Raw genomic sequence first — 139,729 nt, 5'->3', positions numbered from 1 at the left:
GGGTAAATGGGGATCCAGACCGTATGGAGGAAGGAAAGGGCTCATATAGTGAAGTATTGTTAAAATATGGGGTTTATTGAAAATAAAGTCATATACTCAAAATGTATCAGTAAGAAACAAGCAACTTCCTCGTTCGCAGTATACTTCCGGAACGCTATGCATTCCAGCCACCAGAAATGCATATCAACTAACAAGCGGAAGTGACGTAACGACGCTCTACGCGTTTTGCCAGAATGACATCAGCAGGAGATGCAGAGGCTGTGTGCATGGTATAGGAGATGCAGAGGCTGCGGGCATGGTACAGGAAATGCAGAGGCTGTGGGCATGGTACAGGAGATGTCAAAGGCTGCGAGCATGGTACAGGAGCTGCAGAGGCTGTGGGCATGGTAAAAGAGATGCAGGGGCTGCAGACACGGTACAGGAGATGCAGGGGCTGCGGGCATGGTAAAGAAGACGCAGAGGCTGTGGACATGGTACAGGAGATGTCAGAGGCTGGGGGCATGGTACAGGAGCTACAAAGGCTGTGGGCATGGTACAGGAGATGCAGGGGCTGCGGGCATGGTACAGGAGATGCAGAGACTTTGGGCATGGTACAGGAGATGTCAAAAGCTGCGGGCATGGTACAGGAGCTGCAGAGGCTGTGGGCATGGTACATGAAATGCAGGGGCTGCGGACATGGTACAGTAGATGCAGAGGCTGCGGACAAAGTACAGGAGATGCAGACGCTGCGGACATTGTACAGGAGATGCAGGGGCTGCGGGCATAGTACAGGAGATGCAGAGGCTGCAGGCATGGTAAAGGAGATGCAGAGGCTGCAGGCATGGTACAGGAGATGCAGAGGCTGCGGGCAAGGTACAGGAGATGTCAAAGGCTGCGAGCATGGTACAAGAGCTGCAGAGGCTGTGGGCATGGTACAGGAGATGCAGGGGCTGCGGGCATGGTACAGGAGATGCAGGGGCTGTGAGCATGGTACAGGAGCTGCAGAGGCTGTGGGCATAGTACAGGAGATGCAGAGGCTGCGGGCATGGTACAGGAGATGTCAAAGAACCCTAAACTTCAGAAGGGCAAACTTTCCAAAATTGTACTCAATGATGGAAAGGGTAAACTGGGATCAAACCCTGGGATCCCTGACCACAGAGGAAAAATGGGAATGCTTTAGGAACATATTAGGCAAAGGCATCTTGCAGTGCATTCCTATGGGAAATAAATTTAGAAGAGACAAAGCCAAACCTGGCTGGCTAAACTGTAGCGTCAAAAAACTTATTAGGGGGAAAAAATTGGCCTTCAAGAAGTATAAATCAGAGGGCACAGTATCGGCTTTCGAGCAATACAAGGAGGCAAATAAGAAAAGTAAACACGAAATCAAGATGGCTAAAATCAACTTTGAGAGACAAATAGCAGAGGATAGTAAAAAAAACCCAAAGAAATTCTTTAAATATATCAACAGCAAAAAAACTAGGGCAGGGCATATTGCACACATAATTAGCGATGATGGGAGGATGGTTACAGAGGACACTGAAAAAGCAACCGTGCTAAATGCTTTTTTCTCCTCAGTCTTTACACAGGAAAAGGAGGGGTACACTGACCATGACTGTATGGGGTACACTGACCATGACTGTATGGGGTACACTGACCATGACTGTATGGGGTGCACTGACCATGACTGTATGGGGTACACTGACCATGACTGTATGGTTAGTAGTAATAAACAGGACTTGCCACCATGGCTAACAGAGGGGGAAATCAGGGAAAGGCTGGATAAACTTAACACAAACAAATCACCAGGCCCGGATGGCGTACATCCGAGAGTACTCAAGGAACTTAGTAAGGTTATATCCAGACCACTGTTCCTGATCTTTGCTGACAGTATTAGGACAGGAGATGTACCAGGGGATTGGAAGAAAGCTAACGTGATTCCAATATTCAAAAAGGGCCAGAGACATATCCCGGGAAATTATAGGCCTGTCAGTCTGACATCAGTAGTATGTAAACTTCTGGAGGGGATGATAAGGGACTATATCGTAGAGTTTGCTAAGGACAACATCATCAGCAGTAATCAGCACGGGTTTACAAATGGGCGTTCTTGTCAAACCAATCTATTAGCATTCTATGAGGAGGTGAGCTGTGAGCTAGATAGGGGGAGACCAGTGGATGTGGTGTACTTGGATTTCGCTAAGGCGTTTGATACAGTTCCCAACAAGCGCTTAATTTATAAAATAAGATCTGCAGGTATCGACAGCAGGGTTTGCTCTTGGATACGGAACTGGCTAAAAAGGCGTGTCCAAAGGGTGGTAATAAACAGCGCATACTCAGACTGGTCTGAGGTGGTAAGTGGGGTCCCCCAAGGCTCAGTCCTGGGACCAACCTTGTTCAATTTACTCATAAACAGCATTGAGGTCGGGATCAGGAGTTCGATATCAGTTTTTGCAGATGACACAAAATTGGGCAGGGCAATAACTGAACAGCATGAAGCAGATATCCTACAGAATGACCTGGACAAAATAACGGAGTGGGCAACGACATGGCAAATGAGGTTTAATGTAGAGAAGTGTAAGGTTTTGCACTTGGGGACTAAAAACATAAAAACACAATACACGTTAGGAGGGGAACCCTTGGGGGAATCAAAAATGGAGAAGGATCTGGGAGTCTTGGTTGATGATAGATTAGGAAACAGCATGCAATGTCAAGCGGCAGCTTCCAAAGCCAACAGAATATTAGCATGCATAAAGAAAGGGATGTATTCCAGAGATAAAACTATAATCCTTCCACTTTATAAAACACTGGTCCGACCGCATCTGGAGTATTCCGTCCAGTTCTGGTCGCCAGTCCTCAGGAGGGATGTGTTGGAGCTGGAGAGAGTCCAGAGAAGGGCAACTAAACTAATTAGGGGATTGGAGGACCTTGACTATGAAGAGCGTCTACAATCGCTCGATTTATTCTCCCTGGAGAAGAGACGTCTGAGGGGGGACATGATAGCAATTTATAAATATCTTAATGGGGATCCCAGCTTAGAAAAAAAGCTGTTCATTCGAAGGGATTGCATGAGGACTCGAGGGCATACAATGCGATTAGAGGAGAAGCGTTTTAACCTCAGGCAACGCGGGGGGTTCTTTACTGTTAGGGCAACAAGATTGTGGAATTGTCTACCACAAGAGGTGGTTTCTGCGGGTAGTATGGTGGCTTTCAAAAGACTCTTAGACTTACATCTCAAGGATCAGAACATTCAGGGGTATGGGAGATGATTACAGCCACACATACCTACACAGGTTGAACTAGATGGACTATTGTCTTTATTCAACCTCACCTACTATGTAACTATGTAACTATGTAAAGGCTGTGGGCATGGTACAAGAGCCGCAGAGGCTGTGGGCATGGTACAGGAGATGCAGGGGCTGCGGGCATAGTACAGGAGATGCAGAGGCATACAGGAGATGCAGAGGCTGTGGGCATGGTACAGGAGATGTCAAAGGCTGTGGGCATGGTACAGGAGCTGCAGAGGCTGTGGGCATGGTACAGGAGATTCAGGGGCTGCGGCCATAGTACAGGAGATGAAGAGGCATACAGGAGATGCAGAGGCTGCGGGCATAGTACAGGAGCTGCAGAGGCTGTGGGCATGGTACAGGAGATGCAGAGGCTGCGGGCATGGTACAGGAGATGTCAAAGGCTGCGAGCATGGTACAGGAGCTGCAGAGGCTGTGGGCATGGTACATGAGATGCAGAAGCTGTGGACATGGTACAAGAGATGCAGAGGCTGCGGACATGGTACAGGAGCTGCAGAGGCTGTGGGCATTGTACAGGAGATGCAGGGGCTGCGGGCATAGTACAGGAGATGCAGAGGCTGCAGGCATGGTACAGGAGATGCAGAGGCTGCGGGCATGATACAGGAGATGCAGAAGCTGCAGGCATGGTACAGGAAATGCAGAGGCTGCGGGCATGGTACAGGAGATGCAGAGGCTGCAGGCATGGTACAGGAGATGTCAAAGGCTGCGAGCATGGTACAGGAGCTGCAGAGGCTGTGGGCATGGTACAGGAGATGCAGGGCCTGCGGGCATAGTACAGGAGATGCAGAGACATACAGGAGATGCAGAGGCTGTGGGCATGGTACAGGAGATATAAATACAATATAAATACAATAAGTCGCGCTAAATTGATCTAGAACGAAAATAAATGTCCAACAAACAAAAAGTCCCAAATTGTTTACGTGAATAAATGAAGAAATGATGTTGAAAATCTTGATCAGCACACAAGCAATCTAGAGTCCCTTAGGAAATGTGCTTACCAGACAGGCAATTAAAAATTGCGAAATTCATATGCCAAGGTGACTTGATTGCGTGGAGTTTCAGCGTTGGATACTCGATGTGTCATAAATCATATAAAAAAGAAAAACACTCCATAGCGTGATACCGTACAATAAGTGTTGAAGAAAAAAACAATTGCACCACATAAAGGTGTGAGTATCCGTCACCAATTGTGAAGCTGCTTACCAGAAAAATATATATCACAGACATAGATATCTATCCCAGTGATGAGAAAAGAGGAAGAACCACCACCGAATGTAAAGCCTCTTACCAGATTGAGAAGTATGATCAGCAGAATTCAGAAATAGAAAGGTTCCGAGTACATCTGATCATCAAACGTGACACCCAAAGACACTATAAGCCTCTTACCAGACCACAAATTCAGATGCACAAGGTGTAGTTGCTCTATGCGCTCCCCCGACGTATACAGCAGACAACCTCAAGGACCAGAATGATGCCAGTGGATGTGACCAACATATAATCTCAGGGACCAGGGTATTGCCAGTAGATGAAACCAGACCAGTCCGGACAAAGAGAAAAAGCACCAATAGTGTAAAATCTTCAAAACTATTTATTAATAAAAGGAATACACTTACAAGCGATAGTAGATTAAAAACACGAAGGAATGTGGAGCCGCCGGCCGGACGGCAAAGCGCATCCGCTCCCTCAATACGCTTCCGGGGATGATGTCAGCACGCCGTGACCTAACGGCGTTTTGTCCAAGGAGACGTTATCAAAGGTGCAGGAGATGTCAAAGGCTGTGGGCATGGTACAGGAGCTGCAGAGGCTGTGGGCATGGTACAGGAGCTGCAGAGGCTGTGGGCATGGTATAGGAGATACAGAGGCTTTGGGCATGGTACAGGAGATGCAGAGGCTGTGGGCATGGTACAGGAGATGCAGAGGCTGTGGGCATGGTATAGGAGATACAGAGGCTTTGGGCATGGTACAGGAGATGCAGAGGCTGTGGGCATGGTACAGGAGCTGCAGAGGCTGTGGGCATGGTACAGGAGCTGCAGAGGCTGTGGGCATGGTATAGGAGATACAGAGGCTTTGGGCATGGTACAGGAGATGCAGAGGCTGTGGGCATGGTACAGGAGATGCAGAGGCTGTGGGCATGGTATAGGAGATACAGAGGCTTTGGGCATGGTACAGGAGATGCAGAGGCTGTGGGCATGGTACAGGAGATGCAGAGGCTGTGGGCATGGTACAGGAGATGCAGAGGCTGCAGTCATGGTACAGGAGATACAGGGGCTGCGGGCATGGTACAGGAGATGTCAAAGGCTGTGGGCATGGTACAGGAGCTGCAGAGGCTGTGGGCATGGTATAGGAGATACAGAGGCTTTGGGCATGGTACAGGAGATGCAGTAGCTGTGGGCATGGTACAGGAGATGCAGAGGCTGTGGGCATGGTACAGGAGATGCAGAGGCTGCAGTCATGGTATAGGAGATACAGGGGCTGCGGGCATGGCACAGGAGATGCCGAGGCTGTGGGCATGGTACAGGAGATGCAGAGGCTGTGGGCATGGTACAGGAGATGCAGAGGCTGCAGTCATGGTACAGGAGATACAGGGGCTGCGGGCATGGTACAGGAGATGCAGAGGCTGTGGGCATGGTAAAGGAGATACAGGGGCTGCGGGCATGGTACAGGAGATGCAGAGGCTGTGGGCATGGTACAGGAGATGTCAGAGGCTGCAGAGGGGTCTTATGGGGCTGTGATGAGGCATTCATCACCACCGGGTGGAACACCACTGCTGCCTTACATTTAAAAATGGTGCCACCCGGGGCCATTACGTCACTACGCATGCACCCGCCTTCCTGAAAATGGCCAAACGTGTACGGATTTTCCCAAGCAGCGGCAGCACATCTGCAGTTGACATATCGATCTGGGCTCAGCCGCAGCCATATTTTTTATGACTGCTATTGCCTTTCGGGAAATTTCCCAGTATCCTAGAAGGCCAGTCTGGCCCAGGCCCTCGGCCTGCAGTTTGGAGACTACTAATGTAGAATGATCAGGAAGGTGAGATGCCACCTGACCATGTATTCTGGGGTAACTAACGCATGCAGCCATGGGGGTCTCTGGTTGGATGGGATGTGGGCCTACTCTGAGTTTCTCCTTCATTACAATAATATGTGGAACTGATTGGTTGATATGTGAGGTTGGGCACCACATATGGAGCCATACAATGCATTTGTGTATAGAGTATACTAACAGATCAGTGTCTACTATGGTAATACTACCCTGGAGATCTAAGAACCGATCCTCGGATGGAGTAGGAGACCACAGGAGATGTCCAGACTCCAGTCCATGTACTTTTCAGAAGTTCCCCGGCACTTCCACTTCCTCAAAGCCTGGATTTTATGCGGATATTGAATGGAGAAAGTCATAAGGGTTGTAGAACAATAGTACATAGAAAGAGGGTGAGGGAACACAGGACACCCCAAATCTCACAGATCTCAGCACAGACCACAGAAGGGTCTCGGTGGGATTCAGTAGTCCAGGCTCTAGACGTATCAGGCTGGACATCTGAGAAGGTTCCCCTGGGCAGTCACTCGCCTCTTCTCCTACGTTGGGCTCCAGGGGCTCCCTTAATTCTAATCTAGAGTCATTTTCATATTCTCTATACATAGTCCAACATCTTAGAGGAAGACCCCTCAACACCTAACCCATCTGGGCAGAAGCCCCCAGGGAGAGAACCCTCTACAAAGGTCAGTCCCAGATATTGATCACCTCACTAGGACAAGCGATTGGCTAAAATATATTCATAATGTAGAACTTTAACACTTCTCACCTACTCGGAGCATGCCCATCAGCGGCCGATGGGAACACTCAGAATAAAAGAAGGGGCCTTAGGTGGTCCTTATCCTCACTTCCCAATGTAAGAACAAAAACACTAAAGTTCCATACTGCCTCAATGGAGGTTCATAGACAAAGACACCGATATATAAAGAGTCTGCTATTGTTTTTCACCACCACCCAGGTCAGGTAAAGTGCAGTCGTCATCACATGTGGTAATATGTTCTCTACTTCTTGGCACAACGTGTCCATGCCTATTCCCAGGAACATCAGACGCACCCAGGGTGGAGCATTATTTACAGAGGGTGGAGGCTGATCATCAGATATATAGGAGCTCCAAGTCATTGTCCTGCAGGCAAACAACATGAAGGTGATTGTACTGAGCGTGGTTCTGGCCGTCGTCCTGATTCAGGGTAAGAGATACTGGGGGGTGAAAGATGGTACAATGGGCAATAGATGGTAATAGAGGAGGACAGACGGTAATAGGGGAGGATAGATAGGGGGTGGTGGACAATAGATGGTAATAGTGGGGTACACATGGGGGGTGATGGACAATAGATGGTAATAGTGGGGTACGCATGGGGGATGATGGATAATAGATGGTAATAGTGGGGTACACATGAAAGGTGATGGATAATAGATGGTAATAGTGGAGTATGTATGAGGGGTGATGGACAATAGATGGTAATAATGGGGTGCACATGAGGGTGATGAATAGACTATAATTGTGGGGTGCATATTGGGATAATGGACAATAGATGGTAATAGTGGGGTACACATGGGGGGTTGAAGGGAGGATAGATGTAATAATAGTGTACAAATGGGGGTGATGGACATTGGATGGTAATAGTGGGGTACACATGGGGGTGATGGACATTAGATAGCAATAGTGGGGTACACATGGGAGATGATGGAGAATAGATGATAATAATGGGGTACACATAGGGGAGATGGAAAACAGACTATAATAATGTGTTACAATTCAGGGGTGATGGACAATAGATGGGAATAGTGGAGTAAACATTGGGTGTGATGAACAATAATAGGGAGGGACACAAGGGGCTGATGGACAATAAATGCTAACAGTGGGGTACACATGGGGGTGATGGAGGATAGATGGTAATAGTGGGGTACACATGAGGGTGATGAATAGACTATAATTGTGGGGTGCCTATTGGGATAATGGACAATAGATTGTAAAAGTGGGGTACACATGGGGGTTGATGGGAGGATAGATGGTAATAATGGTGTACAAATGGGGGTGATGGACATTGGATGGTAATAGTGGGGTACACATGGGGGTGATGGACATTAGATGGCAATAGTGGGGTGCACATGAGGGTGATGAATAGACTAGGTAATGGACAATAGATGGGAATAGTGGAGTAAACATTGGGTGTGATGAACAATAATAGGAAGGGACACAAGGGACTGATGGACAATAAATGCTAATAGTGGGGTACACATGGGGGTGATGGAGGATAGATGATAATAATGGGGTACACATAGGGGAGATGGAAAACAGACTATAATAATGTGTTACAATTCGGGGGTGACGGAAAATAGATGGTAATAGTGGGGTACACATGAGGGTGATGAATAGACTATAATTGTGGGGTGCATATTGGGATAATGGACAATAGATTGTAAAAGTGGGGTACACATGGGGGTTGATGGGAGGATAGATGGTAATAATGGTGTACAAATGGGGGGTGATGGACATTGGATGGTAATAGTGGGGTATACATGGGGGTGAAGGACATAAGATGGTAAAAGTGGGGTACACATAGGGGGAGATGGAGGATAGATGGTAATAGTGGGGTACACAAGGGGGGTGATGGAGGATAGATGGTAATAGTGGGGTACACATAGGGGGTGATGGAGGATAGATGGTAATAGTGGGGTACACATGGGGGGTGATGGAGGATAGATGGTAATAGTGGGGTACACATAGGGGGTGATGGAGGATAGATGGTAATAGTGGGGTACACATGGGGGGTGATGGAGGATAGATGGTAATAGTGGGGTACACATAGGGGGTGATGGAGGATAGATGGTAATAGTGGGGTACACATGGGGGGTGATGGAGGATAGATGGTAATAGTGGGGTACACATGGGGGGTGATGGAGGATAGATGGTAATAGTGGGGTACACATGGGGGTGATGGAGGATAGATGGTAATAATGGGGTACACATAGGGGGTGATGGAGGATAGATGGTAATAGTGGGGTACACATAGGGGGTGATGGAGGATAGATGGTAATAGTGGGGTACACATAGGGGGTGATGGAGGATAGATGGTAATAGTGGGGTACACATAGGGGGTGATGGAGGATAGATGGTAATAGTGGGGTACACATGAGGGTGATGAATAGACTATAATTGTGGGGTGCCTATTGGGATAATGGACAATAGATTGTAAAAGTGGGGTACACATGGGGGTTGATGGGAGGATAGATGGTAATAATGGTGTACAAATGGGGGTGATGGACATTGGATGGTAATAGTGGGGTACACATGGGGGTGATGGACATTAGATGGCAATAGTGGGGTGCACATGAGGGTGATGAATAGACTAGGTAATGGACAATAGATGGGAATAGTGGAGTAAACATTGGGTGTGATGAACAATAATAGGAAGGGACACAAGGGACTGATGGACAATAAATGCTAATAGTGGGGTACACATGGGGGTGATGGAGGATAGATGATAATAATGGGGTACACATAGGGGAGATGGAAAACAGACTATAATAATGTGTTACAATTCGGGGGTGACGGAAAATAGATGGTAATAGTGGGGTACACATGAGGGTGATGAATAGACTATAATTGTGGGGTGCATATTGGGATAATGGACAATAGATTGTAAAAGTGGGGTACACATGGGGGTTGATGGGAGGATAGATGGTAATAATGGTGTACAAATGGGGGGTGATGGACATTGGATGGTAATAGTGGGGTATACATGGGGGTGAAGGACATAAGATGGTAAAAGTGGGGTACACATAGGGGGAGATGGAGGATAGATGGTAATAGTGGGGTACACAAGGGGGGTGATGGAGGATAGATGGTAATAGTGGGGTACACATAGGGGGTGATGGAGGATAGATGGTAATAGTGGGGTACACATGGGGGGTGATGGAGGATAGATGGTAATAGTGGGGTACACATAGGGGGTGATGGAGGATAGATGGTAATAGTGGGGTACACATGGGGGGTGATGGAGGATAGATGGTAATAGTGGGGTACACATAGGGGGTGATGGAGGATAGATGGTAATAGTGGGGTACACATGGGGGGTGATGGAGGATAGATGGTAATAGTGGGGTACACATGGGGGGTGATGGAGGATAGATGGTAATAGTGGGGTACACATGGGGGTGATGGAGGATAGATGGTAATAATGGGGTACACATAGGGGGTGATGGAGGATAGATGGTAATAGTGGGGTACACATAGGGGGTGATGGAGGATAGATGGTAATAGTGGGGTACACATAGGGGGTGATGGAGGATAGATGGTAATAGTGGGGTACACATAGGGGGTGATGGAGGATAGATGGTAATAGTGGGGTACACATAGGGGGTGATGGAGGATAGATGGTAATAATGGGGTACACAAGGGGGGTGATGAACAATAAATGGTAATACTGGATTACACAAGGGGGTAATGTACAATAAACAGTCCTAGTGAGGGTGCATGCTGGTCCTTGTGGTGACCCCATAGCTGGTGCACCTCATATGGGAAATTGTTGCAAAGAAGAGCAGCATGGAGTTTGTCACTCTGACTCTTCCTCACTACAAGCAGCTCGTTCCCTCCCAGCCCCCAGGAAGTCTACATCCCAGATATTCAGAGTAATAATTAGATCCGGCTCTTCCACTCTTTACAAAAACAAAAATTCTGGATTGTTTTGTCGCGGAATTTGGGTGTGGCCAATAAAATCTAAACCTTAATCCAACACCCAGAAAATTGTGTCAGACCCCGCCCTCCTCTGAGGCCATGTGGAACACCCAGAGTGTTCCCACACCCTCCAATTGGGGTCGGGGGTGGGCCAGCACCAGGAACTGGTTTGATAGATGGGTGTCCTCAGGGGACGAAACTGCCCCGGGCTCACCCAAATATGCACTGGGACCAGGGCGACCATACAGCCTCCACCAGTGGCTGATCACTGTCCTTGGACACTGATCACCTATTTCCCTCTTATGTTGGCCACAGTTTTACCTCAAAATGTTCACCACCAAAGGAGCCACCACCCAGTCACACCCTGACCCAGCCACACCCTGACCCAGCCACACCCAGACCCAGCCACACCCTGACCCAGCAGAGGCAGGCGTTCCATGTCATGGTCTATATATATGAAAAACAGGATCAGTATTCCTCTTCAGGTGTGCCGTGACCATTGTGAGGACTGATGGCCTCCATTAGAGTGACCCGAGCAGGAACCTCCTGCAGGGGATGGCTGTCATGTGACTGGTAGCTCAGAGCAAAGCCCAGGAAAAGGCGACCAGCCAATCGCCTTATTGCAAGGGGGGAGTGCTTCAATATTTAGGTGGAAAAGATGATAAAACCAGGAAATAATACATAAAACTGCTGAGAAGAGATGATTACAGTGAATTATACTCCGTCAGACCCGACCCATAGACCTCCACTGGGAGGAAAGTGCAGTACCACTGAGTAACCTAAAAATTCTGCACTGAAATCTGACCTCCAGCTCAGGTGCTCTTATTGGATGCTGGGAGAGGTTGAGTACACCTCCGTATCCTACGAGAGGTGACCATTGTATTGGGTTAGGAGGTCTCATACAGAAGGGCCTCCATGAAGGTTCCCACCAGCGCTGTTCCAGGGATGAGGCCAAGCAGAGCCAAGAGTGCCCCTGTGATAATACCATAGGGAGGGGAGGGGGAGGGGAGGGGGAGATACCGGGAACTGAGTGATATACGGGGTCATTACCAAGATACTAAATGATTCTTTCTTTTTTCTTCTAGCGGTGGAGTCTGCAGACAAAAAACAACGTAAGTAAAATACAAAGTTCAGAGCAACCTCCTCTACTACTGATAGAACTTTCTGTGTTACACTTTCTGGCCTCTGACAATTTCTGCATCCTTCTCAATGCTGCCCCCCCCCCACCATTTAAACCTCCACTGCTTTCACCCACCATCATTCCAGCTTCTACTGGTTCCATCAAATTCCATCCCAGCTTCCTCTGCTTTATCCCATCGCCATTCCAGCCCCTACTACCTCCTCTCCTCCATCCTAGCTTCCACTGCTTCCTCTCACCACCAATCCACCCTCTACAGCCTCCCCAAACTTCTCAGTCTCTACTGCTTCCAACAACCACCAAATCAGCCAATGCCACCTTCTCCAACTTCCATCCCAGGCCCCACTGCTTCCTCCTGTCCATCCTAGCTTCTACTGCTTCCTCCTGTCCATCCCAGGCCCCACTGCTTCCTCCTGTCCATCCCAGGCCCCACTGCTTCCTCCTGTCCATCCTAGCTTCCACTGCTTCCCCCTGTCCATCCTAGCTTCTACTGCTTCCTCCTGTCCATCCTAGCTTCTACTGCTTCCTCCTGTCCATCCTAGCTTCTACTGCTTCCTCCTGTCCATCATAGCTTCCACTGCTTCCTCCTGTCCATCCCAGGCCCCACTACTTCCTCCTGTCCATCCTAGCTTCCACTGCTTCCTCCTGTCCATCCTGGCTTCCACTGCTTCCTCCTGTCCATCCTAGCTTCTACTGCTTCCTCCTGTCCATCTTAGCTTCTACTGCTTCCTCCTGTCCATCCTAGCTTCTACTGCTTCCTCCTGTCCATCCTAGCTTCCACTGCTTCCTCCTGTCCATCCTAGCTTCCACTGCTTCCTCCTGTCCATCCTAGCTTCCACTGCTTCCTCCTGTCCATCCTAGCTTCCACTGCTTCCTCCTGTCCATCCTAGCTTCTACTGCTTCCTCCTGTCTATCCTAGCTTCTACTGCTTCCTCCTGTCCATCCTAGCTTCCACTGCTTCCTCCTGTCTATCCTAGCTTCTACTGCTTCCTCCTGTCCATCCTAGCTTCTACTGCTTCCTCCTGTCCATCCCAGGCCCCACTGCTTCCTCCTGTCCATCCCAGGCCCCACTACTTCCTCCTGTCCATCCTAGCTTCCACTGCTTCCTCCTGTCCATCCTAGCTTCCACTGCTTCCTCCTGTCCATCCTAGCTTCTACTGCTTCCTCCTGTCCATCTTAGCTTCTACTGCTTCCTCCTGTCCATCCTAGCTTCTACTGCTTCCTCCTGTCCATCCTAGCTTCCACTGCTTCCTCCTGTCCATCCTAGCTTCCACTGCTTCCTCCTGTCCATCCTAGCTTCCACTGCTTCCTCCTGTCCATCCTAGCTTCCACTGCTTCCTCCTGTCTATCATAGCTTCTACTGCTTCCTCCTGTCTATCCTAGCTTCCACTGCTTCCTCCTGTCCATCCTAGCTTCTACTGCTTCCTCCTGTCCATCCTAGCTTCTACTGCTTCCTCCTGTCCATCCTAGCTTCTACTGCTTCCTCCTGTCCATCCTAGCTTCTACTGCTTCCTCCTGTCCATCCTAGCTTCCACTGCTTCCTCCTGTCTATCATAGCTTCTACTGCTTCCTCCTGTCCATCCTAGCTTCTACTGCTTCCTCCTGTCCATCCTAGCTTCTACTGCTTCCTCCTGTCCATCCTAGCTTCTACTGCTTCCTCCTGTCCATCCTAGCTTCTACTGCTTCCTCCTGTCCATCCTAGCTTCCACTGCTTCCTCCTGTCTATCATAGCTTCTACTGCTTCCTCCTGTCCATCCTAGCTTCTACTGCTTCCTCCTGTCTACCATAGCTTCTACTGCTTCCTCCTGTCCATCCTAGCTTCCACTGCTTCCTCCTGTCCATCCCAGGCTCCACTGCTTCCTCCTGTCCATCATAGCTTCCACTGCTACTTCCTATCACCATTCCAGTCTCTACTGCTTCCAACAACCACCAAATCAGCCAATGCCACCTTCTCCCAACTTCCATCCCAGCAGGTCCCACTGCTTCCTCCTGTCCATCCTAGCTTCTACTGCTACTTTCCATCCCCATTCCAGTCTCCACTGCTTCCTCCCTTTGCCATTTCAGCTTCTGCACTCTCCTCCAACTTCCATCCCAGCCTTTACTGCCATCTCCTACTTTCATATCAATCTCTGCTGTTTTCTCTAATCTCAATCCCAGCCTCCACTGCTTCCTCCTATCACCATTCCAGCCTCTACTGCCTACTCCAACTTCCACTATCCCCCCCCCACTGCTTCCTCCTATCACCATTCCAGCCTCTACTGCCTCCTCCAACTTCCACCATCCCAGCCCGCACTGCTTCCTCCTATCACCATTCCAGCCTCTACTGCCTACTCCAACTTCCACCATCCCAGCCTCCACTGCTTCCTCCTATCACCATTCCAGCCTCTACTGCCTCCTCCAACTTCCACTATCCCAGCCCCCACTGCTTCCTCCTATCACCATTCCAGCCTCTACTGCCTCCTCCAACTTCCACCATCCCAGCCCCCACTGCTTCCTCCTATCACCATTCCAGCCTCTACTGCCTCCTCCAACTTCCACTATCCCAGCCCCCACTGCTTCCTCCTATCACCATTCCAGCCTCTACTGCCTCCTCCAACTTCCACCATCCCAGCCCCCACTGCTTCCTCCTATCACCATTCCAGCCTCTACTGCCTCCTCCAACTTCCACCATCCCACCCCCACTGCTTCCTCCTATCACCATTCCAGCCTCTACTGCCTCCTCCAACTTCCACCATCCCAGCCCCCACTGCTTCCTCCTATCACCATCCCAGCCTCTACTGCCTCCTCCAACTTCCACCATCCCAGCCTCCACTGCTTCCTCCTATCACCATTCCAGCCTCTACTGTCTCCTCCAACTTCCACCATCCCACCCCCCACTGCTTCCTCCTATCACCATTCCAGCCTCTACTGCCTCCTCCAACTTCCACCATCCCAGACCCCACTGATTCCTCCTATCACCATTCCAGCCTCTACTGCCTCCTCCAACTTCCACCATCCCAGCCCCCACTGCTTCCTTCTATCACCATTCCAGCCTCTACTGCCTCCTCCAACTTCCACCATCCCACCCCCCACTGCTTCCTCCGATCACCATTCCAGCCTCTACTGCCTCCTCCAACTTCCACCATCCCAGCCCCCACTGCTTCCTCCTATCACCATTCCAGCCTCTACTGCCTCCTCCAACTTCCACCATCCCAGCCCCCACTGCTTCCTCCTATCACCATTCCAGCCTCTACTGCCTCCTCCAACTTCCACCATCCCACCCCACACTGCTTCCTCCTATCACCATTCCAGCCTCTACTGCCTCTTCCAACTTCCACCATCCCAGCCCCCACTGCTTCCTCTTATTGCAATTCCAGCCTCTGCTGCCTTTGCCTACTATCTCACACCAGCATCCCAGCATCCTCTGCTTCAGACCACTGCCATTCTAGCCTCAACGGTCTCCTGTCTCCTCCATCCCAGATTACACCACTTCCTCCCATTGTCATTCCAGTGTCTACTGCCTCCTCCAACTTCCACCATCCCAGCCCCCACTGCTTCCTCCTATCACCATTCCAGCCTCTACTGCCTCCTCCAACTTCCACCATCCCAGCCCCCACTGCTTCCTCCTATCACCATTCCAGCCTCTACTGCCTCCTCCAACTTCCACCATCCCACCCCCCACTGCTTCCTCCTATCACCATTCCAGCCTCTACTGCCTCCTCCAACTTCTGCCATCCCAGCCCCCACTGCTTCCTCCTATCACTATTCCAGCCTCTACTGCCTCTTCCAACTTCCACCATCCCAGCCCCCACTGCTTCCTCCTATCACCATTCCAGCCTCTACTGCCTCCTCCAACTTCCACCATCCCAGCCCCCACTGCTTCCTTCTATCACCATTCCAGCCTCTACTGCCTCCTTCAACTTCCATCCGGGACACAAACGCTTCATTTTTAAATGTTAGACTAGTTGGGGACACTGGGGATGTGCAGTAGACACGTAGAATCTTCACAGAAGTACACAAGATGTCCTTCTGCCATAACGGACCACCTGACACATTGTTTATATATATAGAGATACATTGTTTCTAAACATTGATCAGACGGGAGATAGAGAGATACAAAGTAACATTGTTTCTAAACATTGATCAGACGGGAGATAGAGAGATACAAAGTAACATTGTTTATAAACATTGATCAGACGGGAGATAGAGAGATACAAAGTAACATTGTTTATAAACATTGATCAGACGGGAGATAGAGAGATACAAAGTAACATTGTTTCTAAACATTGATCAGACGGGAGATAGAGAGATACAAAGTCACATCTCAGCCTCCACTCACCTCATCCCTGCTTTCAGTCACGTCCTCCTCCATTCCAGCCTCCACTCACCTCATCCTCCATCCCAGCCTCCACTCACCTCATCCTCCACCCCAACCTTCACTCACCTCCTCCTCCACCCCAGTCTTCACTCACCTCCTCCCCCACCCCAGCCTCCACTTACCTTCTCTTCCATCCCAGCCTTCACTCACCTCCTTCTCCATTTCAGCCCCCACTGACCTGCATGTCTCTTCTGCTTGTCTCACTCTCCTTCCAAGCTTCTTCCAGCCTCCGCTTAGCTCTATGTCCATTCCAAGGGCTTCTTCTTGTCCTACAACCTTCATTCTGCACACTGTCTCTTTCACTGACCCCCCCTCCCTCCCCAACTATATCCTCCCCCCCTCTATAGGGACTTATATAAAGTAATCCCTCTGTTCCTGAAGTACATCTGAATACAATGTATAATGGAGGCGGAGTCTCCTGATTATTCTCTCTCCATCCTCAGCCATGAGATGTCATTCCTGTGAGATGCCGGCGGACTGCAAACGCCACAAAGAGGTGGACTGTGCGAGTACCGAGGACACCTGTGTGAAGATACACCGACCCATATATGACCCCAGCGGGACCGAGAACGACAACAACTACTACGCCAAGTATGCCCAGGGCATTATTGGTAAGCTGCCTCCATTACACCCCCTAAGTCCCAACCCCCAACCCCACTTACTCCACTCCTGACCTATAACACTGTTAACCCCATTACACCCCCATAAAAATCCCGACCCTCCCACTGCCCACTTCACTACATCCCTAACCCCATTACACCCCCATAAAAATCCCGACCCTCCCAATGCCCACTTCACTACATCCCTAACCCCATTACACCACTCTGAAATCCCAACTTCACCACACCCCTGACCCTATTACATCCCCATAAAATCCTGACCCTGCCAACACCCACTTCACCACACCCCTGACCCTATTACATCCCCATAAAATCCTGACCCTCCCAACACCCACTTCACCACACCCCTGACCCTATTACACCCCCTAAGTCCCAACCCCCCACCCCACTTACTCCACTCCTGACCCTATACCACCCCTAACCCCATAACACCCTCATAAAATCCCGACCCTCCCAATGCCCACTTCACTACTGCCCCCCCCCAACCCCATTATATGACCATAAAATCCCAACCCTCCCAACACCCACTTCACCACACCCCATTACACCCCCATAAAATCCTGATCCCTCCAACATCCACTTCACCACACCCCTGACCCTATTACATCCCTAAAAAATCCCAACCCTCCCAACACCCACTTCACCACACCCCTGACCCCATTACACCCCCATAAAATCCTGACCCTCCCAACGCCGACTTCCTAAGTCCCAACCACTTACTCCACTCCTGAACCTATAACACCCCTAACACCAGTACACCCCCAGAAAATTCCAACCCTCCCAACGACCACTAAACCATACCCCTGATCTCATTACACCCCCATAAAATCTTGACCCTCCCAACACCCACTTCACCACACCCCTAAACCCATTACACCCGCATAAAATTCCAACCCTCCCAAAACCCACTTCACCATATCCCTGACCCCAGTAATTGCCCATAAAATCCCGACCTTCCCAACACCCAATTCTCCCCACCCCTGACCCCATTACACCCTAACCTTACCACACCCCTGACCCCATTACACCCCCATAAAATCCTGACCTTCCCAACACTCATTTCAACACACCCCTGACCCATTACACCCTCATAAAATTCCAATCCTCCCATACCCGTGACCCTATTACACCCCCACAAAATGTCCGACCCTCCCAAAACTCACTTCAGCACACCCCTGACCCCATTTCACCCCCATAAAAATCCTGACCCTCCTGTGACGGAATCATCCCCACATTCCGCTTAAATGCTTCCGTCAGTATACCACTTCCTCCAGTCTGAACAAAGATATCAGATATTATAGCCGCCTATTGCAACTAAGAACTAGACAGGACTAGTTTAGCTTCAAAACTGGAACTCTTTATTGAACAAGAATACAGGCTTTTTATACACTCCACACTCAGGTGAGGCTGATCACATCATATGCAAACGCAGAAATATAATTATCTCTATAAACTATAAACATTGAGTTAATGAAATACCTAGCCAACTGGACAATCAGGGATCTCATTCCAGGTCAGACTTGCTGGCATCGAGCTCACAAAGTACAAAACACATTATTAGATTAGATTATCACCTGCTATGAGTTTTCCACTGTTGAGCAGAAAACACATAACACCTTCAGGCCCCAACCCATAGACTCTGTACCCTCAATCCATGACTATAGGTTACTGACCCCCCAGTCTCCTCCTCCATACACCAATCCACACACTCTGTAGCCCCATACCCAGACCATCGCTTACTGACCCCCCCCCTAATCTCCTCCTCCCTACCCCAACCCATACACTCTGTACCCACATACCCAGACCATCACTTACTGACCCCCCTAATCTCCTCCTCCCTACCCCAACCCACACACTCTGTACCCCCATACCCAGACCATCACTTACTGACCCCCCTAATCTCCTCCTCCCTACCCCAACCCACACACTCCGTATCCCCATACCCAGACCATCACTTACTGACCCCTCTAATCTCCTTCTCCATACACCAATCCACACACTCTGTACCCCCATACCCAGACCATCACTTACTGACCCCCCCTAATCTCCTCCTCTATACACCAATCCACACACTCTGTACACCCATACCCAGACCATCACTTACTGACCCCCTAATCTCCTCCTCCATACACCAATCCACACACTCTGTACACCCATACCCAGACCATCACTTACTGACCCCCTAATCTCCTCCTCTATACACCAATCCACACACTCTGTACACCCATACCCAGACCATCACTTACTGACCCCCTAATCTCCTCCTCTATACACCAATCCACACACTCTGTACCCCCATACCCAGACCATCACTTACTGACCCCCCTAATCTCCTCCTCCTTACCCCAACCCACACACTCCGTATCCCCATACCCAGACCATCACTTACTGACCCCCCTAATCTCCTTCTCCATACACCAATCCACACACTCTGTACCCCCATATCCAGACCATCACTTACTGACCCCCCCTAATCTCCTCCTCTATACACCAACCCACACACTCTGTACCCCCATACCCAGACCATCACTTACTGACCCCCCTAATCTCCTTCTCCATACACCAATCCACACACTCTGTACACCCATACCCAGACCATCACTTACTGACCCCCCTAATTTCCTTCTCCATACACCAATCCACACACTCTGTACCCCCATACCTAGACCATCACTTACTGACCCCCTAATCTCCTTCTCCATACACCAATCCACACACTCTGTACCCTCAATCCCTGACTATCACTTACTGAACCCCCAAACTCCTCCTCCATACTCCAATCCACACACTCTGTACCCCCATATCCAGACCATCACTTACTGACCCCCCTGATCTCCTCTTTCATATACAAATCCACAAACTCTGTGTCTTCAAACCCTGACCATCAATTACTGACTCACCTGATCTCCTCCTTCCTAACCCAACCCACACACTCTGTACCCCCATAACCAGACAGACCATCACTTACTGACCCCCCAATCTCCTCCTCCATACACCAATCCACACACTCTGTACCCCTATACCCAGACCATCACTTACTGACCCCCCAATCTCCTCCTCCATACACCAATCCACACACTCTGTACCCCCATACCCAGACCATCATTTACTGACCCCCCCTAATCTCCTCCTCCTTACCCCAACCCACACACTCTGTACCCCCATACCCAGACAGACCATCACTTACTGACCCCCAATCTCCTCCTCCATACACCAATCCACACACTCTGTACCCCCATACCCAGACCATCACTTACTGACCCCCCAATCTCCTCCTCCATACCCCAACCCACACACTCTTTACCCCCATACCCAGACCATCACTTACTGACCCCCCAATCTCTTCCTCCATACCCCAACCCACACACTCTGTACCCCCATACCCAGACCATCACTTACTGAACCCCCAATCTCCTTCTCCATACACCAATCCACAAACCCTGACCATCACTTACTGACCCCCCTGATCTCCTCCTCCCTACCCCAACCCACACACTCTGTACCTCCATACCCAGACCATCACTTACTGACCCCCCTGATCTCCTCCTCCCTACCCTAACCCACACACTCTGTACCCCCATACCCAGACCATCACTTACTGACCACCCCTAATCTCCTCCTCCCTACCCCAATCCACACACTCTGTACCCCCATACCCAGACCATCACTTACTGACCCCCCCAATCTCCTTCTCCATACACTAATCCACACACTCTGTACCCCTATACCCAGACCATCACTTACTGTACTGACCCCCCATAATCTCCTCCTCCCTACCCCAACCTTCAGACTCTGTACCCTCAATCCCTGACTATCGGTTACTGACCTCCCCAATCTCCTCCTCCTTAACCCAACCCACACACTCCGTACCCCCATATCCAGACCATCACTTACTGACCCCTCTGATCTCCTCCTCCTTACCCCAACCCACACACTCCGTACCCCCTTACCTAGACCATCCCTTACTGACCCCTCTGATCTCTTCCTCCTTACCCCAACCCACAATCTTTGTACCCCCATACCCAGACCATCACTTACTGACCCCCCCTAATCTCCTCCTCCTTAACCCAACCCACACACTCCGTACCCCCTTACCCAGACCATCACTTACTGACCCCCCTGATCTCCTCCTCCTTACCCCAACCCACACATTCCATACCCCCATACCCAGACCATCACTTACTGACCCCCCCTAATCTCCTCCTCCTTACCCCAACCCACACACTCCGTACCCCCTTCCCATACCATCACTTTCTGACCCCCCTGATCTCCTCCCTACCCTAACCCACACACTCTGTACCCCCATACCCAGACCATCGCTTACTGACCCCTCTGATCTCCTCCCTACCCCAACCCACACACTCTGTACCCCCATACCGAGACCATCACTTACTGACCCCTCTGATCTCCTCCCTACCCCAACCCAAAAACTCTGTACCCCGATACCCAGACCATCGCTTATGGACCCCCCTGATCTCCTCCTCCTTACCCCAACCCACACACTCTGTACCCCCATACCCACACCATCACTTACTGACCCCTCTGATCTCCTCCTCCCTACCCCAACCCAAAAACTCTGTACCCCCATACCCAGACCATCACTTACTGACCCCTCTGACCTCCTCCCTACCCCAACCCACACACTCTGTACCCCCATACCCAGACCATCACTTACTGACCCCTCTGATCTCCACCCTACCCCAACCCACACACTCTGTACCCCCATACCCAGACCATCACTTACTGACCCCCCTAATCTCCTCCCTACCCTAACCCACACACTCTGTACCCCCATACCCAGACCATCACTTACTGACCCCCCCTAATCTCCTCCTCCATACACCAACCCACACACTCTGTACCCCCTTACCCAGACCATCACTTACTGACCCCTCTGATCTCCTCCTCCTTACCCCAACCCACAATCTCCGTACCCCCTTACCCAGACCATCACTTACTGACCCCTCTGATCTCCTTCCTACCCCAACCCACAATCTCCGTACCCCCATACCCAGACCATCACTTACTGACCCCTCTGATCTCCTCCTCCTTACCCCAACCCACAATCTCCGTACCCCCTTACCCAGACCATCAATTACTGACCCCCCTGATCTCCTCCTCCTTACCCCAACCCACACACTCTGTACCCCCTTACCCAGACCATCACTTACTGACCCCCCTGATCTCCTCCTCCTTACCCCAACCCACACACTCTGTACCCCCTTACCCAGACCATCACTTACTGACCCCCCTGATCTCCTCCTCCTTACCCCAACCCACACACTCTGTACCCCCATACCCACACCATCACTTACTGACCCCTCTGATCTCCTCCTCCCTACCCCAACCCAAAAACTCTGTACCCCCATACCCAGACCATCACTTACTGACCCCTCTGACCTCCTCCCTACCCCAACCCACACACTCTGTACCCCCATACCCAGACCATCACTTACTGACCCCTCTGATCTCAACCCTACCCCAACCCACACACTCCGTACCCCCATACCCAGACCATCACTTACTGACCCCCCAAATCTCCTCCCTACCCTAACCCACACACTCTGTACCCCCATACCCAGACCATCACTTACTGACCCCCCCTAATCTCCTCCTCCATACACCAACCCACACACTCTGTACCCCCTTACCCAGACCATCACTTACTGACCCCTCTGATCTCCTCCTCCTTACCACAACCCACAATCTCCGTACCCCCTTACCCAGACCATCACTTACTGACCCCCCTGATCTCCTCCTCCTTACCCCAACCCACACACTCTGTACCCCCATACCCAGACCATCACTTACTGACCCCCCTGATCTCCTCCTCCTTACCCCAACCCACACACTCTGTACCCCCTTACCCAGACCATTGCTTACTGACCCCTCTGATCTCCTCCTCCCTACCCCAACCCACACACTCCGTACCCCCATACCCAGACCATCACTTACTGACCCCCCTAATCTCCTCCTCCTTACCCAACCCCCACACTCTGTACCCCCATACCCAGACCATAACTTACTGACCCCTCTGATCTCTTCCCTCCAGTCTGGGGACGTGGATGCACAACCAAAGCAAAATGTGAGAAAGAAAAACAGAAAAAAAAGGATGGGAAACTCAAAATCACAGTAGAGTGCTGCGACACGCCTCTGTGCAACCCCTGAGAGCGCCACCCGGAGGAGAGAGCCAAGAACATCACCAATACATTGAAATATCATTCAATAAACTCCGATTAAAGCACTTCTGTGTCCAGAAATCAGTCATTGTCATCCAGACATCAAATACAGAGTCCATACATAGAGAATAAGAACAGATACTGAGAATTACACCCGGCATACAGGACAGGAGAAGTGGTACTGTGCAGAATCCATACTTACAGAATAAGAACAGATACTGAGAATTACACCCAGCATACAGGACAGGAGAAGTAGTACTGTGCAGAGTCCATACATACAGAATAAGAACAGATACTGAGAATTACACCCAGCATACAGGACAGGAGAAGTAGTACTGTGCAGAGTCCATACATAGAGAATAAGAACAGATACTGAGAATTACCCCCGGCATACAGGACAGGAGAAGTGGTACTGTGCAGAGTCCATACATACAGAATAAGAACAGATACTGAGAATTACACCCAATATACAGGACAGGAGAAGTGGTACTGTGCAGAGTCCATACATACAGAATAAGAACAGATACCGAGAATTACACCCAATATACAGGACAGGAGAAGTGGTACTGTGCAGAGTCCATACATACAGTATAAGAACAGATACCGAGAATTACACCCAATATACAGGACAGGAGAAGTGGTACTGTGCAGAGTCCATACATACAGAATAAGAACAGATACTGAGAATTACACCCGGCATACAGGACAGGAGAAGTAGTACTGTGCAGAGTCCATACATAGAGAATAAGAACAGATACTGAGAATTACCCCCGGCATACAGGACAGGAGAAGTAGTACTGTGCAGAGTCCATACATACAGAATAAGAACAGATACTGAGAATTACACCCGGCATACAGGACAGGAGAAGTAGTACTGTGCAGAGTCCATACATACAGAATAAGAACAGATACTGAGAATTACACCCGGCATACAGGACAGGAGAAGTAGTACTGTGCAGAGTCCATACATACAGAATAAGAACAGATACTGAGAATTACACCCAGCATACAGGACAGGAGAAGTAGTACTGTGCAGAGTCCATACATACAGAATAAGAACAGATACTGAGAATAACACCCAGCATACAGGACAGGAGAAGTAGTACTGTGCAGAGTCCATACATACAGAATAAGAACAGATACCGAGAATTACACCCAGCATACAGGACAGGAGAAGTGGTACTGTGCAGAGTCCATACATACAGAATAAGAACAGATACTGAGAATTACACCCAGCATACAGGACAGGAGAAGTAGTACTGTGCAGAGTCCATACATACAGAATAAGAACAGATACTGAGAATAACACCCAGCATACAGGACAGGAGAAGTGGTACTGTGCAGAGTCCATACATAGAGAATAAGAACAGATACTGAGAATTACACCCGGCATACAGGACAGGAGAAGTAGTACTGTGCAGAGTCCATACATACAGAATAAGAACAGATACTGAGAATAACACCCAGCATACAGGACAGGAGAAGTGGTACTGTGCAGTGTCTCTGGATGTGGGGGGATGGGGAATAAAATTTGGATTTTTGTAGTCACAGTAAAATGTTTTTCTCTGAGTTCATTGAAGGACACTGAAGAGGAATTCCTCATGGAGGGGTGAGGGCGCCACCTTCAGGAGAAGGACACTGGGTGCAACTTAAACAAAAACTGGCTCTCAGGTGGAAGCCGAATTCCCCCCCCAAACTGCAAGACAGGGTTCAGTTATCAGGACACCAGGACAGCCAATGCCGTGTCCTTCAATGAGGTACAAAGTCCAGTCCTCTCCATCATTCATTGAAGGACACGGCTGATGTCATGGATTGGACGTCCCAAAGCAGTGCCTGGAAGACAGAAATAAAGGGGCGGGGCCATAACCAAAAGAACAGAACCGGGTCCGGACTCCAGGCACATCTCCCCCTGCAAGAAAACTTTCTGGTCCCCAAGGCGGCTCATTGACCTATAAAAGGGGTGAACTGATGACCAAGGAACCACCTGCAAACCTGAATGACAGAAGCAAATAATAGATACCCCAGGAGGTGCCGAGCCCATTGATGGAACGCACAGTATTGGGAATGAAGCCTCGGAGCCCAGAAGATGGTGGACCTCGGAGCCCAGAAGATGGTGAGCCTGGATGCCCAGAAGATGGTGGACCTCGGAGCCCAGAAGATGGTGAGCCTGGATGCCCAGAAGATGGTGGGCCTGGATGCCCAGAAGATGGTGGACCTCGGAGCCCAGAAGATGGTGAGCCTGGATGCCCAGAAGATGGTGGGCCTGGATGCCCAGAAGATGGTGGACCTCGGAGCCCAGAAGATGGTGGGCCTGGATGCCCAGAAGATGGTGGACCTCGGAGCCCAGAAGATGGTGAGCCTGGATGCCCAGAAGATGGTGAGCCTGGATGCCCAGAAGATGGTGAGCCTGGATGCCCAGAAGATGGTGGGCCTGGATGCCCAGAAGATGGTGAGCCTGGATGCCCAGAAGATGGTGGGCCTGGATGCCCAGAAGATGGTGAGCCTGGATGCCCAGAAGATGGTGGGCCTGGATCACCCTACTATGGATCCATCTGGAAATAGTGGAAGACAAGGCGGTTACACCATGTGTAGGACCCTCTGGAAAGATGAACAGACCATCAGACTTCCGAACAGAGGCAGTAGCCTAAAGATCACCTCTAATAGCCCTGAGCACATTCAGGTAATGAAGGGCCCGGGGTTACTGGGATGTGGACACAAAGAGGGGAATAAATATCTTCGTTGAGAAGGAAGGCGAACACCAATTTTGGCAAAGGAAGACGACCTGGGATGAAGAACCTCCTTGCTGCTCTTATGCAACACCAAAAAAGAGTTGCTTACAGTAATGGGCCAACGAACTCGGACACCCAACAGGCTGAAGTGATGGCCACCAAGAAGGCCACCCCCTTAGGTCGAGAGGGGAATATCCCAGATAACTGCCAAAGGATGCTATTGGGTCAGCAAGGTACCAGACCCAAAGTGGTAAGGAGGCCTGGAAAGGAGGAGGAGTCAGACCAATGACCGTTTGGATAAGCTCCTGAACAGACTGAGATGCAACCTGGTGGCGTTGGATGGACCGACAAAACCAGGGAAAAAGGATGCCAAGCGATGCTGAAAAGGAGCGGCCAGGCAGAGACCTCAACCCTAACCGTGCTAAAGGTCAACTGATCCATGTAAGAAGGCCAGAATGGTGGCAACCAAAAACCCTCAGAGACTCGCAATAAGCAAAGTAGGCCCTGCAACCTGCAAACACAAAATGAGAAGTGGACTTCCGAGTCCTTCCAGATCCTTCAGTAAAGAGGACCTGCCACAAAATCCCTCATGATAGCAATAAAACTGAATATAAAAAAAATAAAGAGGCAGTGTAAAAAAAAAAAAAAAAAAGTAAAGTGCCCCTCCTCTTCCCTCATGTTCATGTGCCACAGTGATTTCCCACAGGAAAATATACGCCTCAAAAAAATGAGAGGAATACTTTGAAAACACATCAGATCTCTGCTAGATATTTATACTGGTATGAACTGGGTAATGTGTTAGGATCTATACTGGTATGAACTGGGTAATATGTTGGCATCTATACTGGTATGGACTGGGTAATGTGTTAGGATCTATACTGGTATGGACTGGGTAATGTGTTAGGATCTATACTGGTATGGACTGGGTAATATGTTGGCATCTATACTGGTATGGACTGGGTAATGTGTTAGGATCTATACTGGTATGGACTGGGTAATGTGTTAGGATCTATACTGGTATGGACTGGGTAATATGTTGGCATCTATACTGGTATGGACTGGGTAATGTGTTAGGATCTATACTGGTATGGACTGGGTAATGTGTTAGGATCTATACTGGTATGGACTGGGTAATATGTTGGCATCTATACTGGTATGGACTGGGTAATGTGTTAGGATCTATACTGGTATGGACTGGGTAATATGTTGGCATCTATACTGGTATGGACTGGGAAATGTCTTAGGATCTATACTGGTATGGACTGGGTAATGTGTTAGGATCTATACTGGTATGGACTGGGAAATGTCTTAGGATCTATACTGGTATGGACTGGGAAATGTCTTAGGATCTATACTGGTATGGACTGGGTAATGTCTTAGGATCTATACTGGTATGGACTGGGTAATGTGTTAGGATCTATACTGGTATGGACTGGGTAATGTCTTAGGATCTATACTGGTATGGACTGGGTAATATGTTGGCATCTATACTGGTATGGACTGGGAAATGTCTTAGGATCTATACTGGTATGGACTGGGTAATGTGTTAGGATCTATACTGGTATGGACTGGGAAATGTCTTAGGATCTATACTGGTATGGACTGGGTAATATGTTAGGATCTATACTGGTATGGACTGGGTAATGTCTTAGGATCTATACTGGTATGGACTGGGTAATATGTTGGCATCTATACTGGTATGGACTGGGAAATGTCTTAGGATCTATACTGGTATGGACTGGGTAATGTCTTAGGATCTATACTGGTATGGACTGGGTAATATGTTAGTATCTATACTGATATGGACTGGGTGATGTGTTTGGAAGGAAAGGAAGTCACATGGTTTGATGGAAATGAAAATTATCACCCTACAGGGGGCTGAATTCAAAGACACCCCGAAACTCAAAGTGAAAAAATGATGCAGCAGGTGAGTCCATTTTGCTGAAATGTCATTGCAGGACCTCAGAATGGTCCTCAGTAGTGTGTATGGCCCCCACATGCCTGTATGCATGGCTGACAACGTTGGGGAATGCTCCTAAGCCTGTAGAGGTCTGTGTTTCCCTCCATGGATTTGCCTCCCCCAGACCATCACTGACCACCACCCAACCGGTCATGCTGAACGATGTTACAGGCAGCATAATGTTCTCCACGGCTTCTCCAGACCCTTTCCCGTCTGTCACATGTGCTCAGGGTGACTCTGCTCTCATCTGTGAAAAGCACAGGGTGCCAGTGGTGGAGCTTCCAATTCTGGTGTTCAATGGCAACCGCCAATCAACCTCCACAGTGCCGGGCAGTGAGCACAGCGCCCACTAGAGGACGTCAGGCCCTCAGGCCACCCTCATGAAGTCTGTTTCTAATTGGTTGGTCAGAGACATTCACACCAGTGTCCTGCTGGAGGTCATTTTGTAGGGCTCTGGCAGTGCTCATCCTGTTCCTCCTTCCACAAAGGAGTAGATACCGGTCCTGCTGATGGGTTAAGGACTTTCTATGGCCCTGTCCATCTCTCCTAGAGTAACTGCCTGTCTCCTGGAATCTCCTCCATGCTCCTGAGACTGTGCTGGGGGACACAGCAAACCTTCTGCCAATGGGAGGTATTGATGTGCCATCCTGGAGGAGTTGGACTGCCTGTGCAACCTCTATAGGGTCCAGGTATGGCCTCATACTACCAGTAGTGACACTGACCCCCTCTATAGGGTCCAGGTATGGCCTCATACTACCAGTAGTGACACTGACCTCCCTCTATAGGGTCCAGGTATCGCCTCATACTACCAGTAGTGACACTGACCCCCTCTATAGGGTCCAGGTATCTCCTCATACTACCAGTAGTGACACTGACCTCCTCTATAGGGTCCAGGTATCGCCTCATACTACCAGTAGTGACACTGACCCCCTCTATAGGGTCCAGGTATCGCCTCATACTACCAGTAGTGACACTGACCTCCCTCTATAGGGTCCAGGTATCGCCTCATACTACCAGTAGTGACACTGACCCCCTCTATAGGGTCCAGGTATGGCCTCATACTACCAGTAGTGACACTGACCTCCCTCTATAGGGTCCAGGTATCGCCTCATACTACCAGTAGTGACACTGACCCCCTCTATAGGGTCCAGGTATCTCCTCATACTACCAGTAGTGACACTGACCCCCTCTATAGGGTCCAGGTATCGCCTCATACTACCAGTAGTGACACTGACCTCCCTCTATAGGGTCCAGGTATCGCCTCATACTACCAGTAGTGACACTGACCCCCTCTATAGGGTCCAGGTATCGCCTCATACTACCAGTAGTGACACTGACCCCCTCTATAGGATCCAGGTATGGCCTCATACTACCAGTAGTGACACTGACCCCCTCTATAGGATCCAGGTATCTCCTCATACTACCAGTAGTGACCCTGACCCCCTCTATAGGGTCCAGGTATCGCCTCATACTACCAGTAGTGACACTGACCCCCTCTATAGGGTCCAGGTATCGCCTCATACTACCAGTAGTGACACTGACCCCCTCTATAGGATCCAGGTATGGCCTCATACTACCAGTAGTGACACTGACCCCCTCTATAGGGTCCAGGTATGGCCTCATGCTACCAGTAGTGACACTGACCCCCTCTATAGGGTCCAGGTATGGCCTCATACTACCAGTAGTGACACTGACCCCCTCTATAGGGTCCAGGTATGGCCTCATGCTACCAGTAGTGACACTGACCCCCTCTATAGGGTCCAGGTATGGCCTCATACTACCAGTAGTGACACTGACCCCCTCTATAGGGTCCAGGTATGGCCTCATCCTACCAGTAGTGACACTGACCCCCTCTATAGGGTCCAGGTATGACCTCATACTACCAGTAGTGACACTGACCCCCCTCTATAGGGTCCAGGTATGGCCTCATGCTACCAGTAGTGACACTGACCCCCTCTATAGGGTCCAGGTATGGCCTCATACTACCAGTAGTGACACTGACCCCCTCTATAGGATCCAGGTATGGCCTCATACTACCAGTAGTGACACTGACCCCCTCTATAGGGTCCAGGTATGGCCTCATGCTACCAGTAGTGACACTGACCCCCTCTATAGGATCCAGGTATCTCCTCATACTACCAGTAGTGACACTGACCCCCTCTATAGGGTCCAGGTATCTCCTCATGCTACCAGTAGTGACACTGACCCCCTCTATAGGGTCCAGGTATCTCCTCATGCTACCAGTAGAGACACTGACCCCCTCTATAGGGTCCAGGTATCTCCTCATGCTACCAGTAGTGACACTGACCCCCTCTATAGGGTCCAGGTATTTCCTCATGCTACCAGTAGTGACACTGACCCCCTCTATAGGGTCCAGGTATCTCCTCATACTACCAGTAGTGACACTGACCCCCTCTATAGGGTCCAGGTATGGCCTCATGCTACCAGTAGTGACACTGACCCCCCTCTATAGGGTCCAGGTATCTCCTCATACTACCAGTAGTGACACTGACCCCCTCTATAGGGTCCAGGTATCTCCTCATACTACCAGTAGTGACACTGACCTCCTCTATAGGGTCCAGGTATGGCCTCATACTACCAGTAGTGACACTGAACCCGTCTATAGGGTCCAGGTATCTCCTCATACTACCAGTAGTGACACTGACCCCCTCTATAGGGTCCAGGTATCTCCTCATGCTACCAGTAGTGACACTGACCCCCTCTATAGGGTCCAGGTATGGCCTCATGCTACCAGTAGTGACACTGACCCCCTCTATAGGGTCCAGGTATCTCCTCATACTACCAGTAGTGACACTGACCCCCTCTATAGGGTCCAGGTATGGCCTCATACTACCAGTAGTGACACTGACCCCCTCTATAGGATCCAGGTATCTCCTCATACTACCAGTAGTGACACTGACCCCCTCTATAGGATCCAGGTATCTCCTCATGCTACCAGTAGTGACACTGACCCCTTCTATAGGGTCCAGGTATCTCCTCATACTACCAGTAGTGACACTGACCCCCTCTATAGGGTCCAGGTATGGCCTCATACTACCAGTAGTGACACTGACCCCCTCTATAGGATCCAGGTATCTCCTCATACTACCAGTAGTGACACTGACCCCCTCTATAGGGTCCAGGTATCTCCTCATGCTACCAGTAGTGACACTGACCCCCTCTATAGGGTCCAGGTATCTCCTCATGCTACCAGTAGTGACACTGACCCCCTCTATAGGGTCCAGGTATCTCCTCATGCTACCAGTAGTGACACTGACCCCCTCTATAGGGTCCAGGTATTTCCTCATGCTACCAGTAGTGACACTGACCCCCTCTATAGGGTCCAGGTATCTCCTCATACTACCAGTAGTGACACTGACCCCCTCTATAGGGTCCAGGTATCTCCTCATGCTACCAGTAGTGACACTGACCCCCTCTATAGGGTCCAGGTATTTCCTCATGCTACCAGTAGTGACACTGACCCCCTCTATAGGGTCCAGGTATCTCCTCATACTACCAGTAGTGACACTGACCCCCTCTATAGGGTCCAGGTATGGCCTCATACTACCAGTAGTGACACTGACCCCCTCTATAGGGTCCAGGTATGGCCTTATACTACCAGTAGTGACACTGACCTCCCTCTATAGGGTCCAGGTATGACCTCATACTACCAGTAGTGACACTGACCCCCTCTATAGGGTCCAGGTATGGCCTCATGCTACCAGTAGTGACACTGACCCCCTCTATAGGATCCAGGTATGGCCTCATACTACCAGTAGTGACACTGACCCCCTCTATAGGGTCCAGGTATCTCCTCATGCTACCAGTAGTGACACTGACCCCCTCTATAGGGTCCAGGTATCTCCTCATACTACCAGTAGTGACACTGACCCCCTCTATAGGGTCCAGGTATCTCCTCATGCTACCAGTAGTGACACTGACCCCCTCTATAGGGTCCAGGTATCTCCTCATACTACCAGTAGTGACACTGACCCCCCTCTATAGGGTCCAGGTATCTCCTCATGCTACCAGTAGTGACACTGACCCCCTCTATAGGGTCCAGGTATCTCATCATGCTACCAGTAGTGACACTGACCCCCTCTATAGGGTCCAGGTATCTCCTCATGCTACCAGTAGTGACACTGACCCCCTCTATAGGGTCCAGGTATCTCCTCATACTACCAGTAGTGACACTGACCTCCTCTATAGGGTCCAGGTATGGCCTCATACTACCAGTAGTGACACTGACCCCCTCTATAGGATCCAGGTATGGCCTCATACTACCAGTAGTGACACTGACCCCCTCTATAGGGTCCAGGTATGACCTCACGCTACCAGTAGTGACACTGACCCCCTCTATAGGATCCAGGTATGGCCTCATACTACCAGTAGTGACAATGACCCCCTCTATAGGGTCCAGGTATGGCCTCATACTACCAGTAGTGACACTGACCCCCTCTATAGGGTCCAGGTATGGCCTCATACTACCAGTAGTGACACTGACCCCCTCTATAGGGTCCAGGTATGGCCTCATGCTACCAGTAGTGACACTGACCCCCTCTATAGGGTCCAGGTATGGCCTCATGCTACCTGTAGTGACACTGACCCCCCTCTATAGGGTCCAGGTATTGCCTCATGCTACCAGTAGTGACACTGACCCCCTCTATAGGGTCAAGGTATGGCCTCATGCTACCATTAGTGACACTGACCCCCTCTATAGGGTCCAGGTATCTCCTCATGCTACCAGTAGTGACACTGACCCCCTCTATAGAGTCCAGGTATGGCCTCATACTACCATTAGTGACACTGACCCCCCTCTATAGGGTCCAGGTATGACCTCACGCTACCAGTAGTGACACTGACCCCCTCTATAGGGTCCAGGTATGACCTCATACTACCAGTAGTGACAATAACCCCCTCTATAGGGTCCAGGTATGGCCTCATACTACCAGTAGTGACACTGACCCCCTCTATAGGGTCCAGGTATCTCCTCATACTACCAGTAGTGACACTGACCCCCTCTATAGGATCCAGGTATCTCCTCATACTACCAGTAGTGACACTGACCCCCTCTATAGGGTCCAGGTATGACCTCACGCTACCAGTAGTGACACTGACCCCCTCTATAGGATCCAGGTATCTCCTCATACTACCAGTAGTGACACTGACCCCCTCTATAGGATCCAGGTATCTCCTCATACTACCAGTAGTGACACTGACCCCCTCTATAGGGTCCAGGTATGACCTCACGCTACCAGTAGTGACACTGACCCCCTCTATAGGATCCAGGTATCTCCTCATACTACCAGTAGTGACACTGACCCCCTCTATAGGGTCCAGGTATGGCCTCATACTACCAGTAGTGACACTGACCCCCTCTATAGGGTCCAGGTATGGCCTCATACTACCAGTAGTGACACTGACCCCCTCTATAGGGTCCAGGTATGGCCTCATACTACCAGTAGTGACACTGACCCCCCTCTATAGGGTCCAGGTATGGCCTCATACTACCAGTAGTGACACTGACCCCCTCTATAGGATCCAGGTATGGCCTCATACTATCAGTAGTGACACTGACCCCCTCTATAGGATCCAGGTATGGCCTCATACTACCAGTAGTGACACTGACCATACCCAAAAAACAATCAGAAAAAGAGGAATAGAGAAAATAAAATTTCAGTGGCCTCCACCTGTAAAACCATTCCTGTTTTGGAGGTTGTCTCATTGTTGCCCATCTAGTGCACCTGTTGGTAATTTCATTAACACAGCAGCTGAAACTGATTAACAACCCCCTCTGCTACTTAACTGACCAGATCCATATCCCAGGAGTTTCATTGAATTGATGCCATACTCTGATCACAAAGTCTTCCTTTCATTTTTATGAGCAGTGTATAAATGGTGATTGCACCACACATGTGTGAGGTATCGGGGTGAACATCAGAGGGGGAGCAATAATTCTATCACCAGACCTCCTCTGCAACTCCAATCTGGTCACCTGTAAAGGCGTTTAAAGCATCGGCTATGGAGAATTGAATGTACCATGGTTTGTCACCATCCCACGGCCATGTGCAATTTTACAGTGTGACATGTTTGGTATCTATCTGGGTATAACGTCTTCTATATTTGACCATACATGTGGGTATTATATTGTGTGACACTAAAGTTCATATAAGTGTATTTTTTCCTGAGAATTTGCGTTTAATAAACCGCTGCGCAAATACGGCCTGGCATAGAAAATAACAACAGCCACCATTTCATTCTCCAGGGTCTTTGCTTCCAGAAAATATATAAATTCTTGGGGCTCCAAGTCATTTTTCTAGCTAAACAATGAAGAATTTTACAGGTATGTGCGAAATGTCCGAACTGTCCCGGAAGGCAAGCGGTAGAAGAGCCAAATTGGAGCAAAAGGCACCTAAATCCCACTTGGCATGCGCAGCACGGTGTCGTTCAGACCGGTTTAAAGCAGAATTTCAGCTCTGAGGGAAAATATTGTTTGTGCTGCAGGTAATAAAAAAATAAAGAAATAAAAAAAAACTCTGCAGATAACAAACGGCTTTTCTTTAGAAAGGAAATTCAGGGGAACGAAGACCACACCGGACATGGCGACCGGGATTTGGGCGATTCATGCAAATTCCTATTTTTAGATATACATCAATTTGTATCCAAGCTCCTGATGAGTGGACGGAGGTCCACGAAACGCGTCGAGCCTACTAGAAATCAAGATGTTTAATATATTGGATTCATTATTGAGAGAATTTAGTTCTTTGCTACTGTATATTTTATGATAATGTAAGATGTATTGCCAAATGTTTTTATATACAAAAAAGATTGATCGATAGTTTCTTGATTTAACATGTAAATGAAGCATTGTGAAGTTTACAAAATATCATGTGTCAGTTTCCGCACATGCATATGTATTACAATTGTTTTTCTTTTACATTTATTTTTGAAAATCAAGAGATGCTAAATAAAAATATCATTGGATTTAAACAAATATATCTTTTTGTGCTAATCTTTAACCTCATTTAAAGTCCCAACAACCATTTTCTTTTATATATCTATTTATATGGAGGTAATTATAGGAATTATGTGGCAGATCATATTTTGCTTGCTTTCTAGTAACAGCCACCATTTCATTCTCCAGGGTCTCTGCTTCCAGAAAATATATAAATTCTTGGGGCTCCAAGTCATTTTTCGAGCAAAACAATGAAGAATTTTACAGATATGTGCGAAACGTCCGAACTGTCCCAGAAGGCAAGCGGTAGAAGAGCCAAATTGGAGCAAAAGGCATCTAAATCCCACTTGGCATGCGCAGCACGGTGTCGTTCAGACCGGTTTAAAGCAGAATTTCAGCTCTGAGGGAAAATGTTGTTTGTGCTGCAGGTAATAAAATAAATAAAGAAATAAATAAAACTCTGCAGATAACAAACGGCTTTTCTTTACAAAGGAAATTCATGGGAAGGAAGACCACACCGGACATGGCGACCGGGATTTGGGCGATTCGAATGCATGGCGCAGTTCTAGAAGTTATATCAGTGATCAATAGGTTGGAGCTGCAGGATTTCCACTCTTGGGAATGTTCCCGTTTTCTTCCTTCATGTGGGGGAGAGGTGACGAGAGGGGTGGAGCCATCCATGGATACATTGGAGCCGATTCTCTCTCGGTGAGTGCTGACTTGTAGCCCTGCGTTGGGGTGGAGTTCTCTTGGACCATATTGTGTATGGAAGGAACTTTCAATAGCCTTTGATTGGACCCTCAGTTCTGCTTTGTTTTGGACTTTCTTTGCATTAAGTAATGTGAGGAGGACTTTCACTATCGAGTTTATGTTCCATTGTAGGAGATGTCCTTTTACACGGGGGGGGGGGGGGGGGGGGTCATCGGAAACATTTATACTGAGGATGTATCACATATTATAGTTAGAAATAAGTGCAGCACATACATTCTTACCAACCTTGAGCTCCAGTAGCTCTTTTAGATCAGACTACATGGATCAACCCCCCCCCCCAATCAATGAGCCTTTCCTCCCCACCCCCATCAATGAGCTTTCCCTCCCCCACCTCCATCAATGAGCCTTACCTCCCCCACCTCCATCAATGAGCCTTACCTCCCCCACCTCCATCAATGAGCCTTCCCTCCCCCACCTCCATCAATGAGCCTTACCTCCCCCACCTCCATCAATGAGACTTCCCTCCCCACCTCCATCAATGAGCCTTCCTCCCCACCTCCATCAATGAGCCATCCCCCCACCTCCATCAATGAGCCTTCCCTCCCCACCTCCATCAATGAGCCATCCCCCCACCTCCATCAATGAGCCTTACCTCCCCCACCTCCATCAATGAGCCTTACCTCCCCCACCTCCATCAATGAGCCTTCCCTCCCCCACCTCCATCAATGAGCCTTACCTCCCCCACCTCCATCAATGAGCCTTACCTCCCCCACCTCCATCAATGAGCCTTCCCTCCCCACCTCCATCAATGAGCCTTCCTCCCCACCTCCATCAATGAGCCATCCCCCCACCTCCATCAATGAGCCTTCCCTCCCCACCTCCATCAATGAGCCATCCCCCCACCTCCATCAATGAGCCTTCCCTCCCCACCTCCATCAATGAGCCTTCTCTCCCCCCCTCCATCAATGAGCTTTCCCTCTCCACCTCCATCAATGAGCTTTCCCTCTCCACCTCCATCAATGAGCCTTCCCTCCCCACCTCCATCAATGAGCCTTCCCTTCCCACCTCCATCAATGAGCCTTCCCTCCCCACCGCCATCAATGAGCCTTCCCTCCCCCACCTCCATCAATGAGCCTTCCCTCTCCACCTCCATCAATGAGCCTTCCCTCCCACCTCCATCAATGAGCTTTCCCTCCCCATCTCCATCAATGAGCCTTCCTTCCCCTCTCAATCAATGAGACTTCCCTCCCCCCTCCATCAATGAGTCTTCCCTCCCCCCTCAATCAATGAGCCATCCCTCCCCACCTTCATCAATGAGCCTTCCCTCCCCACCTCCATCAATGAGCCTTCCCTTCCCACCTCCATCAATGAGCCTTCTCCCCCACCTCCATCAATGAGCCTTCTCCCCCACCTCCATCATTGAGCCTTCCCTCCCCACCTCCATCAATGAGCCTTCCCACCCCACCTCCATCAATGAGCCTTCCCTCCCACCTCCATCAATGAGCTTTCCCTCCCTACCTCCATCAATGAGCCTTCCCTTCCCACCTCCATCAATGAGCCTTCTCCCCCACCTCCATCATTGAGCCTTCCCTCCCCACCTCCATCAATGAGCCTTCCCTCTCCACCTCCATCAATGAGCCTTCCCTCCCACCTCCATCAATGAGCTTTCCCTCCCTACCTCCATCAATGAGCCTTCCCTCCCACCTCCATCAATGAGCTTTCCCTCCCCATCTCCATCAATGAGCCTTCCTTCCCCTCTCAATCAATGAGACTTCCCTCCCCCCTCCATCAATGAGTCTTCCCTCCCCCCTCAATCAATGAGCCATCCCTCCCCACCTTCATCAATGAGCCTTCCCTCCCCACCTCCATCAATGAGCCTTCCCTTCCCACCTCCATCAATGAGCCTTCTCCCCCACCTCCATCAATGAGCCTTCTCCCCCACCTCCATCATTGAGCCTTCCCTCCCCACCTCCATCAATGAGCCTTCCCACCCCACCTCCATCAATGAGCCCCCCCCCACCTCCATCAATGAGCCTTCCACTCACCTCCATCAATGAGCTTTCTCCCCCCACCTCCATCAATGAGCCTTCTCTCCCCACCTCCATCAATGAGCCTTCTCCCCCCACCTCCATCAATGAGCCTTCTCCCCACCTCCATCAATGAGCCTTCCACTCACCTCCATCAATGAGCTTTCTCCCCCCACCTCCATCAATGAGCCTTCTCCCCCCACCTCCATCAATGAGCCTTCCACTCACCTCCATCAATGAGCCTTCTCCCCCCACCTCCATCAATGAGCCTACCCTCTCCACCTCCATCAATGAGCCTTCCCCCCACCTCCATCAATGAGCCTTCTCCCCCCCACCTCCATCAATGAGCCTTCCACTCACCTCCATCAATGAGCCTTCTCCCCCCCACCTCCATCAATGAGCCTTCCCTCCCCACCTCCATCAATGAGCCTTCCCCCCCACCTCCATTAATGAGCCTACCCTCTCCACCTCCATCATTGAGTCTTCCCTCCCCATGTGCATCAATGAGCATTCTCCCCCCACCTTCATCAATGAGCCTTCCCTCCCCACCTCCATCAATGAGCCTTCCACTCACCTCCATCAATGAGCCTTCTCTCCCCCACCTCCATCAATGAGCCTTCCACTCACCTCCATCAATGAGCTTTCTCCCCCACCTCCATCAATGAGCCATCCCCCCACCTCCATCAATGAGCCTTCTACTCACCTCCATCAATGAGCCTTCTCCCCCCACCTCCATCAATGAGCCTACCCTCTCCACCTCCATCAATGAGCCTTCCTCCCACCTCAATCAATGAGCCTTCTCCCCCACCTCCATCAATGAGCCTTACCTCCCCCACCTCCATCAATGAGCCTTCCACTAACCTCCATCAATGAGCCTTCCCTCCCCCACCTCCATCAATGAGCCTTCCACTCACCTCCATCACTGAGCCTTCCCCCCCACCTCCATTAATGAGCTTTTCACTCACCTCCATCAATGAGCCTTCCCTCCCTACCTCCATCAATAAACCTTCCCTCCCCACCTCCATCAATGAGCCTACCCTCTCCACCTCCATCAATGAGCCTTCCCTCCCCCACCTCCATCAATGAGCCTTCCCTCCCCCACCTCCATCAATGAGCCTTCCCTCGCCACCTCCATCACTGAGTCTTCCCTCCCCACCTCCATCAATGAGCCTTCCCTCCCCCACCTCCATCAATGAGCCTTCCCTCCCCCACCTCCATCAATGAGCCTACCCTCTCCACCTCCATCACTGAGTCTTCCCTCCCCATGTGCATCAATGAGCCTTGGCTGCCCATGACCATTGACCATGTCACCAGTTGGCCGGTTCTCTATCATTGGACCACTTTTGGTCGGCCCCGGCCACTGCACACCGGGAACATCCCACAAGAGCTGCGGTTTTGCAGTTGCTCTGACCCAGTCTTCTGGACATTAGATTGGTCCTTATCAAAGTCCCTCAGATGTAAAAGGGAAACATAGGTGGTTTTCCACCTTACTGCTCAAAGCAAGGACACGAAAGTCACATAACTGCGTGTATTGTGGTCACTCCATACACCGGATCACACATATATAAGAGCTGAATATTGTCTCCGTCTCCTCCATCGGTCAGCTGATTCCAAGTTTACAATATGTCCTCCACTTGCTGGTGAAATATATCCATGCTTATTCTGAAGAACATCAGACCCCACCCAGGGGCGGAGCACTGAGGAGAGAGGAGGGCGGAGGCCGATCATCCCATATATAAGAACTTCGAGTCGTCGTCCTGCAGACACACAACATGAAGGTGATTGTACTGAGCGCGCTGCTGGCCATCCTCCTGATTCAGGGTAAGAGATACATGGGGGGGGGGGGGGGGGGTAGAAAATAGACGGTGCAAGTGTACATGGGGGGGGGGGATAGTAGTGGGGTACACATGGGGGATGATGAACAATAGACAGTAATAGTGTACATGGGGGTGATGGACAATGATAGCGAGGTACACAAAGTGGTGATAGACATTCGATGGTAATAATGGGGTACACATAGGGGTGAAGGACATTAGATGTTAATAGTGGGGTACACAAAGTGGTGATAGACCTTAGATGGTAATAGTGGGGTACATATAGGGGTGATGGACAATATTGGTGAGGTATACATGGGGGAATGATAGACATTAGATGGTGATAGTGGGGTACACAAAGTGGTGATGGACAATATTAGTGAGGTACACAAAGTGGTGATAGACATTCGATGGTAATAGAGGGGTACACATAGGAAATGAAGAACAATAGATGGTAATAGTGGGGTATACATTGGGGGGGATGGACAATAGATGGTAATAGTGGGGTACGCATGGGGGGTGATGGACAATAGATGGTAATAGTGGGGTATACATTGGGGGGATGGACAATAGATTGTAATAGTGGGGTACGCATTGGGGGATGATGGACAATAGATGGTAATAGTGGGGTACACATAGGGAATAATGAATAGATGGTAATAGTGGGGTACGCATGGGGAATAATGAATAGCTGGTAATAGTGGGGTACACATGGGGGATGATGAACAATAGATGGTAATAGTGGGGTACACATGGGGGATGATGACAATAGATGGTAATAGTGGGGTACACATGGGAGATGATGGACAATAGATGGTAATAGTGGGGTACACATGGGGGATGATGGACAATAGATGGTAATAGTGGGGTACACATAGGGAATAATGAATAGATGGTAATAGTGGGGTACGCATGGGGAATAATGAATAGCTGGTAATAGTGGGGTACACATGGGAGATGATGGACAATAGATGGTAATAGTGGGGTACACATGGGGGATGATGAACAATAGATGGTAATAGTGGGGTACACATGGGGGATGATGACAATAGATGGTAATAGTGGGGTACGCATGGGGGATGATGAACAATAGATGGTAATAGTGGGGTACACATGGGGGATGATGACAATAGATGGTAATAGTGGGGTACACATGGGGGATGATGACAATAGATGGTAATAGTGGGGTACGCATGGGGGATGATGAACAATAGATGGTAATAGTGGGGTACACATGGGAGATGACGGACAATAGATGGTAATAGTGGGGTACACATGGGGGATGATGACAATAGATGGTAATAGTGGGGTACACATGGGAGATGATGGACAATAGATGGTAATAGTGGGGTACACATGGGGGATGACGGACAATAGATGGTAATAGTGGGGTACACATGGGGGATGACGGACAATAGATGGTAATAGTGGGGTACACATGGGGGGTGATGGACAATAGATGGTAATAGTGGGGTACACATGGGGGATGATGACAATAGATGGTAATAGTGGGGTACACATGGGAGATGATGGACAATAGATGGTAATAGTGGGGTACACATGGGGGATGACGGACAATAGATGGTAATAGTGGGGTACACATGGGAGATGATGGACAATAGATGGTAATAGTGGGGTACACATGGGGGATGACGGACAATAGATGGTAATAGTGGGGTACACATGGGGGTGACGGACAATAGATGGTAATAGTGGGGTACACATGGGGGATGATGACAATATATGGTAATAGTGGGGTACACATGGGGGATGATGACAATATATGGTAATAGTGGGGTACACATGGGAGATGATGGACAATAGATGGTAATAGTGAATACACTCAGTGGGGGGGGGGGGGTGGGGGTGGTGAACAGATGGTAATAGGGGATGACAAATGAGTATGTGTGTGTGGGGGGGGGATGTTGGACAAGAGACCTAGTCCTAGTGAGTATGCATGCTGGTCCTTGTGGTGACCCCCATAGCTAGTGCACCTCAATATGGGAAATAGTTGCAAGTGAGAGTAGCATGGAGTTTGTCACGCTCACCATTCCAGACACACTGCATGCAGCTCATCCCTCCCAGTCCTCAGATATTCAGTCATGTAACACACCCTGAGCTCTCCTCACACCCTCCGGCTGGGGTCAGGGCGTGGGCCAGGAACTGGTTTGGTAGGTGGATGCCCTCAGAGGACAGTACTGCCCCGGGCTCACACACAGATCATACACTACTGGGACCAGGACTGCCAAACAGAACCCCCCCCCCCCCCCCGGTCACTGGATTACCAATCTCACTCTTAAGGCCGGTACACACTTGACGAAAATCGGATGAAATATCCTCCAATTTTCCTCTCTCAGGCTCAGAGGTCAGAACCGTTTTTAGTTGACAGTGCAAAATATTCACGAAATTTCTCGTCCGATTTTTCTTTTTTTTGGCACATTTGTTCCCAGACTTCTGGGTCTTCGGAACCTTCAGATCAGGCGCGGTTCTTTCCTATCCGATTTTTCACGGACGTACTGCATACAGATTAAACGAAAATCGGTCGTCTGAGGACGGACAATATAAACTTTGGTGTTTGTCCCTCCATTTTTTTTCGTTGAAAATGTCGGCTGCTGAAAGTTGTGTTCACACCAGCCGAAAATCGTACGATTTTACCTCGGACGGGAATTTACGGCAGATTTTCTACTAGCGTGTACCCCACTTTATACTGGCTACACCATGCCGGGGCAGACCCAGCAGAGGGGGGAGGAACCCCGACACACCATGCAGGAGCAGACCCAACAGAGGGGAGGAACCCCGACACACCATGCAGGAGCAGACCCAGCAGAGGGGGGAGGAACCCCGACACACCATGCCGGAGCAGACCCAGCAGAGGAGAGGAACCCCGACACACCATGCAGGAGCAGACCCAACAGAGGGGAGGAACCCCGACACACCATGCAGGAGCAGACCCAGCAGAGGGGGGAGGAACCCCGACACACCATGCCGGAGCAGACCCAGCAGAGGGGGGAGGAACCCCGACACACCATGCCGGAGCAGTCCCAGCAAAGGGGGGAGGAACCCCGACACACCATGCCGGAGCAGACCCAGCAGAGGGGGGAGGAACCCCGACACACCATGCCGGAGCAGACCCAACAGAGGGGAGGAACCCCGACACACCATGCAGGAGCAGACCCAGCAGAGGGGGGAGGAACCCCGACACACCATGCAGGAGCAGACCCAGCAGAGGGGAGGAACCCCGACACACCATGCCGGAGCAGACCCAGCAGAGGGGGGAGGAACCCCGACACACCATGCCGGAGCAGTCCCAGCAAAGGGGGGAGGAACCCCGACACACCATGCCGGAGCAGACCCAGCAGAGGGGGGAGGAACCCCGACACACCATGCCGGAGCAGACCCAACAGAGGGGAGGAACCCCGACACACCATGCAGGAGCAGACCCAGCAGAGGGGGGAGGAACCCCGACACACCATGCAGGAGCAGACCCAGCAGAGGGGAGGAACCCCGACACACCATGCCGGAGCAGACCCAACAGAGGGGAGGAACCCCGACACACCATGCCGGAGCAGACCCAGCAAAGGGGAGGAACCCCGACACACCATGCCGGAGCAGACCCAACAGAGGGGAGGAACCCCGACACACCATGCCGGAGCAGACCCAGCAGAGGGGGGAGGAACCCCGACACACCATGCCGGAGCAGACCCAGCAGAGAGGGGAGGAACCCCGACACACCATGCAGGAGCAGACCCAGCAGAGGGGGGAGGAACGCTGACACACCATGCCGGAGCAGACCCAACAGAGGGGAGGAACCCCGACACACCATGCAGGAGCAGACCCAGCAGAGGGGAGGAACCCCGACACACCATGCCGGAGCAGACCCAACAGAGGGGAGGAACCCCGACACACCATGCCGGAGCAGACCCAGCAAAGGGGAGGAACCCCGACACACCATGCCGGAGCAGACCCAACAGAGGGGAGGAACCCCGACACACCATGCCGGAGCAGACCCAACAGAGGGGAGGAACCCCGACACACCATGCCGGAGCAGACCCAGCAGAGGGGGGAGGAACCCCGACACACCATGCCGGAGCAGACCCAGCAGAGAGGGGAGGAACCCCGACACACCATGCAGGAGCAGACCCAGCAGAGGGGGGAGGAACGCTGACACACCATGCCGGAGCAGACCCAGCAGAGGGGGGAGGAACCCCGACACACCATGCCGGAGCAGACCCAGCAGAGAGGGGAGGAACCCCGACACACCATGCAGGAGCAGACCCAGCAGAGGGGGGAGGAACCCCGACACACCATGCAGGAGCAGACCCAGCAGAGGGGAGGAACCCCGACACACCATGCCGGAGCAGACCCAACAGAGGGGAGGAACCCCGACACACCATGCCGGAGCAGACCCAACAGAGGGGAGGAACCCCGACACACCATGCCGGAGCAGACCCAGCAAAGGGGAGGAACCCCGACACACCATGCCGGAGCAGACCCAGCAGAGGGGGGAGGAACCCCGACACACCATGCCGGAGCAGACCCAGCAGAGAGGGGAGGAACCCCGACACACCATGCCGGAGCAGACCCAGCAGAGGGGGGAGGAACCCTGACACAGCATGCAGGAGCAGACCCAGCAGAGGGGGGGGTGGGTGGGAGGGAGACTCCACCACACCCTGTCAGTCAGTGTAGGCCCAGCAGATGGGAGAGGCGCCCTGCCAGAGTAGACCCAGCGGGGGGGGGGGGAGGGGATAGAGACCCTGCCAGAGCAGACCTAACAGAAGGGAGAAAGACCCCGACAATTCCATTCCAGGGATGAGGTGAAGCAGAGCCAGGATTGCCATGGTGATAACACATGAGGGGGAGGGGATAGGGAGATATATGGGGAGCGGAGTGATGTACGGGGGTCACACCAGGAATATTCAATTCTTCTTCTCTTCTCTTCTAGCGGTGGAATCCGCGGCCAAAAAATCCTGTAAGTAAAATAAAAACTTTAGTGTGACCTCCTCTACTACTAATAGAACTTTCTGTGCCTCCAACACTTTCTGCATCCCTGCCACTGCTTCCTCCCCTGCCCAGCCTCCACTGCTTCCCCCTCCCACTTCCATCCTAGCCTCCACTGCTTCCTCCTCTAAATCCTAGCCTCCACTGCTTCCCCCTCCCACTTCCAGACTCCACTACTTCCTCCTTCCCCCATAACCTCCACTACTTCCTCCTTCCCCCATAACCTCCACTACTTCCTCCTCCCACTTCCCTCCTAGCCTCCACTGCTTCCTCCTCCCACTTCCATCCTAGCCTCCACTGCTTCCCCCTCCCACTTCCATTCTAGCCTCCACTGCTTCCTCCTCCCACATAACCTCCACTACTTCCTCCTCCCATTTCCCTCCTAGCCTCCACTGCTTCCTCCTCCCACTTCCATTCTAGCCTCCACTGCTTCCTCCTCCCACTTCCATCCTAGCCTCCACTGCTTCCTCCTCCCACTTCCATCCTAGCCTCCACTGCTTCCTCCTCCCACTTCCATCCTAGCCTCCACTGCTTCCTCCTCCCACTTCCATTCTAGCCTCCACTGCTTCCTCGTCCCACTTCCAGCCTCCACTACTTCCTCTTTCCCCCATAACCTCCACTGCTTCCTCCTCCCACTTCCATCCTAGCCTCCACTGCTTCCTCCTCCCACTTCCAGACTCCACTTCCTCCTCCCACTTCCCTCCTAGCCTCCACTACTTCCTCCTTCCCCCATAACCTCCACTGCTTCCTCCTCCCACTTCCCTCCTAGCCTCCACTGCTTCCTCCTCCCACTTCCATCCTAGCCTCCACTGCTTCCTCCTCCACTTCCATCTTAGCCTCCACTGCTTCCTCCTCCCACTTCCATCCTAGCCTCCACTGCTTCCTCCTCCCACTTCCATCCTAGCCTCCACTGCTTTCTCCTCCCACTTCCATCCTAGCCTCCACTGCTTCCTCCTCCCACTTCCATCCAAGCCTCCACTGCTTCCTCCTCCCACTTCCAGCCTCCACTACTTCCCCCTTACCCCATAACCTCCACTAATTCCTCCTCCCACTTCCATCCTAGCCACCACTGCTTCCTCCTCCCACTTCAATCCTAGCCTCCACTTCTACCTCCTACCACTTCCATCCTAGCCTACACTGCTTCCCCTTCCCACTTCCATGCTAGCCTCCACTGCTTCCTCCTCCCACTTCCATCCTAGCCTCCACTACTTCCTCCTCCCACTTCCATCCTAGCCTCCACTGCTTCCTCCTCCTACTTCCAGCCTCCACTACTTCCTCCTTCCCCCATAACCTCCACTGCTTCCTCCTCCCACTTCCCTCCTAGCCTCCACTGCTTCCTCCTCCCACTTCCATCCTAGCCTCCACTGCTTCCTCCTCCCACTTCCATCCTAGCCTCCACTGCTTCCTCCTCCACTTCCATCCTAGCCTCCACTGCTTCCTCCTCCCACTTCCATCCTAGCCTCCACTGCTTCCTCCCCTAAATCCCAGCCTCCATTGCTTGCTCCCCCGCCCAGCCTCAACATCCTGATCAAACTCCATCCTAGCCTCCACTGCTTCCTCCTCCCACTTCCATCCTAGCCTCCACTGCTTCCTCCTCCACTTCCCTCCTAGCCTCCACTGCTTCCTCCTCCCACTTCCATCCTAGCCTCCACTGCTTACTCCTCCCACTTCCATCCTAGCCTCCACTGCTTCCTCCTCCCACTTCCCTCCTAGCCTCCATTGCTTCCTCCTCCACTTCCCTCCTAGCCTCCACTGCTTCCTCCTCCCACTTCCATCCTAGCCTCCATTGCTTCCTCCTCCACTTCCCTCCTAGCCTCCACTGCTTCCTCCTCCCACTTCCATCCTAGCCTCCATTGCTTCCTCCTCCACTTCCCTCCTAGCCACCACTGCTTCCTCCTCCCACTTCCATCCTAGCCTCCACTGCTTCCTCCTCCCACTTCCATCCTAGCCTCCACTGCTTCCTCCTCCCACTTCCAGACTCCACTACTTCCTCCTCCCACTTCCCTCCTAGCCTCCACTACTTCCTCCTTCCCCCATAACCTCCACTGCTTCCTCCTCCCACTTCCCTCCTAGCCTCCACTGCTTCCTCCTCCCACTTCCATCCTAGCCTCCACTGCTTCCTCCTCCCACTTCCATCCTAGCCTCCACTGCTTCCTCCTCCACTTCCATCTTAGCCTCCACTGCTTCCTCCTCCCACTTCCATCCTAGCCTCCACTGCTTCCTCCTCCCACTTCCATCCTAGCCTCCACTGCTTTCTCCTCCCACTTCCATCCTAGCCTCCACTGCTTCCTCCTCCCACTTCCATCCAAGCCTCCACTGCTTCCTCCTCCCACTTCCAGCCTCCACTACTTCCCCCTTACCCCATAACCTCCACTGCTTCCTCCTCCCACTTCCATCCTAGCCTCCACTACTTCCTCCTCCCTCTTCCATCCTAGCCACCACTGCTTCCTCCTCCCACTTCCATCCTAGCCTCCACTGCTTCCTCCTCCCACTTCCAGACTCCACTACTTCCTCCTTCCACTTCCCTCCTAGCCTCCACTACTTCCTCCTTCCCCCATAACCTCCACTGCTTCCTCCCACTTCCATCCTAGCCTCCACTGCTTCCTCCTCCTACTTCCATCCTAGCCTCCACTGCTTCCTCCTCCACTTCCATCCTAGCCTCCACTGCTTCCTCCTCCCACTTCCATCCTAGCCTCCACTGCTTCCTCCTCTCACTTCCATCCTAGCCTCCACTGCTTCCTCCTCCCACTTCCATCCTAGCCTCCACTGCTTCCTCCTCCCACTTCCATCCAAGCCTCCACTGCTTCCTCCTCCCACTTCCAGCCTCCACTACTTCCCCCTTCCCCCATAACCTCCACTACTTCCTCCTCCCACTTCCATCCTAGCCTCCACTGCTTCCTCCTCCCACTTCCATCCTAGCCTCCACTTCTACCTCCTACCACTTCCATCCTAGCCTCCACTGCTTCCCCTTCCCACTTCCATGCTAGCCTCCACTGCTTCCTCCTCCCACTTCCATCCTAGCCTCCACTACTTCCTCCTCCCACTTCCATCCTAGTCTCCACTGCTTCCTCCTCCCACTCCCATCCTAGCCTCCACTGCTTCCTCCTCCCACTTCCATCCTAGCCTCCACTTCTACCTCCTCCCACTTCCATCCTAGTCTCCACTGCTTCCTCCTCACACTTCCATCATAGCCTCCACTGCTTCCTCCTCACACTTCCATCCTAGCCTCCACTGCTTCCTCCTCACACTTCCATCCTAGTCTCCACTGCTTTCTCCTCCCCCTGCCATCTTAGCCTCAAATTCTTTCCCCCTTTGCCAGCCTCTACTCCCTCCAACTTCCATCCCAGCCAAGAAAGTTTCATCCTTAAATGTTTAACCCATTGTGATCACTGGGCATGTGTATAGTAAGCCTGGTCCTACTAAAACTGACTGTTTGACACATTGTTTATACATAAAGAGATACCTCATCCTCCATCCCCAGCCTCCACTCACCTCATCCTCCATCCCTAGCCTTCACTGACCTCACCCTCCATCCCCAGCCTCCACTCACCTCATCCTCCCGCTGTCCTCACCCTCCTTCCAAGCTTTTTCCAGCCTCCACTGAGCTATATCCATTACAGTGGCCTCTTCCTGTCTTACAACCTCCACTCTGCACTGTCTTCACTACATCCTCTTCCCCCCTCTGTACAAGAACTTCTATAAAAGTAATTCCTCTCATTCTGTACTTCTATATACAATGATCTCTAATGGAGGGGGGGGGGCGGAGTCTCCTGATTATTCTCTCTCCATCCTCAGCCATGAGATGTCATTCCTGTGAGATGCCGGCGGACTGCAAACGCCACAAAGAGGTGGACTGTGCGAGTACCGAGGACACCTGTGTGAAGATACACCGACCCATATATGACCCCAGCGGGACCGAGAACGACAACAACTACTATGCCAAGTATGCCCAGGGCATTATGGGTAAGCTGCCTCCATTACACCCCCTAAGTCCCAACCCCCACCCTACTTACTCCACCACATGCCTCGCCCCATTACACCCCCACACCACTACACCCAGAATCCCATTACACCCCCACACCACTACACCCACACCACCACACTTTGCCCCACCTCTGACCCCCATTACACCTCCTACCACACTCCAGACCCCATTACACCCCCGACTAAACCACATACCTAACACCCTTACACCCCCCTCTTCACCACATCTCTGACCCCATTACATTCCCATCAACCCCAACACACCTCACCCCTTCAACACACTTCTGACCCTATTACACCCCCACCTGCTCTGTCACCCTGAACAACCCCACCACACCCGACTCCATTACATTCTCACAAACCTTGCCACACTTCTGACCCCCATTACACCCCCCCAATTCGGCCATACCTTTGACCCCCATTACACCCCCACACCTCTGACTCCATTACACCCCCACCAACTCTGCAACACCTCTGAACCCATTACACACCCCCAACTCGGCCATACTTCTGACCCCCATTACACCCCCACACCTCTGCCCCCATTACACCCCCTACCTATTCCACCACACCTCTGACCCCCATTACATCCCCACCAACTCTGCCACACCTCTGAACCCATTACACCCCCTACCTATTCTACCAAACTTCTGACCCCATTACAATCCTCAGCTGCTCCACCACACCCACATCCTTGACACTATTACACCCCCACTCCACCACACCTCTGAACCCATTACATCCCCACCAACTCTGCCACACCTCTGACCCCATTACATCCCCACCAACTCCACCACACCTCTGACCCCATTACATCCCCACCAACTCCACCACACCTCTGACTCCCATTACATCCCCACCACACCTCTGACCCCATTACATCCCCACCAACTCCACCACACCTCTGACCCCCATTACATCCCCACCAACTCTGCCACACCTCTGACCCCATTACATCCCCACCAACTCCGCCACACCTCTGAACCCATTACATCTCCACCAACTCTGCCACACCTCTGACCCCCATTACATCCCCACCAACTCCGCCACACCTCTGACCCCCATTACATGCCCACCAACTCCGCCACACCTCTGACCCCCATTACATCCCCACCAACTCCGCCACACCTCTGAACCAATTACATCCCCACCAACTCCGCCACACCTCTGACTCCCATTACATCCCCACCAACTCCGCCACCCCTCTGACCCCCATTACATCCCCACCAACTCTGCCACACCTCTGACCCCCATTACATCCCCACCAACTCTGCCACACCTCTGACCCCCATTACATCCCCACCAACTCCGCCACACCTCTGACTCCCATTACATCCCCACCAACTCCGCCACACCCCTGACTCCCATTACATCCCCACCAACTCTGCCACACCTCTGACCCCCATTACATCCCCACCAACTCTGCCACACCTCTGACTCCCATTACATCCCCACCAACTCCGCCACACCTCTGACCCCCATTATATCCCCACCAACTCCGCCACACCTCTGACTCCCATTACACCCCCCACCAACTCCGCCACACCTCTGACCCCCATTACATCCCCACCAACTCCGCCACACCTCTGACCCCCATTACATCCCCACCAACTCTGCCACACCTCTGACTCCCATTACATCCCCACCAACTCCGCCACACCTCTGACCCCCATTACATCCCCACCAACTCCGCCACACCTCTGACTCCCATTACATCCCCACTAACTCTGCCACACCTCTGACCCCCATTACATCCCCACCAACTCCGCCAAACCTCTGACTCCCATTACATCCCCACCAACTCCGCCACACCTCTGACCCCCATTACATGCCCACCAACTCCGCCACACCTCTGACCCCCATTACATGCCCACCAACTCCGCCACACCTCTGACTCCCATTACATCCCCACCAACTCCGCCACACCTCTGACCCCCATTACATCCCCACCAACTCTCCCACACCTCTGAACCGATTACACCCCCAACTCCAACAACACCCCTGACCACATTAAACACCCCACCCATTCTATCACTTCTGACCCCATTATAATCCCCACTCACACCACTCCCTAACTCCATTACCCCCCCCCCCACTCACTTCACCACAACCACCCCCTCCACACACCCCCTAACTCCACCACACCTGTGACTCCATTATACCTTCTCCATACCCCAACCCTATACACACTGTACCCCCAGACCATGGCTTACTGTTCCCCCTGATCTTTTCCTTCCAGTCTGGGGACGTGGCTGCACCACCAAAGAAAAATGTGAAAAAGAAAAGAAGAAAAACCTGAAAGGGACGCTGCGCATCACAGTAGAGTGCTGCCAGGAGCCCCTGTGCAACCCCTGAGAGCGCCACCAGGAGGAGAGAGAGAGAAATGTCACCAATGCAAATATTCAATAAACTCAGATTAAAGAACTTCTGTGTCCAAAAATCAGTCATTGTCATCCAGACATCAAATATATGTAATAGTATGATACTGTGCAGAGTCCATACATACAGAATAAGAACAGATACCGAGAATTACACCCAGCATACAGGACAGGAGAAGTGGTACTGTGCAGAGTCCATACATACAGAATAAGAACAGATACTGAGAATTACACCCAGCATACAGGACAGGGGAAGTAGTACTGTGCAGTGTCTCTAGACTTAGTAAGGTAATAAGGGGGAGGGGCATTCAAATAGTATTTTGTATTTCTTGCAGGACACAGGAATTCACATACAGTTGGGTTTTGCTGCCACCCACAGGAGGATTGAACATTGGCAGCCCAGAATAGTCCCTCCTCTTCCCAGCATGGCCCAGTTCATACAAAGCAGTGCTGAGAGCAGGAGTGATCAATGTAGAGGATTTTACAGCCAGAAGAAGTATTTTCCCCTTGGAAATCACCTGAGGGAACAAAAGTCAAATGGGAAGTGGATGAGGCCCATCCCCAATACCACATAGGGAAACCTGCCAACATGACCAGAGGGTCAACACAGAGAATCAGCCTGAATCCCAAGGCCTAGAAGGTCACTACTAGTAGAATGACTCTACATGGAAAGAACACCCCGCCTCAATCAGCAATAAGGGGATTAATGGTAAAATCCTAAATAAAATGGTGGTGAAGACCCACAACTTGTGGTCAAAAATTGGAGGGGGTTGTCCTCATTTTAGGGGTTGTCCTCATTTTGTCCTCATCCTGTAGGCACCTGGGATCTATCAGATGCAGGGGAGAAAGTCCAGCTAGCTTAGTCTACATGGAAAGGCCCAAAGACCTTGTACCACGGATCCTCGGCACAGACAACTCCATGACTAAAGAGGTTGTGTGGCCCAACAACCATTCCTGCTTATGAGGCGAGACCTACCAAGGAAAAACCTGTATTAGCAAGGTCACCACAGCCTACCAGTGGCCTGAAGTGGGTTCTGAGTCCCTCAGAGAACTCGGGGGGGGGTCATTCCTACAAAATCAATGTAACTGAAATGGTTGGGGCACGAGAAGCACATCCAAAAGGGTAGGCAGGAATGAAGGCAAGACCTAGCCTAGAATCATCAGAGAGAAGGGAGCAAATGCATCCTTCAGAACAGAATAAGGGTGTCACGGGGACACTCCACAAGGATTCTGCTGACAAATCCCCTTGCCTAACTCTGACCTCAGGCTATAGGCCTAAAAACGTTCCTGCCCCCCCCCCCCCCCCCGTTCTGAGGGACCCTCGTAGAGAGATTGCAGATCCACCAAGGAGAGAGAACCCATCCCCAGGTGGACAGGTCCGACAAAGTCATCAAGAAATAGGTTAGGAAGTCCATGGCAGAGTGGCAGAGGATACCTGCAGGAGGAAACCAGTGTGTTCCATCTGCTGGAAATCCAGGGAAGGATCTTCACCTGATATGCAGGATCTGGGGCATGTCTATGTGTGTGTGAACCTCAGTCCAAAGGCTGTAGTGGAGAAGAAACAATTTACAAGGCATTTTCATGAGGGAAACAGGGTGAGGTTGAGATTCCTGGCATCTCCTAGTAAAGAGGTCTCCAAACTTTCTAAACAATGGACCAGTTTACCGTTCTTCAGGCTTTAGGGGGGCCGGACTGTGGCCATTGGGAGTTGAAAAGACCCCGATGCCAGCAGGAAAAAACAAAACCTTCTAACTGGCGTCATTGGGAAGAATTGGGCCCCAATGATGGTGTCAGTGGGGGAAATGTGCCCAATCAATAGTGTCATTGGGCACAAAATTGTCAGTATCATTCTGCCATTGGGAGGAATTGTGCCCCATCTTTGGTGTGTTTAAGAATTGTGCTCCTTCACTGCTCTGAATGGGGGGGGGTTATGCTCCATTGTATCAGTGGATAAATTCGTGTCCCAAGGGCCAAATAAAAGCAAGCAAAGGGCCACAGGCTGGAGGCCACTGTTCTAGTACATGGACCAGACTATCTACTCTATCTCAGGAAGGACTCCCAACTCTTGGTGGTGAAGGCAAGACCATACCAGCAAATCTCGTGTTCTGAAGAGCCAGGCAGCAGCTCTGGGGATGGCGGCTCTCAAATGTGCGAAGCCTCTTAGATACAGTGGGGAAAAGAATGATTTACTCGCCTGCAGATTGTGTAAGTTTGCCAACTTACAAAGAAATGGCGGTGTATAATTTTTATCATCGGTGTATTTTATATGATAGAGACAGAATATCAACCAAAAATCCAGAAAAAACACATGATAGAAATGTTATAAATGGAGTTGCAGTTCAATTTTTGCGTTTAAAGGGTAGGAGGAGAGATTTGGGAGTCTTTCAGACCCCCGATCACTCCATAAAGGAGGACCTGTCATGTTGTATTCATATCCCAAGGAATGTTTACATTTAAAAATGATCAAAAAACATTTTTTTTTTTTGAAGGGAAAGTATGAAAATTAAAAAAATAAATGTTTTTTAACGTGCCCCTCATCCCTGCGCACAGTAGTGAATGCATACGTAGGTCACGCCCACATACAGTTAGGTCCACATATATTTGGTCACAGGCACAATTTTCATACTTTTGGCTCTGGATGCCACCAGAATAAAATGAATGTGAGGTGCAGACTTTCAGCTTCAATTCAAGGGGTGGAACATAAATAATCAGGTACAAATTTTAGGAACTGCAACCATTTTGATACACAGCCCCTCCCCCCCCCCCCCCCATTTTCAGGGGCTCAAATGTAATTGGACAAATGAATAGAATGATAAATAAAATGTTCATTTGTAATATTTTGTTGGGAATCCTTTACTGGCAATGACTGGACTCCATGGATAATACCTGGGACCGGCTTTCCTCCTTTCTGATGCTTTGCCTGGCTCTACCTGCAGCTCTCTTCAGCTGTTCTCTGTTTGTGGCTCTTTCTGCCTTTAGTTTTGCCATCAGTAAGTGAAATGCTCGGTTGGGATGAGATCAGGTGATGGACTCGGCCATTGCTGAATATTTCACTTCTTTTTCTTCAGAAGCTTCTGGGTTGCTTTTGCAGTGTGTTTTGGGTCATTGTACTGTGAAGTGCCGTCCAATCACCTTTGCTGCATTTGGCTGAATCTGGGCTGACCGTATATCTCCAAACAGTGCAGAATTCATCCGACTGCTTCTGTCCCATCATCAATAACCACCAATAACCCAGTGCCACTGGAAGCCATGCATGCCCATCACCCTGCTCCCACCATGTGTTACGGATGTGCTTTGGATCATGAGCCGTTTCAAGTCTTCTCCACACTTCTTTCCTCCCCTCATTCTGCTACAGATTAATCTTGGTTTTATCCGTCCAAAGAATGATTTTCCAGAACTGTTTCGGCTTTTTTTTTTTAGATGTCTTTTTGGCAAAGTCTAATCTGGCTTTTCTATTATTCAGGCTTATGAATGGTTTGTACCTTGTGGTGAGCTCTCTGTATTTTCTCTCATGAGGTCTTCTCTTGATTGTAGACTTTGACAATGATACGCCCACCTCCTGGGGAGAGTCCTTCACTTGTCTGGATGGTGTGAATGGTGACAATGATACGTCCCCCTCCTGGAGAGTGTCCTTCACTTGTGTGGATGGTGTGTATGGTGACAATGATACGCCCACCTCCTGGGGAGTGTCCTTCACTTGTGTGGATGTTGTGAGTGGTGACAATGATACGTCCCCCTCCTGGAGAGTGTCCTTCACTTGTGTGGATGGTGTGAATGGTGACAATGATACGTCCCCCTCCTGGAGAGTGTCCTTCACTTGTCTGGATGGTGTGTATGGTGACAATGATACGCCCACCTCCTGGGGAGTGTCCTTCACTTGTGTGGATGTTGTGAGTGGTGACAATGATACGTCCCCCTCCTGGAGAGTGTCCTTCACTTGTGTGGATGGTGTGAATGGTGACAATGATACGTCCCCCTCCTGGAGAGTGTCCTTCACTTGTGTGGATGGTGTGTATGGTGACAATGATACGCCCACCTCCTGGGGAGAGTCCTTCACTTGTCTGGATGGTGTGAATGGTGACAATGATACGTCCCCCTCCTGGAGAGTGTCCTTCACTTGTGTGGATGGTGTGAATGGTGACAATGATACGTCCACCTCCTGGAGAGTATCATTCACTTGTCTGGATGGTGTGAATGGTAACAATGATACGTCCACCTCCTGGAGAGTGTCCTTCACTTGTCTGGATGGTGTGAATGGTAACAATGATACGTCCACCTCCTGGCGAGTGTCCTTCACTTGTCTGGATGGTGTGAATGGTAACAATGATACGTCCACCTCCTGGAGAGTGTCCTTCACTTGTCTGGATGGTGTGAATGGTGACAATGATACGTCCCCCTCCTGGAGAGTGTCCTTCACTTGTCTGGATGGTGTGAATGGTGACAATGATACGTCCCCCTCCTGGAGAGTGTCCTTCACTTGTCTGGATGTTGTGAATGGGATTTCCTATACCATAGAGAGGATCCTGCCATCATCCACCACTGTTGTCTTCCATGGACGTCCAGCCCTTTATGTTGCTGAGCTCACTGGTGCCTTCTTCTTTCCTCACAATGTACCAAAATCTTTATTTGGCTCCTCCTAATGTTGCTGCCATCTCTATGATGGATTGGTTTAGTTTGAACCCTTACAATGTCCCCTTCCACTTGCATGGACAGCTCAACGCATGATGGAGGTTCACAGCAATAGATTCCAAATGCAAAAAACACACTTATTTCTTCATCCATTAAGCAGGTAAAAGGTCTGGAGATGATTCTAAGGAAGGAGAAGCCCACACCTGGCCATGAAACCGCTTTTCATTCAGTTGTCCAATTACTTTTGGTCCCTTAAAAAAAAAAATAAAAAAAAGGGGGGGGGGGGGCTTATTGCTAAAAGCTGTTATTCCTAAACCCTTCCTCCGATTTGGATGTACAAACCCTCAAATTACACGTGAGAGTGCGCACTTCCCCCCGTAACTATTATAGAACTATAGCTTGAATATGTTTTGGTAAATACCTGAATAAAAAAAATAAAATTGTGCCAGTGTCTAAATATATATATATATATACACACACAGTGCCTTGCGAAAGTATTCGGCCCCCTTGAACTTTTTGACCTTTTGCCACATTTCAGGCTTTAAACATAAAGATATAAAACTGTAATTTTTTGTGAAGAATCAACAACAAGTGGGACACAATCATGAAGTGGAACGGAATTTATTGGATATTTCAAACTTTTTTAACAAATAAAAAAACTGAAAAATTGGGCGTGCAAAATTATTCAGCCCCCTTAAGTTAATACTTTGTAGCGCCACCTTTTGCTGCGATTACAGCTGTAAGTCGCTTGGGGTATGTCTCTATCAGTTTTGCACATCGAGAGACTGAAAGTTTTGCCCATTCCTCCTTGCATAACAGCTCGAGTTCAGTGAGGTTGGATGGAGAGCGTTTGTGAACAGCAGTTTTCAGTTCTTTCCACAGATTCTCGATTGGATTCAGGTCTGGACTTTGACTTGGCCATTCTAACACCTGGATATGTTTATTTGTGAACCATTCCATTGTAGATTTTGCTTTATGTTTTGGATCATTGTCTTGTTGGAAGACAAATCTCCGTCCCAGTCTCAGGTCTTTTGCAGACTCCATCAGGTTTTCTTCCAGAATGGTCCTGTATTTGGCTCCATCCATCTTCCCATCAATTTTAACCATCTTCCCTGTCCCTGCTGAAGAAAAGCAGGCCCAAACCATGATACTGCCACCACCATGTATAACAGTGGGGATGGTGTGTTCAGGGTGATGAGCTGTGTTGCTTTTATAACGTTTTGCATTGTTGCCAAAAAGTTTGATTTTGGTTTCATCTGAGCAGAGCCCCTTCTTCCACATGTTTGGTGTCTCCCAGGTGGCTTGTGGGAAACTTTAAACAACACTTTTTATGGATATCTTTAAGAAATGTCTTTCTTCTTGCCACTCTTCCATAAAGGGCAGATTTGTGCAGTATACGACTGATTGTTGTCCTATGGACAGAGTCTCCCACCTCAGCTGTAGATCTCTGCAGTTCATCCAGAGTGATCATGGGCCTCTTGGCTGCATCTCTGATCAGTCTTCTCCTTGTATGAGCTGAAAGTTTAGAGGGACGGCCAGGTCTTCGTAGATTTGCAGTGGTCTGATACTCCTTCCATTTCAATATTATCGCTTGCACAGTGTTCCTTGGAATGTTTAAAGCTTGGGAAATCTTTTTGTATCCAAATCCGGCTTTAAACTTCTCCACAACAGTATCTCAGACCTGCCTGGTGTGTTCCTTGTTCTTCATGATGCTCTCTGCGCTTTAAACGGACCTCTGAGACTATCACAGTGCAGGTGCATTTATACGGAGACTTGATTACACACAGGTGGATTCTATTTATCATCATTAGTCATTTAGGTCAACATTGGATCATTCAGAGATCCTCACTGAACTTCTGGAGAGAGTTTGCTGCACTGAAAGTAAAGGGGCTGAATAATTTTGCACGCCCAATTTTTCAGTTTTTTTATTTGTTAACAAAGTTTGAAATATCCAATAAATTTCACTCCACTTCATGATTGTGTCCCACTTGTTGTTGATTCTTCACAAAAAAATTACAGTTTTATATCTTTATGTTTGAAGCCTGAAATGTGGCAAAAGGTCGAAAAGTTCAAGGGGGCTGAATACTTTCGCAAGGCACTGTATCATGTGTTTGATTTTTACATGGGGATTTTCAGAATAGGCCTGGGTGGCAGGTGGTGAGTGGCAGGTGGTAGGTGGCTAAGCTGTAAAACCTCACCTACAGGTGAAAGACACAAACCCTGGAACTTGGCAAAGCTGGATTCGGACAGATCTTTCAGGTGTTCGGTCCTTGGGAAGGTGCTGACTACAAGGTTCAGGAGTGTCCTATGGAGATACCAGTAAGGAGTGTGACACGGAGGAACCCGCTCCATATTAAAGTAGGGTGGTGACTGGTGGTCCCAGATGACGAGAAGCTTCCTCTGGAGAAGGGGGACACTCGGGTTTTGTGTATGATGAATAATGGATTTTTTAGGCCGCAGACGAGCTGAATACAAGGGGAGGGTTACTAAGGCGGGCCTCCGCACACAGCCAACCATTGGCTCTTTGTACCCTCAGAGATAAAAAGGAAAAAATAGAAAAGTTCAATGAAAGTTTTATTACAAAACGTCGGAGACACACACACCGGAGTCCGTCTCTCCCCACCACACACACCGGAGTCCGTCTCTCCCCACCATATCACGCATGGAGTCTCTGGATAGGAGGCCTTTGTCAGACAGCAAAGGCTTCTGGGAAGATCGGGGGAGCTCATATAACAGTCCAGGCCTGCCACCAGGGGGCGCTGATGCAGCGAGGTATAAAGCCGCGGCACGTTCTTCACACATACAGATCGAAGTCTATCCGCTGAGAGTTGTAGAATTGTCCACCGCTGATCCGCCGGCAGTAGACTCCATCCGCAAAGTATCCCTGGTCCACCCATTCCTGGGGAGAAGAAGGACAATACCATGAGGGGTGGGGGTAGATGGCGGGGGGGCGGGGGGGAGGGGAGGGCGTGTCTTACCTGCATCTGTGTGCTGGTGAAGGGTCCATACAGCTCAGCGCTGTCCTTGTTCTCCCATCGGTACTCCCACAGAACCTCCTCGATATTCGGGGACTCTAGAGAGAAGAAAGGAGGAGATTTAATGATGGCGGACCTAGGAACTGCCCTTCCCCCGTCTGCCAACCCCATGCTGGGCATTACCTTCCTTCTTCTCCAGCTTCTCCTCATCCACCTCATCAGCGAACATGTCCAGGGAGGGCGGGGCAGTCATTCCTCGCAGTCGGAAGGCCAGCTTCTCATAGGTGTCCTGATACACTTCATAGACTCCTAGCGCCACCATCTGGTCAGCCAGAGAGATGAGCTGATCCAGAGGCTCCACCTCCTTCTCCGCCTCCTCCTGCTTCTGTCCGTCCTCCTCTCCCTCCATCCTTTCCTCTTCTCCTTCCACCGGGGACGGCGTTTTCATCTCCCGGGACTCGGATTTCTCTCTCCTGCCTCGCCGGACCCTCGGCGCTTTCTTCCCGCCACATCCTAAACGCCGGATGCCCTTCGCCACCGTCTCCCCCGGCAACAAGAACTTCAAGATCTCCTCCAATAACGTCTTCATCTCCAGGGGAGCCCGACCCTCATCATTGTCCGAATCCTCACCCTCACCAGAGCCAGGAAGAGGCACCGCGCGCTCCTTAATCTGAACCTGCCAGAGGAAGATGGGGGTGAGAGGAGTGACAATGGAGGGGGGCAGGAGGGGTAACAGACAGAGGGCAGGGGGGAGGGTAAGAAGAGGGAGACACAGAGGAAGATGGGGGTGAGGAGTGACAATGGAGGGGGGCAGGAGGGGTAACAGACAGAGGGCAGGGGGGAGGGTAAGAAGAGGGAGACACAGAGGAAGATGGGGGTGAGGAGTGACAATGGAGGGGGCAGGAGGGGTAACAGACAGAGCAGAGGGGGGGGGGTAAGAAGAGGGAGACACAGAGGAAGATGGGGGTGAGGAGTGAGGAGGAGGGGGCAGGAGGGGTAACAGACAGAGCAGAGGGGGGGGGGGTAAGAAGAGGGAGACACAGAGGAAGATGGGGGTGAGGAGTGAGGAGGAGGGGGGCAGGAGGGGTAACAGACAGAGCGGGGGGGGGGGGAGGGTAAGAAGAGGGAGACACAGGGGAGGATGGAAGGCTGGGGGAGGAAAGGCAAGGGGGACACAGAGGAGAGGAGCAGGCTGGGTGATGGGGGGGGGGTAGAGAGAAGGGGACATAGGACGGTAGGCTTGGGGGAGGGGTGGGGAAATGGAGGACCAGACAGATGGTGGGGGGGGGGGGGGAACCAGACAGATGGGCGGTTAGATATCACATGGTAGACCTGCCCCTCACCCAATCAATGTTGTCCAGCCAGTGGTCTCGGATCTGGGCCTCCTTCTTCAGGAAATAATTGCCCTCAGAGTCAAAGTGCCCCTCCTCCATCTCTTCTTTCAGGTTGAAGGGTGTGATCTGCACTCCCCCTTCTGACTCCAGGGTGGCGTTCTCCTGACCTGAAACACAAATGGTGGCATCCAGGTGACACCCAGCCATGTACAGCGCCCCCAACTGCGCACTACAGAGACCGCATGACGACTAAGGAAAACCCGCCCCTTCCTCTGACCAACCCTGCCCCCTCCCTTCAGCCGTCTCACCCCTCCCTCTGACCACTCCGCCCCCTCCCTTTAGCCACCCCGCCCCTCCATCTGCCTTCTCACCACCCCACCCCATTCCTCTAATTACCCCCGCCATCTAACCACCCCCTGACAATCCCCATCCCAACCACCCCTGCACCCTTCCTCTAATCACCCCCTCCCTCTGACCACCCCACCCCCTTCCTACAATTACCCCCACCATCTAACCACCCCCAACCCCTTCCTCTAGCTACTCTGCCCTCCCCCTTCCTATAACCCCAACCTCTTCCTCTGACTACTGCACCCCCTTGCTCTAATCACTCCAACCTTTTCCTCTGACCCCCCTGCCCCTTGCTCCGACCCCACCATGGCCTCTACTTTTGACCACGCCCCCTTCCTATAACCCCACCCCTTCCTCTGACTTTACCTTCCACATCCTCCGGGGCCAGCATGTTGTATTTGGCTGAATCTCCGAACCCGTCCTCTTCATCCTCCTCATCGCTGTCCAGAGAATGCTTCTCCTTAAATCGGCTGCCGGGACCGCCCACCACCTCCGGGAACTGCAAAAAAAGGGGACGGTCACTGAGGGTCCTACCCTCCTCCTACTCCCCCCACCACCTCCGGGAACTGCAAGGAACGGGGACGGTCACTGAGGGTCCTACCCTCCTCCTACTGTCCCTCCCCCCCACCACCTCCGGGAACTGCAAGGAACGGGGACGGTCACTGAGGGTCCTACCCTCCTCCTACTGTCCCTCCCCCCCACCACCTCCGGGAACTGCAAGGAACGGGGACGGTCACTGAGGGTCCTACCCTCCTCCTACTCCCCCCACCGCCTCCGGGAACTGCAAGGAAAGGGGACGGTCACTGAGGGTCCTACCCTCCTCCTACTCCCCCCACCGCCTCCGGGAACTGCAAGGAACGGGGACGGTCACTGAGGGTCCTACCCTCCTCCTACTGTCCCTCCCCCCCACCACCTCCGGGAACTGCAAGGAACGGGGACGGTCACTGAGGGTCCTACCCTCCTCCTACTGTCCCCCCCCCCCACCGCCTCCGGGAACTGCAAGGAAAGGGGACGGTCACTGAGGGTCCTACCCTCCTCCTACTGTCCCTCCCCCCCACCACCTCCGGGAACTGCAAGGAACGGGGACGGTCACTGAGGGTCCTACCCTCCTCCTACTGTCCCTCCCCCCCACCACCTCCGGGAACTGCAAGGAACGGGGACGGTCACTGAGGGTCCTACCCTCCTCCTACTGTCCCCCCCCCCACCGCCTCCGGGAACTGCAAGGAAAGGGGACGGTCACTGAGGGTCCTACCCTCCTCCTACTGTCCCTCCCCCCACCACCTCCGGGAACTGCAAGGAACGGGGACGGTCAATGAGGGTCCTACCCTCCTCCTACTGTCCCTCCCCCCACCACCTCCGGGAACTGCAAGGAAAGGGGACGGTCACTGAGGGTCCTACCCTCCTCCTACTCCCCCCACCACCTCTGGGAACTGCAAGGAACGGGGACGGTCACTGAGGGTCCTACCCTCCTCCTACTGTCCCCCCCCCCCACCGCCTCCGGGAACTGCAAGGAAAGGGGACGGTCACTGAGGGTCCTACCCTCCTCCTACTGTCCCTCCCCCCCACCACCTCCGGGAACTGCAAGGAACGGGGACGGTCACTGAGGGTCCTACCCTCCTCCTACTGTCCCTCCCCCCCACCACCTCCGGGAACTGCAAGGAACGGGGACGGTCACTGAGGGTCCTACCCTCCTCCTACTGTCCCCCCCCCACCGCCTCCGGGAACTGCAAGGAAAGGGGACGGTCACTGAGGGTCCTACCCTCCTCCTACTGTCCCTCCCCCCCACCACCTCCGGGAACTGCAAGGAACGGGGACGGTCAATGAGGGTCCTACCCTCCTCCTACTGTCCCTCCCCCCACCACCTCCGGGAACTGCAAGGAAAGGGGACGGTCACTGAGGGTCCTACCCTCCTCCTACTCCCCCCACCACCTCTGGGAACTGCAAGGAACGGGGACGGTCACTGAGGGTCCTACCCTCCTCCTACTGTCCCCCCCCCCCACCGCCTCCGGGAACTGCAAGGAAAGGGGACGGTCACTGAGGGTCCTACCCTCCTCCTACTCCCCCCACCGCCTCCGGGAACTGCAAGGAAAGGGGACGGTCACTGAGGGTCCTACCCTCCTCCTACTGTCCCCACCACCTCCGGGAACTGCAAGGAAAGGGGACGGTCACTGAGGGTCCTACCCTCCTCCTACTGTCCCTCCCCCCACCACCTCCGGGAACTGCAAGGAAAGGGGACGGTCACTGAGGGTCCTACCCTCCTCCTACTCCCCCCACCACCTCTGGGAACTGCAAGGAAAGGGGACGGTCACTGAGGGTCCTACCCTCCTCCTACTCCCCCCACCACCTCCGGGAACTGCAAGGAAAGGGGACGGTCACTGAGGGTCCTACCCTCCTCCTCCTATGGAATATATATATATATGCTGCCCCTCCCCCCGGTGTTCGGAGTATATAGATGGTAATAATACAATTCCGGCTCTCAGACTAAGACTGTACAGGACGGTACATGAACCCTGAATTCTCATGGGGGGAGCGGGACAATGAGAGCCCACATGAACCCCGACTTCTCATAGGGGGAGCGGGACAATGAGGGCCCACATGAACCCCGACTTCTCATAGGGGGAGCGGGACAATGAGAGCCCACATGAACCCCGACTTCTCATAGGGGGAGCGGGACAATGAGAGCCCACATGAACCCCGACTTCTCATAGGGGGAGCGGGACAATGAGAGCCCACATGAACCCCGACTTCTCATAGGGGGAGCGGGACAATGAGAGCCCACATGAACCCCGAATTCTCATAGGGGGAGCGGGACAATGAGGGCCCACATGAACCCCGACTTCTCATAGGGGGAGTGGGACAATGAGAGCCCACATGAACCCCGACTTCTCATAGGGGGAGTGGGACAATGAGGGCCCACATGAACCCCGACTTCTCATAGGGGGAGTGGGACAATGAGAGCCCACATGAACCCCGAATTCTCATAGGGGGAGTGGGACAATGAGGGCCCACATGAACCCCGAATTCTCATAGAATGAGTGGGACAATGAGGGCCCACATGAACCCCGACTTCTCATAGGGGGAGCGGGACAATGAGGGCCCACATGAACCCCGAATTCTCATAGGGGGAGCGGGACAATGAGGGCCCACATGAACCCCGAATTCTCATAGGGGGAGCGGGACAATGAGGGCCCACATGAACCCCGACTTCTCATAGGGGGAGCGGGACAACGAGGGCCCACATGAACCATGAACCCCGACTTCTCATAGGGGGAGCGGGACAATGAGAGCCCACATGAACCCCGAATTCTCATAGGGGGAGCGGGACAATGAGAGCCCACATGAACCCCGAATTCTCATAGGGGGAGCGGGACAATGAGAGCCCACATGAACCCCGAATTCTCATAGGGGGAGTGGGACAATGAGGGCCCACATGAACCCCGAATTCTCATAGAGGGAGTGGGACAATGAGGGCCCACATGAACCCCGACTTCTCATAGGGGGAGCGGGACAATGAGGGCCCACATGAACCCCGAATTCTCATAGGGGGAGCGGGACAATGAGGGCCCACATGAACCCCGAATTCTCATAGGGGGAGCGGGACAATGAGGGCCCACATGAACCCCGACTTCTCATAGGGGGAGCGGGACAACGAGGGCCCACATGAACCATGAACCCCGACTTCTCATAGGGGGAGCGGGACAATGAGAGCCCACATGAGCCCCGAATTCTCATAGGGGGAGCGGGACAATGAGAGCCCACATGAACCCCGAATTCTCATAGGGGGAGCGGGACAATGAGAGCCCACATGAACCCCGAATTCTCATAGGGGGAGTGGGACATGGGAGGTGCTGCACTAATCCTACATCAGCCCCAAACATCAGCTCCTCTGTATGAGATCAACACCATCCTACAATCCCTACTACTCCCCCCAACCCCAACTACTCCCTACAACTCCCATCAACCCCAAATCTAACTGCTCCGTTGCACTCATACATACGTGGGTTACTAGATTTTTTGGCATCCATCCCAAACAAAATAGAAAAAAACCTGGAAAAGCCACCTGGGGGGGGGGGGGGGGGGGGGGGGGAAGAATTTTCAGAAAAACGGGGGAGGGGGAAAACAGCAGACTGGTATGAACTGGTGTGAACTGGTAAATAAGTTAGAAGACCTTCAATGGATCAATACTGATGGATGAACTAGGGCTGGGTGATAAATCGATAACGATATGTATCGCGATAGACACGTGATCGATAGCAATAAAAAAATTGTACGATAAAACGTTCGATATGAAGTACTATTTTTTTTTTTTCAAACTCGGTTTTTGTACAATTGTTTTTTTCGCCTTTTTCCGCTTGTGCAGCCCCCGCGTAACTACACACCGAGCGGCTCCACCCAGCTCGTAGTCCGCCGCACAGGAACCGAACTCCCCAGTAACGGACCGCCGCCGCGCCTGGATGTGACGTCAGCTGCCAGGAGAGGAAGTGGGCGGTGCGTCTGTACAGGCCAGGGGCTGTGATAGGATAGATACCTATCCAATCACAGCCCCTGTACAGACGCACCGCCCGCAGCTGACGTCACATCCGTCAGACACACATATACAGAGCTTCTCCTCCTCAGTCCTCCCTCCCCGCCCGGCCCTAGGATGAACAGACAATGGACACCGGAGGAAACGGATTGAGATGACAAAATGTTGGATCCTCAACAAACCCAACTTTAAATAATTCTTCCTCAGGGGATGTATTGGTCCACAATTCTGTTGAGGAGTATATATATATATACCCACATGTATAGGAAAAGTATATCAGTGGTGAACTGTAAACCTTTATTTATAATCCAAGGAATCCCGGGTGTGTTGGGGGGGGGGGGGAATGGAGGGATCAGTGTGGGGGAGGGGATGGAGGGATCAGTGTGGGGGGAGGGGATGGAGGGATCAGTGTGGGGGGAGGGGATGGAGGGATCACTGTGTGGGGGGAGGGGATGGGAGGGATCAGTGTGGGGGGGGGGGATGGAGGATCACTGTGGGGGGGGGGGATGGAGGATCACTGTGGGGGGGGGGGATGGAGGATCACTGTGGGGGGGGGGATGGAGGGATCAGTGTGGGGAGGGGATGGAGGGATCAGTGTGGGGGGGGGATGGAGGGATCAGTGTGGGGGGGGGGGGGATGGAGGGATCAGTGTGGGGGGGGATGGAGGGATCACTGTGTGGGGGGGGATGGAGGGATCACTGTGGGGGGGGGGGGATGGAGGGATCACTGTGGGGAGGGGATGGAGGGATCAGTGTGGGGGGGGGGGGATGGAGGGATCACTGTGGGGGGGGGATGGAGGGATCACTGTGTGGGGGGGGATGGAGGGATCACTGTGGGGGGGGGGGGATGGAGGGATCACTGTGGGGGGGGGGGGATGGAGGGATCACTGTGGGGGGGGGGGGATGGAGGGATCACTGTGGGGGGGGGGATGGAGGGATCACTGTGGGGGGGGGGATGGAGGGATCACTGTGGGGGGGGGGATGGAGGGATCACTGTGGGGGGGGGGATGGAGGGATCACTGTGGGGGGGGGGGATGGAGGGATCACTGTGGGGGGGGGGGATGGAGGGATCACTGTGGGGGGGGGGATGGAGGGATCACTGTGGGGGGGGGGGATGGAGGGATCAGTGGGGGGGGGGGGATGGAGGGATCAGTGGGGGGGGGGGGATGGAGGGATCAGTGGGGGGGGGGGATGGAGGGATCACTGTGTGGGGGGGGATGGAGGGATCACTGTGGGGGGGGGGGGATGGAGGGATCACTGTGGGGGGGGGGGATGGAGGGATCACTGTGGGGGGGGGATGGAGGGATCACTGTGGGGGGGGGGGATGGAGGGATCACTGTGGGGGGGGGGATGGAGGGATCACTGTGGGGGGGGGGGGATGGAGGGATCACTGTGGGGGGGGGGGGATGGAGGGATCACTGTGGGGGGGGGGGATGGAGGGATCACTGTGGGGGGGGGGGATGGAGGGATCACTGTGGGGGGGGGGGATGGAGGGATCACTGTGGGGGGGGGGGATGGAGGGATCACTGTGGGGGGGGGGGGGATGGAGGGAGGGGGGGGATGGAGGGATCACTGTGGGGGGGGGGGGGATGGAGGGATCACTGTGGGGGGGGGGGATGGAGGGATCACTGTGGGGGGGGATGGAGGGATCACTGTGGGGGGGGGGGATGGAGGGATCACTGTGGGGGGGGGGGGGGTGGAGGGATCACTGTGGGGGGGGGGGTGGAGGGATCACTGTGGGGGGGGGGGATGGAGGGATCACTGTGGGGGGGGGGGGATGGAGGGATCACTGTGGGGGGGGGGGATGGAGGGATCACTGTGGGGGGGGGGATGGAGGGATCAGTGGGGGGGGGATGGAGGGATCAGTGGGGGGGGGGATGGAGGGATCAGTGGGGGGGGGATGGAGGGATCAGTGTGGGGGGGGGGATGGAGGGATCAGTGTGGGGGGGGGATGGAGGGATCAGTGTGGGGGGGGGATGGAGGGATCAGTGTGGGGGGGGGATGGAGGGATCAGTGTGGGGGGGGATGGAGGGATCAGTGTGGGGGGGGGATGGAGGGATCAGTGTGGGGGGGGGGGGATGGAGGGATCAGTGTGGGGGGGGGGGGGATGGAGGGATCAGTGTGGGGGGGGGGGGGATGGAGGGATCAGTGTGGGGGGGGGATGGAGGGATCAGTGTGGGGGGGGGATGGAGGGATCAGTGTGGGGGGGGGATGGAGGGATCAGTGTGGGGGGGGGGATGGAGGGATCAGTGTGGGGGGGGGGATGGAGGGATCAGTGTGGGGGGGGGGGGGAAATGGAGGGATCAGTGTGGGGGGGGGGGGGGAAATGGAGGGATCAGTGTGGGGGGGGGGGATGGAGGGATCAGTGTGGGGGGGGGGGATGGAGGGATCAGTGTGGGGGGGGGGGGTGGAGGGATCAGTGTGGGGGGGGGATGGAGGGATCAGTGTGGGGGGGGGGGGATGGAGGGATCAGTGTGGGGGGGGGGATGGAGGGATCAGTGTGGGGGGGGGGGGATGGAGGGATCAGTGTGGGGGGGGGGGGGATGGAGGGATCAGTGTGGGGGGGGGGGGATGGAGGGATCAGTGTGGGGGGGGGGATGGAGGGATCAGTGTGGGGGGGGGGGATGGAGGGATCAGTGTGGGGGGGGGATGGAGGGATCAGTGTGGGGGGGGATGGAGGGATCAGTGTGGGGGGGGGGGGGATGGAGGGATCAGTGTGGGGGGGGGGGGATGGAGGGATCAGTGTGGGGGGGGGGGGGATGGAGGGATCAGTGGGGGGGGGGGGGGGATGGAGGGATCAGTGTGGGGGGGGGGGGGATGGAGGGATCAGTGTGGGGGGGGGGGATGGAGGGATCAGTGTGGGGGGGGGGGGATGGAGGGATCAGTGTGGGGGGAGGGGATGGAGGGATCAGTGTGGGGGGAGGGGATGGAGGGATCAGTGTGGGGGGAGGGGATGGAGGGATCAGTGTGGGGGGAGGGGATGGAGGGATCAGTGTGGGGGAGGGGATGGAGGGATCAGTGTGGGGGGGGGGATGGAGGGATCAGTGTGGGGGGGGGATGGAGGGATCAGTGTGGGGGGGGGATGGAGGGATCAGTGGGGGGGAGGGGATGGAGGGATCAGTGTGGGGGGAGGGGATGGAGGGATCACTGTGGGGGGAGGGGATGGAGGGATCACTGTGGGGGGGGATGGAGGGATCACTGTGGGGGGGATGGAGGGATCAGTGTGGGGGGGGGGATGGAGGGATCAGTGTGGGGGAGGGGATGGAGGGATCAGTGTGGGGGGGGGATGGAGGGATCAGTGTGGGGGGGGATGGAGGGATCAGTGTGGGGGGGGGGGGATGGAGGGATCAGTGTGGGGGGGATGGAGGGATCAGTGTGGGGGGGGGATGGAGGGATCAGTGTGGGGGGAGGGGATGGAGGGATCAGTGTGGGGGGGGGATGGAGGGATCAGTGTGGGGGGAGGGGATGGAGGGATCAGTGTGGGGGGGGATGGAGGGATCAGTGTGGGGGGGGATGGAGGGATCAGTGTGGGGGGGGGGATGGAGGGATCAGTGTGGGGGGGATGGAGGGATCAGTGTGGGGGGAGGGGATGGAGGGATCAGTGTGGGGGGGGGATGGAGGGATCAGTGTGGGGGAGGGGATGGAGGGATCAGTGTGGGGGGGGGATGGAGGGATCAGTGTGGGGGGGGGGATGGAGGGATCAGTGTGGGGGGGGGGATGGAGGGATCAGTGTGGGGGGAGGGGATGGAGGGATCAGTGTGGGGGGAGGGGATGGAGGGATCAGTGTGGGGGGAGGGGATGGAGGGATCAGTGTGGGGGGAGGGGATGGAGGGATCAGTGTGGGGGGAGGGGATGGAGGGATCAGTGTGGGGGGAGGGGATGGAGGGATCAGTGTGGGGGGAGGGGATGGAGGGATCAGTGTGGGGGGAGGGGATGGAGGGATCAGTGTGGGGGGAGGGGATGGAGGGATCAGTGTGGGGGGAGGGGATGGAGGGATCAGTGTGGGGGGGGGGATGGAGGGATCAGTGTGGGGGGGGGGATGGAGGGATCAGTGTGGGGGGGGGGGGTGGAGGGATCAGTGTGGGGGGGGATGGAGGGATCAGTGTGGGGGGAGGGGATGGAGGGATCAGTGTGGGGGGGGGGATGGAGGGATCAGTGTGGGGGGAGGGGATGGAGGGATCAGTGTGGGGGGGGGGATGGAGGGATCAGTGTGGGGGGGGGGATGGAGGGATCACTGTGTGGGGGGGGGGGATGGAGGGATCACTGTGTGGGGGGGGGGATGGAGGGATCACTGTGGGGGGGGGGGATGGAGGGATCACTGTGGGGGGGGGGGGATGGAGGGATCACTGTGGGGGGGGGGGGATGGAGGGATCACTGTGGGGGGGGGGGGATGGAGGGATCACTGTGGGGGGGGGGGATGGAGGGATCACTGTGGGGGGGGGGGGATGGAGGGATCACTGTGGGGGGGGGGGATGGAGGGATCACTGTGGGGGGGGGGATGGAGGGATCACTGTGGGGGGGGGATGGAGGGATCACTGTGGGGGGGGGGATGGAGGGATCACTGTGTGGGGGGGGGATGGAGGGATCACTGTGGGGGGGGGGATGGAGGGATCACTGTGGGGGGGGGGGATGGAGGGATCACTGTGGGGGGGGGGGGATGGAGGGATCACTGTGGGGGGGGGGGGATGGAGGGATCACTGTGGGGGGGGGGGGGATGGAGGGATCACTGTGGGGGGGGGGGGATGGAGGGATCACTGTGGGGGGGGGGGGGATGGAGGGATCACTGTGGGGGGGGGGATGGAGGGATCACTGTGGGGGGGGGGATGGAGGGATCACTGTGGGGGGGGGGATGGAGGGATCACTGTGGGGGGGGGGATGGAGGGATCACTGTGGGGGGGGGGGATGGAGGGATCACTGTGGGGGGGGGGATGGAGGGATCACTGTGGGGGGGGGGATGGAGGGATCACTGTGGGGGGGGGGGGGATGGAGGGATCACTGTGGGGGGGGGGGGATGGAGGGATCACTGTGGGGGGGGGGATGGAGGGATCACTGTGGGGGGGGGGGAATGGAGGGATCACTGTGGGGGGGGGGGAATGGAGGGATCACTGTGGGGGGGGGGGAATGGAGGGATCAGTGTGGGGGGGGGGGATGGAGGGATCAGTGTGGGGGGGGGGATGGAGGGATCAGTATGGGGGGGGGTCAGTATAGGCCTGTGGTAGGGATCGGTAGTAGGGATCAGTAGGGATCGCGCCCTCTCTATACCCGGGTTTCCGGTTTCTCACCGTCCTCTTGGCGGAGCTCCGCCCCGTTTCTTCCTCTTCTCCCTCCTCCTCCTCCAGGAAGGTCACCCGCCTCTTCATCCTCTCCGGTTATCTCCGCTGCACGGTGTTCGGCTCACACTGATGACGTCAACCCGCCACCGGCTCTTCTACGTCATGTACAGCGGAGGGGGCGTGGTCTGCATGCTTCATCCGGTGTTGCTATTTTGAAGAGTAAGGTGACGTAAGTGGGCGGTACTCGATCTAAAACCAATGGCAGAGCGCCGTGTGTGTGACATCATCTATATAATATTGGTGCAGAGACCGCACGTGACCCGGATATAGTCATGTGTCACAGATCAACCAATCACACCCCAGAGATATATATATATATATATATATATATAAACTCTCAATAAAAAATGTATATATACATAAGAAGAAGGACAAGAAATCGAGACCTAATAGGGGCAATCAATACAAAACCCATGGGGGAGACCAAGATGGAGACCAGAGAGAGAGGAGACCAAGATGGAGACCAGAGAGAGAGAGGAGACCAAGATGGAGACCAGAGAGAGAGGAGGCCAAGATGGAGACCAGAGAGAGAGGAGGCCAAGATGGAGACCAGAGAGAGAGGAGGCCAAGATGGAGACCAGAGAGAGAGAGGAGACCAAGATGGAGACTAGAGAGAGAGGAGGCCAAGATGGAGACCAGAGAGAGAGAGGAGACCAAGATGGAGACCAGAGAGAGAGAGGAGACCAAGATGGAGACCAGAGAGAGAGGAGGCCAAGATGGAGACCAGAGAGAGAGGAGGCCAAGATGGAGACCAGAGAGAGAGAGGAGACCAAGATGGAGACCAGAGAGAGAGAGGAGACCAAGATGGAGACCAGAGAGAGAGAAGGCCAAGATGGAGACCAGAGAGAGAGGAGGCCAAGATGGAGACCAGAGAGAGAGGAGGCCAAGATGGAGACTAGAGAGAGAGGAGGCCAAGATGGAGACCAGAGAGAGGAGACCAAGATGGAGACTAGAGAGAGAGGAGGCCAGGATGGAGACCAGAGAGAGAGGAGACCAAGATGGAGACTAGAGAGAGATGAGGCCAGGATGCAGACTAGAGAGAGAGGAAAACAAGATAGAGGCTAGAGAGAGGAAGCCAAGATGGAGACTAGAGAGAGAGGAGGCCAGGATGCACACTAGAGAGAGAGGAGGCCAAGATAGAGGCTAGAGAGAGGAGGCCAAGATGGAGACCAGAGAGAGAGGAGGCCAGGATGGAGACTAGAGCAAGAGGAGGCCAGGATGGAGACTAACGAGACCCTTGCTCGCTCGCTTCCGCTCTCCCGACACTCCTCTGCTACTAGTGAGTCAGCTTGCAGTTCGCTCAACCAAGGCTCCGGGATCCGAACTACAGCTATGTGCCGTTCGGAATGCATTAGAACAAACACCAGGCAGGCTGTATGTAAGTTCAAACAGGAAGACATTTATTGGAAGTACACAACACACTTTTATACAGAATTTGGAACATCCCACCCCCAATAACCGCTTTCCTATTGGTCAATTGTAATGTACATGTAGTCCTCCTGCAGGTCCTCCTTAGCCATGCAAATGAGGACTTGAAAATGAGTCAGCAGGGATTGGCCCGATAGCTTGATTAGAAGGACTGCCATGTGTAATGAGACAGAATACCCATGGGGCAATCAATGTACACAATAGCTAGACACAGAACAATGGAGCCGTCTGGAGCCTTAAGACAGGGCAGAAGACCCCCCACTGTGTAACAGATTTCAAGGAGGAACACTTACGTATTCCAAGGTTAATGACAATACTTCCCCTGGGAAACAGTCCAACAGCCACAGTGGGACCCGCACGGGTCAACTCGAGGATGTTGGAAAAGTAGTCTTAAGGTTCCAGGTCTGTCTGCCGGGATAACCCCTCCGCATTCCCATTTTGAGGCCCTGGCCGATATTGTATGGTGAAATTGTATGGTTGCAAAGCCAGGCTCCACCGTAGTAATCGCCCGTTCTCTCCCGCCACCCGGTTAAGCCATATCAAGGGATGGTGGTCCGTCATGACGGTAAAAGAGCATCCATACACGTAGGGCTGCAATTTCTTTAAAGCCCAGACTAAGGCCAAACACTCTTTTTCCACGGCAGCATATCCAACTTCACGGGGTAACAACTTGCGGCTTAGATACGCCTCCGGGTGCTCTTTCCCATCCTCACCAACTTGGCTTAGTACAGCTCCCAGTCCGAACATGGAGGCATCTGGGTCCCCATAGGAGTGGAGTTGCCTTGAAGTTGGCTGTGACGTCTGGTGGTCACGGCCATGGCGGCCTCTGGGGCATACGAGGAAGTTAAATGGCCCAAATCGTTCCCCAAAAGTACTTCTGCGGGTAACTCGCGTAGTAATCCCACTCGCACATGTCGCTCCCCTGAGCCCCAATCCAAGAGGACTTGGGCGGTGGATAAACGTAGCACCTTGCCCCCTGCTACCCTGACTGCAACAGTCAGGCCGGTCCGGGCTGACTGGGGAATCATGTGAGGCTGGATGAGGGTAATCGTAGCCCCGGAATCGCGGAGTCCCTGGGTTGGCTGCCCATTAACCCATACTGCCTGGCGATAGTGCTGCCGATTATCTCCGGCAGCAGCTTGGATAGGATCCGCTTCGAAAAGTTCGCCGCACTCTTCCTGAACATCTCGATGGTTGGGCTCATTCTGGAAGCAATGAGCTGCTGGTCTGGATGGATGATTAGTCTCTCGATACCTCGTGGATTGGGTAGGGCAATATCGTTGCAGATGACCGGTTCGGTTACAGGTATAGCACTTAGGTCCGGTAGGAGGGTTGGGTCGGGCTGGGGGTCTTGAGGCAGACCACTGAGGTACTGAAGTCGGCTTAGAGGCTGGTAAACTGGGTCGAGATAGTGGATAGCGCTTGTTTTCGCCTGACCTTCGAGAGTCCAGATATTCATCGGCCAGAGTAGCCGCTTGCTGTACCGTCTGTGGTTGTTTATCTCGCACCCAATCCCGTACTACCGGAGGGGTGTGGTTAAAGAACTGTTCTAATAGTACCAGCTGGGTGATGTCCTCTATGGTATGAGCGTGGCTTCCCTGGAACCAGCTCTTAAGGTTCCGCTGCAGACGATGTGCCCACTCCACGTATGTTGTGTTGGTTTGTTTCCGGGATTCTCTAAACTTAATCCGGCTGGCTTCGGGTGTAATGGCAAATCGGGCTAGCAAAGCTTCTTTTACCCGGTCATAGTTTTTAGCGTCTTCGTCCTCCAGGACCCGATATGCATCCACCGCTCTGCCAGTTAAATTACTCGCCAGTAAGACGACCCAATCTTGGGACAGTACTTCATGTATCTGGCATAGTCTCTCAAAGTCCTGCAGGAATGCGTCAATTTCCTCCTCTCCTTCCTTAAATAGTTTGAACGCCCGAAAGGGCAACTTACGGAAAGTCGCTGCATCTTTAGGCGTTTTCTCCGATTGCCGTATTTCTGCCATTCTCTGCTCATGTTGCCGCTCTCGTTCCCTCTCTTGTCGCTCATCCTGCAGCTGGATGTCTCTAATGGCATTCTGTATGGCGGTCTCTGATGGGTTAGCACCATATAATGCCAACCGCTCTCGAACTCGTTACTGAAACAAGTCTTCAACTGACCGGGGTCCTGCATCACCATCCCTCTTATCCATCTCGGCTAGCTCACTGATCCGGGTGGCCTTGTTCTTTGTCCCACTGGTCCCTCCGCGGCTCTCATGTAAGTCTTTCAGCGTGGCTCTCCTGCATGCTGCATAGCTGGTCATTGACTGTGGTGGTTTTTGGAGTGTCCCAGTAACTGGAGAGCAAATCCCACCGCTGCCAACCAATGTGACGAGACCCTTGCTCGCTCGCTTCTGCTCTCCCGACACTCCTCTGCTACTAGCGAGTCAGCTTGCAGATCGCAACGTCTGATGGTTCGGTCAACCAAGGATCCGGGATCCGAACTACAGCTATGTGCCGTTCGGAATCCATTAGAACAAACACCAGGCAGGCTGTATGTAAGTTCAAACAGGAAGACATTTATTGGAAGTACACAACACACTTTTAAACAGAATTTGGAACATCCCGCCCCCAACAACCGCTTTCCCATTGATCAATTGTAAAGTTCATGTAGTCCTCCTTCAGGTCCTCCTTAGCCATGCAAATAAGGACTTGAAAATGAGTCAGCAGGGATTGGTCGGATAGCTTGATTAGAAGGACTGTTCTGTGTAATGAGGCAGAAACCCCCAGGGGGAAATCAATGTACACAATAGCCAGACACAGAACAATGGAGCCGTCTGGAGCCTTAAGACAGGGCAGAAGACCCCCCACTGTGTAACAGATTTCAAGGAGGAACACTTCCGTATTCCAAGGTTCACCGATACCCCGCTCACTGACAACCTGCTCACTGACACTCCGCTCACTGAAACCCCGCTCACTGACAACCTGCTCATCGATACCCCGCTCACTGACAACCTTCTCACTGACAACCTTCTCACCGATACCCTTCTCACTGACACCCCGCTCACTGACAACCTGCTCACTGACAACCCTCTCACTGACACCCTGCTGACACCCCGCTCACTGACACTCCGCTCACTGACACTCCGCTCACTGACACTCCGCTCACTGACAACCTGCTCATCGATACCCCGCTCACTGACAACCTTCTCACCGATACCCTTCTCACTGACACCCTGCTCACTGACACCCCGCTCACTGACAACCCGCTCACTGACAACCCGCTCACCGACACCCCGCTCACTGACAACCCACTCACTGACAACCCACTCACTGACACCCCGCTCACTGACACTCCGCTCACTGACACTCCGCTCACTGACACCCCGCTCACTGACAACCTGCTCATCGATACCCCGCTCACTGACACCCTGCTCACTGACAACCTTCTCACTGACAACCTTCTCACTGACACCCCGCTCACTGACAACCTGCTCACTGACACCCCGCTCACTGACACCCCGCTCACTGACAACCTTCTCACCGATACCCTTCTCACTGACACCCCGCTCACTGACAACCTGCTCACTGACAACCCTCTCACTGACACCCTGCTGACACCCCGCTCACTGACACTCCGCTCACTGACACCCCGCTCACTGACAACCTGCTCATCGATACCCCGCTCACTGACAACCTTCTCACTGACACCCTTCTCACTGACACCCCGCTCACTGACAACCTTCTCACTGACAACCTGCTCACTGACACTCCGCTCACTGACAACCTTCTCACTGACACCCTGCTCACTGACAACCTTCTCACTGACACCCCGCTCACTGACAACCTGCTCACCAACACCCCACTCACTGACAACCTTCTCACTGACACCCCGCTCACTGACAACCTGCTCACCAACACCCCACTCACTGACAACCTTCTCACTGACAACCTTCTCACTGACACCCCGCTCACTGACAACCTGCTCACCAACACCCCGCTCACTGACAACCTTCTCACTGACATCCCGCTCACTGACACCCCGCTCACTGAAAACCTTCTCACTGACAACCTTCTCACTGACACCCCGCTCACTGACAACCTTCTCACTGACAACCTTCTCACTGACACCCCGCTCACTGACAACCTGCTCACCAACACCCCGCTCACTGACAACCTTCTCACTGACATCCCGCTCACTGACACCCCGCTCACTGAAAACCTTCTCACTGACACCCCGCTCACTGACAACCTTCTCACTGACACCCTGCTCACTGACAACCTTCTCACTGACACCCCGCTCACTGACAACCTGCTCACTGACACCCCGCTCACTGACATCCCGCTCACTGAAAACCTTCTGACTGACACCCCGCTCACTGACAACCTTCTCACCGACACCCCGCTCACTGACAACCTTCTCACTGACACTTCTGGATTTTTCTTGGTATTGTATAGAATTGAATATTGGAATGTAGGAGGGAATCCAGAGGATGGACATGACACCAGAACACCTCTCTCTATATGATAACATCACACGCAAGGATTGTGATTGGATCCTCACTCTCTAACCTCATACATATATATATATATATAAAGTGGAGAGGGGGATGGGCAGAGAAATGGGAAGTGAGTGAGATCACTCTGAGACAGCTTCTGCATTTATTGAGACACCCAACAGACCGGAGACTGGACTACAACCCCCAGAGTGCTCTGTTACCCATGTGTGTCCAACAGGTGAGAGCTCAGACACACCCACACCTGGAGGAGACATCCTCCCACTGATACAGGACGTGAGAGAGATCACAGAGCAGAGAGACTGCTGATCCAAGAGAGACAAGAAGCTAGACTACAACCCCCAGGGTGCTCTCCTCCCCAGGTGTGTCCAACAGGTGAGAGCTCAGACACACCCACACCTAGAGGAGACATCCTCCCACTGGTACAGGACGTGAGAGAGATCACAGAGCAGAGAGACTGCTGATCTGAGAGAGACAAGAAGCTGGACTACAACCCCCAGGGTGCTCTCCTCCCCAGGTGTGTCCGACAGGTGAGAGCTCAGACACACCCACACCTAGAGGAGACATCCTCCCACTGGTACAGGACGTGAGAGAGATCACAGAGCAGAGAGACTGCTGATCTGAGAGAGACAAGAAGCTGGACTACAACCCCCAGGGTGCTCTCCTCCCCAGGTGTGTCCGACAGGTGAGAGCTCAGACACACCCACACCTAGAGGAGACATCCTCCCACTGGTACAGGACGTGAGAGAGATCACAGAGCAGAGAGACTGCTGATCTGAGAGAGACAAGAAGCTGGACTACAACCCCCAGGGTGCTCTCCCCAGGTGTGTCCGACAGGTGAGAGCTCAGACACACCCACACCTGGAGGAGACATCCTGCCACTGATACAGGAAGTGAGATACCAGAGAGACCGTTGATCAGAGAGAGACGGCACATAACAAGGTGAGTTCAACAATAAACAAGAAAGTAAATGCAGCATGAGAGCCAGGGAGGGTTTAGAGGAGAGGAGAGACTGTCAGAGATCAGAGGAGAGGAGAGACTGTCAGAGATCAGAGGATAGGAGAGACTGTCAGAGAGGAGAGGAGAGACTGTCAGAGATCAGAGGAGAGGAGAGACTGTCAGAGAGGAGAGGAGAGACTGTCAGAGATCAGAGGAGAGGAGAGACTGCCAGAGATCAGAGGAGAGACTGTCAGAGATTAGGAGATAAGAGACTGTCAGAGATCAGAGGAGAGACTGTCAGAGTTTAGAGGAGAGGAGAGACTGTCAGAGTTTAGAGGAGAGGAGAGACTGTCAGAGATCAGAGGAGAGACTGTCAGAGATCAGAGGAGAGACTGCCAGAAATCAGAGGAGAGACTGTCAGAGATCAGAGGAGAGACTGTCAGAGATCAGAGGAGAGACTGCCAGAAATCAGAGGAGAGACTGTCAGAGAGGAGAGGAGAGACTGTCAGAGATCAGAGGAGAGACTGTCAGAGATCAGAGGAGATAAGAGACTGTCAGAGATCAGAGGAGAGACTGCCAGAAATCAGAGGAGAGACTGTCAGAGATCAGAGGAGAGGCTGTCAGAGATCAGAGGAGAGACTGTCAGAGATCAGAGGAGAGGAGAGACTGTCAGAGATCAGAGGAGAGGAGAGACTGCCAGAAATCAGAGGAGAGACTGTCAGAGATCAGAGGAGAGGCTGTCAGAGATCAGAGGAGAGACTGTCAGAGATCAGAGGAGAGGAGAGACTGTCAGAGATCAGAGGAGAGGAGAGACTGCCAGAAATCAGAGGAGAGACTGTCAGAGTTTAGAGGAGAGGAGAGACTGTCAGAGATCAGAGGAGAGGAGAGACTGTCAGAGATCAGAGGAGAGGAGAGACTGCCAGAAATCAGAGGAGAGACTGCCAGAAATCAGAGGAGAGACTGTCAGAGATCAGAGGAGAGTAGAGACTGTCAGAGATCAGAGGAGAGACTGCCAGAGATCAGAGGAGAGGAGAGGAGAGACTGTCAGAGATCAGAGGAGAGGAGAGGCTGTCAGAGATCAGAGGAGAGGAGAGACCGCCAGAGATCAGAGGAGAGACTGTCAGAAATCAGAGGAGAGACTGTCAGAGATCAGAGGAGAGACTGTCAGAGATCAGAGGAGAGACTGTCAGAGATCAGAGGAGATTAAAGACTGTCAGAGATCAGAGACTGTCAGAGATCAGAGGAGATTAGAGACTGTCAGAGATCAGAGGAGAGTAGAGACTGTCAGAGATTAGGAGAGTAGAGACTGCCAGAGATAAGAGGAGAGGAGAGACTGTCAGAGATCAGAGGAGAGGAGAGACTGTCAGAAATCAGAGGAGAGACTGTCAGAGATCAGAGGAGAGACTGTCAGAGATCAGAGGAGATTAGAGACTGTCAGAGATCAGAGGAGAGGAGAGACTGTCAGAGATTAGGAGAGTAGAGACTGCCAGAGATAAGAGGAGAGACTGTCAGAGATCAGAGGAGAGGAGAGACTGTCAGAGATCAGAGGAGAGACTGCCAGAAATCAGAGGAGAGACTGTCAGAGATTAGGAGAGAAGAGACTCGGAACCTGCCATTGAAAATGGTATGGTGTTGGACTGTACCCCAAGGTCAGAGGTCAGTCAGGTGGGGCTGGTAGCTCTATGTGACACTATGGATAGTGCAGGACTGTACCCCAAAGTCAGGTGGGGTTGGTCTGGTATCTCTATGTGACACTATGGGTAATGTAGGACTGTACCCCCAAGGTCAGGTGGGCGGGTCTGGTATCTTTATGTGACACTATAGGACTGTACCCCAAGGTCAGAGGTCAGGTTGGTCTGGTATCTCTATCTGACACTATGGGTAATGTAGGACTGTACCCCCAAGGTCAGGTGGGGATGGTCCAGTTGGGTGACACTAAAGGGGGGGAGGGGTGTAGGACTGTACCGTGAGGTCAGGTGGGGTTGGTCCGGTATCTCTATGTGACACTATGGATGGTGTAGGACTGTACTCTTGAGGTCAGGTGGGAATGGTCCAGTTGGGTGACAGAATGGGGGGGTGTGTAGGACTGTACCCCGAGGTCAGGTGGGCGGGTCTGGTATCTTTATGTGACACTATAGGACTGTACCCCAAGGTCAGAGGTCAGGTGGGGTTGGTCCGGTATCTCTAGGTGACACTATGGATGGTGTAGGTCTGTACTCTGAGGTCAGGTGGAGCCACCCTTGTCTCTCTCTCTCACGTGTTGTTCTTTCAGGGGCCCCATGAAGCTGGACAGCAGCTCCCGGCTTTCCTGTTCCTCGGCACAGAAGGAAGGCTACTTGCTGAAGAAGGGCAGTCGCCATGCCTCCTACCACCGCCGCTGGTTCCTGCTGTGTGGAAATCTGCTTCTGTACTGGGAACGCCAGGGGGATCCACAGCCTCTTGGCCTCATACTCTTAGAGGGAAGCTCTGTCACTTTGAGGAACTCTAAACTGGAATACGCCTTCTCCATCTGCTCAGTGTCTCGCGTGTACAAAATGGCAGCTGAGAGCCAGCGGGACCTAGAGCTATGGGTGCGGGCGTTACTCAGCGCCAACCTGGGGTACACCAAGGTTCTCCTTGGGGAGCTGCGCTGCCAGTATCTGAGTCTCACACAAAGCCAAACTGAACAGGCACCCATACAGACTGAAGGCTCCACCCCTGAGGAGCCAACATGGGAGGCAGAGTTTAAGCTTCTGCATCATTGGTTGGGAGAGGAAATCCAGTCACTTAGGGACATTAACCTCATCGAGTTTTCATGAACCGAATGTTATGTGCTAAAGAGAAATAAAGTTATCTGACACCATCACTGATGAGACCTAATTATTTCACCTTGAGGCAGGAGGACATCTGACAACATTAAAGAGAACCTGTCCTGTAAGAAAATCGCAGTGCCCACAAAATGGTACTAAAACAAATTATTACCCCTGTGCCCTTTCCCATGATGAGATGGCTTGGTGCCATGAGAGTCACATCTGTCCTGGTCTCCTCCGAGCTTCCATTCTGCTCCCCGTATGGGGCAGTTGGCATCGTCCTGGACAAAGATGGCTCTGCAGAGTGGAACTGTACCACCAGCACAGAGGGTTGAGGGGGCTAATCATTGGATTACTGCCATTTATTTTGTAGCCCCTGAACACTCCATTGGTGAGGAACCCCTGCCCTGGGAACCAAAACTTTGGGGAGTATCCATCCCCCATGACCTCCACCTATTACAGAATACAGTAGAGGGACATAGGGGTAAGTGGGACCTTAACATATTACAGAATACAGTAGAGGGACATAGGGGTAAGTGGGACCTTAACATATTACAGAATACAGTAGTGACATTGGTTCCTCCCACCACCCCCTTTTAGAGCTACAGGGACACACACAAGACCAACACTTCCCAGCACGTCCTCAGGTCCCCCCTCCAGCTCTCACTGGTTCCTCTCCTTGACCTCCACCCATCTCAGGATACAGTAAAGTGACATAGAGGTCAGTGGGAGGAACCACTGAAGAGAAGCCGGGGACACAGAAGTCTAAAGCCTTGTACACACCCAATGAATTTCTGCCGACCGGTCGTCCATCTTTTGTCCAGAGTGGTGTCTGTTGGTTGGAATGTGCCTAGACTGCACACGAATTTTCCCGTACGACAGAATTCTACTTCAGAAGTGATGTCACGTGATAGAAGTGATGTCATGTGTTGGTTTGCTTTCTTTGTGTTCTTTCTTCTCTGAGCATGCCTAGTCTTGCTCATAAGATTTTTCCCCATCGAAATCTGTACTAATGAGACGAAAATCGGACGTGTTTTGATGGTCGACAAAAATTTTATAGCCTGCACACCAGGATTTTTTCGGCTGAAAAGTCGGAGTCGGTTGTCGGAAGCATCATACTAACAAGCCGAAAATCGGCAGATCGGTCGTCGGACGAAAATTCCCGGCCGAATTTCGACTCGTGTGTACGGGGCTTAACACTTCCAGGAATGTCCATGTCCTCAGTTCCCTCTAGCTATCAGGGGTTCCTCCCTCTGACTTCCATCCATTGCAGGATAGCATAGCAAGGTGGATATTAGTGGGATGAATCATGCAGAGCTGCAGGGGACACACAAGACTGACACCTCCAGGAATCCCCCCCCCCCCCCAGTTCTCAGTGGTTCTTGCCTCGGACCTCCACCTAGCACAGGATAGAATGATATTAGGTTCGACAGGAGGAACCACTCAGAGGTGCAGGGGACACAGAAGAGCAACACTTCCAGGGATATGGTTCCTCCCTCTGACATCCACCCATTTTAGGATACAGTAAAGTGACTTGGGGGTGACGGGAGGAACCACTTAGAACTTGGGGAGACACACAATACCAACATTTCCCAGAATGTCCTCGGTTCCCCCTCCAGCTTTCACTGGTTCCTCCCTCTGACCTCCATCCATCTCAGGATACAGTGAAATGACATAGGGGTCAGTGGGAGGAACCATTCGGAGGTGCGGGGGAGACAGAAGCCTAACACTTTCAGGAATGTCCATCTCCTCCGTTCCTCCTCCTCCACCTATTGCAGGATAGCATAACAACATGGAGATTAGCAGGAGGAACCATGCAGAGCTATAGGGGACACTTCCAGGAAGGTCCATCTTCTCGGTCCTCATTCTATTTCAGTGTTTACACCCTCTGATGTCCACCTATCGCAGAATACAATAAAGTGACATAGGAGGAACCACTCTTAGCTGCAGGGGGCACAGAAGACCTACACTTCCAGGAATTTCTAATTCTCCCCCCCCCCCTCTGCATTAGCACAGGATACAACAGAGTGACATTAAGGTTGGTGGGAGGAACCACTCGGAGCTACAGGGGACACACAAGACCAACACTTCCCAGAATGTCCATCTTCTCGATTCTCATTCCCTTTCTCAGTGGTTCCTCCCTTTGACCTCCACCTATCACAGAGTACAGTAGAGCGACATAGGAGGAACCACTCAAGAGCTGCTGGGGCCACAAAAGGCTGACACTTCCAGGAATGTCCATCTCCTCAGTCTCTCCCTCCTGATCCAGGACATTGGTCAGCTGGGTTGATTTTGATAAGAAGGCTTTGCGGCTCTAGTTATGGCCTATCGATTAAGATCACCAGAGCCCCACGGTATGGGTATGTGCTATACTGAAATGTTGACGCCACTGGGTAGAAGGTTCCCTTCACTGGTAGTTCTGAGAACGGGGCAAACTTCTGACAGTGCACTGCTGGAGTGACCAATCATCAGGCCCTGGTGCCCCACAATGCAGTGCTCAGCAGAGGAATCAGGAAGGGATCAAAAGGTAGGTAAGAGCACACTACTCAATGACCCCTTAAATTGGCTAAAATTAAGCAGTACAGGTTCACTTTGAAGCAGGCCATAAACAGCAGAGCATAGCCAGGATGGTTTCAATAGCCAAATCTGTGCCAACCTGCCTATCCCTGGCCACATTGGGCAACCATAAAGTCCAAATATGACAGTACCAGACCGTTAGCTGATCAGATGGTGCCAAGCCAAAACCAGAGAAACGATAAGAAGTCACCAGCACTTCAGATTAATGTGCATCAGATTTAATATGAAGATGGTGTCACATATCAGAAGACTGCCGATATTTCAAGGCCTCAGAGTTCCTTCCTTCCATAGGTCACTATGTTGTTGTCATTAAGGGATCCTCCCAGGCCTCAAAAGGTTGGTATTTTTCTGACTTATGTTACACTTTTTTCACAGTAAATCCTGGTGACTTCCTATTGTCTTCCAATGGCCAACCTTACATGCTCCTGTCCATGGAGAGAGATGGTGACTGTGTGCTGAATAAACTTCAATGAACAACCAAACTACACTCAGGCAATATCCCCTCCATGTGGTGGGATAACGAGAAGACACTCAGACAATATCCCCTCCATGTGGTGGGATAACGAGAAGACACTCAGACAATATCCCCTCCATGTGGGGGAATGATGAGACGACACTCAGACAAGATCCCCTCCATGTGGTGGGATAACGAGAAGACACTCAGGCAATATCCCCTCCATGTAGTGGGATAACGAGAAGACACTCAGACAATATCCCCTCCATGTGGGGGGAATGATGAGACGACACTCAGGCAATATCCCCTCCATGTGGTGGGATAACGAGAAGACACTCAGACAATATCCCCTCCATGTGGTGGGATAACGAGAAGACACTTAGACAAGATCCCCTCCATGTGGTGGGATAACGAGAAGACACTCAGACAAGATCCCCTCCATGTGGGGGGAATGATGAGACGACACTTAGGTTAGGGTTAGATCTTTGTAATGTAGCCAAGGATGAGGAGTAACAGCAATGCAGGTAGACCTCCTCACACACACTGTCCCCAAAATCCTCACACATTCATAATATTAAATATGATCCAGTTCCAATCTTCAGTGCAGGAGAGGCTGCCGCACACTGGTGTGGCCCATATGAAATGTATCATGCAAACCACTGAGGACAACAAAGAGGGTGAAAAGGGACTGGAGCATAGGTGTGACAGGGTGAGCAGGGGCTGGAGAAGGGGTAGGGTGCGACAACAAATCAGAGGGTGGAGTAGGGACCAGATGGGTGGAGAAGGATGGAGCAGAGACCGGAGGGTGGTCATATGGTTAAAGCAGTGACTGGAGGGTAGAGGGGGACGAGAGGGATAGAGCAGGGAGCAGAAACCATAGGGTGGAAGAGGACCAGATGGATAGAGCAGAGGACAGAAGGGTGGAGGGGGACCATATGGTTAAAGCAGCCACTGGAGGGATAGAGCAGGGATCAGAGAGGGACCAGAAACCATAGGGTGTATGGTGTAAAGCAGAGGGCACAGCATGTGTTTACGGCAGCAATACAGCAAGACTGAGCAAAGACAATTGGTTTCTTCTGATAGAATAGACAAAGAAATATACATATATGTACATACAAATACAAGGCCTGTGTCGTCCTATGCTCCAGGTGCAGAGTGCGACGCTCTGCTTTGTTCCAGAATTAAATGCTGAGGGTCAGATCGGGATCCAGTTATCAGAGGCTCTCATGTATACATCAAACTCACAGATCATTTAAAAACAGAAAGCAATGCAACCAAAATATATACAAATAAAAAGTGTATACCTGAAATGCAGGGTGGGGGTGGGGGGTTCATGCGCAGAGCAGGGGGGAGGGGCCAGGGGCAGAGTGCAATCTTCTCAGGGTTGTAAACATAAACGGTTTCCTTTACTCGATGTGGAGTGCATAACACTTCATGTAACTTCCTGCCTGTACACAAGGCACTGCCATGGGCGTGCACCACAGCCCATTGTGCAAGGCACTGCCATGGGCACGCACCACAGCCCACTGCACAAAAGGTCAGTCGGGGAGGGAATGAATAAGTATGACATACAATCAAGGGAAGACTTGGAGTGTTAGTCTTCAGCAAGTAGTCAGCAACACCTTGGAGGAGAAGGGGGGGGAATTAAGCAGAGCTTAAAGATTAATACAGACATGGTTTTCTCTACCCCACCCAGTCATGTTTTTTAGAACTGAATTATGCACGCTCAAATCCATTTACATGACTAGCAAAGTAACGGTCCTCTCACTTTTCTCACACAGGGAAACCCTAAAATCAGGGTTGCTGGGGTTATCCCAGGAAATGTTGAAGAAATGCTATGGGCTGCTGGAGTTGGTGGGTAGAGGGGCAGGGAAGGAATGGGGAAGGGTAAATAAAAAAAAAAGTGGAGGAGTTCCAGTTCCAGGTTTTGGGTTTCCTAAGATGTGGAGCAGTTAAAATCTGTAAAGTCCAAAGTAACTTCAGAGAGTATCAGGAGCCAGGGACAGCACCTTACAGACCAGAGTATCAGGAGAGACCAGCCTGAACAAAGGGGGCGGGGCAATATCCAGGAGTGCCCTGCTGGAGGTAACACTGATCCAGAATATAAACATGTCCTGTCTTGCAGGACTTTCCCCAGACAGAGGACCTCCCTCTCTTCATAAGACTATCCAGTGACTGACACAGTTCCACTCAGAGAATCCACAATGTGGTCCGTTAGAAATACGTATCATCGGCTGAGCCAGTGCCACTCTTGTGGGTGGAGTCAGTAGCCGGGGAAGACGGCTCCTTACGACGGAAAGAAAGTTTCCTCTCTTTCTTCTGTTTGGCCTCTGCTTTCTCCTTCTCTTTCTGAAGTCGCTTTTCTTCTTTTTCTTTTTGTTTTTCTCGCTCTTTCTCCCTTTTTCGTTCACGCTCCCTCTCCTCTCTCTCTTCCTTCTCTCTCTTCCTTTCACGCTCCCTTTCTTCCTTATCTTTCTTTTTGTCTTGTTCTTTTGGCTTCTCTTTGCCCTTTTTGGCAGCCTCCTTGGGTGGTCCCAAGGGTGCTTTATTGGCGGTGGGAGAAGGTAGTACAGGATGCAGACCCTCAGATACCACTACAGACTCTGGCGGCTGGAGGGCGAAGGCAGGACTGGCGGGAGGAGAGGGCCTTCGAAGGCTGGCTAGGCTAAGCCGACTACCGCTCAGAGAAGGGTTCAAGCGCACCTTTTCTTCTTGAATTTGGCGGGCCCCATGTAAGCGGCGTGAAGGGCGGTACTGTAATTCTCCTCGGTTTTCTCTCCACTTGCGCAGCTGTGTATTGCTTTCCCTTTCTATAAGAGCATCTGTAACCGCGAGGGCACTCACCTGAAAAGTCAAATATAAATGTCATAAAATCCAAGAATTCTCTGGGATAAGGAAAAGGCTCTACTGCACAGAGACCTCCAACTGATCCACCTCTCCGAACTACAAGCCTGAGAGGATCACTGCACTCCTCCCTCCATCCCAGGCCCTTTTCACACCTTTACCCCTCTCCACCACCATCCCAATCTTTGATACTGGACCCTCACCCATTCCTCTCAACCCCATAGTACCTCTACCCAATAACCCCATTGTAAACCCCTCCCTCTACCTCCCCATCTCCATCACCAACCCAACCCTTGATACTAGGTTCTCACCCATCCCTCCCAACCCAATAGTATACCCCTTCCTCTACCTCCCCCCATCTCCATCATCTACCCTATACTTGATACTGGGTTCTCACCCATCCCTCTCAACCCCATGGAACCTCTATCCAATAACCCCATTGTAAACCCCTCCCTCTACCTCCCCATCTCCAGCATCCCCCCAACCCTTGCTATTAGGTTCTCACCCATCTCTCTCAACCCCATTCTTTAACCTCCATAGTAAACCCCTCTCACATAACCACCAACTCAATATTTGATACCAGGTTCTAACTCATCCCTCTCAACCTCATAGTTCCTCTACTCAATAACCCCAATGTATACCCCTCCCTCTACCTCACCATCTCCACCAGCAGCCCAACCCTTGATATTGGGTTCTCACCCATCCCTCTCAACCTCATAGTACCTCTACCCAATAATCCCATTGTATGCCCCTTCCTCTAACTCATACATCTCCACCACCATCCCAATTTTTTAATACTGGGTTCTTACCCATCCCTCTCATCCTACCAATAACCCCATTGTATACCCCTTCCTTTACCTCCCTCATCTCCACCACCATCCCGTTTCTTGATACTAGTTCTCACCCATTCTTCTGAACCCTATAGTTCTTCTACCCAATAACCGCATTGTATACCCCTCCCTCATCTCCATTACCATCCTAACCCTTGATACTTGGTGTTGGGGCATGTTTTAAAACTAGTTAGAGTATAAGCTAGAATTCTAAATTAAGGTAAAGGTTAATTCTAAATTAAGGGAAAGGGAATTTCATGTCTCACAATTGAACGTGACCTTCTTTATGGATCTGTATACCACGGCTTTCTATACTATACTCCTTTTAGGACTATGCTTTCTACAATGCTCTGTGTCTTTAAAAAAAAAAAATTCTAAAATAAACCAAACACCTGAAACTGAGGAAGTGTCAATGCAAAAACCAAAGCAGAGACCACAAAAAACCTTCAGTATTCTAAAAAAAGAAGAAGTAGAGCAGAGATTGTGCAGAGCAAATGTTTATTAGGATCGGGGGAAGAATAAAAAAAGGGGAGAGGACTACTCTCACCTCTGGGAGGAGAATTTCCTCTTGCATACAGTGAGGTGGAAGGCTCCGTAACTTCTCCATCGTCTCATACATGCCTTGACAGCTCCGCAGCTTGTCCACTGACCCCAAAGTGTGCCGGAGCAACACCAGACCAACCCGGAAAACAATCTTCACCCCTACAAGACAGGAAGAGATCAGCACCTCCAGTATGTGTGCAGGACAATGCTGTGCTGGTATCATCACACCTACCTTCACAGAAGAACATATCCCACACACGCAGGACTGAGGACCAAGGAAGAGTACGGGAGAAGATACACATGAACCACTCCGTCATATACAGGATGGGGTCAATCTTAAACTTCTTTAGATGTCTGTAAGCCATGGGGCAAACCCTGCGCAACAGTGCAAAGAAAATCTCTCCGTCCAGCTGAATGGCTTCCTGTCAGGAGAGAGATGGGTGTAAGAAACATGAAAAGGACACCAATCACAGCGGGAGAGGAAAGAAAGAAGAGAGAATAAAGCCTGGACACAGAGTCATAGGAGAGCAGACAGCGAGGAGTAGAGGAGAGAGACTGGACATATAGTAATGGGAGAGCAGACAGCGAGGAGTAGAGAGAGACTGGACACACATAGTAATGGGAGAGCAGACAGCGAGGAGTAGAGAGAGACTGGACACACATAGTAATGGGAGAGCAGACAGCGAGGAGTAGAGGACAGAGACTGGACACACATAGTAATGGGAGAGCAGACAGCGAGGAGTAGAGGAGAGAGACTGGACACATAGTAATGGAAGAGCAGACAGCGAGGAGTAGAGGAGAGAGACTGGACACACATAGTAACAGGAGAGCAGACAGCGAGGAGTAGAAGAGAGAGAGACTGGACACACATAGTAATGGGAGAGCAGACAGCGAGGAGTAGAGGAGAGAGACTGGACACACATAGTAATGGGAGAGCAGACGGTGAGGAGTAGAGGAGAGAGACTGGACACACATACAGTGGGTACGGAAAGTATTCAGACCCCCTTAAATTTTTCACTCTTTGTTATATTGCAGCCATTTGCTAAAATCATTTAAGTTCATTCTTCTTCCTCATGAATGTACACATAGCACCCCATACTGACAGAAAAACACAGAATTGTTGACATTGTTGCAGATTTATTAAAAAAGAAAAACTGAAATATCACATGGTCCTAAGTATTCAGACCCTTTGCTGTGACACTCATATTTAACTCAGGTGCTTTCCATTTCTTCTGATCATCCTTGAGATGGTTCTACACCTTCATTTGAGTCCAGCTGTGTTTGATTATACTGATTGGACTTGATTAGGAAAGCCACACACCTGTCTATATAAGACCTTCCAGATCACAATGCATGTCAGAGCAAATGAGAATCATGAAGTCAAAGGAACTGCCTGAAGAGCTCAGAGACAGAATTGTGGCAAGGCACAGATCTGGCCAAGGTTACAAAAAGATTTCTGCTGCACTTAAGGTTCCTAAGAGCACAGTGGCCTCCATAATCCTCAAATGGAAGACGTTTGGGACGACCAGAACCCTTCCTAGAGCTGGCCGTCCGGCCAAACTGAGCTATCGGGGGAGAAGAGCCTTGGTGAGAGAGGTAAAGAAGAACCCAAAGATCACTGTAGCTGAGCTCCAGAGATGCAGTCAGGAGATGGGAGAAAGTTGTAGAAAGTCAACCATCACTGCAGCCCTCCACCAGTCGGGGCTTTATGGCAGAGTGGCCCGACGGAAGCCTCTCCTCAGTGTAAGACACATGAAAGCCCGCATGGAGTTTGCTAAAAAAACACCTGAAGGACTCCAAGATGGTGAGAAATAAGATTCTCTGGTCTGAGGAGACCAAAATAGAACTTTTTGGCCTTAATTCTAAGCGGTATGTGTGGAGAAAACCAGGCACTGCTCATCACCTGTCCAATACAGTCCCAACAGTGAAGCATGGTGGTGGCAGCATCATGCTGTGGGGGTGTTTTTCAGCTGCAGGGACAGGACGACTGGTTGCAATCGAGGGAAAGATGAATGCGGCCAAGTACAGGGATATCCTGGACAAAAACCTTCTCCAGAGTGCTCTGGACCTCAGACTGGGCCGAAGGTTTACCTTCCAACAAGACAATGACCCTAAGCACACAGCTAAAATAACGAAGGAGTGGCTTCACAACAACTCCGTGACTGTTCTTGAATGGCCCAGCCAGAGCCCTGACTTAAAACCCAATTGAGAATCTCTGGAGAGACCTAAAAATGGCTGTCCACCAACGTTTACCATCCAACCTGACAGAACTGGAGAGGATGTGCAAGGAGGAATGGCAGAGGATCCCCAAATCCAGGTGTGAAAGACTTGTTGCATCTTTCCCAAAAAGACTCCTGGCTGTATGAGATCAAAAGGGGGCTTCTACTAAATACTGATCAAAGGGTCTGAATACTTAGGACCATGTGATATTTCAGTTTTTCTTTTTTAATAAATCTGCAACAATGTCAACAATTCTGTGTTTTTCTGTCAGTATGGGGTGCTATGTGTACATTCATGAGGAAGAAGAATGAACTTAAATGATTTTAGCAAATGGCTGCAATATAACAAAGAGTGAAAAATTTAAGGGGATCTGAATACTTTCCGTACCCACTGTAGTAATGGGAGAGCAGACAGCGAGGAGTAGAAGAGAGAGACTGGACACATAGTAATGGGAGAGCAGACAGTGAGGAGTAGAGGAGAGAGACTGGATACACATAGTAATGGGAGAGCAGACAGTGAGGAGTAGAGGAGAGAGACTGGATACACATAGTAATGGGAGAGCAGACAGTGAGGAGTAGAGGAGAGAGACTGGATACACATAGTAATGGGAGAGCAGACAGTGAGGAGTAGAGGAGAGAGACTGGACACACATAGTAAAGGGGAGAGCAGACAGTGAGGAGTAGAGGAGAGAGACTGGACACACATAGTAATGGGAGAGCAGACAGCGAGGAGAAGAGAGAGACTGGACACACATAGTAATGGGAGAGCAGACGGTGAGGAGTAGAGGAGAGAGACTGGACACACATAGTAATGGGAGAGCAGACAGTGAGGAGTAGAGGAGAGAGACTGGATACACATAGTAATGGGAGAGCAGACAGTGAGGAGTAGAGGAGAGAGACTGGACACACATAGAAATGGGAGAGCAGACAGCGAGGAGTAGAGGAGAGAGACTGGATACACATAGTAATGGGAGAGCAGACAGTGAGGAGTAGAGGAGAGAGACTGGACACACATAGAAATGGGAGAGCAGACAGCGAGGAGTAGAGGAGAGAGACTGGACACACATAGAAATGGGAGAGCAGACAGCGAGGAGTAGAGGAGAGAGACTGGACACACATAGTAATGGGAGAGCAGACAGCGAGGAGTAGAGAGAGACTGGACACACATAGTAATGGGAGAGCAGACAGCGAGGAGTAGAGGAGAGAGACTGGACACACATAGTAATGGGAGAGCAGACAGCGAGGAGTAGAGAGAGACTGGACACACATAGTAATGGGAGAGCAGACAGCGAGGAGAAGAGAGAGACTGGACACACATAGTAATGGGAGAGCAGACAGTGAGGAGTAGAGGAGAGACTGGACACACATAGTAATGGGAGAGCAGACGGTGAGGAGTAGAGAGAGACTGGACACACATAGTAATGGGAGAGCAGACAGTGAGGAGTAGAGAGAGACTGGACACACATAGTAATGTGAGAGCAGACAGCGAGGAGTAGAGAGAGACTGGACACACATAGTAATGGGAGAGCAGACAGCGAGGAGTAGAGGAGAGAGACTGGACACATAGTAATAGGAGAGCAGACAGCGAGGAGTAGAGGAGAGAGACTGGACACACATAGTAATGGGAGAGCAGACAGTGAGGAGTAGGGGACAGAGACTGGACACACAGTAATGGGAGAGCAGACAGCGAGGAGTAGGGGACAGAGACTGGACACACATAGTAATGGGAGAGGAGACAGCGAGGAGTAGAGGAGAGAGACTGGACACACATAGTAATGGGAGAGCAGACGGTGAGGAGTAGAGAGAGACTGGACACACATAGTAATGGGAGAGCAGACAGCAAGGAGTAGAGAGAGACTGGACACACATAGTAATCGGAGAGCAGACAGTGAGTAGAGAGAGACTGGACACACATAGTAATGGGAGAGCAGATGGTGAGGAGTAGGAGAGAGACTGGACACACATAGTAATGGGAGAGGAGACAGCGAGGAGTAGAGGAGAGAGACTGGACACATAGTAATAGGAGAGCAGACGGTGAGGAGTAGAGAGAGACTGGACACACATAGTAATGGGAGAGCAGATGGTGAGGAGTAGAGAGAGACTGGACACACATAGTAATGGGAGAGCAGATGGTGAGGAGTAGAGAGAGACTGGACACACATAGTAATGGGAGAGCAGATGGCGAGGAGTAGAGGAGAGAGACTGGACACACATAGTAATGGGAGAGCAGACAGTGATAGACTCACCCAGGACAGGAGCTTTTAGAGAGGACTGCAGGTTAGCCTCTTGCCTACTAGCTATGGGCCCTGGCATTTAGGGGGAAAACTACTTTTTGTGAGGTGTATGCTGGGGGGACCCTTGGAGTAATGTTACTTTGGAGTCATGTCCATATCTCCCCAAGACACACAGATTCTGGGACTCAAGGCCAGGGGTCCCTGTTAGGGCCTAGCTGCCCCATTACCAATAAGGACTGCTCCACACAGTAAAATGCACAGCAGAAGTTAATATCATCAACTCAACCACCTGTCTTCCACACATTGGTAATTGTGCTAATTAACTCACCTATTTTCTGCTAACAAACTATTGGGAGATGTGATTACACTTGTAATAATGTGTATTGTACTTTGTCAGCTCGATGCTAGACAGTCTGACCCGGAATGAGATCCCTGATTGTCCAGGTGGTTAGATGTTTAATTAACTTAAATGTTTATAGTGTTAATTATATTTCTGTATACAGTTATGTTTGCATAGGATAATGTGATCACCTGAGTGTGTAGCAAAAACTCTCTAAATATTCAATAAAGAGTTCTAGTTTTGCAGCTAAACGAGTCCCGCCTAGTTCTTGGTTGCAATAGACGGCTATATTATCCGATATCTATGTTCCTCACATTGGTGGCAGCAGTGGGATGCTTCCTGCAGTCTCGGACATCCAAACCTCCACCTAGGTCCAAGGTCCGGATAGCAGAAGAGGTGAGGTACAGATATCAGCCATCATGGAAGAGGAATTTGAAAGGGAGTTGCAAGAGATGGGGATACAGCACAGGGGACCAGTGTCAGAGAAGGTCCTGCTGGGATGGTAGGATTCTGTCCACTGGGAACTCTGGAAGGAAACACTAGCCTATGAGCCGCAACACCAGGGAAAAGTTCTCTCCTCCATACAGGAAAGGTACTGGTCGCAGTACGAATGCTGTTTTTGGGGAGACAACTGCACAAAGAATGGAAAGTGGAGTTATGCCCCGTACACACGTGCAGATTATCTGAAAACTTTTGTCTGTAGATTTACCAAAACCATATAATATGAGGTCAAACCTAAACACTTTCAATTTGTATGCAATCCGGCAGGCCCTTGCACTACATAGAAAAGGTAAATCTGAAGACAAAAGTCTTCAGATAATCTGCACAGGTGTACGGGGCATTAAGCAGGCTGGTCCAGATAGAGAAGCGGTTGGATGAGAACTACAGAGCCTTTTGCTGGTATGTAACCCAAGTGTGCCCATGGACAGCGGACAACAGCCTGACGAAAGGCTTTGGCTACGTCGGTCTGGGGCTGTTATTAGAGAGGCTGTCCAAGGACCCTGACTTTGGAAGTGACCTGGAGTGGCGTTTGGAGGAAATCTTGGAATACAGAGAACAGATGCTGAATGTCTTGGAAGGGCTCTGCGCACTGGAAGATATGGAGTTTCTGGCCAATCAGGAATGGGAGCAGGAGATCGCCTACAGACGGCCGCTAGACTCTGCTCAGCACCAGGTCTGGGCTCCCTTTGCCGGGGACTATCAGGAAATACCAGCTGACAACTCTGAAATCCTGGCTGAAGAGTCTGCAATGGCGCAGAGTAAGTGTGCTTTGCCAATCTCCGCCCGCAGCTTTGGAAGCGGAGGTCTTATGGTGGATGCAGCAAGTGCTGACTCACCTTGACGATCCTGTTTCTGCACGGGACAATCTTGGATAGAGGAATGCGTCTGATCAGCAGCCAGGTGAGGGTACGCGAGATGGAGCAGTCGGCTCATCTCTCCAGCCACAGATTACAAAAAGCATCGAGTTATTTGATTTTTCATCGGAGGATGTAACATTTACCTGAATTTTCAACTGAATTGCTGACAACAGGGCAGAGCTCTGCTAGCCTCTGCCGCCCAGCACCAACTTCTGGGTTTCAGAGACAGGAGATGGTGAACCTCTATCTCCAGACACCAGTTCCAGAGACTGGGGATTTGATAGACTTTTCTGCTAAGGAGGAACAACCCAGTGACCCTACAGCAGAAGAGCGGGCATCCAAGCATAGTGCTGCTGACCTCTGCCTGCAACAATTGGTGACCCTGGAGGATGTGTGTGCAAGGCCAATCACTTTAAGTTTACTTCTCTGCGGAACAGCTGGCATCAGGGCCTAACATCATTGGCCTCTGCCTACCACCTACAATATCTCCACAGCTTCAAGGAGCTTGGGCGATCAGCCCCTATCCCCAGCAGGAGACTGAGCCTCGGAATGGAAAAGAACCACCCAGCTGAAGCCCTGGCGGCTGGACAGAGAGTCAATGACCTCTGTCCCACACCTACTGATGACAACTATTCCCTGCAGCCAAGAATAGAGATCATGCAGACAAACTATGGGAGTTCACTCTGCCCAACTAACGCATGACCAGGTGGAGGTCTGGGACCTTGTTAGTAGACTTTTCATGGGGGAGAAATGTGATAGACTCACCCAGGACAGAGGCTTTTTGAGGGGACTGCAGGCTAGTCTCTTGCCTACTATGGGCCCTGGCATTTAAGGGAACACTTCTCTTTGTGAAGTGTATGCTGAGGGGGCTACAGATTGGGGTAGAGAGTTCCAAAGAACGGGAGAAGCTCTGGAGAAACCCTGGAGGCGAGCAGGGGAAGAGGTGACAAGGGAGCTAGAGAGCAGGTGGTCTTGGGAGGACCGAAGAGAGTGGCTTGGTTGATATTTTGAGATCAGTTTAGTGATGTAGCTGGGGGCAGAGTTGTGGATGGTATTGTAAACTATTGTTAGCACTTTGAATTTTATTTGTTGGGTGAGTGGAAGCCAGTGGAGGGATTGGCAGAGAGGGGTGGAGGACACTGAGTGGAGGTCAGTGGAGGGATTGGCAGGGAGGGGTGGAAGCCAGTGAAGGGATTGGCAGAGAGGGGTGGAGGACACAGAACGGTTGGTAAGGTGGGTAAGTCTTGCAGCAGCATTCATTATGGATTGAAGGGGGGATAATCTATGTAAAGGTAATCCAATGAGGAGGGAGTTTCAGTAGTCGAGGCGAGAGATCCCTGATTGCCCACGTGGTTAGATGTTTAAATAATCTAATGTTTATAATAATATAATTTTATTTCTGTATACAGTTACGTTTGCATAGGATAATGTGATCAGCCTCACCTGAGTGTGAAGTGTATATAAAGCCTGTATTCTTGTTCAATAAAGAGTTCCAGTTTTACAGCTAAACTAGTCCTGCCTAGTTCTTGGTTGCAATAGGCGGCTATAATATTCAATATCTATGTTCAAAATGGAGGAAGCCGTATACTGATGGAAGCACTCAAGCAGGCGTGGGACGGTTCCATCACACAGACAGTGAGGAGTAGATAGAGACTGGATACACATAGTAATGGGAGAGCAGACAGTGAGGAGTAGAGAGAGACTGGACACACATAGTAATAGCAGACAGCGAGGAGTAGAGGACAGAAACTGGATACACATAGTAATGGGAGAGCAGACAGCGAGGAGTAGAGGAGAGAGACTGAACACACACATAGTAATGGGAGAGCAGACGGCGAGAAGTAGAGGAGAGACACTGGACACACATAGTAATGGGAGAGCAGACAGTGAGGAGTAGAGAGAGACTGGACACACATAGTAAAAGGAGAGCAGACGGCGAGAAGTAGAGGAGAGACACTGGACACATAGTAATGGGAGAGCAGACAGTGAGGAGTAGAGAGAGACTGGATACATAGTAATGGGAGAGCAGACAGTGAGGAGTAGAGGAGAGAGACTGGACACACATCGTAATGGGGTGGAGGACACTGAACGGTTGGTAAGGTGGGTAAGACTTGCAGCAGCATTCATTATGGATTGAAGGGGGGATAATCTATGTAAAGGTAATCCAATGAGGAGGGAGTTTCAGTAGTCGAGGTGAGAGATCCCTGATTGCCCAGGTGGTTAGATGTTTAAATAATCGAATGTTTATAATAATATAATTTTATTTCTGTATACAGTTACGTTTGCATAGGATAATGTGATCAGCCTCACCTGAGTGTGAAGTGTATATAAAGCCTGTATTCTTGTTCAATAAAGAGTTCCAGTTTTACAGCTAAACTAGTCCTGCCTAGTTCTTGGTTGCAATAGGCGGCTATAATATTCAATATCTATGTTCAAAATGGAGGAAGCCGTATACTGATGGAAGCACTCAAGCAGGCGTGGGACGGTTCCATCACACAGACAGTGAGGAGTAGAGACTGGATACACATAGTAATGGGAGAGCAGACAGCGAGGAGTAGAGGACAGAAACTGGATACACATAGTAATGGGAGAGAAGACATCGAGGAGTAGAGGAGAGAGACTGAACACACACATAGTAATGGGAGAGCAGACGGCGAGGAGTAGAGAGAGACTGGACACACATAGTAATAGGAGAGCAGACAGTGAGGAGTAGAGAGAGACTGGATACACATAGTAATGGGAGAGCAGACAGCGAGGAGTAGAGGACAGAAACTGGATACACATAGTAATGGGAGAGCAGACAGCAAGGAGTAGAGGACAGAAACTGGATACACATAGTAATGGGAGAGCAGACAGCGAGGAGTAGAGAGAGACTGGACACACATAGTAATAGGAGAGCAGACAGTGAGGAGTAGAGAGAGACTGGATACACATAGTAATGGGAGAGCAGACAGCGAGGAGTAGAGGACAGAAACTGGATACACATAGTAATGGGAGAGCAGACAGTGAGGAGTAGAGGAGAGACACTGGACACACATAGTAATGGGAGAGCAGACAGCGAGGAGTAGAGAGAGACTGGATACACATAGTAATGGGAGAGCAGACAGCAAGGAGTAGAGGACAGAAACTGGATACACATAGTAATGGGAGAGCAGACAGCGAGGAGTAGAGAGAGACTGGACACACATAGTAATGGGAGAGCAGACAGCGAGAAGTAGAGGAGAGACACTGGACACACATAGTAATGGGAGAGCAGACAATGAGGAGTAGAGAGAGACTGGACACACATAGTAAAAGGAGAGCAGACGGCGAGAAGTAGAGGAGAGACACTGGACACATAGTAATGGGAGAGCAGACAGTGAGGAGTAGAGAGAGAGAGACTGGATACATAGTAATGGGAGAGCAGACAGTGAGGAGTAGAGAGAGAGACTGGACAAATAGTAATGGGAGAGCAGACGGTGAGGAGTAGAGAGAGAGACTGGATACATAGTAATGGGAGAGCAGACAGCGAGGAGTAGAGAGAGACTGGATACACATAGTAATGGGAGAGCAGACAGCGAGGAGTAGAGACATAGGTGGTCGATCACACAAGGTTGAGTAGTCCATTTTCTCACCAGGCCGGCGCTGTAATATCCAGGCAGATACTTGTCACAGATCTGGACCAAACACCAGAATGCTTGCTGGGGGAGGGAATAGACAAAAAGATTGTAATCAAGCAGAATACAAGGAAAACACAATCCCTACTGACATCACTGGAAATGATGAATAGAATTATTACCTCTGCTGGCATGTGCATCAGCAAGACTGCGGCCACCGGAGCCTGCGCCTGACAGTAGCCTTCCTCGGGGCGGTACACGGTGTATGCCTTCAGTATACGGTACAAGTCCTGCTGCCTGTATGAGGGCCAATCAAAGGACAAGGTCACAACATTATATAGTGAGCAGGGAGCCCCTTTAAAACTGTCTACAACAAACCTACCCCACGAATACCACCCTATATTCTATTCCTAAATGCCCCCCCCCCCCCCATGATTGCATGACCCAATTCATCCCCTTTATCCCAATGCTGCATAACCCAACCCAACCCCCCCACCTCCCCTTCCACCCAACAATGCAGAGCCCAACTCACCCCCTTCCACCCAACAATGCGAAGCCCAACTCACTCCCTTCCACCCAACAATGCGGAGCCCAACTCACCCCCTTCCACCCAACAATGCGGAGCCCAACTCACTCCCTTCCACCCAACAATGCAGAGCCCAACTCACTCCCTTCCACCCAACAATGCGAAGCCCAACTCACTCCCTTCCACCCAACAATGCAGAGCCCAACTCACTCCCTTCCACCCAACAATGTGGAACCCAACTCACCCCCTTCCACCCAACAATGCGAAGCCCAACTCACTCCCTTCCACCCAACAATGCGAAGCCCAACTCACCCCCTTCCACCCAACAATGCGAAGCCCAACTCACTCCCTTCCACCCAACAATGCGGAGCCCAACTCACCCCCTTCCACCTAACAATTCGGAGCCCAACTCACTCCCTTCCACCCAACAATGCGAAGCCCAACTCACTCCCTTCCACCCAACAATGCAGAGCCCAACTCACTCCCTTCCACCCAACAATGCGAAGCCCAACTCACCCCCTTCCACCTAACAATTCGGAGCCCAACTCACTCCCTTCCACCCAACAATGCAGAGCCCAACTCACTCCCTTCCACCCAACAATGCAGAGCCCAACTCACTCCCTTCCACCCAACAATGCGAAGCCCAACTCACCCCCTTCCACCCAACAATGCAGAGCCCAACTCACTCCCTTCCACCCAACAATGTGGAACCCAACTCACCCCCTTCCACCCAACAATGCGAAGCCCAACTCACTCCCTTCCACCCAACAATGTGAAGCCCAACTCACTCCCTTCCACCCAACAATGGGAAGCCCAACTCACTCCCTTCCACCCAACAATGCAGAGCCCAACTCCCTCCCTTCCACCCAACAATGCAGAGCCCAACTCCCTCCCTTCCACCCAACAATGCAGAGCCCAACTCCCTCCCTTCCACCCAACAATGCAGAGCCCAACTCCCTCCCTTCCACCCAACAATGCAGAGCCCAACTCCCTCCCTTCCACCCAACAATGCAGAGCCCAACTCCCTCCCTTCCACCCAACAATGCAGAGCCCAACTCCCTCCCTTCCACCCAACAATGCAGAGCCCAACTCCCTCCCTTCCACCCAACAATGCAGAGCCCAACTCACCCCCTTCCACCCAACAATGCAGAGCCCAACTCCCTCCCTTCCACCCAACAATGCAGAGCCCAACTCCCTCCCTTCCACCCAACAATGCAGAGCCCAACTCACTCCCTTCCACCCAACAATGCAGAGCCCAACTCACTCCCTTCCACCCAACAATGCAGAACTCAACCCAACCCACTTCCACCCAACAATGCAGAACCCAACCCACCCCCTTCCACCCAACAATGCAGAACCCAACCCACTCCCTTCCACCCAACAATGCAGAGCCCAACCCACTCCCTTCCACCCAACAATACAAAGCCCAACTCACCCAACAATCCAGAACTCAACCCACCCCTCTTTCACCCAACTCGCCCCTTCCATCCAACAATGCAGAACCCAATCCACCCAATAATGCAGAACTCAACTCAACCCCTTCCAACTAACAATGCAGAACTCAACTCAACCCCTTCCAACCAACAATGCAGAACCCAACTAAGCCCCTTACACCCAACAATGCAGAACCCAATCCACCCCCTTCCAACCAACAATGCAGAACCAAAATCAGCCTCTTCCTCTTCTTTCACTTGGGACAATAATATTCCTGAACAGTGTCCCTTAGGAAGTATATGAAGATGAACAAAACAGATTGCTAGAATATTGCAGGAGTGTCACATAGACCCTCGCTAGATAGTGAGGTGGGGTTTGTTATTGTTAAGTACCTGGTTCCCATTGTTCTATTGTTTCTGTCTGCCTTAAAGCGGAGTTCCGGGCACAAAAACAATTTTTTTTTTGTGCCCCTCCGCTAGGTAGACCTGACCTAAAAAAGGAATTGGATAGTTATTTTTATTTTTTTTGTTTACTCACCTTTTTATTGAAGATCGTAAATACTCACCTCTGACTGCTTCCTCCCTCGGAGCCGCGGCTCACCCCGTCACTTCCTGCGCTGCGATGATTGCTGGGAGCTAAACGTCATCGCTCCCAGGATTCAATGCGCCGCACCGGCCCCGCTCATCGCTTCCGGGCGACTCCGCATTCCCCTGCTAAACAGCTTCTGGGCATGCCCAGAAGCTGTTTAGGAATGCGGCACCGCGCCGGAAGTGACGAGAGGGGCCAGTGCGGCGCATTCTGGGAGAAGAAGACACGGAAGAAGACGCAGAAGAGGACCGCGCCGGCTTCAGCTGCCCACAAGAGAGATGGCAACGCTGTGGAAGAAATTTTCTAAGTAAGTATTTCTTCTAAAAGGTAAGTGCGAACCGGGACAGATCAGAGGCTAGCCATTGTGGAATGTACTACCCTGACTGTCCCGGGGGTATGTTCATCAAAAAATGACATCTGTGCCCGGAACTCCGCTTTAAGATCAACTTATTATGGGATGTATATGACACATATAATATGTGTATGTGGATTGGCTGCTAAGGGGGAAGGGGGATTGTCCCACAGTGTATATCTCTTTGTGCCTGTGTTATCTAACCGTTATTATTCTGGTTCACTCCAAAACTTGTACTGTCGAGTTCTTGGGGTAACTACAGACAGATTCACGGATCTCGTGTTCCAGAGCTTAGGAAGCAGGTTCTTAGTGGAGATACCCAGTCAGGGTGTCCGCATTCCGTCACAATTGCAAAACCCAACTCACCCCCTTCCACCCAACAATGCAAAACCCAACCAGATCCCCTTCCATCCAACAACGCAGAACCCAACTCAACCCCGTACATCCAACAATGCAGAACCCAACTCAACTGCTTACATCCAACAATTCAGTACCCAACTCAATCCCTTTCTGCGTAAAAATCCAGAACCCAACCTGTCACCTTCCTCCTAACAATGCAAAACCCAACTCAGCTCCTTCCACCCAACAATGCAAAACCCAACTCAGCCCCTTCCACCCAACAATTCAAAACCCAACTCAGCCCCTTCCACCCAACAATTCAAAACCCAACTCACCCCCTTCCATCCAACAATGCAGAACCCAACTCACCCCCTTCCATCCAACAATGCAGAACCCAACTCACCCCCTTCCATCCAACAATGCAGAACCCAACTCACCCCCTTCCATCCAACAATGCAGAACCCAACTCACCCCCTTCCATCCAACAATGCAGAACCCAACTCACCCCCTTCCATCCAACAATGCAGAACCCAACTCACCCCCCTTCCATCCAACAATGCAGAACCCAACTCACCCCCCTTCCATCCAACAATGCAGAACCCAACTTACCCCCTTCCATCCAACAATGCAGAACCCAAATCACCCCCTTCCACCGACCAATGCAGAACCCAACTCAACCCCTTCCATCCAACAATGCAGAATCCAACTCAACCCCTTCCGTCCAACAATGCAGAACCCAACTCAACCCCTTTCATCTAACAATGCAGAACCTAACCCACCCCCTTTCATACAGCAATGTAAAACCCAACTCAGCCTCTTCCTTACAACAATGCAAAACCCAACTCAACCTCTTCCACCCAACAATGCAGAACCCAACTCAACCCCTTCTATCCAACAATGCAGAACCCAACTAAATCCCCTTCCATCCAACAATGCAGAATACAACTCAGCCCCTTCCACCCAACAATGCAGAACCCAACTCAACCTCTTCCACCCAACAATGCAGAACCCAACTCAACCCCTTCTATGCAACAATGCAAAACCCAACTAAATCCCCTTCCATCCAACAATGCAGAACCCAACTCAAACTCTTTCTGCAAAAAATCCAGAACCCAACTGTGACGGTACTCACCGTCACTGAATTAAAAGACAGATACTTGACGGACACTGAGAATATGGTTTGGATTTCTTCAAATGGGTTCTGTGTTTACACTTCTGATAACGTGTATTGTACTTTAATGTCAGAGACAGACAATCTGTCACTGGTGGCCCCTTGCTATTGTCTGTGTATTGAGATGTGATGTGGATTCTGTTAAGCCTGTCTGTCCCATTTTTAATGAGCTCACATATTGTTTCTGTCCAGATGGCTAGATAATTAGTTCAGGTTAATTCTATTTCTGTACACAATTTCATCTGCATATGATAATGTAATCAGGCAACCCCTGACCTGATGGGGTTATCTGATAAGGAGGGGGATGTTCATGCTGTATATAAACTGTGTGACTGTTCAATAAAGGAGAAGTTTCCAGTACAAGCTAAGTTGTCGGCTAGCTTTGTTTGGGGGCGTCTGGAATATTTGATATCTATGTTCAAGACTGGAGGAAGCCGTATACTGATGGAAGCCCAAAAACAGTGTTCCGTTCCGTTACACCAACCTGACCTTTTCCTCATAACAATGCAAAACTTAACTTACCCCCTTTCCACCCAACAATGCAAAACCCAACTCACCCCCTTCCACCCAACAATGCAAAACCCAACTCACACCCTTCCACCCAACAATGCAAAACCCAACTCACCCCTTACTATTCAACAATGCAAAACCCAAACCACTACCCCCCCCCCCCCCCCACCTTCCAACCAACAATGCAAAACCCAACTCAACCCCTTCCACCCAACTATGCAAAACCCAACTCACCCCCTTCCACTCAACTATGCAAAACCCAACTCACCCCCTACTATCCAACAATGCAAAACCCCCCCCCCCAAATCCACCCAACAATGCAGAACCCAACTCAACCCCTTCCACCCAACAATGCAAAACCCAACTCAACCCCTTCCACCCAACAATGCAAAACCCAACTCACCCTCTTCCACTCAATACAGAACCCAACTGAACCCCTTCCATCCAACAATGCAGAACCCAACTTATCCCCTTCCATCCAACAATGCAGAACCCAACTCACCCCCTTCCACCCAACAATGCAAAAACCCAACTCAACCCCTTCCATCCAATAATTCAAAATTAAATTCACTACCTTCTGCCCAACTCTTTTGAACCCAACACTGCAGAATCCACACACCTAACCTGCCCCTTCACTCACCTTAGACTGCCATCCTTAACTCCCAGGCCACCCCTACCTACCCCCTGCAGCACCCCAGAGTACCTCCTACATTCTACAATTCCCCCACCTCAAACTGTCCCCCTTAGACCACTATGCCTCGCTCCCCACCCCAATCTGCAACCCCCAAGTCAACCGCTGCCTGAGGTCACCCAAATGCATTTCCCCCACAGACCACCATCCTTCCCCATGCCGAACTACATATCCCAACTCACCCATGGCCCCCACGTGCAGCAAACATTTCATGGAATGGGAACTGCCGATGAAGATCCTTCTCTATCACATCCAGCCACTTGGGGTCTCCAGGCTGCCTCTCCAACTCCTGCAACACAACAATCATACACAGCTTAGGGAGGATAGAGCACACTGACCGTCATACCGAGGATAGAGCACACTGACCGTCATACCGAGGATAGAGCACACTGACCGTCATACCGAGGATAGAGCACACTGACCGTCATACCGAGGATAGAGCACACTGACCGTCATACCGAGGATAGAGCACACTGACCGTCATACCGAGGATAGAGCACACTGACCGTCATACCGAGGATAGAGCACACTGACCGTCATACCGAGGATAGAGCACACTGACCGTCATACCGAGGATAGAGCACACTGACCGTCATACCGAGGATAGAGCACACTGACCGTCATACCGAGGATAGAGCACACTGACCGTCATACCGAGGATAGAGCACACTGACCGTCATACCGAGGATAGAGCACACTGACCGTCATACCGAGGATAGAGCACACTGACCGTCATACCGAGGATAGAGCACACTGACCGTCATACCGAGGATAGAGCACACTGACCGTCATACCGAGGATAGAGCACACTGACCGTCATACCGAGGATAGAGCACACTGACCGTCATACCGAGGATAGAGCACACTGACCGTCATACCGAGGATAGAGCACACTGACCGTCATACCGAGGATAGAGCACACTGACCGTCATACCGAGGATAGAGCACACTGACCGTCATACCGAGGATAGAGCACACTGACCGTCATACCGAGGATAGAGCACACTGACCGTCATACCGAGGATAGAGCACACTGACCGTCATACCGAGGATAGAGCACACTGACCGTCATACCGAGGATAGAGCACACTGACCGTCATACCGAGGATAGAGCACACTGACCGTCATACCGAGGATAGAGCACACTGACCGTCATACCGAGGATAGAGCACACTGACCGTCATACCGAGGATAGAGCACACTGACCGTCATACCGAGGATAGAGCACACTGACCGTCATACCGAGGATAGAGCACACTGACCGTCATACCGAGGATAGAGCACACTGACCGTCATACCGAGGATAGAGCACACTGACCGTCATACTGAGGATAGAGCACACTGACCATCATACTGAGGATAGAGCACACTGACCATCATACTGAGGATAGAGCACACTGACCGTCATACTGAGGATAGAGCACACTGACCGTCATACCGAGGATAGAGCACACTGACCGTCATACCGAGGATAGAGCACACTGACCGTCATACTGAGGATAGAGCACACTGACCATCATACTGAGGATAGAGCACACTGACCGTCATACTGAGGATAGAGCACACTGACATATATAGAAGGTAGAGCACACTGACACATATAGAAGGTAGCGCACACTGACATTATATAGAGGGTAGCGCACACTGACATTATATAGAAGGTAGAGCACACTGACATATATAGAGGCAGGAATTACCTCGAACGTCCCTGGGTTGTTGTTGAGGAGTTGGTAACTGTTGGAGAGATATTGCCACGCACGCGCACGCAGAGAGGATGGGATTCCTTTTCTACATCGCAGCTTCACCTGTACAGGAGACAGAGGAGAGGATGGTGAACTCGGTCCCCGGACTATCCGGATCTGTCCTAGCAGTGTCTGCGCTCCTCTATAGGTGGGTGACATAGCGCTCACCTTCTGGAATCTCCGGATCAGCCATTTGTCCCAATGATTGAACATGTCCAGCCACTTCAACTCCCTCTGCCGGGCGATTTCCACCGAAATGGGGCTCTCGCTGCAAGAGAAAGACCATCACCGTTCTATTTCCACAATCACCGTCCCACTCCCGACCATCACCGGTCTATTTCCACAATCACCGTCCCACTCCCGACCATCACCGTCCCACTCCCGACCATCACCATTCTATTCCCACCATCACCGTCCCACTCCCGACCATCACCGTTCTATTCTCACCATCACCGCCCCACTCCCGACCATCACCGTTCTATTCTCACCATCACCGCCCCACTCCCGACCATCACCGTCCCACTCCCGACCATCACCGTCCCACTCCCGACCATCACCGTCCCACTCCCGACCATCACCATTCTATTCCCACCATCACCGTCCCACTCCCGACCATCACCGTTCTATTCTCACCATCACCGCCCCACTCCCGACCATCACCGTCCCACTCCCGACCATCACCATTCTATTACCACCACCACCGTCCCACTCCTGACCATCACCATCCCACTCCCGACCATCACCGCTCTATTCTCACCATCACCGTCCCACTCCCGACCATCACCGTCCCACTCCCGACCATCACCGTCCCACTCACGACCATCACCGTCCCACTCACGACCATCACCATTCTATTCCCACCATCACCGTCCCACTCCTGACCATCACCGTTCTATTCTCACCATCACCGTCCCACTCTCGACCATCACCGCTCTATTCTCACCATCACCATCCCACTCCCGACCATCACCGCTCTATTCTCACCATCACCGTCCCACTCCCGACCATCACCGTCCCACTCCCGACCATCACCGTTCTATTCTCACCATCACCGCCCCACTCCCGACCATCACCGTCCCACTCCCGACCATCACCATTCTATTACCACCACCACCGTCCCACTCCTGACCATCACCGTTCTATTCTCACCATCACCGTCCCACTCTCGACCATCACCGCTCTATTCTCACCATCACCATCCCACTCCCGACCATCACCGCTCTATTCTCACCATCACCGTCCCACTCCCGACCATCACCGTCCCACTCCCGACCACCACCGTCCCACTCCCGACCACCACCGTCCCACTCCCGACCACCACCGTCGGGACCACCGTCCCACTCCCGACCACCACCGTCCCACTCCCGACCACCACCGTCCCACTCCCGACCACCACCGTCCCACTCCCGACCACCACCGTCCCACTCCCGACCATCACCGTCCCACTCCCGACCATCACCGCTCTATTCTCACCATCACCATCCCACTCCCGACCATCACCGTCCCACTCCCGACCACCACCGTCCCACTCCCGACCACCACCGTCCCACTCCCGACCATCACCATTCTATTCCCACCATCACCGTCCCACTCCTGACCATCACCGCTCTATTCTCACCATCACCATCCCACTCCCGACCATCACCGCTCTATTCTCACCATCACCGTCCCACTCCCGACCATCACCGCTCTATTCTCACCATCACCGTCCCACTCCCGACCATCACCGTCCCACTCCCGACCATCACCGTCCCACTCCCGACCATCACCGTCCCACTCCCGACCATCACCGTCCCACTCCCGACCATCACCGTCCCACTCCCGACCATCACCGTCCCACTCCCGACCATCACCGTCCCACTCTCGACCATCACCGTCCCACTCCCGACCATCACCGTCCCACTCCCGACCATCACCGTCCCACTCCCGACCATCACCGTCCCACTCCCGACCATCACCGTCCCACTCCCGACCATCACCGTTCTATTCTCACCATCACCGTCCCACTCTCGACCATCACCGCTCTATTCTCACCATCACCATCCCACTCTCGACCATCACCGTTCTATTCCCACCATCACCGTCCCAATTTTTGTTTATTAAAAGTCTTGCAATCAATAAGCATAAAATCAATATACATATTTACATGAAAAGGGGGAAAAAATTACATAGCAAATTCTGCTCTCAAACAATGTTTTACAGCAAAAACAAAACTCACATCATGAACATGTCATTACCGGGGAAAATAATCTTAGTAGGACTCACACCACCACACCAGACATCAAACCTGCGAGGTCAAGAAACAAAACCACCCCCATTATGCATGCAGCCCTTCTTCAAAAAGATATTAACCAATAAAGGCTAAGGACGTGAAAGAAATAGCATAGGAAAAAAGCTCCTCACCCAGATGGACAGTTCGAAAAAGTGTATCCAAATCAAAATCCCAACGAGTCGGGTATGCCCCATACGCCCACTCCGCATAACTCATGCAATAGAGAAAGGGGATGCCTAGAGCCTTCCCCACCCTTTTATACACCTCTAGGTTAAAGGGACACTGGAGCAAAAAGGGGTCCATAGACTCCACTTTACCAACACACTCCGCTCTAGGACAATGCCGATCATCCACAGGGCGATGCTTTAGGTTCCCTCTCACATAGAGCCTTCCATGGAAAGCGAGCCAGGCTTGATACCTAAACTTCAAAGGGATTCTTTCCAAGTTAAATGCAACCCCTCCCTCATTACAGGGCCTGGGCAATCCCTTAAGGTCAGCGACACACTGAAAGCAGAGCCCAAAATCCTCTTCTCCAGAAGCTTTCTGGGGAGGGACTTGATATCCCCCACTGTCACCTGCCACTGCCGAAGTATTTTCAGACACGGGGCAACATAAGCTGGAAGCTTGCCATGTCGGACTCTCAGACTTTTCACTGGTCCGCCATCTTCCCAGCATCGCAGAAAAGGCTTAAACCAAGATTGAAAAATACCCACTCATCCCGGCAGGGTCTCTGCTAACATATTACCAAGATTATACTTTAAAAAGAGCAGAGAAAAGAAAACTATAGGGTTGGCCATTACTAGACCACCCGCCTGGACAGGTAAGTTACATTGCGTTTGATCAGGTTCAGCCTATTTCCCCATAATAGTTGGAAAAAGCAGCTGTACACCCTTGCATAGAGAGATTCTGGCAAGATACAGACAAAGCTGACATATAAAAAGATAGGGATCAGGTAAGTTGTAATCAAGTCAACCCTTTCCCTCAAGGAAAGTTTCCATTTCTTCCAGCTTGCTACTTTGGCATTCAACAACCTGCTTTCCCAATTTCGATGACCATAGTCACCAGGACCAAATTTGATGCCCAACACTTTAATTTCCTGCTGGGGCTCTGGGAAGGCATCCGGAAGTTCAAAGCTTTCACCCTCTTCACCCATCCAGAAAACTTCACTCTTTTCATGATTGATTTTAGAGCCAGAAGCCTCAGTGTACTGCTCTATCACAGAGACCACCTCCTGCGCCTCCTCCATCTCAGAGAAAATAACAGACACATCATCGGCATAGGCCACGACCTTCAAAGGTGGCACACCAGCAATGCCCAAAGGCACCCCTCACAACGATCCACCCCCTAACCTTCTTACGAAGGGGTCAATTGCGAATACAAATAGCAGGGGGCTCAAAGGACACCCCTGGCGCACACCAGAGCCAACCTCAAAAGGCCGTCCAACCCAACCATTAACAAGTGGGAAGCTTTCAGCCCCTTTATATAATGTTTTCAGCCAATCTATAAACCTCCCCTGCAGGCCGTATCTACCAAGTAGCAAATACAGGTACTCATGATTGACTCGATCAAAAGCCTTCGCCTGATCCAATGCCAGCAAGTACTTTCTCCATCCAGTAGCCCTGCATCGCTCCAAAGCCTCCCGGACAGTTAAAACTGCTGAAAAGGTACTTCTGCCCTGGACTGAGCAGTGCTGATGATTGGACAACAAATCGCCTGCTACTGACGACAAGCGCCAAAAAAGAATCTTCGCCAAGATCTTTCTATCAACATTGAGAAGACTGATGGGGCGCCAGTTCTCAATTATTGAGGGGTCTTTACCTTTTGACAGAAGAATCACAGCGGATTGCCTCATGGAGGGAGGGAGAGAACCCTCTTCTAAACAGCTGTTATAAACCTCCGCTAAAAAGGGAGCCAGAATGGACTTAAAACACTTGTAAAATTCAGCTGTCAACCCATCTGGCCCAGGCGATTTTTTGGCAGCCAGCTTCTCTATAGCACGAACTACCTCATCCGCTGAAATTGGTTCTGTCAAATCCATCAAAGGCAATGTACCATTTCCCAATCCTGGAGTAGAATCCAGAAAGCTTTCCATCCTGTCCCGACTAAGGTCCTTTCTTCCCAGAAGGTCTGCGTAATATGACCTGAAGATCTCCAGGATCCCTGATCTGGACTTCACCAGGGAACCCGTACTATCCCTCAGACCTATGACCGTCTTAACTGCTATGCCTTGCTTACAGTTCTGGTAAGGATCAGGCGAGTGATATTTCCCGTAATCTCTCTCCAGAACCAAGGAGGCATGCCGGTCGTATTGACACTTCCTAAGAAGAAGCTTTACCTCAGAGATCTCCCTTGGATCTCCTCCATACGAGACAAGACGATCAAGCTTCCTCCGCAAATGCTGATAGGACCCACTACCGACCATCACCGTCCCACTCCCAACAATCATCCTCCCACCATTACCGTCCCACTCCCGAACATAACTGTTCTATTCCCACCATCACCATCCCGACCATCACCGTTCTATTCCCACCGTCCCACTCCCGACCATTACCGTTCTATTCCCACCATCACCGTCCCACTACCGATCATCACCGTTCTATTCCCAACATCACACTACCGACCATCACCGTTCTATTCCCACCATCACACTACCAACCATCACCGTTCTTTTCCCACCATCTCCGTCCCACTCCCAACCATCATGCCGGTAGCCGGACAGTATGTTGTTTACCGGGCGCCCGAGTTCGGCACATCGCGGATCAGGTAGATAGATTATTGGGCGGGACTGGGGATGACCCAGCGGTCATGGTGCATGTGGGCACTAATGACCAAGTAAGAGGAAGGTGGAGGATCCTAAAGAACGATTTCTGGGACTTAGGGAATAGATTGAGGAATAGGACCTCCAAGGTGATTTTCTCTGAAATACTGCCGGTACCTCGAGCCACACAGGAGAGGCAGAAGGAAATTAACAAGTGGCTGAGGAATTGGTGTAGGAAGGAGGGGTTTGGGTTCCTGGGGAACTGGGCTGACTTCTCAGTCGGCTACCGGCTCTTTAGTAAGGACGGCTGCACCTTAATGGGGATGGTACAGCTCTTTTGGGGAGAAAGATGGCCACCAAGTTGGAGGGGCTTTTAAACTAGGAGACGGGGGGGGAGGGCTCAGAGGTAGAGTCAGTCAGGAGGGAGCAAAGGACAGAAGGCAGTATTAGAGACAGCAGCGACAGTAGTTCCATAACGTCAATTGGGGGGTCTGTGCGGGAAAACCTCAGACCAAACAGGAATAAAAATAATCACCATTCACTATCAACTTCCACAAAACTAAAAGGGGTATATGCTAATGCCAGGAGCCTAGCTAATAAAATGGATGAGTTGGAAATGTTAGTACATGAGGACATAGACCTTGTGGGAATAACAGAGACTTCGACCCCTCACATGACTGGCTGGCCAATATCCAAAGGTATTCGGTGTACCGGAAGGACAGGGTAGGAAAAAGAGGGGGAGGGGTATGTCTCTATGTCAAGAATAATGTAAGGGTGATAGAGAGGAGTGACACAATCACAGTTCTATTCCTGACCATCACCGTCCCACTCCCGACCATCATCCTCCCACCAACACCGTCCCACTCCCCACCAACACCGTCCCACTCCCGAACATAATTGTTCTATTCCCGACCATGACCGTCCCACTCCCAACCATGACCGTCCCACTACCGACCATAATTGTTCTATTCCCGACCATCACCGTCCCACTCCCCACCATCACCATTCTATTCCCGACCATCACTGTCCCACTCCCAACCACCACCTTTCTATTCCCGACCATCACTGTCCCACTCCCGACCATCAGCATCCCACCATCACCGTCCCCCTCCCGACCATCACCGTTCTATTCCCGACCATTACCGTCCCACTCCTGACAATCATCCTGCCACCATCACCGTCCCACTCCCGACCATCACCGTCCCACCATCACCATCCCAATCCCCCAGCATCACCGTCCCAATCCCCCAGCATCACCGTCCCAATCCCCCAGCATCATCCACCCACCATCACTGTCCCACTCCTGGCCATCACAGTTCTATTCCCGACCATCACCGTCCCACTCCAAACAATCATCCTCCCACCATCACCGTTCGTCCCATTCCTGACCATCACCGTTCTATTCCCGACCATCACCGTCCCACTCCCAACCATTTCCGTCCCACTCCCAACAATAATCCTCCCACCATCACCGTCCCACTCCCGACCATCAACGTCCCACTCCCCACCATCACCGTTCGTCTCGTTCCTGACAATCACCGTTCTATTCCCGACCATCACCGTCCCACTCCCCACCATCACCGTTCTATTTCTAAACCATCACCGTCCCACTCCCGACCATCACCGTTCTATTCACGACCATCACCGTCCCACTCCCGACCATCACTGTCCCACTCCCGACCATCCCACTCCCAACCATAACCGTCCCACTCCCGACCATAATTGTTCTATTCCCGACCATCACCGTCCCACTACCCACCATCACCGTTCTATTCCCGACCATCACCGTCCCACTCCTGACAATCATCCTGCCACCATCACCGTCCCACTCCCGACCATCACCGTCCCACTCCCCCTGCATCACCGTCCCACTGCCCCAGCATCATCCACCCACCATCACCGTCCAACTCCCGGCCATCACAGTTCTATTCCCGACCATCACCGTCCCACTCCAAACAATCATCCTCCCACCATCACCGTTCGTCCCATTCCTGACCATCACCGTCCCACTACCGACCATCTCCGTCCCACTCCAAACAATCATCCTCCCACCATCACCGTCCCACTCCCGACCATCACCGTTCGTCCCATTCCTGACCATCACCGTTCTATTCCCGACCATCACCGTCCCACTCCTGACAATCATCCTCCCACCATCACCGTCCCACTCCCAACCACCACCTTTCTATTCCTGACCATCACCGTCCCACTCCCAACCATCAGCATCCCACCATCACCGTCCCCCTCCCGACCATCACCGTCCCACTCCCGACCATCAGCATCCCACCATCACCGTCCCACTCCCGACCATCAGCATCCCACTACCCACCATCACCGTCCCCCTCCCCACCATCACCGTCCCACTACCCACCATCACCGTCCCACTACCCACCTCTCCGTTCTATTCCCGACCATCACCGTCCCACTCCTGACAATCATCCTGCCACCATCACGGTCCCACTCCCCATCATCACTGTCCCAATCCCCCAGCATCACCGTCCCAATCCCCCAGCATCACCGTCCCAATCCCCCAGCATCACCGTCCCAATCCCCCAGCATCACCGTCCCAATCCCCCAGCATCACCGTCCCACTCCCCACCATCATCCACCCACCATCACTGTCCCACTCCTGGCCATCAACGTCCCACTCCACACCATCACTGTTCTTCCCGTTCCTTACAATCACCGTTCTATTCCCGACCATCACCGTCCCACTCCCCACCATCACCGTTCTATTCCCGACCATCACCGTTCTATTCCCGACCATCACCGTCCCACTCCCGACCATCAACGTCCCACTCCACACCATCACTGTTCTTCCCGTTCCTTACAATCACCGTTCTATTCCCGACCATCACCGTCCCACTCCCCACCATCACCGTTCTATTCCCGACCATCACCGTTCTATTCACGACCATCACCGTCCCACTCCCGACCATCCCACTCCCAACCATGACCGTCCCACTCTCGACCATAATTGTTCTATTCCCGACCATCACCGTCCCACTACCCACCATCACCGTTCTATTCCCGACCATCACCGTCCCACTCCTGACAATCATCCTGCCGCCATCACCGTCCCACTCCCGACCATCACCGTCCCACTCCCCCAGCATCACCGTCCCACTCCCCCAGCATCATCCACCCACCATCACCGTCCAACTCCCGGCCATCACAGTTCTATTCCCGACCATCACCGTCCCACTCCAAACAATCATCCTCCCACCATCACCGTTCGTCCCATTCCTGACCATCACCGTCCCACTACCGACCATCTCCGTCCCACTCCAAACAATCATCCTCCCACCATCACCGTCCCACTCCCGACCATCACCGTTCGTCCCATTCCTGACCATCACCGTCCCACTACCGACCATCAACGTCCCACTCCCCACCCACCATCACTGTTCTACTCCCGACCATCACCGTCCCACTACCGACCATCTCCGTCCCACTCCAAACAATTATCCTCCCACCATCACCGTCCCACTCCCGACTATCAACGTCCCACTCCCGATCATCACCGTCCCACTACCGACCATCACCGTTCTATTTCTAACCATCACCATCCCACTCCCGACCATCAGGTCTATTCCTGACCATCGCCGTCCCACTCCCGACCATCACAGTTCTATTCCCGACCATCACCGTCCCACTCCCCCACCATCATCCTCCCACCATCACCCTCCTACTCCCGACCATCACAGTTCTATTCCCGACCATCACCGTCCCACTCCCTACCATCGCCGTCCCACTCCCCACCATCACAGTTGACCATCATCGTCCCACTCCCGCCCATCACATCACGGTTCTATTGCTAACCAACATTATCCAAGTCCAGATCCATAACCATCCCAATCCCGACCATCACAGCTCTATACCTAACCATCTACATCCAAATCCTGACATCGCCGTCCCTATCCCGACCACCACTATGCCGCTCCCGACAATCACCGCCCCACTCCCGACCATCGCCATTCTATTCCTGACCACCACTATGCTGCTCCCGACCATCACCGTTCTATTCCTGACCACCACTATGCCACTCCTGACCACCACTATGCCACTCCTGACCACCACCATCCCACTCTCAACCATCCCACCCGACCATCAGCGTTCTATTCCTGACCACCACTATGCCACTCCTGACCACCACTATGCCACTCCTGACCACCACCATCCCACTCTCAACCATCCCACCCGACCATCACCGTTCTATTCCTGACTATAACAGCAAGGAGAGGTGCTTTTGGAGGGGATGGCAGGGTAGCCTCTTGCCTAGGGGCCCTGGATTTTGAAGGGGCTATTTTTGGGAGGTATGAGCCTTGCAAACCCTCAGAGTGGTCTTGCTTCGGATTCAAGTCAATGTCTCCCCAAAACACACAGACTCTGGGAACTAAAGGACCCAGGTACACATTAAGGGCACATGGTTTCTTACCCAGACCCTTTGCTTCCTTCCTTACCCAGACCAGGCCCTCCGCTTCCTTCCTTACCCAGACCAGACCCTCCGCTTCCTTCCTTACCCAGACCAGACCCTCCGCTTCCTTCCTTACCCAGACCCTCCGCTTCCTTCCTTACCCAGACCCTCCGCTTCCTTCCTTACCCAGGCCCTCCGCTTCCTTCCTTACCCAGACCAGGCCCTCCGCTTCCTTCCTTACCCAGACCAGACCCTCCGCTTCCTTCCTTACCCAGACCAGACCCTCCGCTTCCTTCCTTACCCAGACCCTCCGCTTCCTTCCATACCCAGACCAGGCTGTCCGCCTCCTTGCTTACCCAGACCAGGCCCTCTGCTTCCTTCCTTACCCAGACCAGGCCCTCAGCTTCCTTCCCTACCCAGACCAGGCCCTCAGCTTCCTTCCCTACCCAGACCAGGCCCTCAGCTTCCTTCCCTACCCAGACCAGGCCCTCCGCTTCCTTCCCTACCCAGACCAGGCCCTCAGCTTCCTTCCCTACCCAGACCAGGCCCTCAGCTTCCTTCCCTACCCAGACCAGGCCCTCAGCTTCCTTCCCTACCCAGACCAGGCCCTCAGCTTCCTTCCCTACCCAGACCAGGCCCTCAGCTTCCTTCCCTACCCAGACCAGGCCCTCAGCTTCCTTCCCTACCCAGACCAGGCCCTCAGCTTCCTTCCCTACCCAGACCAGGCCCTCAGCTTCCTTCCCTACCCAGACCAGGCCCTCAGCTTCCTTCCCTACCCAGACCAGGCCCTCAGCTTCCTTCCCTACCCAGACCAGGCCCTCAGCTTCCTTCCCTACCCAGACCAGGCCCTCAGCTTCCTTCCCTACCCAGACCAGGCCCTCAGCTTCCTTCCCTACCCAGACCAGGCCCTCAGCTTCCTTCCCTACCCAGACCAGGCCCTCAGCTTCCTTCCCTACCCAGACCAGGCCCTCAGCTTCCTTCCCTACCCAGACCAGGCCCTCAGCTTCCTTCCCTACCCAGACCAGGCCCTCAGCTTCCTTCCCTACCCAGACCAGGCCCTCAGCTTCCTTCCCTACCCAGACCAGGCCCTCAGCTTCCTTCCCTACCCAGACCAGGCCCTCAGCTTCCTTCCCTACCCAGACCAGGCCCTCCGCTTCCTTCCCTACCCAGACCAGGCCCTCCGCTTCCTTCCCTACCCAGACCAGGCCCTCCGCTTCCTTCCCTACCCAGACCAGGCCCTCCGCTTCCTTCCCTACCCAGACCAGGCCCTCCGCTTCCTTCCCTACCCAGACCAGGCCCTCCGCTTCCTTCCCTACCCAGACCAGGCCCTCCGCTTCCTTCCCTACCCAGACCAGGCCCTCCGCTTCCTTCCCTACCCAGACCAGGCCCTCCGCTTCCTTCCCTACCCAGACCAGGCCCTCCGCTTCCTTCCCTACCCAGACCAGGCCCTCCGCTTCCTTCCCTACCCAGACCAGGCCCTCCGCTTCCTTCCCTACCCAGACCAGGCCCTCCGCTTCCTTCCCTACCCAGACCAGGCCCTCAGCTTCCTTCCCTACCCAGACCAGGCCCTCAGCTTCCTTCCCTACCCAGACCAGGCCCTCAGCTTCCTTCCCTACCCAGACCAGGCCCTCAGCTTCCTTCCCTACCCAGACCAGGCCCTCAGCTTCCTTCCCTACCCAGACCAGGCCCTCAGCTTCCTTCCTTACCCAGACCTGACCCTCAGCTTCCTTCCCTACCCAGACCAGGCCCTCAGCTTCCTTCCTTACCCAGACCTGACCCTCAGCTTCCTTCCCTACCCAGACCAGGCCCTCAGCTTCCTTCCTTACCCAGACCTGACCCTCCGCTTCCTTCCCTACCCAGACCAGGCCCTCAGCCCCTTTAATAAGGCGGGTGAGATACCCATACTGACCCGTTGCCGCTGAACTGGTTTCCTCCCAGGAAGCCGTACTTGTCGGTCCTCCGGTAGGGCATGCCGTTGATCTCGGAGTCGGAGCCTAGAGAGCTGGCGTCATCCAGGTGGGTGAGGGACTCCAGTGTGCCGGACATCAGGCTGACAGAGTCCAGGTAGCTGAGTGTGTCGGGGGCGGGGGCCTTGGACCTGAAGCTGGAAAGAGAGGCGGTCTCAAGGCTGAGGGAAGGCTCCTGCTCCCGTATAGAAGGGGCGTGGCCGGGGTAGAGGGAGGATCTGGGTGGAATGGGAAGTGGGGGTTTGGCGGAGATGCTCCTATGAGGACTTGAAGGATCATTGATGCGACTCAGAGAAAGGGATGTCCCCAGCTGGGCGGGAGGTGGACCCGTGGAGGGAGGGGTGCAATTCTGGCCAGGCAAAGCCTTCTTCTCTGAAGTGTCCTGGAGGGTGGAGGAAGCGGGTGGACCAATCACAGCGCCCGGTGGGGGAGCAGTGGAGCTCTGTGAGGAACCATCGGGAAGGGTGATCTCTGGTGGGACTCTAATGTCCGGGGTAGAAGAGTTCTGTGGCGGCTCTGTAGCCGTTGTGCCGGGGGGCTCATTCTGCCCCCCACCTGTTGAATCCTCGGTGGAGGGCGGCTTCTGCGTCACAGGTGGTGGGGGCCCGATTTTCTCAGCCACGGTATCGGGGTCAAACATCACATGGGCCGCCGCAGTCACTTCTACACTGCGCTTATTCAGGAGTGACGCCACGGCGCCCTGAGCCTGCTGTCCGCCATCTTGTGACGTCTCCTGTGTCCCCTTTATTGCCGGATTAACGGACAGTTCAGATGTTCTTTGGCCCTGAGGTGGAACAATGTGTGCCGGCGCGTCCTGCAGGGGCGGTACCCTCTGTGCGACCGTGTGCTCTGCGGGTACCTCCCCCATGGTCTGTATTGCAGTTCCCTCTCCTGGAGGCGGTATGGGGGTGGTTCCCAGTCCAGTGTTACTGTGTGTGGGTGAAGAGGTGGGGCCCCCCAGGATCTCCGGGACCTTTCTTGGCATTACCCACAGAGGTCTTATCACTGGGGCTTTTCTTGGAGAGTCCCTCGGGGGTGGGGTCAGCTCATCATGGGGCGGAGTGCTGACGGTGACCATTGCCTGTCTGTCTGTCGTGGTGTACTGTGGTGGTACGGGCCCCAAATCTGGTACACCATTGGCTGCCCCAGCCGATGGGGGCCCCCAGCTCTTGGTCACTGTGTATTGTGGTGGTACAGGCCTCAGATCTGGCACTCTGGTGGTACTCTCAGGTGCTGGGGGGCCCTGGCTCTCTGGTATGGTGTAATGTGGTGGTAGGGGCCCCAGTTCTGGTCCTCTGATGGTACTCCCAGGCAGTAGAGGCCCCTGGCTCCCAGCTATGGTGTATTGTGACCGTAGGGGCGCCGGATATGGCACAGCGCTGGTACTCCCAGGAAGTAGGGGCCCCTGGTTCTCTGTAACGGCATATTCAGGTTTTAAGGGCCCCGGATCGGGAGTAGCGGTGGTATTTCCAGGTTTTAGGGGCTCTGATTCTTGTACATCGGTGGTATACCCAGGATGTAGGGGCCCGTGGCTCTCAGTAATGGTACACTGGAGTGGTAGGGGCCCCGGATCATACGTAGTGGTGGTATTTCCAGGATGTAGGGAACCCTGGCTCTTGGAAATGATGAAATGTGGTGGCAGGGACCCCGGATCTGACATAGCAATGGTACTCCCAGGTTGTAGGGGCCCCTGGCTTTCAGAAACTGTGTATCGCGGTGGCAGGGACCCCGGATCGGGCGTAGTGGTGGTACTCCCAGCCGGTGGGGGCCCCTGGCTTTCGGAAACGGTGTATTTGGGTGGTAGGGGCCCCTGATTGGGCGTAGCGGTGGTACTCCCAGCCGGTGGGGGCCCCTGGCTCTCAGTAATGGTGTATTTGGGTGGTAGGGGCCCCGGATCTGACATAGCAATGGTACTCCCAGTTGGTGGGGGCCCCTGGCTCTCGGAAACGGTGTATTTGGGTGGTAGGGGCCCCTGATTGGGCATAGCGGTGGTACTCACAGGCGGTGGGGGCCCCTGGCTCTCGGAAACGGTGTATTTGGGTGGTAGGGGCCCCGGATTGGGCGTAACGGTGGTACTCCGAGGCGGTGGGGGCCCCTGGCTCTCAGTAATGGTGTATTTGGGTGGTAGGGGCCCCGGATCAGGCGCAGCAGTGGTACTCCCAGGCGGTGGGGGCCCCTGGCTCTCGGAAATGGTGTATTGCGGTGATAGGGGCCCCGGATCAGGCGTAGCGATGGTACTCCCAGGCGGTGGGGGCCCCGGATCGGGCGTAGCGATGGTACTCCCAGGCGGTGGGGGCCCCGGATCGGGCGTAGCGATGGTACTCCCAGGCGGTGGGGGCCCCTGGCTCTCAGAATCGGTGTATTTGGGTGGTAGGGGCCCCAGATTGGGCGTAGCTGTGGTACTCCCAGGCTTCTCTGTATCCATAGACTGTAATGGAGGGGCCCTCTGATCCCCCAGGCTGGTCTCTTCTGTGGCCCCCGGGCCAGGGAAGGTAATGGTCCGGCCCTCCATGACGATGAGCACTCTCTGGGTGACTGTGGCCCTCTCTGGGGTCCCTGGCTGACCTCCGGGGCTCCTGAGCTCGCTGGGCTCTCTATGGGGCCGGCGCTCCATGGAACCCTTCCGGGGAGGCGGCACAGGCCGGGGACCCGGTGGAGAGGAGCAGGGCCCGGGCGGAGGAGGCTCCATGTCGGGGCTCTGCGGCGCTCACCGGCCCAAATGACAGCAGAGAGAAACCACCAATCCCTGCCGAGCCCTGCCAGAACCTTAGCCAATCAGCGAGCGGCAGGAAGAGGGCGGGGACCGGGATGCAACCAATTAGTGCACAGGACACGTATGGCAGGTGGGATACAAGTGTAACATGAACAGTGATTGGCTAAACAGGGGAAAACCTGACCAATCAGAGACAGGAAGAGTTCAGGGCGCAGAAGGGCGGAGCCCGGAACAAGGAAAAGGAAGTAGCGGTCTCTGAGAAAGGGTGGAGACTCAGCCAATCAGCGCTCAGCACCAGGCCGCCTGACCAATCAGCCTCAGCAGGAGGGACACAGGAGTGAGGTTATTTTCTCTCTCAATAACTTTATTTACAAACCCAAAAGTAAACATAGTGGCTGCCTGTGACTGAAGGCTCGTTCACGCCCTAATATGAACCCCGCCCCTAATTCAACCCTCTCCTCAACTACCAATATATACCCCTCCCCCATTTACCCCTCTCTGCTCCCCAATATATACCCCTCCCCCATTTACCCCTCCCTGCACCCCAATATATACCCCTCCCCCATTTACCCCTCCCTGCACCCCAATATATACCCCTCCCTGCACCCCAATATATACCCCTCCCTGCACCCCATTATATACCCCTCCACCATTTACCCCTCCCTGCACCCCAATATATACCCCTCTCTGCTCCCCAATATATACTCCTTCCCGCACCCCAATATATACCCCTCCCCCATTTACCCCTCTCTGCTCCCCAATATATACCCCTCCCCCATTTACCCCTCCCTGCACCCCAATATATACCCCTCCCCCATTTACCCCTCCCTGCACCCCAATATATACCCCTCCCTGCTCCCCAATATATACCCCTCCCCCATATACCCCTCCCTGCTCCCCAATATATACCCCTCCCCCATATACCCCTCCCTGCTCCCCAATATATACCCCTCCCCCATATACCCCTCCCTGCACCCCAATATATGCCCCTCCCCCATATACCCCTCCCTGCTCCCCAATATATACCCCTCCCTGCACGCCAATATTTATTCCTCCCCATATACCCCTCCCCCATATACTCCTCCCTGCACCCAATATATGCCCCTCCCCCATATACCCCTCCCTGCACCCAATATATGCCCCTCCCCCATATACCCCTCCCTGCTCCCCAATATATACCCCTCCCCATATACCCCTCCCTGCTCCCTAATATATGCCCCTCCCCCATATACCCCTCCCTGCTCCCCAATATATACCCCTCCCTGCACGCCAATATTTATTCCTCCCCATATACCCCTCCCCCATATACTCCTCCCTGCACCCCAATATATACCCCTCCCTGCACCCAATATCTACCCCTCCCCATATACTCCTCCCTGCACCCCAATATATACCCCTCCCCATATACTCCTCCCTGCACCCCAATATATACCCCTCCCCCATATACTCCTCCCTGCACCCCAATATATACCCCTCCCCCATATACTCCTTCCCGCACCCCAATATATACTCCTCCCTATATACCCCTCTCTGCTCCCCAATATTTACCCCCTCCCTGCACGCCAATATTTATTCCTCCCCATATACCCCTCCCTGCACCCTAATATATACCCCTCCAGCCATATACTCCTCCCTGCACCCCAATATATACCCCTCTCTGCTCCCCAATATATACCCCTCCCTGCACCCCAATATATACTCCTCCCTGCACACCAATATATACCCCTCCCCCATATACTCCTCCCTGCCCCCCAATATATACCCCTCCCCATATACTCCTCCCTGCACCCCAATATATGCCCCTCCCCATATACCCCTCCCTGCACCCCAATATATGCCCCTCCCCATATACCCCCATAGGCCCCAACATATACCCCTCCCTACACCCAAATATATACCCCTCCCCCCATCTACCCCAATATATACCCCTCCCCTATATTCCCCATATGGCCTTTAAAAAGTATAAAGTGAAGGGGTCATTGTCAACATTCCAACACTACAAGGAATGTAACAAGAAATGTAAAAACGCAATAATAGGGGCAAAAAGAGACAATCCACCTGAATATATACCCCTTCCCCATCTACTGCTCCCCGAACCCCAATATATACGCCTCCCCCATATACCCCAATATATACCCCTCCTCCATATACTCCTCCCTGCATTCCAATATATACCCCTCCCCATATACCCCTCTCTGCTCCTCAATAAATACCCCACTCCTATATACCCCTCCCTGCACCCCAATATATACCCCTCCCCATATACCCCTCCCTACACCACAATATATACTCCTCCCTATATACCCTTTCCTGACCCCCAATATATACCCCTTCCCCATATACCCCCCATAGGCCCCAACATATACCCCTCCCTACACCCCAATATATACCTCTCCCACATATACTCCATCCTGCACCCCAATATATGTCCCTTCCCCATATACCCCTCCCTGCACCCCAATATATACCTCTCCCACATATACTCCCTCCTGCACCCCAATATATGCCCCTCCCCATATACCCCTCCCTACACCACAATATATACCCCTCCCTTTATACCCTTTCCTGCCCCCCAATACATACCCCTTCCCCATATACCCCCCATAGGCCCTAACATATACCCCTCCCTACACCCCAATATATACCTCTCCCCCATATACTCCCTCCTGCACCCGAATATATGCCCCTCCCCATATACCCCTCCCTACACCACAATATATACCCCTCCCTATATACCCTTTCCTGCCCCCCAATATATACCCCTTCCCCATATACCCCCCCATAGGCCCCAACATATACCCCTCCCTACACCCCAATATATACTTTTTTCCTATATACCCTAATATATACCCCCCATAGACCCCCAACATATACCCCTCCCTGCACCCCAATATATACCCCTCCACCATCTACCCCAATATATACCCCTCTCCTATATTCCCCATATGGCCTTTAAAAAGTATAAAGTGAAGGAAGGGGTCATTGTCAACATTCCAACACTACAAGGAATGCAACAAAAAATGTAAAAACGCAAAATAATAGGAGCAGAAAGAGACCATCCACCCGAATATATACCCCCACCTCATCTACTGCTCCCTGAACCCCAATATATACCCCTCCCCCATATAACCCAATATATACCCCTCCCCCATATACTCCTCCCTGCATTCCAATATATACCCCTCCCCATATACCCCCTCCTGCACCCCAATATATACCCCTCCCACATATACCCCCTCCTGCACACCAATATATGCCCCTCCTAAGAACGCAATAATAGGGGCAGAAAGAGACTACGTGTCGGGGTGCCAGGAAAGCCGACCACATGAAGATACAAGAAAATAAAGCAGTTTATTAGAGCAACAACAATAAACGCACAGCAAATGAGAGGAGCGAAATCAGGAACAGCCGGGGTAAAGTCCAGAAGCGGTAAGTCATCCAAGCCGGGATCGAGTCCAGAGGCGGGTCGTCTGCCGCGACAAGTTGCAGTGACTTTGAAAAGGTTCCTGCACTACATTGATGCGACTTTGAGTCAGAGAGTGTAAAGTCAGATCAAAACTGCACTCAAAGTGGCATCAAAGTCGCACTGCAAAGTTACACTGTAAATCGCGTGACTTTGGCGTCGCACTGGTGGAAACATAGCCTGGGCGACGCCCAGGCAGCAGCCAAGTGATGATGCAATCAGAGTTCATAAGAGGCAGCAATCTGCACATGTCCAAGATGGCTGCCAATAGGAAGGCAAGGTAAGACCTTGACAGTACGCTCCCCTCAACTGCCCCTCCTCCGCGGAGCAAAAGAAAGTTTCTGAGGAAAGCGAGCGTGGAAAGCGCAGAGACGGGCGGGAGCATGAACATCAGTGGAGGGAACCCAGGAGCGCTCCTCAGTACCATAACCCTTCCAGTGCACCAGGAGCGCTCCTCAGGACCATAACCCTTCCAGTGCACCAGGAGTGCGCCTCAGGACCATAACCCTTCCAGTGCACCAGGAGCGCTCCTCAGGACCATAACCCTTCCAGTGCACTAGGAGCGCTCCTCAGGACCATAACCCTTCCAGTGCACTAGGAGCGCTCCTCAGGACCATAACCCTTCCAGTGCACTAGGAGCGCTCCTCAGGACCATAACCCTTCCAGTGCACTAGGAGCGCTCCTCAGGACCATAACCCTTCCAGTGCACCAGGAGCGCTCCTCAGGACCATAACCCTTCCAGTGCACCAGGAGTGCGCCTCAGGACCATAACCCTTCCAGTGCACCAGGAGCGCTCCTCAGGACCATAACCCTTCCAGTGCACCAGGAGCGCTCCTCAGGACCATAACCCTTCCAGTGCACCAGGAGCGCTCCTCAGGACCATAACCCTTCCAGTGCACCAGGAGCACTCCTCAGGACCATAACCCTTCCAGTGCACCAGGAGCACTCCTCAGGACCACAACCCTTCAGTGCACCAGGAGCGCTCCTCAGGATCATAACCCTTCCAGTGCACCAGGAGCACTCCTCAGGACCATAACCCTTCCAGTGCACCAGGAGCGCTCCTCAGGACCATAACCCTTCCAGTGCACCAGGAGTGCGCCTCAGGACCATAACCCTTCCAGTGCACCAGGAGCGCTCCTCAGGACCATAACCCTTCCAGTGCACCAGGAGCGCTCCTCAGGACCATAACCCTTCCAGTGCACCAGGAGCACTCCTCAGGACCACAACCCTTCAGTGCACCAGGAGCGCTCCTCAGGATCATAACCCTTCCAGTGCACCAGGAGCACTCCTCAGGACCATAACCCTTCCAGTGCACCAGGAGCGCTCCTCAGGACCATAACCCTTCCAGTGCACCAGGAGTGCGCCTCAGGACCATAACCCTTCCAGTGCACCAGGAGCGCTCCTCAGGACCATAACCCTTCCAGTGCACCAGGAGCGCTCCTCAGGACCATAACCCTTCCAGTGCACCAGGAGCGCTCCTCAGGACCATAACCCTTCCAGTGCACCAGGAGTGCGCCTCAGGACCATAACCCTTCCAGTGCACCAGGAGCGCTCCTCAGGACCATAACCCTTCCAGTGCACTAGGAGCACTCCTCAGTACCATAACCCTTCCAGTGCACCAGGAGCACTCCTCAGTACCATAACCCTTCCAGTGCACCAGGAGCACTCCTCAGGACCATAACCCTTCCAGTGCATCAGGAGCGCTCTTCAGGACCATAACCCTTCCAGTGCACCAGGAGTGCTCCTCAGGACCATAACCCTTCCAGTGCACCAGGAGTGCTCCTCAGGACCATAACCCTTCCAGTGCACCAGGAGTGCGCCTCAGGACCATAACCCTTCCAGTGCACGAGGAGTGCTCCTCAGGACCATAACCCTTCCAGTGCACCAGGAGCGCTCCTCAGGACCATAACCCTTCCAGTGCACTAGGAGCGCTCCTCAGGACCATAACCCTTCCAGTGCACCAGGAGTGCGCCTCAGCACCATAACCCTTCCAGTGCACCAGGAGTGCTCCTCAGTACCATAACCCTTCCAGTGCACCAGGAGCGCTGCTCAGTACCATAATCCTTCCAGTGCACCAGGAGCGCTCCTCAGTACCATAACCCTTCCAGTGCACCAGGTATTGAACCTGACCTCGGAAAAGATGAGAATCCAAGATGCTGCTAACCACATAATCCTCGTGATTGGCCACAGGAATGGGACAAGGGCGAGGAAGTGAAGAAGTATAGCGATTCCAAACCAGTGGCCTCAAACATGACACATGAAAGACAATGGAGATACGCATGCCAGGAGGAAGAACAAGGGCATAGGCCACCGGGTTCATCTTACGGAGGATGCAAAAAGGCCTAACAAAACGGGGTGCCAGTTTTGGAGTGGGTACCCTGAGATTGAGATTACGGTTCGACAACCACACCCTCTCCCCGACCTGGTACAAAGGAGCAGATAAACGTCCCTGGTCTGCCTGTAGCTTCTGAGGCTGTGCAGAGGCAAGTAAAGACTCTTGAATCTGCACCCATGAGGGACGGAGGGTACGGAGATGATCCTCCACAGCTAGGATGTCCTGTGGCGAGAACCATTCAGGCAACACAATGGGTTGGAACCCAAAATTGGCTATTAATGGAGGCATTCCACAAGACAAGTTGATGGCAGAGTTTCTGGCAAACTCTGCCCAGGGTAGCATATCAACCCAATTGTCCAGCCTTACCAGCCAGCAGTACCCACCAGCATTACCAGCCAGCAATACCAGCCAGCAGTACCCACCAGCATTTCCAGCCAGCAGTACCCACCAGCATTACCAGCCAGCAATACCAGCCAGCAGTACCCACCAGCCTTACCAGCCAGCAGTACCCACCAGCATTACCAGCCTGCAATACCAGCCAGCAGTACCCACCAGCATACCCACCAGCATTATCAGCCAGCATTACCAGCCAGCACTACCAGCCAGCAGTACCCGCCAACAGTACCAGCCAGAATTACCAGCAAGCAATACCCACCAGCATTACCAGTCAGAATTACTAGCCAGCATTTCCAGCCAGCAGTACCCACCAGCATTACCAGCCAGCAGTACCCACCAGCATTTCCAGCCAGCAGTACCCACCAGCAGTACCAGTTAGCAGTCTCCACCAGCAGTACCCACCAGCACTACCAGCCAGCAGTACCCACCAACATTACCAGCCAGAATTACCAGCAAGCAGTACCCACCAGCATTACCAGTCAGAATTACTAGCCAGCATTTCCAGCCAACAGTACCCACCAGCATTACCAGCCAGCAGTACCCACCAGCATTACCAGCCAGAAGTACCAACCAGCAGTACCCACCAGCATTTCCAGCCAGCAGTACCCACAAGCAGTACCAGCCAGCAGTCTCCACCAGCAGTACCCACCATCATTACCAGCCAGAAGTACCCACCAGCATTACCCACCAGCACTACCAGCCAGCAGTACCCACAAGCATTACCCGCCAGCAGTACCTACCAGCAGTACTCACCAGCAGTACCAGCCAGCTGTACTCACCAGCATTACCCACCAGCAGTATCCGCCAGCAATATCTGCACCAGCAGTACCCAGCAGCATTACCCACCAGCAGTATCTGCTTGCAATAACCACACCAACATTACATGCCAGCAGTAACCACCAGCAGTACCTGCCAGCAATACCCACCAGTATTACCCGCCAGAAGTACCCACCAGCAGAACCCACCAGCAGTACCCACCAGCAATAACTGCACCAGCAGTTCCCACCAGCATTACCTGCCAGCAGTACCCACCAACAGTACCCACCAACTGTACCTGCCAGCAGTACCCACCAGCAGTATCAGCCAGCATTACCCGCCAGCAGTACCCACAAGCATTACCCGCCAGCAGTACCTACCTGCAGTACTCACCAGCAGTACCAGCCAGCTGTACTCACCAGCATTACCCACCAGCAGTATCCGCCAGCAATATCTTCACCAGCAGTACCCAGCAGCATTACCCACCAGCAGTATCTGCTTGCAATAACCACACCAACATTACATGCCAGCAGTAACCACAAGCAGTACCTGGCAGCAATACCCACCAGTATTACCCGCCAGCAGTACCCACCAGCAGAACCCACCAGCAGTACCCACCAGCAATAACTGCACCAGCAGTTCCCACCAGCATTACCTGCCAGCAGTACCCACCAACAGTACCCACCAACTGTACCTACCAGCAGTACCCACCAGCAGTATCAGCCAGCATTACCCGCCAGCAGTACCCACCAGCAGTACCCACCAGCAGTACCAGCCATCAGTTCCCGCCAGCAGTACCAGCCAGCAGTAGCCACCAGCAGTTCCCACAAGCAGTGACCGCCAGCAGTTCCAGCCAGCATAACCCACCAACAGTTTTCACCAGCTGTACCGACCAGCAGTTCCCACCAGCAGTGCCCGCCAACAGTACCAGCCAGCAGTTCCCACTAGCAGTACCCACCAGCAGTTCCAGACAGCAATACCCTCCAGCAGTTCCCACCAGCGTTACCCACAAACAGTTCCCACCAGCAGTTCCCTCCAGCAGTTCCCGCCAACAGTACCCACCGGCAGTTCCCACCAGCAGTTCCAGCCAGCAATACCCTCCTGCAGTTCCCACCAGAAGATCCCACCAGCAGTGCCCGCCAGCAGTACCAACCAGCAGTACCAGCCAGAATTACCCACCAGCAGTACCCACCAACAGTACCCACCAGCAGTTCCCACCAGCAGTACCCACCAGCAGTACCCACCAGCAGTTCCCATCAGTAGTACCCACCAGCAGTACCAGCCAGCAATACCCACCAGCAGTTTCCACCAGCAGTGCCCGCCAGCAGTACCAGCCAGCTTTACCTGCCAGCTGTACCCGCCAGCAATAACCGCACCAGCAGTACCCACCAGCATTACCCACCAACAGTATCCACCAGAAGTACCCACCAGCAATTACCGCACCAGCAGTACCTGCCAACAGTACCTGCCAGCCAGCATTACCCACCAGCAGTACCCGCCAGCAGTACCAGCCAGCAGTACCCGCCAGCAGTACTCACGAGCATTACCCACCAGCAGTATCCGCCAGCAATATCTATACCAGCAGTACCCGCCAGCAGTACCCAGCAGCATTACCCGCCAGCAGTACCCACCAGCAGTATCCGCTTGCAATAACGGCACCAACATTACACGCCAGCAGTAACCACCAGCAGTACCTGCTAGCAATAACTGCCCCAGCAGTACCCACCAGCAATACCCACCAGTATTACCCGCCAGCAGTACCCACCAGCAGAACCCACCAGCATTACCCACCAGCAGTACCCACCAGCAATAACTGCACCAGCAGTACCTGCTAGCAATAACTGCACCAGCAGTACCCGCCAGCAATACCCACCAGTATTACCCACCAGCAGTACCCACCAGCAATAACTGCACCAGCAGTACCTGCTAACAATAACTGCACCAGCAGTACCCGCCAGCAATACCCACCAGTATTACCCGCCAGCAGTAGCCACCAGCAATAACTGCACCACCAGATCACATCAGCATTATCTGCCAGCAGTACCCACCAACAGTACCCACCAACTGTACCTGCCAGCAGTACCCACCAGCAGTACCAGCCAGCAGTCCCCACCAGCAGTACCAGCCATCAGTACCCACCAGCAGTACCAGCCAGCAGTAGCCACCAGCAGTTCCCACTAGCAGTGACTGCCAGCAGTTCCAGTCAGCATTACCCACCAGCAGTTCCCACCAGCAGTGTCCGCCAGCAGTACCAGCCAGCATTACCCACCAGCAGTTCCCGCCAACAGTACCCACCAGCAGTTCCCACCAGCAGTACGCACCAGCAGTTCCAGCCAGCAATACCCTCCAGCAGTTCCCACCAGCAGTGCACCCCAGCAGTACCAGCCAGCATTACCCATCAGCAGTACCCACCAACAGTATCCACCAGCAGTACCCACCAGCAGTTCCCATCAGCAGTACCCACCAGCAGTACAAGCCAGCATACCCACCAGCAGTTTCCACCAGCAGTGCACGCCAGCAGTACCAACCAGCAGTACCAGCCAGCATTACCCATCAGCAGTACCCACCAACAGTATCCACCAGCAGTACCCACCAGCAGTTCCCATCAGCAGTACCCGCCAGCAGTACCAGCCAGCAGTACCAGCAAGCATTACCTGCCAGCTGTACCCACCAACAGTATCCACCAGAAGTACCCGCCAGCAATAACCGCACCAGCAGTACCCGCAAACAGTACCCATCAGCATTACCCACCATCATTACCCACCAGTTGTACCCACCAGCAGTTCCCCACCAGCAGTGCCTGCCAGCACTACCAGCCAGCAGTACCAGCCAGCCAGCATTAACCACTAACAGTACCCACCAGCAGTACCAGCCAGCAGTACCCACCAGCAGTACCCACCAGAAGTTCCCACCAGCAACTCCCACCAGCAGTACCAGCAAGCAGCACCAGCCAGCATTACCCACCAGCAGAACCTGCCAGCAATAAGCACACCAGCAGTACCCACCAGCATTACCCGCCAGCAGTACCCAACAGCAGTACCACCAACAGTACAAGCCGGCAGTACCCGCCAGCAGTACCCACCAGCAGTTCCTACCAACAGTACCCACCAGCATTACCCGCCAGCAGTACCCACAAGCAGTATCTGCTTGCAATAACCGCACGAACATTACACGCTAGCAGTAACCACCAGCAGTACCTGCTAGCAATAACTGCACCAGCAGTACCCACCAGCATTGCCCACCAGAAATACCCACCAGTATTACCCGCAAGCAGTACCAACCAGCAGAACCCATCAGCAGTACCGACCAGCAATAACCACGCCAGCGGTTCCCACCAGCATTACCTGCCAGCAGTACCCACCAACAGTACCCACCAACTGTACCTGCCAGCAGTACCCACCAGCAGTACCAGTCAGCATTACCCACCAGCAGTACCAACCACCAGTACCCACCAGCAGTACCAGCCATCAGTACCTGGCAGCAGTACCAGCCAGCAGTAGCCACCAGCAGTTCCCACTAGCAGTGACCACCAGAAGTTCCAGCCAGCATTCCCCCCAGCAGTTCCCACCAGCAGTACCAACCAGCAGTTCCCACCAGCAGTACCAGCCAGCATTACCCACCAGCCGTTCCCGCCAACAGTACCCACCAGCAGTTCCCACCAGCAGTACTCACCAGCAGTGCCCGCCAGCAGTACCTGCCAGCTGTACCCGCCAGCAATAACCGCACCAGCAGTACCCGCCAGCAGTACCCACCAACAGTATCAACCAGAAGTACCCGCCAGCAATACCCGCACCAGCAGTACCAGTCAGCAGTACCCACCAGCATTACCCACCATCATTACCCACCAGCAGTTCCCCACCAGCAGTGCCTGCCAACAGTACCAGCCAGCCAGCATTACCCACCAGCAGTACCCACCAGCAGAACCAGCCAGCAGTACCCACCAGCAGTACCCATCAGAAGTTCCCACCAGCAGTACCAGCCAGCAGCTTCAGCCAGCATTACCCACCAGCAGTACCTGCCAGCAATAAGCACACCAGCAGTACCCACCAGCATTACCCTTCAGCAGTACCCACCAACAGTACCCGCAAGCAATAACAGCACCAGCAGTACCCACCAGCAGCACCCACCATCAGTACCCGCCAACAGTACCTGCCATCAGTACCCGCCAGCAGTTCCCATCAGCATTACCCACCAGCAATACTCACCAACAGTACCCGCCAGCAGTACCCACCAGCAGTACCAGCCAGCATTACCCGCCAGCAGTACCACAAACAGTACCCACCAGCAGTTCCCACCAGCAGTACCCACCAGCAGTTCCCACCAACAGTACCCACCAGCAGTACCAACCAGCAGTAGCCACCAGCAGTTCCTACTAGCAGTGACCGCCAGCAGTTCCAGTCAGCATTACCCACCAGCAGTGTCCGCCAGCAGTACCGGCCAGCATTACCCACCAGCAGTTCCCGCCAACAGTACCCACCAGCAGTTCCCACCAGCAGTACGCACCAGCAGTTCCAGCCAGCAATACCCTCCAGCAGTTCCCACCAGCAGTGCACGCCAGCAGTACCAACCAGCAGTACCAGCCAGCATTACCCATCAGCAGTACCCACCAACAGTACCCACCAGCAGTTTCCACCAGCAGTACCCACCAGCAGTTCCCATCAGCAGTACCCACCAGCAGTACAAGCCAGCAATACCCACCAGCAGTTTCCACCAGCAGTGCCCGCCAGCAGTACCAGCCAGCAGTACCAGAAAGCATTACCTGCCAGCTGTACCCACCAACAGTATCCACCAGAAGTACCCGCCAGCAATAACCGCACCAGCAGTACCCACAAACAGTACCTATCAGCATTGCCCACCATCATTACCCACCAGCAGTTCCCCACCAGCAGTGCCTGCCAGCACTACCAGCCAGCAGTACCAGCCAGCCAGAATTACCCACCAACAGTACCCGCCAGCAGTACCAGCCAGCAGTACCCACCAGAAGTTCCCACCAGCAGCTCCCACCAGCAGTACCAGCCAGCAGCACCAGCCAGCAGAACCTGCCAGCAATAAGCACACCAGCAGTACCCACCAGCATTACCCGTCAGCAGTACCCGACAGCAGTACCACCAACAGTACAAGCCGGCAGTACCCGCCAGCAGTACCCACCAGCAGTTCCCACCAACAGTACCCACCAGCATTACCCGCCAGCAGTACCCACAAGCAGTATCCACTTGCAATAACCGCACAAACATTACACGCCAGCAATAACCACCAGCAGTACCTGCTAGCAATAACTGCACCAGCAGTACCCACCAGCATTGCCCACCAGAAATACCCACCAGTATTACCCGCAAGCAGTACCCACCAGCAGAACACATCAGCAGTACCCACCTGCAGTACCCACCAGCAATAACCGCACCAGCGGTTCCCACCAGCATTACCTGCCAGCAGTACCCACCAACAGTACCCACCAACTGTACCTGCCAGCAGTACCCACCAGCAGTACCAGCCAGCAGTACCCACCAGCAGTACCAGCCATCAGTACCTGGCAGCAGTACCAGCCAGCAGTAGCCACCAGCAGTTCCCACTAGCAGTGACCGCCAGAATTCCAGCCAGCATTACCCACCAGCAGTACCAACCAGCAGTGCCCGCTAGCAGTACCAGCCAGCATTACTCACCAGCAGTGCCCGCCAGCAGTACCTGCCAGCTGTACCCGCCAGCAATAACCGCACCAGCAGTACCCGCCAGCAGTACCCACCAGCATTACCCACCAACAGTATCAACCAGAAGTACCCGCCAGCAATAACCGCACCAGCAGTACCAGTCAGCAGTACCCACCAGCATTACCCACCATCATTACCCACCAGCAGTTCCCACCAGTAGTTCCCACCAACAGTACCCACCAGCATTACCCGCCAGCAGTACCCACAAGCAGTATCCGCTTGCAATAACCGCACGAACATTACACGCCAGCAATAACCACCAGCAGTACCTGCTAGCAAAAACTGCACCAGCAGTACCCACCAGCATTGCCCACCAGAAATACCCACCAGTATTACCCGCAAGCAGTACCCACCAGCAGAACCCATCAGCAGTACCCACCAGCAGTACCCACCAGCAATAACCGCACCAGCGGTTCCCACCAGCATTACCTGCCAGCAGTACCCACCAACAGTACCCACCAACTGTACCTGCCAGCAGTACCCACCAGCAGTACCAACCACCAGTACCCACCAGCAGTACCAGCCATCAGTACCTGGCAGCAGTACCAGCCAGCAGTAGCCACCAGCAGTTCCCACTAGCAGTGACCGCCAGCATTCCAGCCAGCATTACCCACCAGCAGTTCCCACCAGCAGTACCAACCAGCAGTTCCCCACAGCAGTGCCCGCCAGCAGTACCAGCCAGCATTACTCACCAGCAGTGCCCGCCAGCAGTACCTGCCAGCTGTACCCGCCAGCAATAACCGCACCAGCAGTACCCGCCAGCAGTACCCACCAGCATTACCCACCAACAGTATCAACCAGAAATACCCGCCAGCAATAACCGCACCAGCAGTACCAGTCAGCAGTACCCACCAGCATTACCCACCATCATTACCCACCAGCAGTTCCCACCAGCAGTTCCCCACCAGCAGTGCCTGCCAACAGTACCAGCCAGCCAGCATTACCCACCAGCAGTACCCACAAGCAGAACCAGCCAGCAGTACCCACCAGCAGTACCCATCAGAAGTTCCCACCTGCAGCTCCCACCAGCAGTACCAGCCAGCAGCTTCAGCCAGCATTACCCACCAGCAGTACCTGCCAGCAATAAGCACACCAGCAGTACCCACCAGCATTACCCATAAGCAGTACCCACCAACAGTACCCGAAGGCAATAACAGCACCAGCAGTACCCACCAGCAGCACCCACCATCAGTACCCGCCAACAGTACCTGCCATCAGTACCCACCAGCAGTTCCCATCAGCCTTACCCGCCAGCAATACTCACCAACAGTACCCGCCAGCAGTACCCACCAGCAGTACCAGCCAGCATTACCCACCAGCAGTAACTGCCAGCAGTACCACAAACAGTACCCACCAGCAGTACCCACCAGCAGCACCAGCCAGCAGTTCCCACCAACAGTACCCACCAGTGGTACCCACCAGCAGTAGCAGCCAGCAGTACCCGCCAACAGTACCCCCCAGCAGTACCAGCCAGCGGTACCCACCAGATGTACCAGCCAGCAGTACCAGCCAACAGGAAGGGGCAGCCAGCATTACCCACCAGCAGTTCCCGCCAACAGTACCCACCAGCAGTTCCCACCAGCAGTACTCACCAGCAGTGCCCGCCAGCAGTACCTGCCAGCTGTACCCGCCAGCAATAACCGCACCAGCAGTACCCGCCAGCAGTACCCACCAGCATTACCCACCAACAGTATCAACCAGAAGTACCCGCCAGCAATAACCGCACCAGCAGTACCAGTCAGCAGTACCCACCAGCATTACCCACCATCATTACCCACCATCAGTTCCCCACCAGCAGTGCCTGCCAACAGTACCAGCCAGCCAGCATTACCCACCAGCAGTACCCACCAGCAGAACCAGCCAGCAGTACCCACCAGCAGTACCCATCAGAAGTTCCCACCAGCAGTACCAGCCAGCAGCTTCAGCCAGCATTACCCACCAGCAGTACCTGCCAGCAATAAGCACACCAGCAGTACCCACCAGCATTACCCATCAGCAGTACCCACCAACAGTACCCGCAAGCAATAACAGCACCAGCAGTACCCACCAGCAGCACCCACCATCAGTACCCGCCAACAGTACCTGCCATCAGTACCCGCCAGCAGTTCCCATCAGCATTACCCGCCAGCAATACTCACCAACAGTACCCGCCAGCAGTACCCACCAGCAGTACCAGCCAGCATTACCCGCCAGCAGTAACTGCCAGCAGTACCACAAACAGTACCCACCAGCAGTACCCACCAGCAGCACCAGCCAGCAGTTCCCACCAACAGTACCCACCAGTGGTACCCACCAGCAGTAGCAGCCAGCAGTACCCCCCAGCAGTACCAGCCAGCGGTACCCACCAGATGTACCAGCCAGCAGTACCAGCCAACAGGAAGTCACATGTGCTAGGGATGCAACTAGCCCCCAGCACCTAATTGTAAATATCCCAGCATGTGCAGTGTTTCTGACTCCTACCACCATGACCACTTCAAATCACTTCCCCCACCCAAGTGGGGGAAGGAGGGGGGCAGTTTTTGCAGGATGGGATGTCTGTGATACAGTTCCCCATAAATGATTAATCTACAAGCTGAGATCTGCAAGCATGGAGCATAAGATTTGTTCTTGGATAGAAAACTGGTTACAGGGTGCGTCCAAAGGGTGGTGATAAATGGCGTGTACTCAGAACGGTCTGGAGTGGTAAGTGGGTTCCCTTAAGGTTCTGTCTTGGGACCAATTCTGTGTAATTTATTAATAAATGATAGAGGATGGGATAAATCGCTCAATCTCAGTAATTGAGGATGACACAACAATAAGCCGGGCAATACCTTCACATCAGGATATGGAAATCTAACAGAAAGACCTGAATAAAACAATGGGGGGACAATGAGACGATGAGAGGAGATATGACAGCGATATACAAATACCTCAATGGTGATCCCAGCGTAGGGAGGAAACTATTCAGTCTCAGGGAGAGTAGGAGGACACGGGGGCCACACAATGAGATTGGAGGGGAAGCATTGTAGCCTTAAATTACAAAGGAGGGTTTTCACTGTCAGGGCGGTAAGGATGTGGAACTCCCTTCCACAATCGGTGGTATCAGCAGGGAGTATTCATATTTTTAAAAGACTCTCTTTGATGTGCATCTTAAAGTATACAACATACAAGGATATGGGAAATGATAATCGTCACTGACACACACCTACACAGGAAGAACTGGATGGACTATTCTCTTTATTCAACCTTACCTACTATATAAAAGTAAGTACACCCCTCACATTTTTCTAAATATTTTATTCTATCTTTTCATGTGACAACACTGAAGAAATGTGACTTTGCTACAATGTAAAGTAGTGAGTGTACAGCTTGTATAACAGTGTAAATTTACTGTCCCCTCAAAATACCTCAACACACAGCCATTAATGTCTAAACCTCTGGCAACAAATGTCAGTACATCCCCAAGTGACAATTTCCCAATTGGGTCCAAAGTGTCAATATTTTGTGTGGCCACCATTATTTTCCAGCACTGCCTTAACCCTCTTGGGCATGGAGTTCACCAGAGCTTCACAGGTTGCCACCGGAGTCCTCTTCCCCTCCCCCATGATGACATCACAGAGCTGGTGGATGTTAGAGACCTTGCGCTCCTCCACCTTCTGTTTGAGTATCCCCACAGATGCTCAATAGGGTTTAGGTCTGGAGACATGCTTGGCCAGTCCATCACCTTTACCCTCAGCTTCTTTAGCAAGGCAGTGGTCATCTTGGAGGTGTTTGGGGTCGTTATGTTGGAATATTGCCCTGCCCCCCAGTCTCTGAAGGGAGGGGATCATGCTCTGCTTCAGTATGTCACAGTACATGTTGGCATTCATGGATCCCTCAATGATCTGTAGCTCCCCAGTGCCGGCAGCACTCATGCAGCCCCAGACCATGACACTCCCACCACCATGCCTGACTGTAGGAATACACACTTGTCTTTGTACTCCTCACCTGGTTGCCCCACACACGCCTGACACCATCTGACACCAAATAAGTTTATCTTGGTCTCATCAGAGCACAGGAGATGGTTCCAGTAATCCATGTCCTTAGTCTGCTTGTCTTCAGCAAACTGTTTGTGGGCTTTCTTGTCCATCATCTTTAGAAGAGGCTTCCTTCTGGGATGACAGCCATGCAGACCAATTTAATACAGTGTGCGGCGTATGGTCTGAGCACTGACAGGCTGACCCCTCCCCCACCCCTTCACCCTCTGCAGCAATGCTGGCAGCACTCATACGTCTATTTCCCAAAGACAACCTCTGGATATGACGCTGAGCACGGCACTCAACTTCTTTGGTGGACCATGGTGAGGCCTGTTCTGAGTGGAATCTGTCCTGTTATGTAACCCCCATATCCCAATTCCCTTCCCTCTAGCCTATATTACCAGTTGTTTATTACTTATTTAATTATGCTGCATTATTTTTGTGCAATACTACTCAGCTCTGTTATTGGTATTATTACTCTTCTGTTATGTTTTGTGAATATTGATTCAATGTCCTTTGATATTCTTAGTGGGAGTTTTGCTCCTGAAGAAGCGGCTCCACGAAACATGTCAAGCCGACACTCCTATCACCACCATATAGCACTACAGCCATGCTGACATCCCCCAAGGGGCTTCTGGTAACCTTATCACTACCCCCCCCCCCCCCGGGGGGGATCTGGTCATCTGATCATTATTGCTATTGGAGTTTATGATTCTCCTTTACTGTCTATGCCAAAAAATGTTTGATGTCTTCTCTCGTTATTTTTATATATTAATAAAATGTGATATTTTTTACCTTTGTGCCTATAAAATCCATATTTCCGATCCATTATCCCATGATTGTCATCAGGATGGGGCACACTGTTTACTTCATGCATCCAGGCTGACATCCCTATTAATGCACAACCCCACCCCCTCTCATCACCATTTCTTCAGTGTTCTCACATGAAAAGATGTGAGGGGTGTACTTACTATTGTGAGATACTGTATATACCCCTTCCCCATATACCCCAATATATATCCCCCATATACCCCTCCCTGCACCCCAATATATACCCCTCCCCCATATACTCCTCCCTGCACCCTAATATATACCCCTCCTACTATAAACACCTCCCTGCACCCAAACATATACCCCTCCCTGCACCCCAATATATACCCCTCCCCCATATACTCCTCCCTGCACCCTAATATATACCCCTCCTACTATAAGCACCTCCCTGCACCCAAACATATACCCCTCCCTGCACCTCAATATATACCCCTCCCCCATATACACCTCCCTGCACCCCAATATATACCCCTCCCCCATATACCTCTTTCTGCACCCCAATATATACTCTTTCCTTGATATAACCCTTTCCACACCCCAATATATTCCCCCATATACCCCTTCCCAGCCCCCAAATATATACCCCTTCCCATGTACACCTCCCTGCACCCCAATATGTGGGTGGAGCAGGGACAGGTGTGGGTGGAGCAGGGAAAGGTCAGGGTAGAGCAGGAACAGGTGTGGGTGGAGCAGGGACAGGTGTGGGTGGAGCAGGGACAGGTGTGGGTGGAGCAGGGATAGGTGTGGGTGGAGCAGGGACAGGTGTGGGTGGAGCAGGGATAGATGTGGGTGGAGCAGGGACAGGTGTGGGTGGGGCAGGGACAGGTGAGGGTGGAGCAGGGACAGGTCAGGGTGGAGCAGGGATAGGTGTGGGTGGAGCAGGGACAGGTCAGGGTGGAGCAGGGACAGGTGTGGGTGGAGCAGGGACAGGTCAGGGTGGAGCAGGGATAGGTGTGGGTGGAGCAGGGACAGGTCAGGGTGGAGCAGGGACAGGTGTGGGTGGAGCAGGGACAGGTGTGGGTGTAGCAGGGACAGGTGTGGGTGGAGCAGGGACAGGTCAGGGTGGAGTAGGGACAGGTCAGGGTGGAGCAGGGATAGATGTGGGTGGAGCAGGGACAGGTCAGGGTGGAGCAGGGATAGCTGTGGGTGGAGCAGGGACAGGTCAGGGTGGAGCAGGTACAGGTGTGGGCGGAGCAGGGACAAGTGTGGGTGGAGCAGGGTTATGTGTGGGTTAACAGGTGTGGATGGAGCAGGGAAAGGTGTGGGTGGAGCAGGTACAGGTGTGGGTGGAGCAGGGATAGGTGTGGGTGGAGCAGGGACAGGTCGGGTGGAGCAGGGACATGTCAGGGTGGAGGAGGTATATGTTTGGGTAGAGCAGGGCTAGGTGTGGGTTGAAAGGTATGGATGGAGCAGGGACAGGTTTGGGTGGAGCAGGGACAGGTGTGGGTGGAGCAGGTACAGGTGTGGGTGGAGCAGGGACAAGTGTGGGTGGAGCAGGGTTATGTGTGGGTTAACAGGTGTGGATGGAGCAGGGAAAGGTGTGGGTGGAGCAGGTACAGGTGTGGGTGGAGCAGGGATAGGTGTGGGTGGAGCAGGGACAGGTCGGGTGGAGCAGGGACATGTCAGGGTGGAGGAGGTATATGTTTGGGTAGAGCAGGGCTAGGTGTGGGTTGAAAGGTATGGATGGAGCAGGGACAGGTTTGGGTGGAGCAGGGACAGGTGTGGGTGGAGCAGGTACAGGTGTGGGTGGAGCAGGGACAAGTGTGGGTGGAGCAGGGACAGGTGTGGGTAGGGCAGGGACAGGTGTGGGTGGAACAGGGACAGGTGTGGGTGGAGCAGGGACAGGTGTGGGTAGGACAGGGACAGGTGTGGGTGGAGCAGGGACAGGTGTGGGTGGAACAGGGGCAGGTGTGGGTGGAGCAGGGATAGGTGTAGGTGGAGCAGGGGCAGGTGTGGGTGGAGCTGGAAAAGGTCAGGGTGGAGCAGGGACAGGTGTGGGTGGAGCAGGTACAGGTGTGGGTGGAGCAGGGACAGGTGTGGGTAGGGCAGGGACAGGTGTGGGTGGAGCAGGGGCTCACCAATTATTTGTAGAACTGGTGTAATAAACCTGTGGCCCCCCAATACCACATATTGAAGCGGGGTGTTATCTGAGTAAACTTTTACAAGTGTATTTGGGTCATGCAACAATATTGCCTCGTTTGCTGAGGGAAGTCTGGTACACTCAGCGCCAAACTCACTGGCCAATTTTTTGAACTGGTGTGCTAAACCAATGGCCCCCAAATACCACATATTGAAGTGAGGTGTTATTTAACAGTATAATTTTCTAAGATTGTATTTTAGTCCTGCAAAAATTTGGCCTCTTTTGCTGTGTTAACTCTGCTACACACAGTGACAACAGTTACTGGCCAATTATTTGTAGAACTGGCGGACTGACGGACCGGCAGATAGGGAGGAGAGGCAGGTGGAACTTGCATTGCAGAAGAGGTAGAAACCAGACTGCAAATGTATCAGGAGCGAGCCATCAACCATGTACAGTCACATCTGGCGCTCCCAGGACGCCAGCACATGGCTCCGCAGTGTGGGCTTTTATTAATGTGTCCGTTGCTGACACCAGTGTTGCCATCTGCAGCCTTTGCAGTCAACGCATAAGTCATGGTAAGCCCAACACTCACCTAGGGACAACCGCCTTAAGAAGGCACCTGAACTCCCATCACCAAGCCCAGTGGGAGCAAAACCGTCAGAACCCACAAAGCCACACTCCATGCTCTCACCGTCCAGCCTCTTCTCCTCCCCTTCTCCTTCTCCTGTCTCCTCACATTTGTCCTCCGCTCCACCTTCCATGATGCCGTCGTCACGTTGTTCTGGAAAAAGACAGGCTTCTGTGGCTCAAATGTTGGAGCGTAAAAAAAGGTTATCCGACAGATTTCCGACTACATCGGGATAACGGCCGATGTGGACGCTCTGAGGAGTGATGAACCCCTGGACTACTGGGTGGGCAGGCTTGACCTCTGGCCAGAGCTTGCACAATTTGCAATGGAACTGTTGGCTTGCCCCCCATCCAGTGTCCTGTCCGAAAGGACGTTCAGTGCATCAGGGGGGATCGTGACCAATTAGCGCACTCGCCTAGCTCATGACAGTGTAGACTACCTCACATTTATAAAAATGAATGAGGCATGGATCTCTGAGGAATTCAACACATGTGACCAGTAGACCACGTTTCATTGAAATTCCTCATGCCAGGCCACAAATATCTGCCAGACCGCCATCCACCCACAACAATTCATGGTCCTTGTCTTCGCTAAATACAGCTGCATAAAAGGCATTTCATGTCCATTGAATGCCTAATTTTTGGGGCCTATACAGGCCGACACTTACTTCTGTATCCTGTGAATGCCTAATGTACCTCCAGCCATCAAATACTACGTTCTTAGCTGTTAGGTAAACCCATGTGGGCTAATTTTTGGGGGCTTAACTGACAGACACTTACTTCTGTATCCTGTGAATGCCTAATGTACCTCAAGCCACCAAATACTATGTTTTTTGCTGTCAGGTAAACCCATGTGGGCTAATTTTTGGGGCCTATAGTGGCCGACACTTACTTCTGTATCCTGTGAATGCCTAATGTACCTTCGGCCACCAAATAGTGAGTTCTTAGCTGTCAGGTAAGCGCATGTGGGCTAATTTTTGGGGCCTGGAATGGCCGACACTTACTTCTGGATACTGTGAATGCCTAATGTACCTTCAGCCACAGAATACAACGTTCTTTGCTGTCAGGTAAACCCATGTGGGCTAATTTTTGGGGCCTGGAATGGCCGACACTTACTTCTGTATCCTGTGAATGCCTAATTTTCAGACTGGAAATGAAAATCAATGGGTCTGTAAACGTTCCGCCAAATTGTGGAATGGATGCGGACCCATTTTACAGATGTGTGATTGGACCCTATATGTATTAGACATGTATTTACCGGCTGCTGTCAGTTCTGGTTGATTTAGGAAAAAAATATATATATTTTTTGCTGTACAAAAAAAAAAAAAAATTAGGGCAACTTTTCCAATTGCAATACTTCTGTTATGACATTGTCCATGTGCTGGGACTATTTGTGCACAGCTAGTACGTCTTTTGTGGCTGCAAATATGACCTAAAG

At 52.5% G+C, this 139,729-nt stretch overlaps 3 protein-coding genes across 3 annotated transcripts; 1 reads left to right on the top strand and 2 right to left on the bottom strand.

Moving 5' to 3' along the window:
- Nucleotides 1-58,076: 58,076 nt before the first annotated feature.
- Nucleotides 58,077-70,110, bottom strand: CD2BP2 (CD2 cytoplasmic tail binding protein 2). The gene is made up of 6 exons (XM_082261971.1): nucleotides 69,938-70,110; nucleotides 60,498-60,630; nucleotides 59,793-59,950; nucleotides 58,633-59,125; nucleotides 58,453-58,547; nucleotides 58,077-58,373 (listed from the first exon to the last, which is right to left on the bottom strand). The coding sequence occupies exons 1-6, from the start codon at nucleotides 70,013-70,015 to the stop codon at nucleotides 58,269-58,271; spliced, it is 1,062 nt and encodes a 353-aa protein (XP_082118097.1). The 5' UTR covers nucleotides 70,016-70,110; the 3' UTR covers nucleotides 58,077-58,268.
- An 8,939-nt stretch (nucleotides 70,111-79,049) lies between these two features.
- Nucleotides 79,050-79,678, top strand: LOC309558310 (sesquipedalian-1-like). Its single transcript, XM_082261366.1, has one exon. It carries the CDS (start codon nucleotides 79,119-79,121, stop codon nucleotides 79,635-79,637), a length of 519 nt encoding a protein of 172 aa, XP_082117492.1. The 5' UTR covers nucleotides 79,050-79,118; the 3' UTR covers nucleotides 79,638-79,678.
- Nucleotides 79,679-83,663: 3,985 nt separating this feature from the next.
- On the bottom strand, nucleotides 83,664-116,481 carry TBC1D10B (TBC1 domain family member 10B). The gene is made up of 9 exons (XM_082262115.1): nucleotides 115,333-116,481; nucleotides 104,145-104,244; nucleotides 103,932-104,039; nucleotides 102,417-102,523; nucleotides 96,806-96,920; nucleotides 96,642-96,707; nucleotides 87,109-87,298; nucleotides 86,881-87,035; nucleotides 83,664-85,503 (listed from the first exon to the last, which is right to left on the bottom strand). The coding sequence occupies exons 1-9, from the start codon at nucleotides 116,466-116,468 to the stop codon at nucleotides 84,874-84,876; spliced, it is 2,607 nt and encodes an 868-aa protein (XP_082118241.1). The 5' UTR covers nucleotides 116,469-116,481; the 3' UTR covers nucleotides 83,664-84,873.
- Between the last annotated feature and the right edge of the window lie 23,248 nt (nucleotides 116,482-139,729).

The sequence above is a fragment of the Pelophylax lessonae genome, assembly GCF_965119305.1.
Source record: "Pelophylax lessonae genome assembly, chromosome: 6".
Classification (NCBI taxonomy): Eukaryota; Metazoa; Chordata; class Amphibia; order Anura; family Ranidae; genus Pelophylax; species Pelophylax lessonae.
This window is presented reverse-complemented; position numbering and strand designations above follow the sequence as displayed.

What these genes read in the sequence shown, in the direction of transcription:
- LOC309558310 (XM_082261366.1), top strand. Translation starts at nt 79,119, where the DNA reads ATGAAGCTGGACAGCAGCTCCCGGCTTTCCTGTTCCTCGGCACAGAAG.
- TBC1D10B (XM_082262115.1), bottom strand. Translation starts at nt 116,468, where the DNA reads ATGGTCACCGTCAGCACTCCGCCCCATGATGAGCTGACCCCACCCCCG. An exon ending in AACCAGTTCAGCGGCAACGG is followed by an intron (nt 104,245 to 115,332) that starts GTCAGTATGGGT and finishes TTTCTCTTGCAG; the next exon opens with CGAGAGCCCCATTTCGGTGG. An exon ending in TGATCCGGAGATTCCAGAAG is followed by an intron (nt 104,040 to 104,144) that starts GTGAGCGCTATG and finishes TCTCCTGTACAG; the next exon opens with GTGAAGCTGCGATGTAGAAA.
- CD2BP2 (XM_082261971.1), bottom strand. Translation starts at nt 70,015, where the DNA reads ATGAAGAGGCGGGTGACCTTCCTGGAGGAGGAGGAGGGAGAAGAGGAA. An exon ending in GGCCCCGGAGGATGTGGAAG is followed by an intron (nt 59,951 to 60,497) that starts GTAAAGTCAGAG and finishes TTTGTGTTTCAG; the next exon opens with GTCAGGAGAACGCCACCCTG. An exon ending in TCACCAGCACACAGATGCAG is followed by an intron (nt 58,374 to 58,452) that starts GTAAGACACGCC and finishes TCTTCTCCCCAG; the next exon opens with GAATGGGTGGACCAGGGATA.